Below are 133271 nucleotides of genomic sequence, written 5' to 3' on the forward strand. Positions count from 1 at the left end.
CATTCACACTGGACAGCTATCGTTGTGTTGGCTATTGTCATTTTTTCAACTTGACAATCTAAGGGAAAAGAGGTCAGCGCCCCTGACTAAATAGTGATTGCATGTTTTAAAAATTCTTGCAGCATATCAGCTGAAAATCCCTAGATTAGTCTAAGGAAATTACAGTTGGTTTTATGATAATTACCTTAGAAGTAAGATTTATCTGAAAGAATTCCTAATTTGACCATAACAGCATATCAGTTTTTCTTAAATATAATTAAACCTGTTATGAACTTTTGTTAACTAACTTCTATGCACAGTCGGTACCCTAAATTAATTCACTGAAAACTTGCATAGTTCTTCCAGAATCAAATGTGTGTGTAGATGGGTAGGAAGGTTCTCAGATTTAGAACTTCAATATTTGGTATAAAATCAATCACTCTAAGTACATTCCTCATAATAATTTTAGTCATAGCCTGGCTCATCTTTCCAGATTAGAAACCAAGTGTTTTCAGCCAATCTGCAATGAAATTCTCTATGGCAAGAATATGTGCAAGTCCTAATTCTCAGCCCTGTGAATATTACCTTCCATGGCAAATGATTAAATTAAGGATCTCCAAGAGTTTATTCTGGATTATCTGGGTGGGCCTTAGATGAAATCACACGTACTCTTGGAGAAAGGCAGAGGGAGATTTCAGACACACTCAGTGGAGAAGGCAATGTGAAGAGAGAGTTTGAGGAGATGCCATTATACACCAAAGGATATTGGGCAGCCACCACAAATTGGAAGAGGCAAGAAACAGACCAGATATCAAGCTATATTACCAAGCCACGGTTCTCAAAACTGTTTGGTACTAGCACAAGAACAGACATATAGACCAATGGAACAGAACAGAGAACCCAATTAATATTTGACAAAGGAGGCAAGAGCATACAATGGAGTCAAGGCAGTCTCTTCAATAAATGGTGCTGGGAAATTTGGTCAGATACATGCAAAAAAATGAAACCAGATCACCAATTTACACCATACACAAAAACAAACTCAAAATGGCTAAAGGACTTAAATGTAAGACGGGAAACCATAAAAATCCTACAAGACTCCATAGGCAGCAAAATAGCAGACATATGTTGTAGCAATATCTTTACCGACACAGCTCCTAGGGCAGTGATGGCGAACCTATGACACGTGTGTCAGAGGTGACACGCGAACTCATTTTTTTTGGTTGATTTTTCCTTGTTAAATGGCATTTAAATATATAAAATACATATCAAAAATATAAATCTTTGTTTTACTATGGTTGCAAATATCAAAAAATTTCTATATGTGACATGGCACCAGAGTTAAGTTAGGGTTTTTCAAAATGCTGACATGCCGAGCTCAAAAGGTTCGCCATCACTGTCTTAGGGCAATGGAGACTAAGGAGGAAATAAACAAATGGGACTATAACAAAATAAAAAGCTTCTGCACAGCAAAAGAAACCATCAACAAAACAACAAGAAAACCCCCTGCATGGGAGAACATATTTGCCAATGCTACTTCAGATAAGGGTTTAATCTCCAAAATTTACAGAGAACTCATACAACTTATCAAAAGGAAGATAAATGATCCAATAAAAAAATGAGCAAAGGACCCAAATAGACACTTTTCGAAAGAGGACATACAGAAGGCCCAGAGACATATGAAAACATGCTCAAAGTCACTAATCATCCAAGAAATGCAAATCAAAACAACGAGGTACCACCTCACACCTGTCAGAATAGCTATCATCAACAAATCAACAAATGACAAGTGCTGGAGAGGATGTGGAGAAAAAGGAACCCTCCTTCACTGCTGGTGGGAATGCAGACTGGTGCAGCCATTGTGGAAAACAGTATGGAGTTTCCTCAAAAATTTAAAAATGGAACTTCCATTTGACCCAGTGATCCCACTTCTAGGAATATATCCCAAGAAATCAGAAACACCAATCAGAAAGGATATATGCACCCCTATGTTCATAGCAGCACAATTTACAATAGCTAAGATTTGGAAACAACCTAAGTGCCCATCAGCAGATGAGTGAATTAGAAAACCATGGTACATCTACACAATGGAATACTACGCCATTATAAAAAAGAAGAAACTTTTACCATTTGCAACAGCATGGATGGAACTGGAGAGCATTACGCTAAGCAAAATAAGCCAGTCGGAGAAAGATAAATATCACATGATCTCACTCATATGTGGGATAAAATGATCAACATAATTTGATGAACAAGAATAGATCCAGCTGAAACCGGTTTGGCTCAGTGGATAGAGCGTCAGCCTGCAGACTGAAAGGTCCCAGGTTTGATTCCGGTCAAGGGCATGTACCTTGGTTGCGGGCACATCCCCAGTAGGAAGTGTGCAGGAGGCAGCTGATCGATGTTTCTCTCTCATCGATGTTTCTAACTCTCTATCTCTCTCCCTTCCTCTCTGTAAAAAAATCAATAAAATATATTTAAAAAAAAAATAGATCCAGAGGCAAATGGCAGGGCAGGGGGGGGGGAGTGGTTAGAGAGCAACCAAAGGACTTGTATGCATGCATATTAGCATAACCAATGGGCACAGACACTGGGGCAGTGGGGACTTGCCCGGGGTGGGAATGGCTGGGGGGGGTGGGGGGGTGGGGGTCGGGTGGGGTGGTGGTCAATCGGTGGAAAAAGGAGACATATGTAAAACTTTAGCAATAAAAACAAGAAACAGATTCTCTCCCTAGAGCCTCCAATGAGAGCATGATCTGCTGACACCTTGATTGCAACTCATTAAGTTATTTTGAACTTCAGAACTGTGAGAAAATAAATTTCTGTTGTTTTAAGTCATCATTTGTGGTAATTTATTAGTACAGCCATAGTAAACTAATACAAGTGGACAGAAAGTATTCAGTAAAGACTCATGCTCCACAATACTGATAACCTACAGACCAACCCTTTTGTTTTATAAACTACAAAAGTAGGGCAGATCATTTTCTAAGACTGGATTCTCTTGCAAAATGCATGGTTTTACACTTTGCCTATATGAAACTTTTTTTGAGGCTTTTGTACCTAATTTGTTCATAATATGTCCTTGTGGGAAAATACTGATTTTTTTTTGGTCTGGCTCTTGCAATAACATATTCCACAGTTAATTTCCAAAGCTGGATGTTAGATTTATTGTAAAAGTCTCAAGATGACTCCATTAGGCATTTAATGTTAATTCTAATTTTAATGTTTGTGCTGTGTCTCCAACACTTACAATAGTGCCTGACACAGTTAATAAATATTTTTTTGAATCAGTGTGATTTGTCTATTAATTCCTTTTGCTGTTACTTTCAAACATTAAAATAGCATTTTTTGAAATAATTCATGTAGAACATTATGTAAAATAGACAAAAGCAGATCTGCTCTAGTAAGTATATTAGTGAAGAATGTGAAATCCTGCTTACCCATCTGTAACTTATTACACATTAAAATTGCACCATATTCTACATTCTTATAATACTCGTGAAAACACAGCTCCTAAATTTGGAGTTTAGAAAACACTATCCTTTTGGGAAAACAAAATTTACCTAGGGTAAAGTTTAGTTTGGTTGGTTTTTGGGCTTCTACTTATGAAATGTACAAAAGCATAATAATGGCAGAGTAAGAGACTCAACAGTACCAATTTCTTTAGGAACAAAATAGGAACAAAGGTTACTAAGAAGTCATATTAGAAATCTGTTTCCCGGTTTACCTCCATTACCCACTAAGTAGGGGATACAAATGGCTATAGCTTTGGAATTTGGTTGATGAGTTCAAATCCTGGACTGTCAACAACTGTAGCCAACCTTGAGTGAATCTCACCTACAATACGGTGATAATCCTAGTATCTGCTTAAAAGGGTAATTGTGAGGATTAAACAAGATAATTACTATGCATATGATATTACATTGTAAATACACAGTAAGTGGTAGTTATTAACTAGATGAGATGTCAAAGTTCGCTTGATAACCTTCGTCCCTTTCCCTAATATTTTAAACTGCATGTTTGCATTAAGCCCTTCACTTCAGGCTATTACAACACTGGTAGTAGAATATATAGAAAAATAGCCAAGGATTTAGAGGCCAAAGATGCGGTTTTGAGTATATTTCCTTATTTTAAAATGTGAAAGATGCCATTTGTATTTTCTCTGCATCTCGGAGTTGGTATGGTCAAATAAGAGAGTAAGTGCTACATGGATGTTGATCACTTGCCTATCTGCCACTTTTCTACCCCTACCCATGCAACTCTGCAAATTTCTGACTGGGTATGCTTGATGAGCACTCATTTTCTTGTTCCTCAATCCATAGGCATATAGGCACTTTGTGGGCCCAGGCCTCATTCTATCTGCTAGATTTCATTTAGAAATTTTAATTCTAATTATTTAAATACCTTTAAACCAGCAGTTTAAATTTTTAGTCACACTGATCAGTCACTATATTCTCCTTAAAGAACACAGAACAGAATAAACAAAAGTAGTTACCCAAACTGTAAGTCTGTCCCTTTGAGACAGGGAATTCCCGATCAATGACAGCTATATTTACTACACAAAGATTTAATCCCACTCTTGATCTCACCCAGATTCATGACTTTTAATATCATCTATGAAGATGACTCAAGTTTTGAATTCCAGCTTAGACCTCTCCCTTTAAATACCAGACTTTTATATGCAACTGCCTACATGACATCTCTAGTTGGATGTCTAATGGAGACCTCAGCCCAAAACTGAGTTTCCCCCAAACCCACTCCTCCCACAGTGCTTTCCAACTGTAGCCAGTTGCTCAGGCCAAATACCATGCAATCATCCTTACATCTTCTTTTTCGCATGTTCCTCACACCTATTCAGTTTCTTAGAAAAGTTTACTGGGTCAACCTTTAAAATATAAACAAAATCCAACTACTTTTCACTACCATCCTTGTCACTATTATCTCTCACTTGGATTATTACAATTTGCTTCCTAACTAGTCTTCCCTGCAGTCTATTCTGTACACCAAAGCCAGAATGAGCCTGTTCACATCACTCCTCTGCTCCAAACTCCTTTTTGAAGTGGAGGAAAAGTCAAAGTCCTTAAGATCCCTGACCAAGCCCTCCACAAGCAGGCTCCTGGTTACTCCCTGACCTGTCTACTCTTTACTGCTGCAATAGCCACACTGCTTGCTATTCCTTTAGCAAACCACGCACTCCCATCTCAGAATCTTTGTACTTATTCTTTCTGCCTACAATGCTTTCCTCCCAACTTCAAGTCTCTGATCAAATGGAACCACCTTCCTTGCCCATCAACCACACCATCCTGGCACAGCTTCTCCTACCTTCCTTGCATTACTTCCCCTCTAATACTTACCGTAATACCATTTAAATCTTACTTATTGTTTTTAATCATCTAATGAGATTATAAACTACTCCATGAGGGCAAGAATTTTTCACTGTTGTTGAACTGAAAATAACCCCAGAGTAATCACTCAGTATATAATTGTTGAAAAAATGAACTTAAGTCATCACTCCCATTCCCATGTCCCTCTTTACTGAATGATTTTAATTAAAGTCACACAAAAGTTCTTGGGGTGAAAATAAAAGCAAAAGACCACTTCACATTAGTTTGTCAACATGTAATGCCCTGGGTTTATTTTGTGAGAATTCTATCACAATTTTTCCAGGTGGGATTAAAAACCTTTAAGATATTATATGCCATTGGACTGGGCATTCAGACTTCGGTACTGACAAAGCACTGGTAGTAGTCTGTTAAGTACCATTCTCTTCACAGAAGAGAGGTCAAATATTTCCAAAGGAAGGCACCCAATATTTGTGGTTCTGGCCTTGCAGCCTTCTGGAGGATCTTGAAAGGAAAAAAGCTGGCTGGCTGTTTTTAGAAACTGGAATGATGATACACATATAGTTAATTACTGCATTCTTCTCCCTTATATCCTTTTTGTAAGAACAAGTAAAGAATGAAGTCTTTTAAACAATTTGACAATAAAAAAGTACAATTTCTTTTGTGCTTAAAAAAAAAAAAAAAGGGCAAGACAACATAAACTCCAGTTGTAAGGACTCCATTTGCATACTTGATTTAACACTTTTTGGTGTGGAAGGAAATGGGACTACTGGGCTGTTTGTAGAGCAGCAACATAACGTTAGTGCTTTAAGTACCAGAAACTACCCACAGCTTTGTGGGCAAGAGGGGATGGGAAGATTCAAGAGACTTCATTTTTAGCTTGTTACTTATCCTAATGATAGACCAGGAAGATCCCCATTTAAAATCCACCCCCCCTTTTTTTAAACTGATGCGTTTTTTTATTTTTGTAAAATTCTGTATGTATGTCACCATTTTTTTTTCACATGATACAGAAAAAACTCAGGGACCCAGAGGGGAACCAAGTTATGTTATACCATTTACAAAATACCAAGGAGTCCACAGCTACCTAACACATTTACTACAGCACAGGAACCAATGAAGGTACAGTGTACAAAAAAACTGTAAACACGGCACAATAAATAGATAAAACAGCAGGTTCCGCACCATGCACATGATGTGATGACACTTCATCTCTATACAATCTCACATCTCACACTCTTTGTTGCAATTTATTTCCCTCCCACCCTCCCACCCCCAAGTGCAAAGCATCACAAATGAACATTTCTGTATTCAAGTAACATATATACAAGGGTATTACAAATATGCAGTACTGTACAGATAATTGCTGTATTCTTAATTTACAGATGTTGATTTTTCCTATTAACAGTAAGGAAAGAAAAATTGAAGCATGAGAGATGAGCACTGCTGTAAAGTCCCCACAGCTGCCACAGAAATGCTTGTGTGGCATTCCATCATCCCCTGCATTCAAAATGCTACTGATGCATAGCACCTAATCAAGTCCCCAGGTTGCAGTCCCACTCCTGAGAAAGCTACGTCACCTCCATCGCTACTGTATTGTCTGCTATGCTGTTTAGCGCTGGCTTTTCTGATTCATGATTTTCCCTGTTGAAATAAAGTTCAATAAATTATTTTCTGCAACAAATTTAGCAAATATAAATTGAACAAACCAAAACTATTTCCCAATAAAAAGTTCAAATATTTTTAATAATAGAAAGAAATTTGACTCCTGGGAAAGATAGCCAAGTAGAGGAATAAGAACCTTTATAGCTTATCATCAGAAATACACAACCAGAAGTCAAGCTTATAAATTCCATGATATTACCAACAGAATTGTAGTAGCCAACCTAGATTTAAAAACACAAAGAATTGCCAAGTTTTAGTTTTTTGTTTCAATTTCTACCTTTACTGAACCTTTTGTAATTTTAAAATAAGGAACATATATATGTGGCTGAGGTTCATTCATGTTAGGACTTTACATAAGATTTTACATATGGAGTAGAGCAGGATAGCTACTAAATGAGGCATCGGAAGAGCAGGGCCGTAGTTGTTCTAGCACCTAGACTGCTGAGTGAGCCTAGAGAAGTCTCTGTATCTCAGTTTCCTCATCTTTAAAACAAAGGGACTAAAATAAGTTTTATAAAAAGTTTTCTACCTCTGGCTGGGTGGCTTAGTTGGTTGAAGTGTTGTCCAGTGCAACAAAAGGTTGTGGATTTGATTCCTGGTCAGGGCACACACCCAGGCTTCAGGTTTGATCCCTGGTTGGGGCATGTATGGGAGGCAACTGATTGATATTTCTCTCTTTTCCTCTCTCTCTCAAATCAATAAAAACATATCTCAGGTGAGGATTTAAAAAAATATGGTTTCCATATACTTTGAATATTCCATGGCTATACAATTCTATACTGATGAAAACCATGTATTACATATTTAAGAATTAAATTGATTAACTGTAACTAGACCCAGAATACTAATAATAGATTAGTATCGAGCAGACAAGGACTATTAAATTCAGACGCAGACAGGGATGGATAGATTTGGAAACTCAAGGCTACAGTTTGTTGCTACAAATCCTGATCCTCCTTCTAGGCCACTGCCAGCTGAGAAAGTCTACAATCAGTCTGGACTTTTCCTACCACTCCAACTTCAACTACTAACCTTCCCCAAACCACAAACTAGTTTACTTGTTAACCTATCAACACATTTATATTTCCCCAACTCTCTTGTCTTCCTTTTCTCTGACTAACCAAGATCAAATCTAATCTTATTTTGTTGAACATTCCCAGAACACTCTTGGTGTGAAAAGATGTCTCCTAATATTGAAATTATAGCCATAATCTATACATTTAATTCGATAAGCATATAATGCTTTGTGATACCTCTAGAATGATTTTCATCTTATTTACAATCAACACTATTTAACTTTTCACACTTTTATGCTTGTCTTCCACCTAAACTGAAAACTTCCTGTCTTTTTGTTTTTCCACAGTACGTTGTACAAGGCAGGACTTTACCATTAATATTTAAAGCAGAATAGAGCTTGAGCAAACATTCTAAACTGTCTATTGAAAACCCAAGAAGACAAGTTAGCATAGAAAATGATGGTTTCATTAAAAGTTGACCTGGCATGAATACTGTAAGCTTTATTTACATTATTAACACTCCGGTGTGGGGTGAATTTCCCGCCAAAATATAAGATGGCGCGGGCAATTATTTAGGTTTCCCGCGCAAAATCAGGGATTTTTATGATACCTATTACCCCAATGGGTATGAAACGGTTCGCATACGCAGGTAGGTATCTTTGTGAACGGCAAACAAACAAATATTTGGTAATACGCAGTTACAATCGGCCCGAGTTTACACGTTTCCCGCACTCCACCGCAAATCTATATGAACCGAGTTAAGACGGCTCCCGCGGAGTACGCGCAATTCACGCGAGCCGACTTAACTCGTTTCCCCCACTCCAAGTGTTAAGAGCAGCTTAGCACTCCAGCCATGTGAGTTCTATCAGTTCTGTCTACACAAAATACTGTGGGAGAAATCATAGACAAAGAAGCATTCAAAAGAGGACCCCATCCATCCAGAGGTAGAAGAGTGAGAACATTATAAGCCGTTATCATACTAAGAAAATGATGCCCAAATCCCAAATGCAATATTCACTGTACCATTTGGCACAAATTTTCAACAATACTGAATTACATTTATCTGTTTAGTTCTAGAATAAATAAGGAATTCTCATCTACATATTTTTAAAGTATATAAAGAAAAGAGCAAAAGCCACAAATAAGTAGAGAGCAATGCCTAAGAATTTAAGTTAGATCCTTTAGTCTTAAAATAACTACTCACCTTGGGGCTGAATCTACAGAGGATGAAGATGGGACCTTGGAAACTTGACAGTTTGCTGCGGCAGCCAGCTTTAAGGCAGACGATGGAACAGCACTTAAAGTCCTAGGTATGTGTCGTGCATTTAAGGGGGCAATAGAGTTTACAGTGGCAACTGATGAAGGTACAGTTAATCGAATGTTGTTCCCAATCAGAACCTGAGTTGTTGCAGAATTGGCAGCAGTTACTGGATGACTCAGTGCACTGTGGGAACTTGAAGTCTGTGTAATGTTTGAAGGCTGTAACAAAGTTGAACCTGCTGCTGACGAACTTATATGTACTGGTGCTGTTGGTGTAGTACTACTGAGGTGTAAGCCCTTGTATACTCCTAGAGAAAAAGAAAGAAGCATCTAAACAATGTGCACTTTGGCTGTTTATTATAGGTATGTGTTACAAATCTTATCAAAACCATTTAAATGTCATTATCCTTACCTGAGGCTGGAAGGACGCCATTCACCCCAATCCCAAGCACCACATCATCCTTCATCTTGAATCCCATCAGTTGTTCTGATGTCACCAAAGCAGAAGCAGCAAATTGAGCACTAGCAGAATCCAAAGTCTTGGAAACAAAACCCTAAAAAGAAAATAAAAAACAAATCTAATCAGCATCACTTAGTTACAAATTAATATTAAAGCTACACCGGTATAGCAAAATCAGTATGAATATAAACAAAAGTGGAAAACCACTCGAATATCTTTCTCTCCCTTGACAGTCAAATTTGAGGAATGTTCTAGTAATTTTATAACTCAAGGATTATGAATTTTGATCTTTTTATGTGACAATATATAACATGGACATATCCATTACCAAAATCATCCTCCTATAACGTGGAAATAAACCTCCAACACAAAGTATTGCACAAGAAATAAGCTAGTAAACCATTTCAGTGATCTGCAAGTACATACAATGAATAAATGTAGGTAAACTTCTTTCACCTAACATACCATATATACACACATAGACACACCTTTGGGATAGTAAGATAACTATCCCTTTAGAATGGAAGTAACAAAATATCATATCAGAACTTAGCCTAGAAATTAAGAGGTCCTTAAATTTTTTACATGAATTTTTCTTCCAAGATGCATAGAGACTTAAATCTCAGCCTTTAAGCCTTAAATGTGTTCAAATGGCTTTAGGTTTAAAAGTGATTTCTTCTAAAAGAAGTATAATAATTTTTAATAAATTGTAATAATAATTAAAATAACAAGATAATGAGTTAGGTGTCAATGGGATTATATATTAAAGACGTATATCAGACTACAGGTCAGACTTAAAGACAGGGTCTCCATCTCATATAACTATGCTTTTTAGTTTTACTTTTTAAAATAGGGAGCAGAGACAACAGCTTCTATACTCACCTGTAATGTTCTTTCTAAACCCTGTATAGAATGGCTATGATGTAGATTCAGGTGAAAGCCACTTTTCTGCTGGTTAGATGCAAGGTTCTATGACAACAGTTGGTAATTAGAGATGAACTCTGGTGGGAAACAATGAGGGATAATCATAAGACAGACAAATCCCTCACCTGTGAAGTGTTGGTGGAGGAATTACTATTTGCTTGCTGTTGCTGAATTTGTGCAAGCTGCTGTTTCTGCATTAGTGCCAGTTGCTGTTGATGTTGCTGGTATTGTTCGGCTGTAAATGCTGAACATAAAATGAGGAAACACTTTATAAAAATGCACAATACCATACACTTTTGACAATAGTAAAATTTCAGCATCAAAAAAAGTCTGTGCAAAATTAAAGCATTTGATAAAAGCTCATGGTCCTGCTAAAGATCACTTTCAAATGAAAATTTAAGCTTACAACCACATTTCACAAGAGTGGGTTGAATCTAAAGAAAAACAAAATTAAACTTCCTGAGTTAAACATAGGAAAGAGAACTGCTCACTTCCCAAGTTGCAGAACCATTATTTCTGTAAGCTGCCACACTCGAGTAAAATGGAAATACCAGCTTTTTAAAAAATCCACATATCTGAAATTCAACTTTGCACTGAGCTTGAGAAGAAATCTGATAATTACCATTAGGTTTCTAATTTACTCATATTACTGTCCCAATGCATTCAGATAGCAATCCCTAACATAACTGTTCTACATATTTTCTAATTTTAGTTATTACAAATATTTCCTCTATATAAAACATAAGGTTGTTGTTGGTTTATTACCTTTCTTTTTTATTTTAAAGAACCCATTCTTTAAGTTTAACACTGGAAAAAAAGAGGCTCCATATGTTAATTAATTTTCCCCACTCAAATAACCCACCTGGAAAAAATCCAGTCAATAAGAACGGAGTTGTTTATGTTGATTTACTGTACAGAATGATGTCTGAGGAAAGACACTGTGTTATGCTACTTATGTTTGTCTATGGAGAGCTCAGTTCTAAAAAAAACAAACAAAAAAATGTTCATTTATTACCCCCCAAAAAGTGTGTTCAGTTTTTAAAAAGGAAACCTTTTATCTTTTTTTGATTTCGCCAATTAAAAAAGGAAAAAAAAAAAGCACATACAATCACAACATCTGAACTTAAAGGCTTCTTTAAGAAGCCTGCAATGTTTAGGTAAGAATTATTTCAAAACAAAACAAAAAAAGGGTTATCATGCATCCCTGGGTATCAGGGAATCTATAATAAATCATGCAAATTTCCTCAATCTCAAGTTGAATGTTTTCAAAATACTGCCACCTAATTTGTTGTTGTTTTGATGATTTATCTAGATTATCACTTCATCAAGTTTTGTAGTTTTCACATAACTCATGAAGAATCTTTATCTCCAGTATACAGCGTCCACCTTGTACAACTACAACATGTTTAGGTAGAAATTCTACCATATTTTGAATGGATCAGAAAATCATGAAAGAAGTTAGTATCTACACCAGCTCTTAAACTTGAGTTGAACTAAGTTTTTGGGTAACAAGAACAAAAAAATAATTTCTTTTGATTTTTAAATTCTGTGTTATAAATCTATTTAATTGATATCTGTTCTTTGATGAGTTTTTCTGTGTTTGAAATCCTCAGATCTGATTCCTACAGGGAAGATTTTTATTACTAATAGGATAATCCCTGAATATTGACATAAAAAAGTAACTTTCTGTCAGCACCACCATTTCCATATAACAGAAATGTGTTGAATCAGAACTTGAAGAAAATCTACAAAAATTTATTCTGGTTTATAATTAATATAATATTATTAGTTTTGCTAATATGTTCTTGAGATTTACACTTTAATTTCCTAAATTTGAGGAATTGCATAAGTCTTGAATTTCCTTAGTAGGGAATGCTCAGTAAGTTTTTTAAAAAAGGAACCATTCTGGAAGGTCAGGTCAGTACAGACCTAGAAAATCAATACTTCAGCATTCACTAAAAACCTATATATACAAAACTCCATTTATATAAATGGAAATTTTCTGTTATTGATCTTTGCTAGTATTTGTGTATGTGTTTTTTCCTTAGTTCAATCTCTATTTTTTTCTCATCTTTATTAATGTCAAGTGTTCAGTATAGACAGACATATATGTTTGTGTGTGGTTTAATAAAAAATTTAGCAATAATTGGAAGTTGATTTGAATAAAGGTTCCAAATATTTTTGCCCTATTTAAATCAACATTTTAATGCTTGGTCTCTGAGGGTTTCGTGACTTTCAGTTTTTAACAACTGTTAACTTCCTCCTGAGAACAGATTTAGAAATAACAATGCACCTGACATTTTAGATCACTGTTAGCCCATTTCTTAGATATCTCTATATTCTAGAGTTTAGTTCTAAAATTTTCTCTGGATATTTTTGATAAATGATCTTGATGAACTGTACAGATAATGTATGAGCTGGAAGCAATGGCAGTAAAAACCATGAGTCTGGGGGCCAAGACATCTTGATTGTTATTTTAGTTCTCAGGTCTATCATAACTAGTAGAGTATACCTAGGCAGGTTACTTAACCTTTTGGGACTCAGTATGTTCATCTAAAATATAGAAGAGATTAAATAGGTGATGATTGTAGTCCTTTTTAGGCATGAAATGCTAAGATTTTAAATTTCTTCTGAGACATAAAATTCCAATCCAAAAGGCTGTGTAAATGAAAGGAAAGCTTGGTAAGGTAGTAAACTGGGCCAAGTACAATCTGAACTGGGTTTTACATTATTATTTATACAGAAAACCAAGAACACCTGGATGTCATTATAATTCAAAGTGCAAGCAAATGCTAAGCGGAAATAAATAAAAATGACCATATTTCCCTAAATCTCTATCAAGGTAGAAAGTTTTTAGGTTGTATGTCTAACCTCCAAATATTATGGTGTGGTAAAGTTTGCAATTCACACAAAGATGGACAAGATGGTTTTGTAGACAGCATCAAAATCATTTCACAGAACCAAAAATTTTTAAATTAGGAGGGATCCTTATAGTGATTTACTCCTACAACCTCCTAATAGAGATGAAGAGACTTTCATCCGAGGTCACAAAGATATTTACTAGATGACGGGGAAAAACCCACCCCCAAACCAATGAGATTTTCAATATGGAAAGATATAGGCAAGTTTGTTTTAGATTTAGTATTATTTATATGAGAGAATCAAATTTTATGTACTGATAGTGTGAATCAAGTATTTAAAAAATCTTGTATATTCAGCACCTAATAAACAGGAGTCTAGGGCAGGCAGTGAAGAAGAGTGATGTGAGAGACACAATTAAAAGCTGAAAATTATAAAGGGGCACAAAAGGACTTCAAATATTTGAAGGACACTTTGATGTTGGAGATCAAGAAAACATATTCATGTGCTTCCAAAGGCAAAACAGGAACCAGAATATTTAAATTTAAGGAGGTAGCTTTTGTCCAATATATGGACAAACTTCTAAGCAAGACACCCAAGTGTACAATAACCTGATTAAGTAAGCTGTTGAATTTGCCATCACTAGAGGCAGAGGTCAGAAACTGTCTGGGGGTAGGAATTTAGATGAAATAATCTAAGATTTTACGAGTCCAATTCTTATACAAGGAAATAACTGGTAGCTCAGGGTTCTGCCCTTTAGGTCACATTCCTCTAGCTGGAGCAGATCAACTAAAATGATCTAAGTGCAGGTGGGGAGGGTGACAGGTACTTAGGAAAAAAATAAACAAGGAAAAAAATAAACAATTTAAAAATTCAATTTGAGAAAATGGAGTCTAGATTACCAAAATGTGTATTTTGTTAAAAACCAACAATAACAACAACAACAAAAATCCTTAACAAACCCAAACACCTATTTTAAAAGATACCCCTCAATTACACGTTCTTTGAGCAGCATACAGGCAAGAAGTTTAATATAAGAAAAAAGTTAACTTTGAAGAAATAAATATAAAGTGAAATGACTCCAAACAGTATTAAAGTATGAATATCTAATCAGTAAGCTTGAATTGATAAAGTTTAGATTGAGGTTTATAACATTTATCAGCCACAGAGAAATCCAATTTGAAAACAGAAGTTTGGTAACACATTTAATGGCAAAACATGACTGAACCTGAATTCATTTGGCTGCAAATGACTTGAACATGAAATTATTTATGGTCAGACATTCTGCTTAGTATGACTACTCTTGTGTGTATCTGTAAAACTGTAGATCATCTGTTAATGTATTTTACTAGGGGTTCTAGTTGAGATTGTTGAGGATGCAATTCTGAATTTTGAAACACATTTAGATAAAGATTAAAGTCTTGTAGATTTACAAAATCCAACAAGAAAATATTCAGTGCTCAAATCTAGAGTTCCTTTTCTATAGTAAAATTAAAATTTTATGTTACAAACTCAAGTAAATTGCATTAACTATAGATATTGAGACTTAGAATATAATATTCTAGCTACAAATTTCCTTTTCACTTATGAAAATAAAGTCTTTAGTGCAGAAATGTGAGCTTAGAAAACCGATTTAGCTTGATGATGAAATTTCACTGGGAGCTAGGAATTCAAATGCTGAACATATAATGGTGGTTTAAAAATCACTTTTCTGTTTTTAGTCTTTTTGAATTATATAGAGTCCTTTCTAGTTATGATAAAAGGTGTTAACTGACATGTGGTACCTCCCAAACTCAAATACATACAAATAATACTTACTCACTGAACAAAGACTACATTTTAAAGGTGCTTTTATCAGTTAAAAAAAAAAATTTGCAAACCGTTCAAACCACATATTAAGATTATTAAAAATGCAATTTATCTGTAAGTGCTAAAATCTAGTCTTGAAAATTATAAATACACATATAGTAAGCCTTCCTAAGTCCCTCAACATTATGTCATTCTGCTGTATAGTATCCAAAGGACAAAGCACTGTAGCATCTGACTAACCAGATTACCCATTTGGCCACACAACTATGCAAGAAGGTCAAGATTGGGAAGCAAAAAAGATTCTGAGTAACTAAAAGAGAGACTACAAAAGTTAGTGTGCTAAACCTCATTCCCTTTACTAAAAATAATGGGCTCCTGATATCCTCATTTAGAATTTCCTATTTGAAAACGAGAATAATTAAGCCCTTATAGATGATTATTTAGAAAAGGGAAAATCAGTCCAGAGGGCATCACTACACCACAGCACACATTAGTTAACATTTAAAACAACGACAGAAAAATAAAAATTTCTAAATCAAAATCCACCAATTTGGGTTGAACAGCAGGCTAAGTGTATCTATCAACTGACTCATATCTCATATAATGGTAAGTTTGAAAGCTGGTAAAGTAAAAGTTAACTCATACAAAATCCTCGAGAGTGCATCATGTGATACAGACCCATTTCTTTCAATAAGCCCAACACAGCCAGTTATTCTTCTGACATCAGACTAGATTCGAGTTTCTGTGGTTGAGTATCAGATGAAGTAGCATCTGTGGGCCATGTTATATAAAACCCCTCCCACAAAACTTTAAAACTATAATTACACTGCTTTAAGTGAGATAATTAACCCATGAATGAAGCATCAATGCAGGCACTGATGCTATCAGGAGAAAATAAAGATTCACTTCTCCCATTCCCATAGTGGCCACTTCAGCAAATACATTCTTTTAGTAGAATTATATTCAGAATCCTGTATAACATTTGAACTGCTAATTTTTTTTTTTTTTTCTCCAGGGGCCTATAGTTGAATTCACTTAAAAGTATGTTAGATGGAACTCCACTGTAATGCACTTTACAGAGCATAAAGAGAAAAGCTTTAGGTTTCTGGAATATTCACATATATGAAAGAAAAAAGTGATACTCTACAGCAATCTGTAGGCATCTATTCTCCAAGCATAAGGAAGCTCTAGTAAAATTGAAGGGAAAACTAAAAATAATTATGTGCAACAGAAAAAAACTGATAAACCCATTTTAAAAAAGGCATATCACATATATAAAGGAAAGAAATAATTAAAAAAAAATTAGAATTTACTGAAGATTTTTTTCACCTAAACTTTTGGTAATACTTCTGCTCAACGTTCACCTTTTAATATTCTTTGGCCAACACAAATCAAGTAAGTTTTACAGTACCAATGCTTACTTAAGTTGTATAGCAAAACAATTTACATTAAAAAGATCACTACAAGAACCTAAGGATGGTTACACAATTCAACTTCTCTATTCTAAGAGGTGGAAAAGATGGGGATTGATGGAATATGCCAATTTTCAATGAGAACTGTCAAAGAATTTTACATAGCTTAAAAATCTTTATCAGGGGAAACATATTACAAGTTTATACATTTAGAATCTCTACACCAGGGGTGGGCAAACTTTTTGACTCGAGGGCCACAATGGGTTCTTAAACTGGACCGGAGGGTCAGAACAAAAGCATGGATGGAGTGTTTGTGTGAACTAATATAAATTCAAAGTAAACATCATTACATAAAAGGGTACGGTCTTTTTTTTTTTAGTTTTATTCATTTCAAACGGGCCAGATCCGGCCCGCGGGCTGTAGTTTGCCCATGGCTGCTCTACACCCACAGTATAAACAAGTCCTCCATTCTGTTTAAGACTATAAAAGCAGAAACTGACTCTTCATAATATAGACTGAAATGAATGGGATTATAGATAATCTGTTAAACCTCAGAAAATTTTGATTATCTTCTAGTTAATTTCTGAAAAGATTATTTTTCTTATGAGCTGAAAAGACTTCCACTTCATAGAACTACTTTTTTTCCAACCACAAAGCAAATTATTTATGAAATCTTTTCTGGAGGTCTTTAAGAATAAACACATTTTCATATTTATTAGAAGTTTTTACTGTAGCCTTACCACATAATTAGGGGAACAGAATAAATATCTTTATAGTCCTTTCTAAAACTGTATTTAAGTTATCTTCACAAAAACCCGGAGTAATATAATTACATAATTTTAACCAATTAACTACCACGCATCCAAAATGGAAACCATCCCCACACGCCACGATATTTTGAATTTAATTTAAAAAATCAATTTGCAATGAATATTATAAAAATAAATATATTACTCACAATTCTGGTGTTCTTGAATATTTTCAGCTGAAAATTCTCATGAAAAATGATTTTAAAGTTGGTCAGGGCTGCCATTTAGGGAAAACATTTTTTTTATAGACGCTCCTGGCGTGTGTGGCAGGTCCCCCTGCTTGCGTCTACAGACGCTTATGGCGTACAATAGGTTAACAGTGGATTTCTATAATCTACATGCCTCAAAAAACACATTTATTGCTTTCAAATAGAAAGCTAAACTTCTAGAAATATTTTAAGTAGACAGCATTTATTTTAGACACATTTCACAAAGTAGCCATAATGCTATAGTAAATATCTAAAAATGTTTCTGAAATTAATAAAATAATCTTTTAAATATTGTTCTGTGAAAAATTACTTTTTCTCTTACAAATTACTCTGAATTACTGTGACAGATAAAACTTTGCATGTCTATCAATTTAATTTGCTGGTCTACTTTTAAGCAGTCTAAGTGAAAGACTAAAGAAATGAGCAATAATTTATGGTCCATTTTTTTTCATATTATTTTGAAAATATAATTGCTCAATCTTGTGGTTCCCAGGAAAACAAATTTTATACATTAAATACAGGATGGGGGAAAAATAGTTGTACAGTTGTGGGTATGCAAAACACTTGAGTTTATTTATGTATTATTATTTAATTATTATATTATTTTCCATATGAACAACTGTAAACCTACTTTTGTCCCACCCTGTAGTAATAAACCACCCCTTTGTAAGTGGTTTTGTTTAAATGAAATCATTTGTACAAACAGGATTCAAATAAATACTTAAACCTAGGTCTTTCTTTTTCTTAACTACTTTGAGAAAAGGACTTTTAGTCATTAATAAGCCACATATTCAAAAAATTGATAAGCCTGACATTTCCATAGAAATGACATTATAACAAATAAACATACCAAAGTGTGCTGAACCACTGCTACTTTTACTTTGCGTAGAGGTACTGCATGTCTGGGTCCCAGGTTGTGCTGTTCCTGTTCGAGTTAAACTTCTATATAATTTTCTACAGGAGAGTTCATCATTGTCACTGTCATGTAGGAATGGTGTCCGAGGCCTAAAATGCCGCCATCTACATGACTTGATATTGACTAGTATCTGACTGAGGTCTTTAGAGAAAGATTTGTCCGAGGTATTTGTTTCTGAGGTAATGGCAGACTGATTGACTGGAGAATGTTCTGGTGAGGAAAGCATTTCCAAATCCAGATGGCGAAACATACTATCATAGTCTGAGTGAGCTCTGTCCAGTAAGACCCTATTAAAAATAAGGCAGGAAACATGTATGTAAAATAGCTATTCAAAGTTTGTTTAAAAATTGTTTTTCTTTCTCTCCCCCAACTCCAAAGAGCCATTTCCTATTGAATATTTAAATTTGATTATTGCAATATTTGGCTATAATTTCAGTATCTAATAAAGTTATTTTCTTTTACATTACAATGATCTGATTAAATAAGAGAGTACTCCACCTCAAAGAATAAGGTAAATATTTTATAACAGTAAGAGTTGTAACAGTTCTAAGGGTTGGTAGATCAGTTTAAGTTACTTGTAAAATGTGAAAATACCTTTCTTTTCAAATTACTTTTAAACCAAAGATTTTCACTTCCATTACAAAGCACCAGAACACTTTGTAAAATGTTGCTAACATATTTGTTCTCATATTTAAGTAAAGATTCCTTTTTTGGGGGGGGGGGGGCGGGGGGCGGGAGGGCAAGAGGAGGTAGGAGAAAAGCATTAAAGGATATGTGATCTTTGGGATATGTTATACCATTAAAATTTCTAATGGATAAAATATTTGAGATGTTACTAATATAAACTTTATAAATGACCTTATCATAAAATGTTAACACAAATCAATACTAGTATAGAATAAAATATAGCCAAAATAGAGAATTCTCACAACTACTGATGTCAACATAATGATATGGGAAAAAGTACTAAATACAATGTATTTTGGAGATGGAAGATTTAATTTTGGTTGGTGAAAACACAAAGCATGATGTATGATAGACCTGTACACTTGAAACCAATGTAATTTATTAACATTGTCACCCCAATAGCTTTAATAAAATTAAAAAATATGTATTTTGATGCCCGGATAATTCTAAAGTAATGTTTAAGTGATAAGAACTTCAAACTAAAACTAAAAAAATAAAACAAACATATGTCTAAGGCATTAATTTAACATAAATCATATCCTTAAACTTCTTCTTAAAAGTACCTTATCTATTCTGCCTTTTAATTTTTTTCATATTTTACTTGAAAGCTTTCTTTTTCTTTGCTTTTATGCATTCTGCAATTCCTTCCCTCCCCTCATACAACTTCTCATACAAAGGCATAGAGTATGTTGGAATTCTATCAGGTTTAAACAAAGAAAGGAAAGCAATTAGATCCTGACAATCTGGGATGTCAAGATCAGGTCATACATGAAACCTGGAGCCTTTTCACTGACAAGTTAAACAACTCTGTACACTATATATGACACTTCTTAGTCTATTTAATCCTTTTTTTTCATTATTTTCCAGAATTCCTGAAACGTTTGTAGTTTCTTTAACTTAATACAATTTATGCAATCATAACTTACACTTGCCTTTATCTGGTACCTTTTGTCAGAATTGTATCATGCATTAAAAGCTATATAAGAACCAGGAAGGCAAAGTATTTCAAACAAAAAATCAGTCAAGAATAGCAAATGGGAACAAATGAGCTACCCTAACCTTCACTTGAAATTTTAAATTCAACTACCCTACTTTCTAAAATGTCTCTATGCTTACAATACAAAAATACCTTACCTTCCACCGCGCCCAACCCGTCTTCGTGCAAATCCAATACACCTTTGGGGTACGGTGAGGGTAGTTAAGCAGTATCTGTATCGCACATCTCCTAATCCTCCATCCTTATGACTAGTCCAAGGCCAGTTGCCAGTCTGGTCTAAGTGAGGCTTAAAAAAAAAAAAAAATCTTATTTGGTCAGTTAAAGGTAAACAGTTTGTTATTTAAAAAGAAAGCCTGAAACTTACAGCATAGTACTGACAGCCTGCTTTCCTATGGAAAGCAAATGGACCATCAGGATCATTCTCTTCTTCAGCTTCCGAAGAACCAGACAAAACCTTTAAGTAAAATGCAATGAGTCAAAAACACGTGATTTCCTACATTTCTCCTCTATATTAATAGAAAAATTCTTAAATTTACCTGGGAGAGAGGTTCTTCATCTGAGCTGGGGAAATCATACTGATTTAAATCTTTAGCATTAAAGACTGGCAGTGCAGCAGGACTCGTCTGTTGAGGAGCAGCAACAGCAGATGATGGTAAGACTTTGGGCTTCTTTTCATATTTACGTTTTGGTCGGATAAGATCGGCTTTATCTTGCTGCAATAAAGTTATGAGTTAATCAAACAACAGAAAACCATGTTCAACAAACCCACAGTTTTGGGGAAGTTTTTAAAAGAAGTTTACTACTATAATGAAGGCATTCGTAATCATAGGAAGATACAAAACTCTTATGTTCTGTCATCTTACATTGTAAAGTCTTAGAATTCGGTTGATCTTTGTGAAAACATGAATATGTTCCTACAACCTAAACACAATCTGATAAAGTATTTTGTTCCAATTAAATAAGTAAAAGAATAAAAACGCTCCAGCTTCTAAAACCCTGTAACTGCAATTAGCATTTACTGCTGGCTCCTGTTTCTTTTTCTTAATTTCCTATAAAAATACTAGAAGATAATTAAAAAAGGGGGGATATCTAGTTTTTATTCTAAAAAATTAACAAATCAATATGGGGAAAATATAATGAAAAAAATTTACATATACAGAGCAGACTTCAGATTACTATTAACATAGTGGAAATTAAGCCATAATACTAAGGTGTTAGGAAAATAAAGAGTAGTAAAGAATTACCACCAGCTAAATAATGAAGTCAGTCTGGAGTGGTGAATTTTGAGCAGTTTTAAAGGATAAAGATATGAAATTATTAAACAAGGGAAACACAGGGTAAAATACACAGGTGAGAGTGAGTGAGCTGATGAACAAAGGGTATGTTAGAAATATGTATGGCAGGGATGGCAGACTAGGAGAGGCATGAATTTGATGTGCAGGAAAAAGGAAAGAAAGATTATAGGCAAAAAATGGCATTTGTTGCCAAGAAAAATCATGGCAAGTACCATGGTTATGCAAATATGCTAAATATTTGTCAGGTTTTATGCAGTTTAGAGTATTATGGTTTCTAGGAAAAAGTTAATTACAAAGTTAATTATTATTTACAAGCTCTACTGTTTTATCAACAGGCCAGTCTTGAATGAAAAGTTGGCTTTGCAGCATATTTCATGGTAGGATATAGTTTTCTTTTTCATTCTGATTTTAATGATAAAATACCACTCCATTATCAGCTACTATAATCACAAAACTTTGTATCACCTTATTAACTTTAAACTCCTTCACATCCACTGCTTCCTGGTGTTTAAATTGACTGCTATTAGTAATAGGGATGATGGGGATGGCATAAGTAGGTTTCACTGGCTGTCTCTGTGCCATAACCTCAGACATAATCTCTCCATTGTAGTCACCCAAATTATACCTGAAATTATAAAAAATAAAGTTTAAAAAGTTAGTTCTGTAGTAATTATCTTTCTGACTATTAATAACAACTGAGATATAATTATAAATATTGATTAGACTTGGTAAAATTAGTTAAACTTCGATTTATTTGCCAAATGTTCATTAACATGGGAGATTATATAATTCCTTTTGTTTCTTCCTTTTACTTTTTGGCTTATAACTTTATCTTAGCACCATAAATAGAAGACTGTGGGTAAAAAAAACAAAAACTCAAAAAATTTTTTAAAATTTTTATTTATTGATTTAAGAGAGAAAGGAAGAAAGGGGGCAGAGAGAGAGAGAAAGAGAGAGAGAGAGAAAGAAACATCTATTGGTTGTTCCACTTATTTATGCATTCATTGGTTGATTCTTGAATGTGCCCAGGGATCGAATCTGCAACCCTGTCATATCAGGATGATGCTGCAACTAACTGAGCCACCCGGTCAGGGCACAAAGGTTCAAATTTTAACTTAGTAGTTTTGGTGAAAGATTTGGTAGAAGTGTTTGAGAAACCAAGATGGTGGCATAGGTAAACACCGGAAATTGCTGCCTCCCACAACAAATTTAAAAATACAACTAAAAGACAAAACAGACATCATCCAGAACCACAGGAAGGCTGGCTGAGTGGAAATTCTACAACTAGAAGGAAAGAGAAAAGCACACTGAGACTCAGAGGAGGTGCGGAAGTGCAGAGGTAAGGAGGCGCACGCGGCAAGGGCTGGCAACTGAGGACACGGCTGTCTTTTTGAATGGGGAGGGAGTCACAAGCCCCCGACTGCTCTGAACTCCAGTTCCGGGTGAGTCTCTGGGGACCCAGACTCATACGGGGAGAAACTGGACTGTCTGGCAGCGGGCAGAACTCAGAACTCGAGGGCGGCTTTCTCTCAAAGGTGCTTGCAGCGCTACACTGAGACGAGGGCCACTTAGGGCAGGGCTGAAAATCAGCCATAGCTGCTTGCTCCGCCCTGTTGATTCTCTGAGACCCCGCCCCACCCAAGCCTTTGCATATGAATGCCCTGGCCCTTTGCAATCTGAAAACTACCTAACAAACTGCAGCTGGGCCAGACAGACCCAGAACTTGCAAGAGAAGGCCCAAAGCCCCACAGCAGCTTGCATTGCTTCACAGCTGGGCCTCATTTGGGCACCTCCAAACCCCAAACAAGAAAGGGGAATCGGCAGATCTCCTCATAGCTCCTGCTGGGTAGCCTCAGGCAGAGGCTAAATTAGCACCTCCTTAGATCCAAGAGCCAGTGTACCCAGTGGTCAGAGTGGGACCATTCCAATTACAACTCCTCAGATCCATAAGGGACACACTCAGGGGGCAGACTCAGTGAGCACCAAAGCCCCACTGAAGCAAGTCTAGCCTCATAAGGGTGCCTTCAGCACTGAAGTTCTCTCACTGCAGACACAGCTGACTCACAGCCAATTGGCCTGGAGGTCAATTCTTCCTAGTGATACCTACAACAATCAAGGCTTACCTACAACAAGACTGTGCACAAAGCCCACAAAGGGGTGCACCAAGAGTGTCCACCTCAGGTAATTGGGGAGGCTGAGCCACTGGGCCCTATAGGACACCTAGCACACAAAGCCACTCTATCAACATAGGGAAGCAGCCAAAATGTGGAGACAAAGAAACAGGTCACAAATGACAGAAATGGAGGAAAGCAAACTACCGGATATAGAGTTCAAAACCACACTTTTAAGGTTTTTCAAGAACTTTCTAGAAACCACCGATAAATTTAGTAAGACCCTCAAAAAGACCGGTGAGACCACCGATAAATGTAGTGAGACCCTCAAGAAATCTAGTGAGACTCTCGAGGTTATGAAAAAGGACCAACTAGAAATTAAGCATACACTGACTGAAATAAAGGATATTATGCAGATTTCCAACAGCAGACTAGAGGATCGCAAGAATCAAGTCAAGTCAAAGATTTGAAATACGAAGAAGCAAAAAACACCCAACCAGAAAAGAAAAATGAAAAAAGAATCCAAAAATACAAAGATAGTATAAGGAGCCTCTGGGACAGCTTCAAGCGTACCAACATCCAAATTATAGGGGTGCCAGAAGAAGAGAGAGAGCAAGATATTGAAAACCTATTTGAAGAAATAATGACAGAAAACTTCCCCTACCTGGTGAAAGAAATAGACTTACAAGTCCAGGAAGCGCAGAGAACCCCAAACAAAAGGAATCCAAAGAGGACCACACCAAGACACATCATAATTAAAATGCCAAGAGCAAAAGATAAAGAGAGAATCTTAACAGCAGCAAGAGAAAACCAGTCAGTTACCTACAAGGGAGTACCAATATGACTGTCAGCTGACTTCTCAACAGAAACTTTGCAGGCCAGAAGGGAGTGGCAAGAAATATTCAAAGTAATGAATGCCAAGAACCTACAACCAAGATTACTTTATCCAGCAAAGCTATCATTCAGAATTGAAGGTCAGATAAAGAGCTTCACAGATAAGAAAAAGCTAAAGGAGTTCATCACCACCAAACCAGTATTATATGAAATGCTGAAAGGTATCCTTTAAGAGGAAGAAGAAGAAAAAGGTAAAGATACAAACTATGAACAACAAATACACATCTATCAACAAGTGAATCTAAAAATCAAGTGAATAAATAATCTGATGAACAGAATGAACTGGTGATTATAATAGAATCAGGGGCATAGAAAGGGAGTGGACTGACTATTCTTGGGGGTGAAAGGGGTGTGGGGGATGCGGGAAGAGACTGGACAAAAATCGTGCACCTATGGATTAGGACAGTGGGGGGGTGGGGGGTGAGGACAGAGGGTGGGGTGGGAACCAGGTGGAGGGGAGCTATGGGGGAGAAAAAAGAGGAACAACTGTAATAATCTGAACAATAAAGATTTAATTAAAAAAGAAAAAAAAAGATTTGGTAGAGATGTTGAAGTTAATGCCTAAGATTAAGAACTTTCTGCTAATTTAAATTGCCTGTGTTATATACAAAACTAATTTTTCTGAACTGAATCACAAGAAATTCAACAGCGGTTTTCTCTGGGGATTGACACTAGGAAACAGGTGAGTAAGGCTTAAAGTTTTCACTGTGTATCTTGCTGAATGGTTATTTGAGTGTTAGGATTAAGGCCTTTTCCTTTCTTCTTTATGTTTTTTTAAATCAGTACATTCTAGTAAATAACATAAAAGTTTAAAATGACAAATACTCTCTCTTATAGCCATGCACCCACTCACATAAGGACAAAAAAAAATTTCAAAATGGAAATACCTGGCACATTTTAATTTTACTGAATACAATAACTTTTAAAGAAAATAAAGAAAGGAATATATGTAAAATTATACAAAGGATATTATAGCACACATTTAAATAGTCTCTAGTTATTATTAAAAGAAGATATCTCTGGACTAACAGATAATTGCTTAGGAAGTAAATTAACTCAGTATACAAAATGCTTATAGTACCATACTTCCTACTGCTATTAAAATATACTTTACCTCTTTTCCATAATTTCCAGTGTTAAGTGCAATAGCTCCCTTTTACTCTTTTCTCTTCTTTTTATCATCTCTAGAATAGTAACAGCCCGACTTAGATCTCGACGCAGCTTAAGCATTTTTTCGTAAGAGGCTTCATCGTTTTTGCGATTCTGCAAATATAAAGGTCCTTATTTAATGTCAATAAGCACTTCTAGCTAGTGGCATTCTGAACATAGCTACTGATCCTATATAATAAAGAGGTAATATGCAAATTGACCACCACGCCCTTACACAAGATGGCCGTCCCCATGTGGACACAAGATGGCCGCCACAAGATGGCCAGCAGGGGAGGGCAGTTGGGGGAGACCAGGCCAGCAGGGGAGGGCAGTTGGGGGGGACCAGGCCAGCAGGGGAGGGCAGTTGGGGGCGACCAGGCCTGCAGGGGAGGGCAGTTGGGGGCGACCAGGCCTGCAGGGGAGGGCAGTTGGGGGCAATTGGGCTGGGAGGGGAGCAGTTAGGCATTGATCAGGCTGGCAGGGGAATGGTTAGGGGCAATCAGGCAGGCAGGCAGGCGAGCAGTTGGGAGCCAGCAGTCCCAGATTGGAGAGGGTGCAGGCTGGGCTGAGGGACCACTCCCCTACCCCCAGTGCCAGGTCTCTAGTATATATATTTATTTGAAGGGTAAAGAGAGATTTTTAAAACATTGAAAGGGGGAATGGATCTCCAGGAAATCAAGTTTGTATATGATTTTAAACGGATGAAGATTAAAATATACCAACAGCTCCATAATGAGTCTTAAAGCCAAGTTATTTTAAATTAGTATTTTTCATTATATTGTATATAAAGTCTATTTAAACACAAATTAAAACACAACTTCCAGATACTGAGACATTCATAACTATAAATAGTTTTTCTTACATCAAAAACACGTAAAAAATTTCTCAAATTCACTTACTTTTCGAGTCTGCATTTTTTCAGTTCGTCTTCTAAAAGCCACATAAGGATCATTTGTGCTAGAACCATCTCGCTTTTCTTGTTTTACTGATGGGATAAGAGATGGCCCTCGACAGTTTTTTCTCTTTTTAATCCAGTATTCATAAACTTCTTTAATTAATTCATCATCTTCTTTTAGCAGTAATTTGGCTTCCTGCAGACTGACTGGCTAAATGTAAAATTATTATGTCATTTTCATATAATATACATATATAAGGTTCAAAGGTAATTTCAAATTTAAATGACAACAATAAAAATAACAACAGTATTTACAATAGCAAACACAGAGTACCTTACATGCTAGTCATTGAGGTAGACGTTTTATACACATTATTTTATTTAATTTTCACAACAATCCCATGATATTTATCATATCTACTTTACAGATGAGAAAATTGAGGCACAGAGGCACAGAGAAATATAAACATACTGCTCAAAACTATACAGGTTATAGTAGGCAGAGATAGGATATGACTTCATGCTTACTAACTCCAGAGCCTGCTCACTTAGCTCTCCCCAACATTATACTATTGCCATATCAATGTAGATATTATATAAATACACACACACACACACTTATTATATATTTAAGGAAGTTGTACCTGCTGACCACTCCCTTTTTCTAGACGGTCAATCATCTCCTCAAACTGCAATGGGCAGATGTCCATTATCTTTTTCAGTTTATTCACGAATACTTCATCTTCAGAATCCAAATCATAGTCAGGCTGTTCAGCATCCAAACTAAAAGCTGACAGAAGAAGCCATAAGCAATCATTTACTGTGTGCCTTCACTTGACAAACCCTCTCATAGTCGTCTAGACAAAAACAAGACCTATTCTTTCTAAAGAAATAAGATTTTCTTCAAATTTTGTTTGCAGACACTCAATCTAAACTTATAGATATATTTCCTACACTTAAAGTTTAAGAAATGAAATTATATTTACTGTTAATATACATTATAAAAGACAATAGATGTTACTCCACCCTCAAAAGCAAATAAACTAGGAACCCATTATTAAAAACATAGATTATTAAATGTATTGGTTAGACTATATGAAAAGTTTTGTAGCTCATAAAACTTGACAAAATGTCAGCGATTTCATATGGTTTGACATAACATAAAAGATATCTTTATATAAGTTTGTTTCTAGAATATTTAAGTCTTAATTTATATATTATTTAACTTCTTTACCAAAAGTTTAGGGTGTGGTATTTTAAGCTGAAGTGTGAGAAGACACTGCCAACAAGTAATAGTTATCACACAGTGAGTGAATTCCTGGTTAAGGAGGTTTGTTCCCTCATGAGACTGACTCACTGTCATGGTGATAGAAATGTGAGGTGTTTCTTGTATTTGTCAAGATTTGAAAAAAGAGGCAAGCACCACGGCTCTGTATTATCAAATGTCATTTAACTACTTATCAAAATGAGGCAAGGTTGACCATAATAAAACTAAAATATTAAGTAGCTTGACATTGTAATTTCTCACAGCTTTTCCTTGCCCAATTCCTCTTACTAAATTCCCATCACTTTAGAATCCAAATCCTTACAATTACATATATAAGGCCCTTCTTGATCTACTCTGTCCAGTCTCATCCGTACTTTATGACTTAGCAATATAAAAATTCATATTTCATACAGCAAGTTATTTCATGTCTTCAGGCTTTTACATTAACTATTTGCGTGTTCACCTAGCAAATGACTATTTATTCGTTTTAAAACTCAACCTGACATCAACTCCTGTCAAGTATAGCACAGGGAATATAGTCAATAATACAAACTGGGGCAAGAGTAGGTTTACAGTTCTGAGTACCTGAAACAGTTTACTTTTGTATTATTAATTATTGTATGTTTACCCATAAAACTGTAAACCTACCTTTGCCACCCCCTGTACTTATTATCTACCTATGTATGGTATTGTGTATTGTGGGATTGCTGTGTAATTTGTGTAAATGTCTAACCACTATACTGTACACCTGAAACTAATATAAAATAAATATTGAATGTCAACTATAATAAAATAAAAATCAAATATACTATTTTGTTTCATTTTCTATTTTGACCTATAACACACTTCTATGGCATTCCCAATTTCCTAATTAAAGTAAATAAATATTAAGACTCCTTTATAATCCTTATTGTTGAGATTATTACAGATGTCCCTCTTTTTTCCCCCCTGTAGCTCCTCTCCACCTGGTTCACACCCCACCCCAGACCCTTGCCACCCTATTGTCTGTGTCCATAGGTACTGCATACATACATATAAGATCTTTGCTAATCTCTTCCCACACCCCCGCACACACCCTCTTCCCTCTGAGAATCGTCAGTCTGTTCCATTTCCATGCCCGATTCTATTCCAACCACCAGTCTATTCTGTTTATCAGATTTATTCATTTGATTTTTAGATTCAATTGTTGATAGATAATGTATTTGTTGTCACTTTGTTATTCATATTTTTTATCTTTACCTTTTTCTTCTTCATCCTCTTCTTCCTCTTCTTAAAGAATACCCTTCAGCATTTCATAAGACTGGTTTGGTGGTGATGAACTCCTTTAGATTCTTCTTGTCTGTGAAGCTCTTTATCTGACCTTCAATTCTAAATGATAATTTGCTGGGTAGAGTATTCTTGGTTGTAGGTTCTTGCTATTCATCACTTGGAATATTTCTTGCTACTCCCTTCAGGCCTGCATAGTTTCTGTTGAGAAATCAGCTGACAGTCGTATGGGTACTCCCTTGTAGGTAACTAACTGTTTTTCTCTTGCTGCTTTTAAGATTCTCTCTTTGTCTTTTGCCTTTGGCATTTTAATTATGATGTGTCTTGGTGTGGTCCTCTTTGGATTCCTTTTTTTTGGGGTTCTCTGCACTTCCTGGACTTGTAAGTCTATTTCTTTCACCAGGTAGGGGAAGTTTCCTGTCATTATTTCTTCAAATAGGTTTTCAATATCTTGCTCTCTCTCTTCTTCTGGAACCCCATAATTCAGATATTGGTAGGCTTGAAGTTGTCCCAGAGGCTCCTTATACTATCTTCGTATTTTTGGATCCTTTTTTCTTTTCTGGTTGGGTGTTTTTTGCTTCTTCGTATTCCAAATCTTTGACTTGATTCTTGGGATCCTCTAGTCTGCTGTTGGATCTCTGTATATTATTTTTTATTTCAGTTAGTGTATGTTTAATTTCTGACTGGTCCTTTTCCATTTTTTGGCATTCTTATTAAGATCCTTGAAAGTCTCACTAAGTTCCTTGGAGGTTTCTAGAAGATTGAGTAGTCTTATAACCATGGTTTTGAACTCTATATCCAGTAGTTTGTTTTCCTCCATTTCTTTCATTTGTGACATGTTTCTCTGTCTCCACATTTTGGCTGCTTCCCTGTGTTTGTTTCTATGTACTGGGTAGCTGCTAAGTCTCCTTGAGTTGATAAGAGTGGCCTTGTTTAGTAGGTGTCCTATAGTGGTCAGGGGCTCAGCCTCCCCAATTACCTGAAGTGGACACTCTGGGCTTTGTGTACAGTTTTGTTATAGTTGAGCCTTGATTGCTGTTAGTGTTACTGGGAGGAATTGACCTCCAGGCCAATTGGCAATGGAGACCAGCTGCAACTACAGTAGAGAATTGCTGTGCAGGAGACACCCTTATGGAGCAGGATTTGCTTCAGTGGGGCTTTGGTGCTCACTGTGTCTGGCCCTTGAGTATGTCAATTATGGATGTGAAGAGTTGTAATCTGGTATGGTCTCACACTGACCACTAGGTACACTGGCTCTTGGTTCTCCAGGGAGGTGCAAAGTTGCCACTGCCTGGGGCCGCCCAGCAGGAGCTACAGAGAAATCTGCAGATTCCTCTTCTTTGTATGGGGTTTGGAAGTGCCCAGATGAGGCCCAACTGTGAAACAAGACAGGCTGGTGCTGCTGTGGCCTTGGGCCTTTTATTGATAGATTTGGGGCTCCCTGAACCAGCTGCAGCTAGACAGTTTTAGCCTGAGAAAGGAAAGACCATTCACATGCAAAAGCCGCTGAGCACAGCTTGGGTGGGGTTGTAAACTGGGAGGGGCGGGGTCTCAGGGTATCACCTGGGCATAGCAAACAGCAATGGCTGCCAGTCAGCCCTGCACCAGGGAGGTCCCAGCACAGGAACAATGACTGCTGTGAGCACCTCCGTCTGGAAGAAAGCTGCCCCAAGTTCCTGCACAGATGCCAGACAGTCTAGTTGCACCCCATATGTGTCTGGGTCCCCTAGAGTCTCGCCTGGCACTGGATCTCAGAGGAAGTATGAGTTTGTAAATTCAGTTCATGGTGCTGGCCTTTTAAAAGGAGCAGCTGGGTCTCCAGCAGCCTGTGTGTCACTCCGCTCAATCTGCACTGGTTTTACAGTCCGTAGTTCTTACTACCCATAGGTACTTCTTTCCCCAGCTCTGGAACCCTGGGCTGGGAGTCTGGTGTGGGGCTGGGACCCCTTGCTGCTCCAGGTGGTCTCCACAGAGGCAATATCCCTCCTAATTAAAAAAGCAGCACACTCGGGTGCCAGACCAGCCCGTTCCGCATCTCCGCACCTCCTACCAGTCTCAGTGTGCTTTGTTCTTTACTTCTCTAGTAGTAGTACTTCCATTCAGCCAGCTTTCCAGTGGTTCTGGATGATAGTTGTTCTGTATTTCAGTTGTAATTTTGATGTAGTTGTGGGAGGCAGCAAGTACAGGCGTTTACCTATGCCAACATCTTGGTTCTCTTTGCACTCTTAATTCCTCTAATGATTTTTCTTGATCTTATTCTATCTGTTACTGCTATGGAAACAGAGCTTTTAGAGATCTCAAAGTGGATTAAAACTTTGACTGCTGGATTAAAAACACTTGTTTTTCTTGTCCCTAACCAAGATAATCCATATTTGTGTTGTTCCATGTGTGACTAATTGGATTTCAATGAACTAAATTAAAAACTCAGTACCTCAGTCACATTAGCCACATTTCAAGCCACAATAGCAACATGTGCCTAGTGATGTACCAGATGGCAAAGATTATAGAACATTTCCATCATCATTAAAAGTTCTATTGAAGAGTGGTGATCTAAATAATCCAGAAAACCAAACTGATAGGGACCATCTAGCAATGTTCTGCCTTCGTAAGGGCATATTTTTAGGGTCTCATTTAGACATTACTTCTGCATCCTCCAGTATAAAATTTATTTTTACTTAGATCAAATCACATTTACAAAGCTTAATTTATCATAAAAACTAAACAAGCTCACCTAATACCAACTTACTTTTGCATTATCAAAATATATCTGACATACTTCTGGCATACAATACATCATCAATGACAAGTCATGTCCAACATATCAGGGAACAGAATTAAGACTGGAAAGGAAAATTTCTATCCTAGGGATCTCAGTTTGTTTCCCACTAAAATTAACAGTATTTGAGAGTTAAATTGCTATTGCCTCTGCAAGAAGCTATTCTTTTAGTTGGTACAAATATATCTAAGATCTTAAAATATAAAGAGCCAATTCTTGTTCAGGTATAAAATATTTAAGCCCTAGAGAAAAGCTAACATGAAAAAATTCACTTTAGGATTTTATTTGACTAAAATAAATTCTCAGGCAATGATTAAAGTATAATTTAGCTCCAGCCAAGACTGCAATTCTAACAGCTCAACCAAAGCTAATAAAGATGTAATATATTTATCATGGTCCCAGAAATAGGACTGTCTTCTAATTTTCTGGGCCATGTTATTGACTGTGTTCAAAGTAGGAAATAGGGTATAAAGAGAATAAGGGCAATAGGTTGTCTTTTCTAATTAAGTTCTGCCAATTAAAATAGAGACCTAGATAGCCAGCCAATCATTATTAAATAATGGGAGCCATACTGTAGAAGCTGACTCCTTTAAAAATATTGGATAGGGACAAGCACAGATATGTATATGGTTAAACAAAATAAAGGGTGTCCCAAAATTCACGCAAGAAGTAATTTTTATAGAAAACACAGGTTTATAATTAAAAATTGTCAATTTTTTATTGATTCATAAAGTATACAGTATAGGGTTATGTATGGAATAGCATATCAGGTAAATGGCATCCACTGCTTTGCTGGCACATACGCACTCTTTTGTTGAAATTTTCCATGACTGAAATGCGCTGGCTGCTCAGGCAGTAACAGTTAATGGTGCTCACTACTGCAACATGATAATCCAGTTTTTTGTGCCTAAATTGCAAGATATGGATGTGGATGACATGTGGTTTCAAGACGGTGCCACATGCCATACAGCCTGAGAAACAGTTCAATTACTGCATGAGTCATTTCCTGGTCGTGTAATTTCCCGTTTTGGTGACCAGAATTGGCAGCCCAGATCATGCGATTTAACGCTGTTGGACTTTTTTCTTTGGGGTTTTTTGAAGTCTAAGGTTTATGCCAACAAGCCCACGACCACCCACACCTTGAAGGAGGAAAATGAGCGCTGTATCAATGAAATTCAGTCACATTTATGCAAAACGGTCATGGAAGATTTCAACAAAAGAGTGCGTCTGTGCCAGCAAAGCGGTGGAGGTCATTTACCCAATATGCTATTCTATACATAACCCTATACTGTATACTTTATGAATCAATAAAAAATTTACAATTTTTAATTATAAACCTGTGTTTTCTATCAAAATTACTTCTTGCGTGAATTTTGGGACACCCTTTATAATGTACAGAGAAAAAATGCTATAGAGAATGAAGTTAGCAAAAGGAAATCTCTCCCCCCACCGTATATGCATATGTTTATATATAAATTGATTATTTTAAATAGAGTGGCACAAACCATGGTACCTGCCCTCAGACTTAAGAGTTCAGTGATAGAGATGAAACATATATGAATGTCTATGTAACAAATGCCATATTGTGGATCAGACTAAGTGTGTATGGGTGAGTATGTCTATAACTCCAAATAGTATTTTTAAAACATAAAAAGAAAATAGTGAAATGAAATGGCACAAAATGTGGATTAGGAACAGAATATAATCCCTGAATAAAAGGAAGGCACACTATTCAAGGTTTCAACTCAAATACTAACTCTCAATGATTAGTTAATATCTACTTGCAAAACTCCTTGAAGTAAGTCTGAGCAACAGAAAAGATTTTCATAATAGTGATATTTACTATGGGATGGTAGGTATTTGACATATTTGCCTTATACTGAAGAAAAGAAAATTATCACAGGCTAGCCAGACCAGGAAATTCTTTCAACTTCTTTATAGTGTTTCTAAGAGAGAAAACTTGGAGTCGCTTCCAAATGTATCTGGGGGACAATAAGTGGAGAATCCCACAGTTGAAAGTTCTCAAATCCCAGATATGAAATCCTTTATAGATAAAGCTCTGTGGTTCATGCCATAGAGTTTATCTGCCAGAAAGTAGTACCAGAATAATAATGGGGGAAGAATGTATGTTGTAGTGGGAAGTGGAGGCAGGCAAAGGGAAGGAGAAAATATGTAATTTTTCAGAATGAGGGTATAAAGACAGGACACAATTATTCTGAGAGGCAATCCTATATAATAAAAGCCTAATATGCTAAGTGTCTGGTCGTCTGGTTATCCTTTCAACCAATTAAAGTGTAATATGCAAATGATATGCTAAGGCTGCTCAACCGCTTGCTATGACATGCACTGACCAACAGGGGGGCAGTCACTCAATGTAGGAGCTGCCCCCAGCCTGCAGGCCCCAGGCTAGCCAAAGCAGGTGCCAGCGGGGGCCCCCTGATTGCCCCGCTGGCTACCCCACAGATCGGCCCTGATCACCGGCTGGGCCTAGGGACCGTACCCGTGCATGAATTTCGTGCACCAGGCCTCTAGTAAAAATATAAGCTCCACACCAGCAGTTCTCAACCTGTGGGTCACGACCCCTTTGGGGGTCAAACGACCCTTTCACAGGGGTCGCCTAAGATCATCGGAAAACACATATATAATTACATATTGTTTCTGTGATTAATCAGTATGCTTTAATTATGTTTAATGTATAACAATGAAAATACATCCTGCATATCAGATATTTACATTATGATTCATAACAATAGCAAAATTACAGTTATGAAGTAGCAACGAAAACAATTTTATGGTTGGGGGTCACCACAACATGAGGAACTGTATTAAAGGGTCGCGGCATTAGGAAGGTTGAGAACCACTGCTCTACACGAATCTATTTTTAAAAGTATTTTTATTTATAAGTAAGTTTAGACTTATAAAAGCTGCAAAATAAAAATAGTATAAGAACACCTACAAATCTTTACCCAAATTCAGTTAATGTTGAAATTTTACTCCGTGTTTTATCATTTACATGTGCATGCTCTCTCTCTCTCTCTCTCTACACACATACACACACACACACACACACACACACACACTATTTTTTGAGCCATCAAAGAGTAATATACATGGTTCTTTACTGCCAAATACTTAAGAGTATATTTAACAGTACAGTCATCAACTTCATAAATTTACACTCATACAATTTAAAGTCCTGCCTATATTCCAATTTGTCATCTATCTAATAATTTATAATATTTTCTCCCTGCAGCACAGAACCAGTCTAGGATTAGGTATTAGCTTCATTGTTGTCTCTTTAGCCAATTTAAATCTGAACAATTCCACAGCCTTTCTTTGTCTGTTTAAAATTTTAATTTTCAATTATAGTTGACATTCATGATTATTTTAGTTTTAGGCATATAGCATAGTAATTAGACAATTATATAAATTACAGTGACCACCCACAATAAATCTAGTACCCACCTGGCACCATACATAGTTATCACAATATTACTGACTATACTCCCTCTGTTCTACTTTACACTCCATGCTTTGTCTTTTAAGACATTGATATTTTTTGAAGAAAAAATATCCTCTTCCCAGGATATTATTTTATTATTATTTATTATCATCACATTTCTCACCTTGTCTGATTTTCCCCCTCACTGTGATAAGATTATGTACTATTGGCTGGCATATTGCATACTCAATTTTTAATATTCCTCAGGCTACATCTAAAGGCACACAATGTTCATCTAAAGGCACACAATTAGTTGTTCGTGAGTGATGATAATTTTGATCACATTCAAGAAACTGCCTGATTACTCCACTGTATTTTTTCCATCCTTGTAACTAATAAGCAGTTTGAGAACTTAATACCATGCAAATATCCTGCGCCTCAAAATTTCCTCTTATACTGAGCACATATTGATGATTTTTATGTGATCCAATCTTGATCATGTTAATTGTGAAAATAATTTCCCAACTCCAGCACTCTCTTCGTATGTACCATTCAGCTCTTGGCATTCCACAATAAAAGCATGAGAGGTACTCTTATCCACCACTCATCTATTTGTCATCATGTTGGCCTCATGAATTCGTAGTGTTTCAATTATAATTTACTGCTGTACTTAAAATTTTCCACTTAAATTGTCCCAGAATTAGTGGAAACTCCTGTGTACTTAATTTCTGGCATGAAAAGATGTTCCAGGTTCATCTTGTGCCTACCCTGTCCCAGTCACTGAAATCAGCCACTTCACCATAGATTCTTGGTTCCATTTAGTAGGGAAGAGATTAAAGATTAGATGCTAGGTGTGATCATTGCTACTGAATATTTTTTGCTTCTAGCTCTTCTAGTGGAACTAGAAATGCATATGTCTATATCTACACACACACACACACACACACACACACACACACGACCTTTCATTTGTTTTATAAATCTTTATTGTTCAGATTATTACAGATGTTCCTCTTTTTTCTCCCCATAGCTCCCCTCCACCCAGTTCCCACCCCACTCCAGGCCTCCTCCACACACTGAACTCAACCATAGGTGTAAGCTCTTTGTGCCATCTCTTCCCACAACCCCCACAGCCTCTTTCCCCCGAGAATTGTACGTCTGCTCCCCTTCCATGCCCCTGATTCTATTGCATTCACCAGTCTCTTCTGTTCATCAGGTTTTTTATTCATTTTGGTTTTTAGGTTCACTTGTTGACAGATATGTATTTGTTGTCACTTTGTTAGTCATAACTTTTTATCTTTATCTTTTTCTTCTTCTTCCTGTTCTTAGAGAATACCTGTCAGCATTTCAAATAATACCGGTTTGGTGGTGATGAACTCCTTTAGATTCTTCTTGTCTGTGAAGCTCTTTATCTGACGTTCAATTCTAAATGATAGCTTTGCTGGGTAATCTTGGTTGTAGGTTCTTGCTATTCATCACTTTGTATACTTCTTGCCACTCCCTTCAGGCCTGCAAAGTTTCTGTTGAGAAATCAGCTGACAGTAGTATGGGTACTCCCTTGTAGGTAACTGTTTTTCTCTTGCTGCTTTTAAGATTCTCTGTCTTTAACTGTTGGCATTTTAATTATGATGTGTCTTGGTGTGGTCTCTTTGGATTCCTCTTGTTTGGGGTTTTCTACACTTCCTGGACTTGTAAATCTTTTTTTTTCACCAGGTAGGGGAAGTTTTCAGTCATTATTTCTTCAATTAGGTTTTCAACATCTTGCTCTCTCTCTTCTTCTGGAACCCCATAATTCAGATGTTGGTAGGCTTGAAGTTGTCCCAGAGGCTCCTTACACTATCTTCATATTTTTGGATTCTTTTTTCTTTTTTCTTTTCTGGTTGGGTGTTTTTTGCTTCTTCGTATACCAAATCTTTGACTTGATTCTTGGGATCCTCTAGTCTGCTGTTGGATCTTTGTATATTGTTTATTTCACTCAGTGTATGTTTAATTTCTAAACTGGTCCTTTTCCATTTTTTGGGCATTCTTATTAAGATCCTTGAAAGTCTCACTAAGTTCCTCGGAGGTTTCTAGAAGATTCTTGAGTAGCCTTATAACCGTGGTTTTGAACTCTATATCCAGTAGTTTGTTTTCCTCCATTTCTTTCATTTGTGACATGTTTCTCTGTCTCCACATTTTGGCTGCTTCCCTGTGTTTGTTTCTATGTACTGGGTAGCTGCTAAGTCTCCTTGAGTTGGTAGAGTGGCTTTGTGTGGTAGGTGTCCTATAGGGCCCAGTGGCTCAGCCTCCCTAGTCACCTGAGGTGGATGCTCTTGGTGCACCCCTTTGTGGGCTGTTTGCACAGTCTTGTTGTAGTTAACCCTTGATTGCTGTTGGTATCACTGGGAGGAATTGACCTCCAGGCCAATTGGCTGTGATGACCAGCTGTGTCTACAATGGAAGACCTGTTGTGCAGGACACACCCTTATGGGGCACGACTTGCTTCAGTGGGGCTTTGGTGCTCACTGAGTCTGTCCCTTGAGTGTGTCACTTATGGATGTGAAGAGTTGTAATCCGGAATGGTCTCACTCTGACCACTGGGTACACTGGCTCTTGGATCTCCAAGGAGGTGCAAGGTCAGCCTCTGTCTGGGGTCGCCCAGCAGGAGCTACAGAGAGATTTGCAGACTCCTCCTTTTTGTATGGGGTTTGGAAGTGCCCAGATGAGGCCCAGCAGTGACACAAGGCAGGCTGCTGCTGCCGGGCCTTCTTTTGGAAGCTCTGGGGTTCTCTTACCCAGCTGCAGTTTGACAGGTTTTAAGTGAAGAAAGGACAGGACATTCATATGCAAAGGCCGATGCGCACAGCTTGGGTGGGGTTTTAAATTGGGTGGGGCAGGGTCTCTGGGAATCACCTGGGCGGAGCAAACAGTAATGGCTTGCTAGTCAGCCCTGCACTGGAGAGATCCCCATTTCTCCGCATCCCGTACCCCCCATACAGGAACAATGATCGCTGCAAGCACTTCTGTGATAAAGCTGCCCTTGTGTTCCTGTCCTGATGCCAGACAGTCCAGTTTCTCCCCATATGTGTCTGGGTCCCCCAGAGACTTGTCCGGAACTGGATTTCAGAGCAAGCGGGAGCTTGTATCTTCCTCCCGATTAAAAGAGCAGCACATTCAGGTGCCAGCATTTTCTACACCTCTGCACCTCTTACCAGTCTTAATGTGCTTTCTTCATCTCTCTAGTTGTGGAACTTCCACTTAGCCAGCTTTCCTGTGGTTCTGGGTGGTCGATATTCTGCCGTTTAGTTGTAATTTTGATGTGGTTGTGAGAGGCAGCAAGTATAGGTGTTTACTTATGCCACCATCTTGGTTCTCCTCTATCAAGACCTTTTAGAAAATGTTTCCTTTGAGGATTAACAGCAGAGCTTTGAAACCCAAGTGCATGGGAAAGGGAGAGAGAGAATTGTTTCTGTCTTCAGGTCAGAACTGTTTTGTCCTTTCTTCCAGTATAAATAGGAAAGGAGAAGTCCTAACTGTGTAATCTAGAAGTTTTACAGGTCACCAATCAAAAGAGAAACATTTTAATAATCCTTGGATCAAGGAATATTGAGGAGTAGTCAGTGAATTAGATTAGAAGGTAACTACAGGATGAAACTAAAGAAGGGATAATGATTTTTATATGGTTTTTTTGCTTTAAGCTCTGACAAAATATAAGAGAGTAAATTAAGATCTCTTTCCTAAGCCAATTGAAGACAAGAATAGATTTGAGATTTTCCAAAGTCAGCAAAGTCAATTTCTTTTTAAATATAGCTCCTTTTGACTTTCTAACCAGAATTTAATTCATTCAGTACCAGCAAAATGTTTTGTGGATTTTAGTCATCAATAAGCAGTCTATTTGTAAAACATGCAAATTTTTTTTGATAATGTAAATTGATTAATGTAATTTTATCTTACTCAATCCTGTTTTAACCTAAAAGCATGCATTTGTAAGATAATATAGTCTGTGGCTGTGGAATACAATGTGGCTCTAGTAAATATATATAGAAGATCAGATTTATAACTTACAGATAGAGGTGATTTTCCAGAGAACTAACTTTTAGGTTCTAATATTGAACAAATTTGTTTAAAATGTCCGTGTCTGTGCCTTATGAGTAATTAATTACGTGAGTGGGCAAGAAAATACATGACACTTATTTGGTTCATTTCAAAGTAACCTTTAAATGAAATTATTATTTTTTTCTAAAGGAAATCAATATGGTTAGGTGCAAATTAGAGTTAAAGATGAAAAAATATCACAAGTTAAAAATATCAAATGCCCCTTTGTACCATGTGAGGACATAACAATAAGTCTGTGGTCTGAAAGAGAGACCTCACCTGCCATGCTGGCACCCCGGATCTTGGACTTGCAGCCTCTAGAAATATCTCTGAGGGAATAGCTAGGGCCTGAAATGTTATGGGTCAAGATTTTGTGAAACAAAAGGCACTCTGGACTCAAAAATGGATTTAGGAATTTAAAGTCACTCTGGCTATGATAGTTTCAGGTGTTCAACATAATGAAGTAGACATGAGCCAGCTCTTTTCCTCCCTGGCTGCTCGAAGATGGGCTGCCATCGTGAACGACATAACTACCCAGACCAGGAAGTTCCTGACCAACAAACTATTTCAGCGGAAACACATGGTCATTGATGTCCTTTGCCAAGGGAAGGCAATAGTACTTAACACAAAAGTTTGAAAAAAACTAGCCAAAATCTACAAGACCACAACAGATGCCATCTTTATATTTGGATTCAGAATCCATTTTGGTAGTGAGTGTAAGACAACTGGCTTTGGCATAATTTGATTCCCTGGATTATACAAAGAAAAATGAACCCAAACATAGACTTACAAGACATGGCCTGTTTGAAAAGAAGACCTCAAGAAAACATCAAAAGGAACATAAGAACAGAATGAAGAAAGTCAGGGGGACTGCAAAGGTCAATGCAGGTGCTGTAAAAAGGAGTAAAGATTCTTCAGTGACTTTATCTGTGGTGATTGTACAGATTTTTCATGAGAGGATTAACAAACTTAAAATCAAATCAACTGCCAGTATAGTACTGATAAGAACCAATATGGCCACTATGTTTACTTTTGGTTTTTATATTTAAGAAATAATAAAATAAATGTTTAAAACTCAGGACAAAAACTAGATCATGTGGAGAAAAAGTTAAATGAGTTACAAAAGTAGTTAATGAGATAAAAACTAGTTAAAAATAGTTTCTCTGTGTCCTTAGAAATAATAATAAAAACAAAATAGATTTATATTGTCCTGAATAAAGTTTAGAAAGTCCCCTGGAAAAACCTCTTGATTATAAAGGTCAGCAAGACAACAATGAAAGCTGTTGCAATTTTACCTTAGTACCGATCAACTATGTTTTAAGTTGTCAACTACTTGGGGATTAAGAGAACGAAATATACAGTACATTTTCCTTTAAATCTACAAGCTCTCAGCTATTTAGCATCATCTGTGATAGCTCTTGAAAAATCATTTCTAGCTCAGTCAGTGTGGCTCAGTGGTTGAGTGTTGATCCATGAACCACGAGGTCACAGTTCGATTTCCAGTCAGGGCACATGCCCGGATTACGGTCTCAATTCCCAGTAAGAGGTGTTCAGGAGGCAGCTGATCAATGATTCTCTCTCATCATTGATGTTTCTATCCCTCTCCCTTCCTCTCTCTGAAATCAATAAAATCATTAAAAAAGAAAGATAATTTCTAATGAAGAACCTATCACTACCAAGTAAAACAATTAGAACACTAAATTAAAAAAAATAATAGAAACGCAGATCAAGGACTGGTAAATATGGCCTGCGGGCCAATACTGGGTTGCCATCTTTTTTTTTGGTCAATAAAGTTGTATGGGAACACAACCATGTCCATTTGTTTATGTATTGTCTATTGCTGATTTTGCCTTACGAAATACAGCAGAGTTGAATACATGTAACAAATGACAGAAAAGACTCACAAAGCCTAAAACATTTACTATTTGAACCTTTACAGAAAGTTTGCCAATTCCTGACTGACATTAAGATGTTCTTTAAGACTATTAACATTACAGTTTCTGAACAGTAAGAAAACCATTTCTATATCTGAGGCATATCATTTATACCATTTGTGTAAAGTAGCATAAGATCTCATGTTGAGATGGAACTAAAAATCTAGGATAAAAATGGTTATCATTTTTGTCAGGCAGAAATCTCAAACACAATTTTAAAAGCTGAAAATGGGCTTTAATAATGCTCATTTGATTAATGCTGGTCAATGAAATGGGTACTGAAAATGGCCTTGAACAGATAAAAATCTGTCAAGAGTTACATTGGAAGATAAATATAGAAAATACTAGAGGCCTGGTGCATGAAATTCATGTGCGGATAAGGTCCCAAGGCCTGGCCTGTGATTAGGGCCATCTTTCCCCGGCTGCCTGAGTTGGCCCCACCCCCTGCCGCTGGGTGGTTCCCCATTTGCCATCAGGCAATGGGAGGCTGACAGCCAGGGAATGGGACTGAGAGGTGGTCAGTGAGCCTCATAGTGATTGGTTGAGCAGTCAGTCTGGTCGTTCCGCCATTAGGGTCAACTTGCATATTACCCTTTTATTATATAGGATAATTATTAAGAGAGTAGATACTTACGCTGTATGTGAATGAGCTGCTTTGGCATCTTAAATTCCCCAGGATATATAGACTCATAGTAAGCAATATTACTTTCTGCCTCTGGGACAGGTATAACCATATTATCCCTCTTCTCGCCATACACTTGCTGTGCTGAAATAGCCCGTTGAAGATGGTGTTCCTAAAAAGAGGGGGAAATAGGTAAGTTTATGTATTTTTTTAAAAAGCAAACAGAATGTATAGCATTATAAAGAGACTTTTGTTCATTTGTTTCTAAAATAGAGGGACTTTAGTAGTCTTGAAAGGATGTTGCTAACAATACAGTTAGTAGTACAAGTATTTTAGGTAGAAAGATTTTTTTCGACACATTGTACATTTCTTCAAATTAACACTTGGAGTGCGGGAAACGAGTTAAGTCAGCTCGCATGAATTGCGCGTACTCCGCGGGAGCCGTCTTTAACTCGGTTCATATAGATTTGCGGTGGAGTGCGGGAAACATGTAAACTCGGGCCGATTGTAACTGCGTATTACCAAATATTTGTTTGTAATCCACCCTTTTGGTGGATGGAACAAAACCAAAAGACAGAGCCATCTTATATTTTGGCGGGAAATTCACCCGCACTCCAAGTGTTAAAAAAAAGTATTCCATTGAAATTAACAGTTAAATTATACAAAATTCCAAAAGCTGACTAAAACTGTTATTTCAAGTTTGCATTTTACAGAGGAAATTCAAAACAAAAGGGTTAAAACATTAAACTTGTGTGAACAGAGCAGGCTATGACTAAAAAATATTTTGATTCTAATCGCCTACTCACTTCCATACAAATATGATATTTTCAAAGAAGGATAGTGAATACACTATTTTTACTTGATGAAATGGATACAGATTCAAACCTGGTCTTTTGTCTGGGATAATAACCTTCAAAAAACAAAAAACTAATTTTCAGACCCCTTTTGAACAATACTAAAGTGTAGGGATTGAAAGCACAGGCTCTGGAGTTTTATGTCTCTTGACAAGATACTTCAGTCTTCTAAATCTATTACCTCCAGTAAGTGAGAAATAGAATCTACGTGATAGGCTTGGTTAGAGATTTAAATAAGGCAAGTGTATATAAAATGGTTAATATGATGTGTGTCATAACAGTTGCTCAAAATAAGCTTTGATTTAGTCACCATAAAGGATGATTTTGCCAGTTTGTGATTCTACCAACTGCCATCAAAATACCAAGTTCTCATATAGCCTTATAATCACTGAATTTTGGTAAACATTTTATTAAATTTTAACTGTTTTCTTAAATATATAAAATAAAAGTTCAAGGATGAAAAACATTCCAACAGTATGAAAACAAAAAATCCAGACCTCATAAGTAGCCTCTGTTAAAGATAGAGAGATAGATAGATCCTATCTAATAATAGACAAAGATGGTAATTGACTGTACCTTTGCTATGCCCCCATGGGCTAATCAGCGTGATATGCAAATTAGCTGCCAACAAAGATGACGGCTAATTTGCATACTGCAGGCAGGGTGGGACAGCAAGAGCCGACATCCAGGCCCCGTGTGCCGCCTAAGCCCCGCCCCCAAGCTGGGTCCCCCATGTGCCGCCTAAGCCCTGCCCCAAGCCAGGACCCCCATGTGCTGCCTAAGCCCTGTGCCGCCTAAGCCCTACCCCCAGCTGGAACTCCCGTGTGCGGCCTAAGCCCCGCCCCCAGCCGGGACCCCATGGCAATCTGAGAGCAGGAAAGTGCTGCCCCCGGGTCGCCGTTGCGATCCAGCAATTGGTGAGCTGGAAAGTGAGGCCTGTAGGCAGCACCCAGCAAGGCCTGCTCCTGAGTCACCATGGGGATCCCAGAGCAGGAAAGTGCGGCCTGCAGACAGCCCCCAGGTGGGCCTGCACCTGGGTCGCCATGGCGATCCCAGAGCAGGAAAGTGCGGCTTTAGGCAGCACCCAGGAGGGCCTGCCCCCGGGTCTCCGCGGCAATCCGGATCGAGAGCAGGAAAGCGCGGCCTGCAGGCAGCACCCCACCCTGGCCACAGCTCAAGGGAAAGTACAACACACAGTGGAGGCCAGGAGCCTGAGAGATCAACACAGAGGGGCGCCTGCTCCAAGCCTCCACGGTGTGGCTGGGGGCAGGCCCCCAGCGCGCGCGCACACGCGCGCACACGCACACACACACACACACACAGCGCCTGCTCTGAGCCTCCTACGCAGCTGGGGGCAGGCCCCCAGTGGGGACACACACACAACTGCTTCGAGCCTACCTGGTGTGGCTGGGGGCAGGCTCCAGCAGACACATACACACACACACACACACACACACACACACACACACACACACACACATTGGGACGCCTGCTCCGAGCCTCTGCTGCCAGACTGTGGCCGTCAGTAGGACATCCACTGAGGGCTCCCAGACTGTGAAAGGGGCAGACTGGGCTGAGGGAACCCCACCCCCCAGTGCACGAATTTCGTGCCCCGGGCCTCTAGTATACTAATAAAAGGGTAATATGCTAATTAGACCAGATAGACCAGATGTCTCCTGAACGTCCTTCCGGACAAAGTTGTAGCGGCTGCAAGGGCCGAGGGCAGGTGGCCACGGTGGCCGGCAGCATCAGCAGTGGTGGGGTGCTGGGGGAGGCGCCTTTCCCAGGTGGGCGCAGTCGCCTCCCGCAGAGGGAGGCCAGACTGCGGCTTAGGCCTGCTCCCTGCGGGCCTCCCCTAAAGGCTCCCGGACTGTGAAAGGGGGCAGGCTAGGCTGAGGGGACCCCCCACTTGCCAGTACATGAATTTTCATGCACTGGGCCACTAGTGTGTGTGTCTGTGTGTTTACTTACAGATAGTATTCTATGCAAAATACAGAGCTTTATCCCTTGGTTTACTTGATATATTCTGGAGATCTTTCCATACTAACACTTCTACAGATTTCACAACAGCTGCACTGTATTCCACTATATAGAGATACCATAATTTACTTAACTAGACACTGATAAGAAAAAAAACAAAAGAGTTAAACATTAAACTTGTATGAACAACCTAAATGCCAATCCTTCTCCACGAATGCTGCAAAAACCACTCCTGCACTATTATATACAAGACATTGTTGTGAACTTGTTAAAGTGTATATAGGACAACTTACAAATGGAAGTGCTCAAAGGGTATATGAGGTTACAACAACATATATTCCCATCATTCCTTGTAGTAACTTAACATCCCTTTTGAATTTTAAAATCACATATCTTGCCTTGGCCAGTTAGAATCAGTGGTTAGTTTGCATTTTGAATAGAATGCTCAAATTTAGAATGCTAAATCTATGTTTATATTTGAATTTTTTTTGTATGAGGAGAGAAAGGGAGCTTAAGTATCATATATAAAATCACTTGCCTTAATGATTAAAAATGTTCCTTTATCATAGAATAAAGAGTTTGGTAGTAAAAAAAAAAAAAAGTAGAGAATGCTAGATTCTAAATTTAGATTTTTCTACTTTAAAATTGAGAGATTTTAACATGCTAATGTAAATTGTGATTCTTCATATAGCCATTCCAAACCTATGACCACAGAATCATTTCTTTCAGAAAATATCTATTAATAGTTCATGGAGAACTTTTAACATATATTTTGGGAAATGCTGGTATAGAACAAAAACGAGAGATAAAAGAGCAGGACATCTTGTTCATTAAGTAACTTAAAATGTATTTATGGAGTGCCTGGCACTAGGACAATGGTAAATAAAATAGATACTGTTCTTGACATTGCAGAGTTTACACTATAGTAGGGGATAGAGATACCAATAAAAGAGTCCTTAAAAATAAATTGTAAAGTTGATAAGTGCTATAAAGGAAAAGTACAATGTGTTAAAGGAAATATAAATAGGAAAAGGATTTAAAGGACAGTATCACTTTCACTAGTGCAAAGTGACATTTAAGCTAGGATCTGCAGGAATGGGAGCTAGTTAAAAGATTGTTTTAAGTTCAAGAGAGAAAGCTATGTTGAAAAACAGTGTTCAAAAGATTGTTTTAAGTTCAAGAGAGAAAGCTATGTTGAAAAACACTTAATGAAGAACACTAGCTTGACACCTTAGGTAGGTAGTTTCTTTATATTATAGAATGCTTATACCAATTAGGTTCCGTGGCATTTTACAAATTAAACACCCCAGAATGAAGAACAATTCTAATTTTTCATAAAATAACAGAGGCATAAACTCTCGATTAAGTCTGATCTTAAGGAACAAAGTAAATAAATTAAACAATCTAAAGAAGTTTTTAGCCGTAACCAGTTTGGCTCAGTGGATAGAGCGTCGGCCTGCGGACTAAAAGGTCCCAGGTTCGATTCTGGTCAAGGGCATGTACCTTAGTTGCGGGCACATCCCCAAGTGGGGGGTGTGCAGGAGGCAGCTAATCAATGTTTCCCTCTCATTGATGTTTCTAACTCTCTATCTCTCTCCCTTCCTCTCTGTAAAAAATCAATAAAAATATATTTTAAAAAAAGGATTTTTTAATATTCAAGCTTATATAAAATCGAATCAGATGAACCATCTACACTAATAAAAGAGAAACATGGTAATTAGCGTACAACCGCTACCCTTTTCATTGGCTAATCAGTGAGTATATGCAAATTAACTGACAACCAAGATGGCGGCCGGCAGCCATGCACTGAAGCGAACAGGGAGGCTTGCTTGCTCCAGGACTGGCGGACTCCAACGTTCCCCACCTGCCACTGCCGGCCTCTGACCTGGCAGTTTGAAACATTGTAACAAATATAAAAGCTAAACAAAACCTCAGAAACCAGCTTTCAGCCGCCGGGATCTCAGAGCTGGAGTTATACATTGTTTTGATTATAGAACGCAAAAAAACCAGATACCAGCTTTCAGCAGAGGAAGCCTCAGAGCTAGAGCCAGAGCTAAAGCTGGCCCAGAATAAAAAAAAAAAAAAAGAAAAAAAAAGGAGCGGTTGGGAGCTTCAGTCAACTGCCTGACTGAAAGCAGTCCTCAGCTCCTCACCCAGACTGGCCAGGCACCCCAGTGGGGACCCCCACCCTGAAGGGGGTGTGACCAGCCGCAAACAGCCATCATCCCCTCATCCAGGCTGGCCAGGCACCCCAGTGGGGACCCCCACCCTGATCCAGGGCACCCTTCAGGGCAAACCAGCTGGCCCCCAGGCCTCTATCCTATATAGTAAAAGGGTAATATGCCTCCCAGCACCGGGATCAGTGGAGCCGCGAGGCCTCCTGGCACCGGATCAGCGTTACAGGGGGCAGCGCCCAAACCCCCTGATCGCCCTGCAACTCTGTGTGTGACAGGGTGCGGCGTCCCCCCCCCCCCTCCCCCCAGGCCCTGCTCTGTGTGTGACAGGGTAGAGTCATAACCTCCCCATCGGCCTTGCCCTGAGTGTGACAGTGGTGGCGCCCCAACCCCCTGATCGTCCCTGCTCTGTGGGTGATAGAGGGCAGCGCCCCAACCCCCCCCCCCCCCCCGCACGGGCCCTGCTCTGTGTGTGATGGGATAGAGCCATAACCTCCCCATTGGCCCTGCCCTAAGTGTGACAGTGGCGGCGCTCCAACCCCCTGATCGGCCCTGCTCTGTGGGTGATAGAGGGCGGCGCCCCAACCCCCTGATCCGCCCTGCTCTGTGTGTGACAGGGGGCGGTGCCCTAACTCCCCTATCGGCCCTACTCTGTGAGTGACAGGGGGGAGCTCCTCAACCCCCTGATCGGCCCTGCTCTGTGTGTGACGGGGGGGAGCTCCCCAAACCCCTGATGGGCCCTGCTCTGTGCGTGACAGGGGGCAGCGCCCCAACCCCCTGATTGGCCCTGCTCTGTGTGTGACAGGGTACGGAGCCCCAACTCCCCTGATGGGCCCTGCTCTGTGCATGACAGGGGGCAGCGCCCCAACCCCCTGATTGGCCCTGCTCTGTGTGTGACGGGGTGGCGCTGCAACCTCCCCATCGACCCTGCCTTGAGTGTGACGGGGCGGTGCCCCAACCCCCCAATCGGCCCTACCCTGAGCGTGACTGAGGGTGGCATCGCAACCTCCTGATCCGCCCTGCTCTGTGCATGACAGGGGGCGGCGTCGCAACTCCCCAATCAGCTCCGCTCTGAGCCCGACCAGGGGCTGCACCTAGGGATTGGGCCTACCCTCTGCCACTCAGGAGCAGGCCTAAGCCAGCAGGTCATTATCTCCCGAGGGGTCCCAGACTGTGAGAGGGCACAGGCTGGGCTGAGGGAAACCCCCTTCCCCCCCCGAGTGCACAAATTTTTGTGCACCGGGCCTCTAGTAACTTATAATTAAATACCTTTAATTAATTATAGATGTTTTCTACACATAGCAATATAAACAATAATAGAGAGAATATAAACAAGACTCAACAATGATCTTTAGAAAGTTCAGTGACACACTTTCACGTCTCCATGAAGCTTGCTATTGTGAAACTGGGCACCAAGATCATTCACTTTTGTTACTTCAGCCTTCCTAAGAGCATTGGAAGAGCATGAGTTTTAGAGACAGAGACCCAAGAAAGAACCATAGCTTCCTCATAAGACCCCCAAGCCCAGAAACTCACTTTGCTACCCATATTTAAAATTTTATACACACACACACACACACACACACACACACACACACACACGGGGTCCAGTGCACGAATTTGTGTACCTTGAAAGGCACTGTGGGTCGCGAGGCTGCAGTGGGCACGGGGACGAGTATTGGTCCCTCCTGCTGAGGCCTCGGTCTCCCATCTGCCAGCAGTCTTGCTCCCACTGCCGCTGTTCCCGTCGCAGCCACTCCCATGCACTGATGGCACCAGCCCCGTTTGCACCCACTGATGGTGCAGAACGATTGAGGCCAGCACCAAAAGCTGGTGCAAGCAGGGCCAGCACCGTCAGTGGGTGCGAGCAGGGGCTGCTGCCCCCATTGCCCCTTAGGAGCAGGGGGAGGTGGAGAAGCCCTGAGTGGCGATTGGGGCCGGCAGTCACTGCTTGCACCTGCTAATGTCGAAGAGTGATTGGGCACCGTTGCCGGCAGTGGGTGCGAGCGGGGCTGGCGATGGCAGCATGTGAGGGCCGGGCTATTCAGTAACCATCAGAAGCTCACCTCGATTACAGCGACTGGTGCCCTGCTTTGGTCTGGCGCCCCTGCTCACCTGTTCCACCATCCCACAGCAGCTGACACCCACCAAGTTCCGTGCACATCTCCTGGTGGTCAGTGCACATCATAGCAACCAGTTGTTCTGCTGTTTGGTTTATTTGCATATTATATATATATATACACACACACACACACACTAGAGGCCCAGTGCATGAAATTTGTGTGTGTGTGTGTGGGGGGGGGGGGGGGGGGGGGGGGCGTTCTCCTCAGCCCGGCCTGCACCTCCCCAATCAAGGACCCCTCAGGGGATGTCCGACTGCCAGTTTGGGCCTAAACTGGCAGTTGGACATCCCTCTTGCAATCTGGGACCGCTGGCTCCTAACTGCTCGCCTGCCTGCAGGCCTGATCGCCCCTAACTGCCCACCCCTGCCAGCCTGATCACCCCTAACTGCCTTCCCGTTGGCCTGATCACCCCCTAACTGCTCCCCCTGTTGGCCTGATAGCCCCTAACTGCCTCTGCCTTGGCCCCTGCCACTGTGGCTTTGTCTGGAAGGATGTCCGGAAGATGTCCAGTCTAATTAGCATATTACCCTTTTATTACTATAGATATTTCTTACCCATCTTTCCCTCTCTTCTCTCTAGCAGTTAATGTTTACTCTTTTACTATACTGTTACTTTTGCTTGCCCTTGAAAAACTTTGCATTTTCAGGCTGTAAACAGGGCATATCATTTAAATTTGAGAAGCCAGAAAATATTTTATTGATTAAATAATAGTGGCATTAGGTATCTGCTGATAAAATCTGAAGGGACAGCGTTGAAAATGTGCCTTAAACATCTGCTGTGTGCCTTTGCTCATCTCTGCTGATACTACATTCAATGCCTCTACCCCACCATCAAATTCTGGTTTAAAATGATCTTTCCTCTGCTTTACCTAATTTGTGCATCTATACTACTACTAGAGGCCTGATGCATGAAATTTATGCAAGAGCAGGCCTTCCATCCCCTGGCTGCCGGCACTGGCTTCCCTCCGGCACCCGGGCATTCCTTCTCTGGCCGCCAGCAGGCACCCGGGTCCTGGGCTGGTTTCCCTCTGGTCCTGGCTTTGTCAGGAAGGATGTCCGGTCTAATTAGCACATTACTCGTTTATCATTATAGATATTCTCTACTTAGAAATTGTGCTGTAATATTTGGGTACATGCTCATGTCCAAAATTTGAGCTCCTTAAGATTAGATATTATGTCTAGTTAATCTTTGTATCCTTTCCTTTTAAAAATGTATTCTCCTATAGTAGTTGGAAACTAAATTCTTTTAAGGATGAAGACTAAATAAGATTACCATGGTAACCTACTCAGTATCTAGTACTGTGTTTTGCCTTATTGCAGATTCTATTAAAATGTCATAGAAAAATGAGAGGGTCAGTCTAAACAGAATGCATGTAAAAATACAAAAGATATGCCTGGCTGGTGTAGCACAGTGGTTGAGCATCACCCTATGAACCAGGTGGTCAGGGCTCGATTCCTGGTTTCTGCACAACCCCCAGTAGGGGGGGCGGTGTGTGTGCAGGAAGCAGCCAATCAGTGATTCTCTCTCATCACTGATGCTTCTCTCTCTCCCTCTTTCTTCCTCTCTGAAATCAACAAAAACATATTTTTAAAAATATACAAGAGATTCTACTTACTCTGTAATAAGTTCTAATAAATATTTACCAAACTACAAATGAGCGATTCAAGGTTATATTGTTGAGAATTCATAAACAAAGATTAAATTATGGTCATGTATTTAATAAATTTTTATTTAAGCAAATTATGACCTTATCACGTAGCCATAACAACAATTAAGATCACATTTAGACCTTTGGGTTACTGAATTAAAAACAGCTTATTAAAAGCAACAATAATGTATAAAAATTCCTTACAAGAAATAAGTAATGACTAAATAAAAAGACACTTAAGTTTAAACTCCAGATTGTTTATGCATGTAGAGCTAGACTCCATTGCTACTTGAACAATATAGCTAGGCTGAATTATTTTTTCTCTATTTTCTAATGCCATTTCTAAGAACCAAACCATCAATTCCTAATGCAGAACACTGCTCCAGTTTTTCTACATCTTAGTTTTCCTACATACAAACACCCAACTCTTGCCTGGCTCATTATAATAGCCTTCTAACTGGTTTTCATGCTTTCATTTTTCTTTTCTTCTAGTGCTATGTTAATATACAAGTCAAATCATACCATTCTTCCATTCAAACTATTCCAATTATTTTCCTCTTCACTCAGAAAAGTCAAAGTTCTTAAAATTATTTACAAGGTCCTACATGATTTGCATTCCCTTTCCTTATTACTCCTCTGACATCATTTACTATTCTCCTCTTCACTCACTCTGCTTGTCATACTAGATTCTTTGCTCTTTGTCAAGGAATCTAGTGTAAGAAACTAGAGGCCAGGTGCATGGGTTTGTGCCCCGGGGGGATCCCTTGGCCTGGCTTGCGGGGATCAGGCCGTAACTGACTCTCCGACATCCCCCGAGGGATCCTGGATTGCGAGAGGGTGCAGGCCAGGCCGAGGGATCCGACTGGTGCATGATTGGAACCGTGGGAGGGCTCCAGAGCGTGTCCGGTCCATCTCACACAGTCCAGATTGGGCTGATAGAGACTGGCCAGGTGGGGAGGGACTGTAGGAGGTTGGCCAGCCTGGAGGGACTACAGGAGGGCTCTAGGGCATGTCTGGACCGTCTAGCCCAGTCCCGATTGGCAGGACCCCACACCAGCAAGCTAACCTACTGGTCGAAGCATCTGCCCCCTGGTGTTCAGTGCACGTCATTGCGACTGGTCAAACGAACGATCGGACATTTAGCATATTAGGCTTTTATTATATAGGATTACATAGAATAGCTTGTAAAAAAGTAGCTTGCTCTCTCACCTTCAAGTCTTGGTTCAGAAGTCAGCTTTACAGACTATTCCTTACAGCTCTCCCACTATCTACCCACTAGAGTAGCTAAAATGGAAAGGGCTGACAACATCGAATGATGATGAGGATGTGGGATAACTAGAACTCTCACACACTGCTAATGAGAAAAAGATGTGGTGGATATTATAAAACCAAAGACACATCCCACATGGCCTGCCCCTGGGTATTTCCCCAACAGAAATGAAAACACAAGCCCACAAAAAACTTGAATAAGAATGCTCATACAGTTTTATTCATAACTAGAGGCACAGTGCACAAAAATTTGTGCACTTGAGGGGGAGGGGGTCCCTCAGCCCAGCCTGTGCCCTCTCGCAATCTGGGACCCCTCGGAGGATGTCCACCTGCTGACTTAGTCCCATTCCCCAGGGGATCGGGCCTAGCTGGCAGTCAGACATCCCTCTGGCAGCCAGGGAGCCCTCGGGGATGTCCACTTGCCTGCGGGTAGCAGGCCTAAGCTGCATTCGGACATCCTTAGTGCTGCTGAGGAGGCGGGAGAGGCTCCCACCACAATTGCTGTGCTGGCAGCCGTCAGCCTGGCTTGTGGCTGAGAAGAGCTCTGCCTGTGGGAGCGAACTGGCCACCAGGGGGCAGCTCCTGCATTGAGCGTCTGCCCCCTGGTGGTCAGTGTGTATCATAGTGACCAGTCATTCCCAGTTGCTCTGCTGTTAGTGTCAATTTGTTTTCTGTTTGTTTGTTTGTTTTTTTAAAATATATTTTATTGATTTTTTACAGAGAAGAAGGAAGAGGGACAGAGAGTTAGAAACATCAATGAGAGAGATCGATCAGCTGCCTCCTGCACGCCCCCTACTGGGGATGTGCCCGCAACCAAGGTACATGCCCTTGACCAGAATCGAACCTGGGACCCTTGAGTCCGCAGGCCGACGCTCTATCCACTGAGCCAAACCAGTTCGGTGATGTTAGTGTCAATTTGAATATTACTCTTTTATTATATAGGATTATTATATAGGATAGAGGCCTGGTGCATGGGTGAGGGCCAACTGGTTTGCCCTGAAGGATGTCCTGGATCAGGGTGGGGGTCCCGCTGGGGTGCCTGGCCAGCCTGGGTGAGGGGCTGAGGACCATTTTCAGGCTGGCCAAGCCACCCAGCGGTGACCCTCACCCATGGGGGTGTGGCCATCCTGGGTGAAGGGCTGAGGGCTGTTTTCAGGCTGGCCACACCCCCTTCAGGGTGGAGGTCCCTGCTGGCCAGCCTGGGTGAGGGGCTGATAGCTGTTTTCAGGCTGGCCACAGTCCCTTCAGGATGGGGGGTGGGGTCCCGCTGGGGTGCCTGGCCAGCCTGGGTGAGGGGCTGATGGCCGTTTTCAGGCTGGCCATGCCCCCCGGTGACCCAAGCTCCCAGTCTCTCCTATTTTTTTTTTCAGCGCCTCCTTGAGCAGAGGCCAGGGCGGGCTGGAAGCAGGTATCTGGGATTTATTTATCTTCTATAATTGAAACTTTGTAGCCTTGAGCGGAGCCCAGGGCCGGCCAGGGCAGGCAGGAAGCTTGGCTTCCTCCATCGCCGGAGGCAACCCAATCCTCCTGCTCGCTCTAGCTCCATGGCCACCATCTTAGTTGGTTTGCATACTCGCTCCTGATTGGCTGGTGGGCATGGTTTGTGGGTGTAGCGGAGTGTTGGAGTGATGGTTAATTTGCATGTTTCTCTTTTATTAGTGGATACCTCCAATATGGAAACAACCCAAATGTCCATAAACAGGAGGACAGATGATAAATTGTGGTATAATACTAGAATTAAACACTACTGAGCAAAAAAAAGGAATAAACCATTTACAAACATTGGGTTGAGTAAAAATAGTTTTACACAAGAGAGTTGATAGTCTTTGAGTCTATTTGAGTTTTTATAATAAGCAAAATTAATCTATGGTAAAAGAAAATCAAAACAGTAGCTGTTTCTAGGTAGTGGTGGCAAGAATTGCTTGGGAAGTGGAATTTTCTGGGATAATAATGTTCCATATCTTGATGAGGGTTGGGTTTTGCTAGTATATAATTTTGTTAAAGTTCAGCAAATATATAATAAACATTTATGAGTTTCTTTGAAAGAAATTCAATCTCAAAAGAAAAGAGTGAACAAACACTGAACTCGAGTTAATATACAGGCTAAAATATTTAGGGAAACATGCATTGATGCCTGCAATTTATTTTTAAATGCATCAAAAAAAAATAAGGTGGATGTAGAGATGGAGAGATATATAATAAATCAAGTAGAATTTAATTTGGGGGTATTTGGGTGGTCATGGCAAAAATTATTTTTTTAATACTTTAAAAACATTTTTATTGATTTTTAGAGAGAAGAAGGGGGAGGGAGAGAAACATCAATGTAAGTGAAACATTGATCAGCCCACAACTGGGCATGGGCCCTAACTGGAATTGAACAGGAAACTTTTTTAAAAAACATTTTTTAAATATATATTTTCAATTGATTTCAGAGAAGGGAGAGAAAAATAGAAACATCAATGATGACAGACAATCACTGATTGGCTGCCTCCTGCACCCCCCGCTACTGGGGATCAAGCCCATATAACCAGGGCATGTGCGCCCTGACTGAGAATTGAACTGTGACCTTCTGGTTCATTGCTTGATGCTCAAGCAGTGAGCCCACCAGCCAGAACCATGGTAAAAATTCTTGAAATGTTACTCCGCTACACTCACCAACCAATCAGAGTGACTATGCAAATTAACCCAACAAACATGGCAGTTAATTTGCAGACGCAGGTGCGGAGCGAATACTGAACACGACTGAAGATGGGGGCGGCCACGGAGCTGGAGTGAGCAGGAGGCTTGGGGTGCTCAGGGCTTCCAGCCAGCCCTGGCCTCAGCTCGAGGAGCTGGAAAGAAAAAGGAGAGGCTGGGAGCAGCCGGAGAGGAGAAGCCAAGCCTCACTGCTGCAGCCGGACCAAAGGCCTGGGTCCTGGGTACCAGAGGAAAACTGGTGTTGGTAGCCAGGGGAAGGAAGGCCTATTTCGCAAATTTTCGTGAAATGGGCCACTAGTCTACACTAATAAAAGACAAAGATGCTCAGAGCATTTGAGATCTCACTCTCTGGCATATGTCATCAGTTTGGCTCAAATAAACTCTTGTAAAAATTCTCAAAAAAAAAAAAAAAAGACAAAGATGCTAATTGGCCGTACCTTCGCTATGCCCTAAGCCACGCCCACCAGCCAATCAGAGCGACTGTATGCAAATTATCCCAACCAAGATGGCGGCCAGCAGCCATGGAGCTGGAGCAAGCAGGAGACTTGGTTGCCCAGGCGATGGAGGAAGCCAAGCTTCCCGCCTGCCCTGAGCTGGCTGTGGCCTCCGCTCATGGCAACAAAGTTTCAATTATAGAAGATAAATAAATCCCAGACACCTGCTTCCAGCCAGTCTCCACTGGGAGCTTGGGTGGCTGGGGATTGCGGCCAGCTTGCAAACAGCCATCAACCCCTCACCCAGGCTGGCCATACCCTCATGGGGTGAGGGTCCCCGCTTTGGGGCTTAGCCAGCCTGAAAACGGCCCTCAGCCCCTCACCCAGGCTGACCAGGCACCCCAGGGGGAACCCCCACCCTGAAGGGGCTGTGGCCAGCCTGCAAACAACCATCAGCCCCTCACCCAGGCTGGCCAGGGACTCCTATAGAATAAAAGGGTAATATGCAAATTGACCCTAACAGCAGAACGACTGGGAAAAACTGGTCACTATGACACACACACTGACACCAGTGAGCAGATGCTCAATGCAGGAGCTGCCCCCTGGTGGTCAGTGTGCTCCCACAGGCGGAGCTCTGCTCAGCCACAAGCTAGGCTGGCGGCTGCCAGTACAGCGGTGATGGTGGGAGCCTCTCCTGCCTCCTCAGCAGCGCTAAGGATGTTCGACTGCAGCTTAGGTCTGCTACCCGCTGGCAAGTGGACATCCCCTGAGGACTCCCGGGCTGCCAGAGGGATGTCTGACTGCCAGCTTAGGCCCAATCCCCCCCAGGGAGTGGGCCTAAGCCAGCAGGTGGTCATCCTCCGAGGGATCCCAGACTGCGAGAGGGCACAGGCCAGGCCGAGGGACCCCCCCCCCCCCGAGTGCACAAATTTTTGTGCACCGGGCCTCTAATCTACACTAATAAAAGAGAAACATGGTAATTGGCGTACGACCGCTACCCTTTTCATTGGATAATCAGTGAGTATATGCAAATTAACTGTCAGCCAAGATGGCGGCCGAGAACAGGATGCTTGGTTGCCCCAGTGATAGAGAAAACCAAGGTTCCCGCCTGCAGCTGCGGGGCTCTGAGCTCCTGAAGCAACAGCTCCAAAAGATACAATGTTTCAAGTAGAAGCTAAAAGATGATGGTTAATCTGCAAACTCAGGCTCCAAGCGGTAGAGCGAAGCCAAACAGCCCTGAAGCCGCAGAGCAGAGAGGCCTCACTGCCCGGGGATCAGCGGAGCCGCGAGGCCTCCCGCCCCCGATATCAGCGGAGCCAAGAGGCCTCCCGGCCCCTGGATCAGCGGAGCCGAGAGGCCTCCCGGCCGCCTGGATCAGCGGAGCCGAGAGGCCTCCCGGCCGCCTGGATCAGCGGAGCCGAGAGGCCTCCCGGCCCCTGGATCAGCAGAGCTGAGAGGCCTCCCAGCCCCTGGATCAGCAGAGCTGAGAGGCCTCCCAGCCCTGGGATCAGCGGAGCCTGATGGAAGCCCTGTGTGTTTATGCACCCTGGGGGTGCAGAGGTCCTGTCCTAGGCAGAGGCCTATGGCGAAATTTTCGACTCTGAGAAGCAGCCTATGGGCTGGAAGGCAGCTCCTCTGACCTCAGTGCTGGAGAAGACGATTAAGCAGAAAACTAAAGAAACCAATTTTACATCATTTCCCAGGTGGAGAACAGTTGGCATGTAAGCCCCTGACCAGTGCCCAGCCTCTCCTCTGTCAGTCTATCTCACTCTTAGGTACCATGTTCTTTGTTCTGTCTTAACTGCAACTCATTTTTAAACTAGATTGCTTTTAAAAGACTAAATAAAGTTTCCCTTAAGTTATTTAGGTGGTGCTGGGGCTGCTGGGGGCCTGATAGAAGACACAAACACGCAACAGGTGGCCTGTACCCAGCAGCTCCAAGGCCGGCCACCTTGGTGCTGGGGTTGCTGGGGGTATCAGAGACACAAACCGGCAGGCCTGGCACCCAGCAGACCCGAGGCCTTTGTGGCAGCACTAAGGAGCATCAAGCCAAGTGGTAGGAAGCAGCAAGCAGCTGGGCAGTAACAAGGGAGGGGTCCCGGACTGCAAGAGGGCACATGCTGGGCTCAGGGACCCCCCACCCATTCCCAGTGCACGAATTTCGTGCACCGGGCCTCTAGTATATAATAAAGAGGGAATATGCAAATTGACCGTCTAACAGTCGAGATGGCTGTGCCTACAGCAGAAGCAGGGATTCTATAACACAAGATGGCTGCAATCATCAGGGACCTGAGCCTGCATGCCGCTGGGCTGGGGCAAGAGACCTGAGGCTGTGCCCCCCACCTGGTGGGGCTTGATGGGGGACCTCAGGCCACATGCCCCGCCTGACAGAGCATGACAGGTGACCTCAGGCTGTGCCCCCCACCTGGCAGGGCTTGACGGGGAACCTTAGGCTGTGCCCCCTGCCCCGCGCCAGGCTGGGGGATCTCAGGCCATGCCCCACCCCGGCACCCAGACAGGGGACCTGAGGCCACGACCCCCCACCCGGCGGGGCTTGACAGGGGACCTCAGGGCTCACCCCCCACCTGATGGGGCTTGATAGGGACCTCAAGGCGTCCCCCCTGCACCGGCCTGGGGGATCTCAGACCGCGCACCCAGCCCTGGGGCACGTGAGGCTGAGCCCCCCACCTGGCAGGGCTTGACGGGGGACCTCAGGCCACTTCCCCTGCCCTGGCGCCAGGCCAGGCAATCTGAGGCTGTGCCCCCTGCCCGCGATGTGCCAGGGGGACCTGAAGCTGCACCCTCCCCCTGCCCAGCGGGGCTTGACAGGGGTGGGGCCGGCCGGGTCTGGATCTTGCCCAATGGGGGTGGGGCTGGCCGGGTGGGCTGGGACTTGACTCTGGGTCAAGTGGCGCACCCCAGACTCTGACAGGAGGAAGATTTTCATATACATTTTACTAATTTTCTTTCATCTCTGACACTTCTATTATAGAGAAAGGGCAAATAGCAATATTAAAATATTTCCTCTAATTATTTTGCCTTTAATGTGCACAAATTTCGTGCACCGGGTCACTAGTCTATAATAATAAAAGCATAGTATGCTAATTAGATCGGACGTCCTTCTGGACGAAGCCAGGGCTGTGAGGGAACCCCAAGTCCTGGGTGCTTGCTGGCTGCTGGAGCAAAGCCCCGGTCCCAGGTGCCTTTCTTCATTGTAAATAAAGGAAGAACCGGACAAAGTCTATGAAACATCTGTTTGCAAACACTGGACAATTGGCAATGCAGAATTTTGATCACTGAGAGAAGGGAGAAAGCCCTAATATCTATGTCCCTGATTTTCTGCCTGGAGAAACTTTCTGGATCATATATAGTAAACGGAAGGGGATTCTAAACCGAGCATGGTGGTCTCACTGAGTTGGGGAAACAGATCGGGGATTAGGGAGGCTGCAATGGCTGGACTTTGTGGACCTGTGTATCAAAGAGAAGGGCATCGCCCAGATAAAGAGCCCCAAACATGTGCATGGGGTCTCACTTTAGCTGCATACTGTGCCCTACATACTTAGAATGAGATTTCAAGTGGTTGGTCCAAGGACAATTACTGAGTACAGAACAAACTACTAGGAAGCTATAGGCTAAATAAGTCCCAGCACTAACAAAGAATTGAGAGATGGTAGAGTTCTGATCCCACACAGCAATGAGACCTTTTTGAACATCTGGTACAGTTAATAGAGATCCCAGAAGGGCCATGCCTTGATATTAAGGCTAAATAGTCCTAGATTAAAGGCCACCGTAAGTCCATACCAACAGAGCTTACATTCAAGTCTTGAAAGCTGATCTGCAGGCAATTTAATCGTCTTCCAAGTAAAGGTACTCTTTAAAAGAAGAAACAATTTAGACACTTAGCAATTACTAGGAAGAAGCAGGAAAGTGGGAATCAAAATCGGGAAATATAAATAGACTAAAAAAAAAACCAATAATGATCGAAAGCAGACAAGAATTTTAGACAGCTATTATAAATATGTTAAGGAACTTAAAGGAAAGCATGAAATAATAAGGAGATAAATAGAAGATATAGAAAAGAGCAAAGTGTGCCCTAGCTGGTTTGGCTCAGTGGATAAAGTGTCGGCCCGTGGACTGAAGGGCCCTGGGTTTGATTCCAGTCAAAGGCATATGCCTGGGTTGCTGGCTTGATCCCCACTGGGGGCATTCAGGTGGCAGCCAATTAATGATCCTCTCTCATCATCATCATTGATGCTTCTATCTCTCTTTCCCTTTCACTCTGAAATAAATAAAAATATATATAAAAGAAAAAAGAGCAAAGTGAAACTTGTAGAAATAAAAGATCCTATATAATAAAAGGCTAATATGCAAATCAACCGAATGGCAGAACAACAGGTCGATATGATGCGCAGTGACCACCAGGGGACAGATGCTCATCGCAGGAGCTGCTCATGGTCAGTGCGCTCCCACAGGGGGAGCACCACTCAGCCAGAAGCCCTGAGCCAGGCTCACAGCTGGTGAGCACAGCGGTGGTGGTGGGAACCTCTCCCACCTCCGCGGCAGCCCTAAGGATGTCCAACTGACGGCTTAGGGGGAGCGGATGTAAGCTGCCAGTCAGACAACCCCCGAGGGCTTCCAGACTGCGAGAGGGCTCAGGCTGGGCTGAGGGACCTCCCTCCCCCGAGTGCACAAATTTCGTGCACTGGGCCTCTAGTGTTTAGGTGATCTAATACTAATGAAAGCTGTAAAAAGACTTAAGTCCTTAGCCCTTGTACATATTCACTCTTACAATTTCATCCACTATCATGGCTTTAATTACCACCTGTATGCTGATGACCAGATAAAGAAATCTTAATTTCTAGCCCAGATTTCTGCTGAACTCTAGGCACATGTATAAAATATCTCTTATTATATGTTCCAAAGATATCTCTCTCACAACAGCAACATTCCCATCCGGTGATTCTGCAAGTCTGTTCCTCCTCCTGTTAACCTATTACAATTAATTGAACCATCATATATCCAGTCATCCAAGCTAGAAGCCTTAATTTTTCCACCTCCTTCTTCCTACTTCCCCATTTCTAAATTAGGCATCAGATCCTCTAGATTTCATTCATTTTTTTCATGCTATTGTCATAGTTCAGGCAGCAACTAGTCTTCTTACCCAAGCATACTATTCTCAAATTCCCTTCTACAGTACTGCTAGTGGTCTAAAAGAATTTGATCATGCCACTGTCATGCTTAATCCTTGGCTCTCTGTTGCTTTTGTGATAAAATTCAAACTTCTTGGCATGGCAAACAAGGTCTTTCATGATTAGCTTTACCTAATCCTTCCAGTCCAACCCCTTACCACTTTCCACCCTGAATTTTACACTCTGGCCATATAACTTTCTATAACACCTAATGGTGATGTTTTCTGTCTTTAATTATACAAATCTGTGTTCTTTATAATTCTACAAGGATGTCACCCCTCTTTTAGAAAGTCTTTCACAACTATTATGTAATACATAGAAAACAAGTAGGGGTAATTTTTAAAATGTCTATTTCATAAAGACCCAATTAAAATCCTTATAAAATTGAAAACCGAGCAAGCCAGAATCAAAAAAAAAAAAAAAAAATTCCTGACAGGGTTTTCACTCCTAAACTACCCTTCTCATACATACCAGAAGGGGCAGGACACTACAGGTAGGGAAGAACATCAAACGTAAGAAAAACCTCAATAATTGTTTTAAAAAGGCATTTATTTTGGATAAAATTTTAATATACTTCGAAGAAATGACTTTGGAAGTCGTTTTTAGCTTTGGGTTATAAAGCTTTAATAACTTCACTTAGGCTTTATTAATGCCTATTAATTCATCTTTCTAGAATTAAAATAATAAAAGCTAACATGTACTGAGCATTTATCACATGCCAGGCTTGAGTTTCACAAATCTTGCTTCATTTAAAGCTTAAAACAATACTATTACACACACATCTAGAAAAAGAGGTGGCAATACTCTATTTCATAGATCAGTAAACTTGCCTAGGTTCATTCAGAGCTGAATTCAAACCCAGCTGTATGAATTCTAAACAACTTCACTAGATTTATATTGACTCTCAAAAATATGTATATTCCCCACAGATTGTTCATTAGTTGCAAGGGAAAACGAGTAACTATATAGTGGAGAAAACTGGACCACACCTTGACTGGGTGATCAAAATTAACATTATTATTGAGGGACAGATAGATATATGTGCCTTCAGATGTGATGCCATGAGAGTACGGCATCTTTTCTGTAATATTCTAGCTAAGAATGCAAAACCTAAATCCAACTGAGAAAACATCAGACAAACCCCAAATGATATGCATTTAAAAAAAAAAAATCAAAGGGACTGTGATCTTAAGAAATGTCATCATCATAAAAAGATTACCCCTCCCCCACCACTGAAATATTTAAGTTCATGATATAGGCAACTTACTCTCAAATGGCTTGAAAAAAAAAATACATGTGTGCAGGAATGGCAGAAAGTGTGTGAAAAAAAAATCATAAAGGCAGTGGGGCAAAATGTTAATAATAGGTAAATACGGGTGTAATACTCCTTTTCTTTTCTGTAAGTTTGAAGTTATTTTCAAACAATAGCTTTTTTGTTGTTGTTGTTAATCTTCACCTGAGGATATTTTTCCATTGAAGGGAGGAGGAGAGACAGAGAGAAGCATTGATTGATATGAGACTGACGCATTGATTAGTTGCCTCCCGCACACCAAGGTCAGTGCCCTTGATGGGAATCCAACCAGGGTCCCTTCAGTTCACAGGCCGAATCTCTACCCACTAAGCAAAACCAGCTTGAGCTCAAATAATAGCTTTTTTTTTTTTTTTTTTTTAAAATATATTTTATTGATTTTTTACAGAGAGGAAGGGAGAGAGATAGAGAGTTAGAAACATCGATGAGAGAGAAACATCGATCAGCTGCCTCTTGCACATCTCCTACTGGGGATGTGCCCGCAACCCAGGTACATGCCCTTGACCGGAATCGAACCTGGGACCTTTCAGTCCACAGGCCGACGCTCTATCCACTGAGCCAAACCGGTTTCGGCCAAATAATAGCTTTTTTAAAAGCTAAGAGCAAAAGGAAACTTAAGAAAAAGTAGACTCTCTATAAGCATGAGGAAAAGATTCAAGTACCTTTTCCAGAATTGCTGCCAAGAAACTGCATGATCTTTCATAAGTCAGTTAAAGTTTCCAGCTCTTAATTTCCCAATCTTAACTAGATAGTCTAAGACTACTGTCCTCTGAATAGTAGTTATAGGGATATCATTAGGTGTTATGAAAGGAATTCTGTGATTAAATAATTTTGGGAAATACACATACAGGAATAAATAATATTGGTAGTTTCTTTACAGAGCAATCCTCATAAATTTTACATAGCCAAAACACACCATGGTTTTCCAAACGAGAATACAAAAGTCAATCTTTTGTTATTATTCATTGACCATTGTTAGTATAACTTATCTAAATTTTTGGTGAGACCAAGTCTTTACTGTTTAGTATTAAAAAGTATGGTAAGCATGCCCTAACCCAGTGGTCGGCAAACTCATTAGTCAACAGAGCCAAATATCAACAGTACAACGATTGAAATTTCTTTTGAGAGCCAAATTTTTAAACTTAAACTATATAAGTAGGTACCTTGTTATTAACTAAATTAGGGTACTCCTAAGCTGGCCTTTGCTAAAAATGTCCTCAATCTGATTGAGGTACGTTCGCTGAGGTCAACCCCTTCCAACTCTCCCCATCCACACTCGTCTTGTATACTTGTTTCGTCTATCTTTTGTCACCTGCGCGCGATTTGTGGACGCAACTAGCACTAACCACTGCACAATGAGACTGCTGACTGACTGGCTCACTCATCCCATGCATGAATCGTGCGCGCCTCCCCGCACTGTGTATCCCGAGGCCCGCCTGTCACCCTACCGACACCCCCCACTTCTTCTAACGCAACTTCTTCAAAACAGACCCGCCCAGGTTGAAAACTGACTTCTGCACATGGGCCACGAAATTTCAATCGCACTGTATGTGCGCACCTGCACGTGGTATTTTGTGGAAGAGCCACACTCAAGGGGCCAAAGAGCCGCAGGTGGCTCTCGAGCCGCGGTTTGCTGACCACTGCCCTAACTGGTTAGGCTCAGTGGACAGAGCGTAGGCCTGCGGACTGAAGGGTCCCAGGTTCGATTCTGGTCAAGGGCATATACCTTGGTTGCGGGCACATCCCCAGTAAGGGGGTGTGCAGGAGGCAGCTAATTGATGTTTCTCTCTCATCAATGTTTCTAACTCTCTATCCCTCTCCCTTCCTCTCTGTAAAAATCAATAAATATATATATTTTTTAAAAGTATGGTAAGCATTAAAGCAAAGTTGTAATGTTAAACTGTGGTATACAAAATCCATTATCTTCTACAATAATAGTATATTAATTTTGGAAAACAACCTTGTGACTCTACTGTTCAACTCATACTGAGGTATCTTTCACTAAGTTCATTTAAAAAAAGGGAAATTGCATTTAAACTATGAAATCTCTGTGCAAAGATAATACCGATTAGGGCTTGAAAAACCAGTCTTGGGGGCAAATTCCACCTACTACCTGCTTTTGTAAATAATTTTATTAGCATAGTTACACTAACTCACTTACATATTGTCCATAGCTGCTTATGCCCTATAACAGCAGAGTTGAGTAGTTGTGACAGAGGCTGTAAAGCCTGCAAAGCCCGAAATATTTACTGTCTCTTTATAAAACGTTTACACTCTTGATATATAGTAATTTATGCTATTTAATTTTTGGGACTCAGCAGTCTGGTTGTGGTAAGGTGGACCTTTGATAGACACGAAAGCATGCTCTACTATTTACATGGCGGAAATGACAGAGAGAAGAGGGAAGTTAAGTTATTTAGTACAAGTTTTAATCACTCTGCTCACACTCTACCAGACACAATCTACATTCTAAAGATATATTATAATGTCTATTTTATAGGGAAAGTGAAGCTTAGTAAGTTTAAGTCACTTGCCCTAAGTAGGATTTGGATTGAGGTCTGACTCCTCATGGTCTTTCTACTGTTGCTTAATTTCTCTTCCTTATCTTCTTTTGCTTTCCTTATGTATGGCTGAGTTCTGGTTGGTACTCAGAGGAGGACTCAGAATACTAAGAGAAAAGCATAAGGGAATTTTAAACAGCTAAGAGATGAGCAATAGCATCATGGTTACAGTGATCTCTGGGAAGATACAACCAGATAAATCTAGAAAGTAACAGCAGATTTCCTTTTTTTTTTTTTTTTTTTTTTTAAACAGAATTCTCATTAGAGTGCTTTACTAGATTAGAGCTCATAAACCTGCTGGTGATACCCAGGCATCCTGGATATGAAGGATGAAGCTGAGGAATATTAAGTAGCACACGAAAGCCAAGTTACACAAGTACATATGCTTCCCTGTATAACTAAATACTCTTAATTGCCTATTATCCCCACATGTACAGAGGTTCTCAGTAAAGGGTAAAGTATGCTTTTCTTTAATAAATATTATTTCATCTTGCTGAGTGGACAATAGAAAAATATTAAAATTTGTTACTTCTTTCCCTGGACTTCCAACACTTGTATTTTTAACACCACATTTATCAAATGTGGGAACAAAATGATCTTTTTACAGAAATAATTAGTAACAACCTCTAAGAAGGAAATATGCTTTTAATTAATATATATTCTACTATAAAAGAAGTCAGAAGATACTGATTTACCACCTCAGAGAAATAAGGGCCTATGTGATGAACTAAGAAGGTTGAAACAAAGTCTCAAGTCAGACTAAATTTGACCATCCCCATGTTCTACAAAAATAACAGATTTTTCTATTATGTTCTCCTATTATGTTTGCCAGTCATTGCAGCAATCAAGACTTAGCTGTTGTTACACTGCTTTTATTAATAATATTTTGTTTTACCCACCAAAAATATAAACCTTTAGGATTTGTCTGAATGCTAAGATTTATACATTTAAGGTACCTTTGGAAAATACTATACATGGCTGGTGCAGGAAAAAGTGCTAGTTTATACAATATTCTTATTATTCATTTCAGACAAAACCTAAAAATAACCTTACAAAATTTTCTTTTTTTTTTTTTAAATATATTTTATTGATTTTTTACAGAGAGGAAGGGAGAGAGATAGGGAGTTAGGAACATCGATGAGAGAGAAACATCAATCAGCTGCCTCCTGCACATCTCCCATTGGGGATGTGTCCGCAACCCAGGTACATGCCCTTGACCGGAATCGAACCCGGGACCCCTCAGTCCGCAGGCCGATGCTCTATCCACTGAGCCAAACCGGTTTCGGCTTCTTTCTTTTCTTAACTAATACCAAGTCCCTTGGTTTTATCAAAACCATAAAACTTCCCATGCAATTTCTGAAGGTATGTTATTGTATAGTGGCTAAAAAATAAAAAGCTTTCTCATAGTCTCAATATGTTCTTGTTTAATTATATATTTGTTTCCCTCACTTACTCAAATTCAGTCTCCTTTTATTTAAAGTAACTAACACAGTAGAGAATGAAAATAAATCATATTTCATAATTTCAAATTATTTTAATTAATTTAATGTTATTTGGTACTACAAATTTTCTTGTATATAAAACATACTGTACAGAAATAAAATCTGACTTTATTAGAATACTCTGTATTCAACAGGAAGACATATACAAGGTATACTATTTAACAACACACATTCTGATGCCAGAAACCCAGATTGAATCCCAATTCTGCTGTTTACTAATTGCAATTTAGATTCTCTAAACATCAATATCCTTATTAGTAAAATGAGGTAACTGCCATTATAGGGATAAAATGAGATAAGAAATGCAGGTACACCTCTTAGCACAGTATCTAGTACATAGTTATTAGTTCTTCATATGAAAATAATGAAACCAATTAAGCCATTTTTTCTTATTAGTAATGGGTAGAAAATGCTTTCCTAAGTTATAAGGCTGCACTGAGGAAAAGTGAAGTTATACCAAGGTGCATTAATATAAACTACTTTACTATAGCTATATATGAACCAATAAATCAATAATAAAACTAATTCCAAATTTATCCTGTGTTTTCTTAAAATAAATCATTTCTCCTATTAATCTTACAAAAGAACACATTTTAAACCTCCAATTCATTTTTACTGTTAGACTGACACTGTTAACAAAATAATCCTAACCTCTGAAGATGATCAAATCTCACTATAGAACTCAAGAAGTCTATATGACAAATTCATACTATGGTCAGTCACTTTTTCAGCTTTTACAAGAGAATGAGATCTTTCTACACACTTTAAAAGTACAAGCAAAAATGCAATACAGTCATAAAGAAGCCTTGTTCTCCCAGCTTTCCTGATCAAGTTAAATCAGTGGCAATAATTCATTTAAAAGATTATTTGATACCACACACTTCATCCCAATGGGTAGAGATAACTCACCAGAAAAATTTAAAACTTTTAAAGCTACCTAAAGTAGGTCTGACAAAAGAAAGAAAAATGCCTAACTTTTATTTGGGAAGAAAGGGCAAATGGTTGCAAAACTTGAAAAATATACCTCTAGCACACTTAAAAATATACCTAATCCTAACACACTTTAGCTGGTATTTATAAACTTAGAAAGTAAATTATATTCCTTCTTGCAAAGGTCTTTAGGCTCATACAAACACTCTTATATGATAGCCTATTTATTGTCTGGAGTCTGCCAGATAATATTTAAGTTTCTTATAAAAATGTTAAGTAAACTATGCTAAAAGTTTGTATCATCTCAAGAGTTGCATTAAATTGGGTCAGAATGAAAGGATGATTCTTCTATACCTAAACAAGAATAAGTAATGTACTTAATAAAAATCTCATTTCAAAGCAGCAAACTCTGAAAGACACTGACAGTAAATTCTTTTTTTTAACTCTATAAAGGCAAATTAACTTTCCAGTAATAAATGGCTGTCAATCTGATCATGACAACCAAAATATGCCTGCTACTAAGTAATTGAGATTATTTACATTTTTATTATAATCTGAACAAACCATGGTCAGAATGAAAAACTTACTTCTTAATAGTGAAGGACAGATTAAAGACCTTAAGCTTATAGATCAAGTAGTTCAAGTTACTTCTACAAATGATAAAACTAAGATCTAGCAGTTAAGTGATGTGTCTAATCACATAGAAATAACATGGTAAAAGAATTTAATGGAATAATCATTGTCCCACTAAATTACAGTGGGAATTATGCTCCTAATTTTTAAGCACAGCTCTGGAACAGATTAAGCTGTTAATTCTATCATAAGCATTATTTATGAATAGATTAACAGGTAAGCCCAGTCTATCATTAAGAATGTTAATTCTGCTCTAGCTGGTTTGACTCAGTGGATAGAGTGTCGGCCTGCGAACTGAAAGGTCCCACGGTTGATTCTGGTCAAGGGCATGTACCGTGGTTGCGAGCACATCCCCAGTGGGGGGTGTGCAGGAGGCAGCTGATCGATGTTTCTCTCTCATCGATGTTTCTGACTCTCTGTCCCTCTCCCTTCCTCTCTGTAAAAAACCAATAAAATATATTTTTTAAAAAAGAATGTTAATTCTATCATAAGCATTTATTTTGCCCATCTTTAGAAAAAAAAATTCCATATGAATAAATTAACAGGCAAATCTATCCATTCATTCAACAAATAATGTAAACATTAAGTTCTGAAGCTAAAGGTACTTGGAGTTTAGAGTCAGATGGTAAAGACTAAGCAAATAACCACATAAATAAAAAGGAAGTTTAAACAGTAATTGCTAAGATATGATTATTATTGGAGCATGTAACAGACTTATCCTAATGGGTAGATATCTTGAACTGAGATCTAAGGGATCAGTAAGAGGTTACTAAACCAACTTGTAGAGGAATATTTTAGTACATAGGAATAAACAAGAAATAATCCTGTGGTTGGAGAAAACTTGGAAGGAATTGGAGCAATCAAAAGGAGGTATGGGCAGCGGCAGAGTAGGAGGATGCTACATGGACATGCTCCCAGGAACAAGCTGGAATTCGGACTGAAATACGGAAAGGCTTCCTGAATAGTCAATGGAAAACTCACAGGAGAGAACCCTGATACCCAAGGACCAAAGGTGGAGACCACATAGAGACTGGTAGGAGGGGCGGAGGCACTAAAGGGCTGGCTGGGCACCCACAGACAACAACTGTAGTCCCTGAGAGATATCTTAGCTGTGGGGGGAAAACGGGTGCCACTGAGAACTCTGGTATCTAATCCCAAAGCTAGGCTCCCCAGCAGAGAGCACCAAACTGAGGAGGGTACTCACATAACAACTAACTGTGAAAAGCAGTGGGGTGCTGCCTGCCAGGGAGTGGCAGCTGAAAGTTCAGGCACCCTCTTAAAGGGCCAGCGCACAAAAATGCCCTGTGGAGCCACCCACCTTGTGCTCTGGCAGAGGGAGGGTAAAGTGGACTGGAGCTGTGAGAGCAGAACCCAGTACTGGGGACTCAGGAGATAGAGCTCAGAAGGCAGGCACTCCATGTTTCCTGGCCTGAGTCATTCCCTCACACAGCAGAGGACATCTTTCCCACATAGACATCTGCCTTGCCTGGAGAAAAGACAGTTGACACACCCTATTGGAAAACACCTTGGCCTAAGGCCACTTAAGAGATTAAAAGTAACAATTAGTCTCCAGGCAGAAGCAACTGCCCCACCCTGTTGGAAAAAACTCTTGCCTCACCTGAGGACGATTGCCTGGGGGCAACTCAAGTCAGAATACTATTAGTCTGTAGAGAGAGGCGGTCTCTGGAGGCTTTGAGACTTTACCTGATCCAATTAGTCAGAAACAGCCTTTAACACTGCCCTGCACTAGTGATAGAGAGGTATAGAGGATCTACTGAAAACATAGTCACAAATCCAAACTGACAACCAAAATGGGGAGACAAAGAAACAACCCCCAAATGAAAGAACTAGAGAATTCTCCAGAAGAAGGAGTAAATGAAGCAGGTATAAGAAATTTATCTGAAACAGAGTTCAGAGTAATGATGGTAAAAATGCTCAACAGTATGAAAAAAGATATAGTAACTATGAAAACAGCTTAACATAACAAAAGGAAGATAAACAATCCAATCAAAAAATGGGCAAAGGACCTAAATAGACACTTTTCAAAAGAGGACATTCAGAAAGCCAAGAGACATATGAAAACATGCTCAAAGTCACTAATCATCCGAGAAATGAAAATCAAAACAACAATGAGGTACCATCTCACACCTGTCAGACTGGCTATCATCAACAAATCCACAAACGACAAGTGCTGGAGAGGATGTGGAGAAAAAGGAACACTCGTGCACTGCTGGTGGGAATGCAGACTGGTGCAGCCACTATGGAAGACAGTATGGAGTTTCCTCAAAAAACTAAAAATGGAACTCCCATTTGACTCTGTGATCCCACTTCTAGGAATATATCCCAAGAAAACAGAAACACTAATCAGAAAGGATATATGCACCCCTATGTTCATAGGAGCACAATTCACCATAGCTAAGATCTGGAAACAGCCTAGGTGCCCATCAGCAGATGAATGGGTTAGAAAACTGTGGTACATCTACACGATGGAATACTATGCTGCTGTAAAAAAGAAGGAATTCTTACCATTTGCAACAGCATGGATGGAAGTGGAGAGCATTATGCTAAGTGAAATAAGCCAGTCAATGTAGGAAAAATACCACATGATCTCACTCATTTATGGAATAAAGACCATTATAAACTTATGAACAAAAATAGATACAGAGGTAGAGCAGCCTCGAACAGACTATCAAACTACAGTGGGAAGGCCAGGAAGGGTTGGGGGGCGGGGGGATGGGGGGGTAAGAGATCAATCGAAGGACTTGTATGCATGCATATAAGCATAACCAATGGACATAAGACCCTGGGGGGTAGGGGAGGCCAGGGGATTGTCAAGGGCGGGAAAAAAAAGGAGACATATGTAATACTCTTTGTAATACTTTAAGCAATAAAACAATTAAAAAAAAACCCAAAAAACAATTATCCTAAGCCTAACCTAATATTATATATACTGAGTATGTGAGGGGAGATGAGCAGATACCTCTCTTTGGGTTCTTAGGTTGAGAGGAATTTATATTTAAGAAGCTGTACTTACTCAACTACATTTGAGAAGCCTCATTGTACCTGAATCCAATTTGGATATTCTGGACTGTGACCTGATACTGTAATGGGATGAGACTTTGGTGGATTTGGGGAGGAAATATTTTCATATTTCCACATGAAAATATTCTGCATGTGGAGATTGTGGTAGCCAGCCTCCAATGATCCCTATCTCAAGGCATTCACTGCCTGTGTAGTTCCCTCCTACATTTTTGCCAGGGTTGGTTTATATGACCAATAGCATATGACAGAAGTGAAGGTATGTAGCTTACAAAATCCTATATAAAAGGTTAATATGCAAACAACCAAATGGTGGAACGACAGGTAGCTTTGACACACACTGACCACCAGGGGGCAGACGCTCAAAGCAGGAGCTGCCCCCTGATGGTCAGTGTGCTCCCTTAGAGGGAGCGCTGCTCAGCCAGAAGCCAGGCTCACAGCTGGCGAGTGCAGTGGCAGAGGCGGTGGCTGAAGCCTCTCCTGCTTCCACAGCAGCGCTAAGGATGTCCGACGGACGGCTTAGGCCCACTCCCCGGACTGCAAGAGGGTGCTGGTCAGGCTGAGGGACCCCCTCGAGTGCACGAATTTCATACACCAGGCCTCTAGTTAGGTCATAAAAGACGGTAGTTTCTGTCCTAAGTGCCCTCTCTTGTCTTCTGTATTACTCCCTTAGGGTGAAGCCTGCTGCTATGCTGTGATAACACTGATACAATAATGGAGAAGCTCATGAAGAAAGGCTTCCAGTCAAAAAGGAACTCAAGTTGCTATCAATTATGTGATTGAGCTCAAGCCTTTAGAAGACTGCAGCCCTTAATACTTTGTGAAGGAACCTGGGCCACTCTAATCCAGATAAGCTGCTCTGAGACTCCTAGACCTCAGAAACTGTGTGACACAAGAAAGTGTTTTTTGTCTTAAACTGCTAAATTTGAGAATAAGTTGTTATGCAGCAATAAATAAGTAATACAGGGCTTAAGGAAAGTCAAGGGAAAGTTGGGATACAAAGGCCAAGGACATTGAAGCCCATTAAGAAGTTTTTGCATTTAATTCTCCCACAAAAATAAACAATTTAAGAATCTTTAGATATCAAAGTAATAACCAGACTCACATATTTAAAATAACACCCTGATAACTTTGAAGGGTTTAGAAATCTGAAAACTATGGAGTGGGGAGACCAATTAAGAAGAAACTATAAACATTTCAGATTAAAGAGGGCATCCTAATCTTTTAACAGGAATTCATAGATCCAAATGCCCTGATTTACATCAAATTTTACGTACTGGGATATTCTATGGGATAGTCAAAAGTTATGTGGGTGATTCTTTGTTTTTGCAGGACAATCCTTTTCATGGTGGGACTTATACCGCTCCTGGCCCCAACAGAGTCTTCCCTAAATTGTGACAATTATAAGCATCCTCAAAGTTTCCAGAACGTCCTGAGAGTGACATTGGATTCAAGTACATTGAGCCTTCTCAGATGTAGTTCGGTAAGTACAGCTTCTCGAATACAAATTACTCTTAACTTAAGAACCTAAAGAGAGATATCTGCCCATCTCCCCTCACATACCCAGTATACAATGGTATAGTCTCTATTGCTGTTGAGAACTACAGTAGAGGAGGGAGAGTTCGCAGAGATTCAATAGCAACCCCAAAGGTTCTGAAACAAGTATGCTGTATAAAGATCCTTCATTGTAAAGGCATTTATACAACTGTGCAGCAGGAGTGATACTCCTTAGAGTTCACTGAGCCACCAGTTTCTATCTAGTGGGGTTGAACTTCCTACAGGTACTATATCTCTAGCTGCAGGAATGGTCCAGTACAGTTCAAAATATCTGGTAGAAAGGTATCTTGAACTTTCTGTGCATCTGAGTTTGGCTGGATAAACCCCATCATTCTTAATATCCATTACCAATAAAGTTCAAGACTTAACTGCATCACCCTGGCTCTTATCACCATTCTCATCTCAATATTCCCAGTCTGATCCATTTTTCTCTTTCCTCACCTTCCCAAACTCTTCCATTCTGTTCTCTAGAATAAAGATATGATCAGTAAACTCCTCTTTATAGTCTCAACTTTTCTCTTTTTTCTAGATATGTTATTGCATTCTTTTTTATTCTATTTTATTTAAAAGTCTTTATTGTTGAGAGTATTACAGATGTTCCTCTTTTTCTCCTCCAGTTCCTACCCTCTACCCAGTTCCTGCCCTGCCCCAGGTCTTCACCACCCTATTTATTGTCTGTGCTCACAGATAGTACTGTATAGGTATGCATATAAGATCTTTGCTTAATCTCTTCCCACCCCGCCCCCTTCCCTCTGAGAATTGTAAGTATGTTCCATTTCCATACCTCTGACTCTATTTTATTCACCAGTTTATTCTGTTTATTAGATTTCTTAATAGTTTATTTTGGTTTTTAGATTCAATTGTTGATAGATATGTACTTATTGCAATTTTATTGTTCCTATTTTTGTTCCTCTTCCTTCTCTTCTTAAAGAATACCCTTCAACTTTTCATGTAATACTGGTTTGTTGGTGATGAACTCCTTTAGCTTTTTCTTGTCTGTGAAGTTCTTTATCTGATCTTTAATTCTAAATGATAGCTTTGCTGGGTAATCTTGTTTGTTAAATCCTTGCTATTCATCACTTAGAATATTTCTTGCCACTCCCTGCTGGCCTGCATAGTTTCTGTTGAGAAATCAGCTGACAGTTTTATGGGTACTCCTTTGTAGGTAGTTAACTGCATTTAAGATTCTGTCTTTGTCTTTAGCCGTTGGCATTTTGATTGTGATGTGTCTTGGTGTGGGCCACTTTGGGTTCCTCTTGTTTGGGACTCTCTGCGTTTCTTTCACCAAGTAGGGTAAGTTTTCTGACATTTCTTCAAATAGGTTTCCAATATCTTGCTCTATTTCTTCTCCTTCTGTTACCCCCATAATGTGAATGTTGGTATACTTGAAGTTCTCCCAGAGGCTCATTATACTATCTTCATATTTTTGGATTCTTTTTGCTCTTCTGCTTGGGTGTCTTTTGCTTCCTCATATTCCAAATCATTGATTTGATTCTTGGAATCTTCTACTGTTGAATCCCTGTAAATTATTCATTTCAGTTAGTGTATGCTTAATTTCTGACTGGTCCTTTTTCATGTCTTTGACATTCTCACTAATATCCTTTAAAGTCTCACTAAGTCTCTTGAAGGTCTCATGAAGACCCTTAAGTAAATGTATAGCTGTGGTTTTGAACTGTGTCAATTAATTTGCTTTCTTCCATTTGTGATATGTTTGTCTCCACATTTTGGCTGCTTCCCTGTGTTTGTTTCTATGTATTGGGTAGAGCTGCTATGTCTCCTGGAGTTGGCAGAGTGGCCTCGTGTAGCAGGCGTCCTGTAGGGCCCAGTGGCTCAGTCTCCCCAGTCACCTGAGCTGGGCACTCTAGGTATGCACCTTTGTGGGCTGTGTGCACAGTCTTGTAGTTAAGGCTTGATTGCTGTTGGTGTCACTGGGAGGAATTGACATCCAGGCCAATTGGCTGTGAGGACCATCTGTGACTACAGTGGGAGAGCTGCTACGCAGGAGACACCCCTATGGAGCAGGACTTGCTTCAGTAGGGCTATGGTGCTCTCTGAGTCTGCCCCTTGAGTGTGCTGCTTGTGGATGTGTAGAGTTGTAATCTGCTATGGTCTGAAGCTGTCCACCAGGAGCACGGCTCTTGGTTTTCCAGGGAGGTGCAAAGTCAGCCACTGCTTGATGCCACTCGGCAGGAGCTACAGAGAGATCTGCAGCTTCCTCCTATTTGTATCGGGTTTGAAAGTGCCCAGGCAAGGCCCAGCTGTGAAGCAAGGCAGGCTGGTGCTAGTGCTGAGTCTTGGGCCTTTGATAGGTTTGGGACACACTGTCACCAGCTGCAGCTTCTTTGAGAGAATTTTAGCTAAGTCTGAAGCCTGAGTAAGGACAGGCCATTCATATGGAAAAGCTGCTACTTGGGTAGTGCTGCAAACTGGATGGATCGGAGTCTCAGGGAATCACCAGGGTGGAACAGTGTGCTCCAGGTTGATGGGGACTGAGATATGGTTGCCAGTCAGCCCTAGGACAGGGAAGGTCTCAGCCTAGGAACAATGACCCCTGCAAGCACCTCTGTCTGGTAGAAAGGGGCCCCCAAGTTCCTGCCCTAATGCCAGACAATCTAGTTTCTCCCAGATGTGTCTGGGCCCCCAATGCCTTTTGGCTCGCTGGAGCTCAGAGGAAGCAAGTCCGAATAATCTCCCTCTGGATTTAAAAAAATAGCTCATGTGGGTGCCAGCCCAACCCATTCCATGCTTCTGCCCCTCCTACCAGTCTCAATGTGCTTTCTTCTTTACTTCTTAGTTGTAGGACATCCATTTAGCCAGCTTTCAGGTGGTTCTGAATGATGGCTGTTCTGTATTTTAATTGTAATTTTGATGTGGTTGTGGGAGGCAGCAAGTACCAGCATTTACCTACACTGCCATCTTGGTTTCCCTCTCAACTTCTTTTAATATTCCCTCATTTTCTTGCCCGACCTGAAGCCTGTCAGTGTCTTCTAAAAACAGTACTCCCTATACTATAGCCCTTTTGAGCACAAACCATTTATTTTCCCATGTCTCACATACTAACAGATGGGTTAAGTGTTTATCCTCTTGCTTCCCTTTCCATTGCTAGTTCTTTTATTGTTGTCCTTTCAAAAATCATAACCCTTCAGAAGTTCATACACCAGCCTCTCCCCCTAAAGTTGTCATATACACTCTCTTGGTCACAGAGCTCACAGTCTTTTCAACTACTACTACATTTCTGGTATCATTCTTAGTGACAATATCTATATGGATGATACATACATCTAGTACCATGACCTTCTCACCCACACTAATCTTTTTTCTCTACCTCAGTCACCACTCCTGTGGTTATACTCTAGATCTTGTTTTCACTAATAATTGTGCCACCTCTAAAATCTAAATTCAAACATCTCATTCATTAACTACCCTCCCCATTTAGTTTCACCTAGTCCAACAAAGCTATTTCATAGAGTTCTCTGTTCCATTGAGTTCTACCACTACCCCACTTTTCATCAGCTACCTGTTGTCTTTTTTCCCCTGCTTAGCCAGTTTAGATCCCAAGATGTATTATCATGATAATCTACCTCAATCTTCTTTTCCTTCTTCATATTTTCTGAGTAACCCTAGAAAAACATTATTATACTAGAGGCCTGGTGCACAAAAATTTGTGCACTTGGGGGGGTGGGAGGGGGTGTCCCTCAGCCCGGCCTGTGCCCTCTCACAGTCTGGGACCCCTCGGGGGATGACCACCTGCTGGCTTAGGCCTGCTCCCCGGGGGATTGGGCCTAAGATGGCAATCAGACATCCCTCTGGCAGCCCGGCAGCCCTCGGGGGATGTCCACTTGCCAGCGGGGAGCAGGCCTAAGCTGCAGTCAGACATCCTTAGTGCTGCTGAGGCAGGAGAGGCTCCCACCACCACCGCTGTACTGGCAGCCATCAGCCTGGCTTGTGGCTGAGCAGAGCTCCCCGATGTGGGAGCGCACTGACCACCAGAGGGCAGCTTCTGCATTGAGCGTCTGCCCCCTGGTGGTCAGTGTGTGTCATAGTGACCGTCATTCCCAGTCTTTCTGCTGTTAGGGTCAGTTTGCATATTACCCTTTTACTATATAGGATAGAGGCCTGGTGCACGGGTGGGGGCCGGCTGGTTTACCCTGAAGGGTGTCCCGGATCAGGGTGGGGGTCCCGCTGGGGTGCCTGGCCAGTCTGGGTGAGGGATTGAGGGCCGTTTTCAGGCTGGCCGGCGACTGAAGCTCCCAGCCTCTCCTTTTTTTCTTTTTTTAAAATTTTTATTCTGGGATTTATTTACCTTCTACAATTGAAACTTTGTTGCCGTCACTGGAGCTGAGAGCCGGGCTCCTGCTCGCTCCAGCTCTGAGGCCACGGCCTGCTGAAAGCAGGTATCTGGAGTTTGTTTAGCTTCTATAATTGAAACTTTGTTGCTTTTGGAGCTCAGAGCCAGGCCGCGGCAGGCAGGGAACCTTGGCTTCCTCCATCACTGGAGCAAGCAAGCCTCCTGCTCGCTTCAGCTGCGTGGCTGCCAGCCGCCATCTTGGGTGGGTTAATTTGCATATCTCGCTGATTAGCCAATGGGAGGCGTAGCGAAGGTTCGGTCAATTATCATGTTTGTCTATTATTAGATAGGATACCTATTATGTGTTTGAACTCAATCAAGTTCAATACTTACATTCAATTGCCCAAATGAGCCAACTGGTCTCACTTTATTTTTTTTTATGTTTTCATTGATTTTAAAGAGAGAGGAGGGTAAAGGGTAGAGGTTAAAGGGTAGGGAGAGGGAGGGAGGGAGGGAGGAAGAGAGAGAGAGAGAGAAAGAGAGAGAGAGATTGGTTGCCTCCTCTATGGTCCAGGACTGCAACCTGGTCATGTGCCCTGAACCAAGAATCTAATCAGCGACTTTTTGATGCATGCAACGAAGCTCCAACCAACTGAGCCACACTGACCAGGGCTAACTGGTCTCACTTTAAATGACCACAAATACCCCTCAGCTAATTCACCAATACTACCACATTTCTCCAGTAGGTTAGCTTTCCCACACTTACCTTTGTTTCTCTTAAGGTCCCCTCACTCTGAGGTGATGACGTAATCTCATACTTCATAGAGAAAATAGAATCATAGGAAAAACTACCTCATCCTTCCACTGCCAACTTTATCAACTAATTGCTCTAATTAGCTGATCCAGGAGAGAAACAGAAAACAGTTTTTAGGAGCAAAGTCCTGGAGTAGGAGGAGAAGGGATAGGACAATTTTATCCTTTTTAATGATTTAATTCTATTATATAGTTTTAATAACATTTTTTTTATAATAGCTATTTTAACATTTTTATCTACTAATTCTATCACCTGGGTTCTATGTCTTTTTATTAATTTCCCCTTAATTACCCATTATATTCTCCGGTTTCTTTGCATGCCTGCTAATTTTTTAATTGGGTCCCAAACATTAAACTTTGTTGTAAAAACTTTTAGTACTCCTTTAAACATTGTTGGGCTTTATTCTGGGATACAGTTAAATTACTTGAAATTAATGTGATCCTTCTGAGGCTAGAGTTTAATCTTTGTTAGGGGAGTACAGAACAGTCTTTAGTCTAAAGCTAATTTGACTCTACTACTAAGGAAATAATCCTTCTGAAAACTCTTATCTGATGCTCATTATGTTAGGAGGGCTTTCCATTCCAGTTGTGAGTATACAACATACAGTATTTCCAGTCTTTTGTGAACTCTGAGGACTGTTCCTCCTCCTTCCTTCCAGTTGCTTTCCCCCCAGCCTCAGGAGTTTCCTCATAGATCAACTTTCAGCTGAGACTTTAAGGGGATCTCTCTGTGCATCTCTTGTGCCGTACTCTGAAGCCACTTTAACCTCCCTTACTTATACTTGCAGCCTGGAAATTTTCTAGATAGTAACTAGAAAATAAGAAGGCTCAGCTTTGCTTCCCACCCCTTGTTTTAGAACTTTGTAATTTTTAAAAGAAACCATTTGTTGATGCTCCAGCTCCCACCTTATTTTCTTTCTACTCCTTTTCATAGCAGAACTATTCCAGAGAGTCATCTCTATTTGCTGTGACCCCTTTATGCACCATTCATTCTTTTCTATTATTCAAATTGGACTTTTCTTCCCACCACTTAAACAAATTAAACAGTCACTTTCCCTTACTCATCTTTCCAGGGAACACAGTCAATATTCTTCCCCTCCTTCAAACATTTATCCTCATTTTCTTCCTACTTCACTAATAGCTCCTCTTCTACCTGAACTCCAGGGCACAGCTTTAAAAGTCATTTATACACTAAAGACTTTCAGATTATACACCTCTTGTGCAAACTGCTTTAATGCATTACATTCTTGCATATTCTAATTAAACTAGTGGTCCAGTGCATGAAATTCATGCGGCATGGGGGGAGGGGGGGGAAGAAGGTCCCTCAGCCTGGCCTGCACCCTCTCCAATCTGGGACCCCTTGGACATCCCTCTTGCAATCCCAAACCGCTGACTCCTAACCGCTCACCTGCCTGCCTGCCTGATCGCCCCTAACCACTCTGCCTGCCAGCCTGCTTGCCCCCAACTGCCCCCCCACCAGCCTTCTCACTCCCAACTGCCCCCCCACCAACCTGATCACACCCAACTGCCCCCCATCAGCCTGCTTGCCCCAATTGCCCCCCCCCCCCCCCCGCCAACCTGATCACACCCAACTGCCCCCTCGCCAGCCTGCTTGCACCCAACTGCACCTCCCTGGTGGCCTGGTCACCCCTAAGGTCCCCCATGACGGCCTGCTCGCCGCCTACTACCCCCCTGCCCCGGCCTTCTCGCTCCCTACCGCACCCTCTCCACCGGCCCGCTCGGCCCCAACTGCCCCCCCCCACAGGCTTGCTCACCCCCATCTGGCCCCCCCTGGCGGCCTGCTTGCCCCAAACTTCCCTCACTGCCTGATCACCCCCAACTGCCCTCCGCTCCTGACCTGATCACCCCTAACCGGCTCTGTCCCGGCCCTTCCACTATGGCTTTGTCTGGGCAGCAGCCACAGAGCCGGCTGGGGCGACCAAGGAACCCAAGCCCCTGCCTCCCACCCACTCTGGCTGGCTCCGTGGCTCCAGCCGGCACCTCCATCTTTGTCACATCAATTTGCATATTCCCTCATTGGCTGTGGGTGCTGCCATCTTTATCGTGAAGCGACGGTTAATTTGCATATTACTCTTGTATTAGATAGGCTATGGATGACTAAGAGTCCATCCTTTTTATATCCTCCCTCCACTAATTTTCCCTATCTCAGTATGTGGCCCAATCACTTATCCATCCAGCTGTTCAAGGTAAAAATCGTTAATCTTTGATTCTTTTTCCCCATCTAGTACACTCAAATTTCTCAACAAGTTCTTTTGGCTCTACCTTCAAAATACACCTCAAATTTACCCATATCTCTTCATCTCCACACTAAATTAAAACCATCAACTTTCACTCTTGCCCAATATGACTCATTGTCCACATGATAAGGAGAATAATCTTAAAAAACATAATTCAAATCATGTCATTCCCCTTGCCTGAAACTCTCTATGGCTTATTTCAAAATAATCAAAACTCCCTGTATTTGTCTACAGACATGGACCCCCTGACTACCTTTGGGTCCTCACCTCATACTATTCAACCCTTTTTTCACTTTGCTCTATTCACACCAGCTTTCTGTGCCTACCTCAGGCTCTCTGCATGTGGAAGTCTCTCTGCCTGTAATGTTCTTCATCCAGGTCTTCACAGGCTGGCTCATTCACACCCTTCAAAGTTCAGGTGAAATGTTCCTTGACCATATGCAAAGGAAACTATATTCTCCTCCTTCTACCTGAAATTCTGTATTATCTTGTTCCAAAGCCACATACGAGTTGTGTTATATATATTTTTTTACTTTTATTCATTTGCCTTTTGTCTATATTTTCCCATTGGAATTTGGTCACTCAGTAAACAAACACTGAACACTAACCATGTGCCAGGCACTAATTCAAGTGCTGAAAACACATCGTGAATAAAACAGGCAAAATTCTTGCCCTCATAGAGCCTATGTTCTAGAATGTAAGACCTATGAAAAAAGGAACCTTGTTTATTCACTACTGTATCCATAAGGCCTTTATTTAACAGTCTTTGGCTCATAGCAAATACACAACTATTTGCTACAAAAGTGAATGAAAATGATTTGTCTGTATTTTCTCAGCCTTTGTACAACATACCTTACCTCAAACATCCCCACTGAACTTTTAGAATAATGATCAAATTATTCCTTTAGATCTCAAAATAGTCATATTTATATTTTGTTTCCCCTTCAGATTCTATTACCTTATGGGTAAAGCAGAAATTTGCAACCATCACTACAAAATTCTGGCTCTCATTTAAAATTCTCATAACACTAAAAGCATTCTGTGACTACTGCACCCATTTATATTCATTAAATCCTCTAGAAGAGGATTTAGTCACAATGGGTCATATTAGATTTATTAACTACACAACTTTATTTTTGATCTACCTACTATAGTGGGACTGGTGGATGAAATTCACTTTTTATATCTGCCACAATTTATAAAACGGAAACCAGCTATCCATGCACCCAGACTACTTCCTTGTAAATTATGTTCATATAATATGCAGAAGTCATTAACCAATTCAAGATTTAACGATTAATTATAAACACATAATACACATTTGGAAACAAATATACTGGTAACACAATATACCCAAGACAGGAAACGATCATAGTTCTACTTCATTTTGCAGTTAACAAAACCTGGATGAGTGGGAGCATGTATGCACAAAGTTTTGGAAGCAGGATGAGGTTAAGTCAAATAACTCCCAGTTTGATTCTTTTCCCAATTAAAAGTTATCTAAACTTAAAGACAATTTTTTATGACTATATCAATGCAACTCTTTAGGGACAGAGAACACATCTAACATGTTTATATCTGATGATCCCAAATACAAGGGACTGAATAAAATCAAGTAGTTTTTGAGAATCAATAACAAAAGCCATTCTAAACATTCTATTAGTATTTGATAATGAAATTCATCAGTACCGCATATTTACATATACTGCCTTATACTGAAGTTCATTTAGTAAGAGTAACTGACTTGGTTTCTCAGAGGATATGTATATAAAAAATGTTTTTATTGATTTTAGAGAGAGAAGAAGGGAGAGGTAGTGAGAGATAGAAACAAAAATGAGAGGGAAGCATAATCAATGATTAGCTGCCTCCTGCACAGCCCCTACTGGGAATTGAGCCCACAACTCGGGCATGTGTCCTGACCAGGAATCGAATTGGTGACCTCTTGGTGCAACCACTGAGCCATACTGGCCGAGCTGATTATGATTTCAAAATTAAAAAATGAACTCCAAAATAATTCATCCCAATATATGAAAACACTTGAACCTATAATTAAATCATTCATAGGATATTTAAACTTCAGATAATCTTTGCCTTGGATTCACTGCAAGGCCACATCCTATTTCTTCAGCCAGAACTTGCTCTACTGAAGGAAATTAAACCAAACTGATTTGCTTTAATAATCTGTTGCAAGGTTCAGCAAACTATGTCACATGCATATTCAAAATTGAACCAAACTTATTAAAGATAACCTTCATAACAAATAACTAAGGAAGGACTTTATCTTTTAAAGAAGTGATTGTATCCCTATTCATCAAAGCTACAATTCCAGACAATGGGTCATATTAGATTTATTAACTACACAACTTTTGTTTTTCATCTACCTACTACAGTGGGGCTGGTGGATGAAATTCACTTCTTAGATCTGCCACAATTTATAAATGTACTGAAGATAACATAGTTTCAAAAAGTAGTTCTAGCAAGTTGCTTAATACATTTGAATCACTTTACTCATTGATTTCCCCATAAATTTATTCTTACAGAAAAGTTACTATATTGTTAAGTCATACTTTAAGAGTTCAGAAGTTTACTTTAGAAATAAGACATATTCTGTCTAGTTTTGTTTCTGTGTTTTATACCACTTATGCACGTAAGAGACTCATAGTTCATTTGATTCCCAAATCTTTTTTTCTCAAAATTTAAAAGATATTCATTTGATTTTTAGAGAGGTAGATAGGGAGGGAAGGAGGGAGGGAAAGAGGGAGAGAGAGAGAAACACTGATGTCAGAGGGGAACATTCTTCGGCTGCCCACCAGGGATCAAGCCTGAAACCTGGACATGTGCCCTGGCCTGCACAGCACCATGACCAATCGAGCCACACCAGCCGGAGCTGTGAGTTGACTTCTTTTAAGAAGTAAAATCACAAACTATACCATTATTTCATGGCATTATTGCCCTTTGTAAAATCCTACCTTCTGCTTTCCATTACTGTTTTAACCAATTACCAATTGCTGATAACAAGTCCCCTTAACTTTTCAGGAAAACTGAACCATATAATCAGAACCACACATTTATATATACAAACAAAAACTTGTGCCATTATATATGCACATACATACATATATTTCTTTACAATGACTACTACTACATACCATGATGTGGTAGAATGAAAAAGATAAAACTGAAACCAGTCCATAGTAGGAGTGGTTGGTTTAATATTTAATCCTAGCCACAAATTCATGAATTTGTAAGCACAGATTATTATTCCTTGTTTACAAATTTAAGCTACCCTATATTTAGATGGTACTTTTAAGTCCTGTTGATTAACAGAGAAAAGATAGTTCAGCACAAATTCCATTACATACCACAAAGCACCCACAAACACCATTAGCTACATATAAGCCCATTAGTTTTCATTATTATTTTATAAGAAAATGAAAGTACAAATGGTACTAATCCAAATTTTTAAATATCAAATAGAACACTGAAACAGGAGCTAATATTAATACTTTAGGCACCCAAGTACTATAGTTTTCGAGAGGTACTTTTGTCTCTTCTTGAGCCTTTAATTTTTCAATTATCTTCTCCTAATTAAGTCCATGTAATAACTGCCATTCTGATAAAACCAAAGTAACTCCATTTGAAACTTCTAGGGCATAGATCTTTGAGCTTTCTCCATGCCTCCAGCCCCACCCACCAATTTTCCAACACTTTGAGAAATTGCTGACAAATATGAACTTTCTCCCTAGAAAAATATACCATCAAAAATTTTATATACATATTATGGTAATCATTTCATGTAACTCTCAAAACCCCAACTTAGAAACTTCTATTCAAAAATATCTTGGGCAGGGTAAAAGTTGAAATTAGATTTTATCATTGTTTCTCAATTACTTGTGATTTTATCTGGATTAAAAAAGCTTGGTTTACAAAATTTTAAAGGAAATATATTAATTTCTTTCGAAAGTGAGAAATCAAACTTTTAAACTTATAACTTAAAGTAATTTAAACTTATTTTTATAAAAAACAAAAAACTAGATTTTTGTTGTTTTGAAAATGTAGTGCTTAACCATTTTTTCTCGTGTCAGAGATATGTACATATTTTCAATTTCCTCCTAATTAAAACAAAAACAACCTATCTGCTTTGTAAACGGTCCTTAACTTGGGTTTAATAAGATTGTATACTAGGCCAGTAATGAAGAATATAGTTTTAAGAGGAGAGAAAGCATAGCGTATGAGACTATTCCATCTAATTAGAACCAAATTTAAACTAGGTGTTGGTCTTCGACGGCTAGACCCCAATTCTAAGGTGGCTGTGTAGGGTAATATCAATGTGATACCATCAACATCTTAATTACATCACATAGCCTACCCAACCCAGTCTAAGCAAGGACAAGAAACGGTTCTTCTCTGTCCCTTATGATAAATGCAGCCACATAGCCTGCATTCATCCCATTGAAATAAGTTAAACCACTCTAGGAACCAGGTAACTCCAATTTGTTAAATATCACTTTAAAACCAACATTTTCAGAATCATTTTTAAAAAGTTAATACTACTGACATCTTAGAAAAGTTTCCTTTCAATTAAAGGTAAAACTGTGGCACTAAACATTATTTAACACTTCTAATTTTAAAGTTAAGACCTTAAAGTTAAGATTATAATATTTTTAAAAAGTTAAAATATTATAACGGGGAAAAATATTATAATGGTGCAACATTTGCCCCCTCCCCAAATGCTTTAACCTCTGTCCTTTTCACCCCTAAAGGGACTCATTTATCTCATATTGACATCTGAGTCTACTGACTTCCTATGATTTGAAAATTACTCCTGTTAACTCATTAAATCAAAACCTTCAACTGTTACTTTTTGATTTACCAAGTTACAACACATTACATCAATTCAGACATTTAATCCCTATCATCTATGATCTCGATCAAGTCCCTCTATTATAATCTGAAATTACTTTTCAATTCTACAACAACAACAAAAGACTAATAACTAAATTCCAAAGTTGAGAAAAATTCATTTAGGGGGGAAGAGGAGAATTCTACTTAGTTTCTTAAAAATTAAGAAGCATGCCCTAGCTGGTTTGGTTCAATGGATAGAGCGTCAGCCTGCGGACTGAAGGGTCTCAGGTTCAATTCCAGCCAAGGGCACATGCCTGGGTTGCGGGCTTGATCCCCAGTAGGGGGCGTGCAGGAGGCAGTCAATCAATGATTCTCTCTCATCATTGATGTTTCTATCTCTCTCTCCCTCTCCCTCTCTAAAATCAATAAAATATATTTTAAAAAATTAAGAGGCATGCCTCATTATGTCAGTGTATTAAGCTTGTATTATAAAAATTGGTTAAATGGGAATACATTAATAAGTGTTATTTTCCCAGTGTTAAGATGTAGAATTTCTGTCAAGTTTACCATAGAAACAAAATATGGTAGCAATTACCATATTTTAGGGATAGCTCACTTGACAATTTTGCAGATACATTTTGATCATGGAATGCTTTCTTAATGAGGTGGTGTACACAAAACTTTCCTCATCTAAATCTGTCCCACCTTTGATCAACATTGGATTATGGGACATTCGATTCAGGTTCTGGGTCACTCCTACCTAAAAGACACCATAACCAATGTGTCAATCAAAGGCAAAAGTTTGTTTTAATTCTTTGTCTTTGTAAGAAGTATATCATTGTATCAGCAAATTATCAAAAAGTTTTTTTTTTTTCCTAAGGTTGACTCAATTCAATGACCTTTATTCTTAGTATACATTTTCATAATTGTGTAACATGCTACTTTCATTATTGTGATTTATATAGCCATTAACTACCAGCATGAACCACAGGATTGGAAAGCAGCTGTTTAGCTGGTACTGTTCATATTCTTCTATTAAGTTCATTATCTATTCTTGAGGTCTATGCTTCACAGATCAGAGTTTTAGTTGGATGTGAAGTGAAATAAATTCTAAACAGATGACAGAAAAAGGTTGTGTGAAAAAAAACACCCCTCATGTCCCTCAAAAATAGGGTCTCCACATGTTACAAACTAATGATACCTACTGCACTATAACATTCAGAATTATTTCAGTGCACAAGAATTATCTATAAAATTTAAAAAGCATATTGATACTTCAGCTGAAGTCAACTCTGATTTCAGGCTGTTGCTCTTGGGATTGCCCAAGACTTTTAACTAAAGCTCGACTTAACTAAATTTCTAAGTGTACTACAGTGCTATATTGCTTTTATCAAGGCTCTTCCCTTCCCTGGCTGCAAAACAAGAACTACAAATTAATTTCCAGGGCAGTGTAACTGCAACACCCCAAATTTAAAGTATTATCTGTAATAAACTTATAAACAGAAACAAAAATAAAACCCAAAGACAAGATTCTGCAGTCACAAGTACTTTAATTTTTAAAAACAAATCACTTATTTAAAAATAAACAAATGGCACCATTCTACACTAAAGATGATACAAGTAAAATAAAAGGTTCTATCTCATAATGTACTGACAATCTCCACTACTACATACACTTATTTAGCTTACCTGTAAAGTGATATTTAAGACACTACTCTGAAAAGTAACATTCGACTGTCACAACTGTTTTACTTTAAAAGGTTAAACAACCCAAACAGTTTAAACAGCTTTATTTTCAAAATCAACATTACAGAGTATAATTTCTACATTTAAAATTCTTACAGTACCAAATAGAGGTATTACAGTACAATTTTCCACAACAAAATTGTAGGGCACAAATCCAGCAATTCCTCGACTTCCTTGAACTGTCAATACACTGCACCCTGTTTAAACGGCTGTACCTGAAAACCAAGGTATGCAATTCCTTAGGATTAGAAGTCATCAAGTTATACTGTCAAGGATCTGGGGGAAATGAGAGGAAGATTCTATGATCCTTGTGTGTGAACCCAACTTCCACGACAAGGTAAAGCCACAGCTATGACGCAATGTCTATTAGCTGTAAATATTTAAATACTGAAACCCATCCTAATTAGACATCTTAACATTAAGGTTGCTTTGGCAAGGTTACGGATAAGAAAGGGTCCGTTTTGAAATTTAGATCTGTACTATCTACTTGAAAGTGGGTGTTTTCTCCCCCGTGATGAGAAATTAGCACGCGAACTTAGAACTTTACTTAAACACACAAAACGAAACCTGATAATAAAATTACAGGTTTTAGACGAGCCACGTACTAATAAAAATACCTGCAATCATCTGCAACATATTCTCAAGGATCAGAGAAAAACTCAGAGACAGCAGTTTATCATCCTCCCACTACCTAGAACGGGGGGGGAATGGATGCAGAAGTGCCAAGTATACAGAAAATCTGCTTTGAAAGAGTCGTCGGGGCAAACATGCAGTCCCTTCAACACTTGGTTGCAGGGAGGGGCGATAAAGTCTCAAAGACCTGCAAGCAACATTGAAGCCGCCGAAGGCTCCACATGGGGCCCCACATTTCCAGGCCACCAGGAAGTGAAACGCCCCCTCGGTGCACAGAACCTGAGCTCACAGGAGCCAGAGGCGCGCGAAAGCCGAGGCGGCCCTAGAGCGCCACCCAGTGGCCCGCGAAGCGGCCTGCAGGCGGGTCCTCCTCACACCCGGCGCGCCGCACCCCCACCGCGACCGAGCCCGTTCCCGTCTCCAGAAGCACAAGGCCCAACCCGACCACTGAGACCACAAAATGGCTGCCGGCAGCTTCGTCACGTGACCCCTTTGTGCCTTTCGGGCTCCCGAACTCCGTAGGACCCGGGTACAAGTAGCCAGGGTCGGCGGGCGGCCTCAGAGGAGGTCCCGCCTAGCCGCGGCGGCCGGGATTCGAGGCCAGGGGAAGCGGGGTAAAGGGCCGGCAACGACTGAGAGTCGGCGGCGGAGAGAAGATGGCGGCCATTTTGTGTGGGTTTGGTGCTCCGCCGCCGCCGCCGGCAGCGGAGGGAGCGGGGCCTGGCGGTGGGTCGGACAGGGGAGTTAACACGTACCGACTCCTCTTCCTTCTCCATTCCGGTGGGCATCTGCGGCACGGCTCGGTTTATCGAGGCGTATTCGTGCAGGTCGGGCAGATCCTCACAGCGGAAAACCGGCAGCGGCTTCGAGGCGTCTAGCGCCCGCGCCCGAAACGACAGTTTACTCATCTCAGGCGCAGCAGATACCTCTCTGCTCTGGGGAAACGGCCCCGGCCAGCGGGATCATGGAGAACCGGGGGATCGGTCCCCACTCGTCTGCCGCTGCCGGGGACTTGAGGAGCGGAGCGCAGAGCTCGCCGTCCGGGCCTTAACAGCAGCCGGGAGGGTGGGAGGCTGTGCCGCTCCGCGCCTCTCTCGCTCGCTCTCTTCAATACGCCATGGCCAACATGGCGGACATTAAAACTCCACTGTGCGCTCTTCAGCCAACCCCAGCCATTCCCCACACTGCATCGCGCAGCGGCGCGGGCACGCGGGGGGGGGGGGGGGCGGCGCGGGCTCGAACGGGCGCCGGCCCGGAGCGCGCGTCCCGTCAACCCCCGGCGCCCGCCGGCCGCGCCTAGCTGCTCGCGGCCCCCGCCCTCGCGGCGCGGAGGCGGTGGGACCGGCCGGGGTCCGGGCTCCCGGTCGCCGTGCCCACACCCCGGGCCGCCGCTCGCTCTCCGTACACGCTCACGTTCTCACGCTCGCTCCCTCGCGGCGCCGTAGGCTGACGGGCGAAGGCGCAGGGCCAGTCCCCGCGCCCCGGGACTCCCGAAAGGCCGCGGCGGGAGAAGCGCGGGGCGGCGCTGCGGCCCGGTCGCCGCGCTCGGGCACCTGTGCCCCCGCCCGGCCGGCGCGAGGGGCGGGCGACCCTGGACCGCGGCCGGGGGCGGCGGGTCGGGAGCGGCGCTCGCGGGGTGGTGAGTGAGGCATCGTTATCGTTACGCATTAGGTCTTTAAAACAAAAATATGCAAACGAAATTAGGGGCAAAATGCTACTTCAGGTGAACTTTCGTCAGCAGTTGTTTTTATGTTATGAAACTCTGGATTACAACAGTTCACAGGCCTCGCATCCCATCACTGGTTAGTGCCACCCACCGGCCCAGGACTAAGGGCTGTCATCCTACTCTGACCCAAAATAGGGTTTTTGCTGTTTTTTTAATTCTGCATTTTATCAAACCATTCTCACCCTTTTATTATAATTGAAGCAAAGGGAATAATTATCAGCCACTAGAACCTTAAGGGGAAAACTTAAAGCAAGACCTATTTGAAGATTTTAGAGCCAATTCTTTATAGGTAGCTCATTGTTCTGAAAGGAAATGCTGCTTCAACATAATTATTCTTATCATTTGTTCTGTGAAAAACTATACAATTGAATCATAAATACCTGTAGCACTCCTGCCAAAACTAGGAAAAAACAACAGGAAAAGCTGAATTATTAGAAGAGATCTAGATGGATGTGATAGATTGTTAACACTTGATTTATATTACAAATGAAAATGGGTATCCCCAGAGAGCTCTCTCCAGTGGACTATTTTAAAAATCAGAAGGACTGTTGAGGTGGGTTTAATTAGTTTGGCAGCAAAACTTCAAATGTTCACTGAGACACAAAAATGTTTAAATCTGTTCTTCTCCCGGGGATCTACATAGTAAAAATAATCACTATTCTTAAATAGTGAGTTGGATAGGACCCTTTCAGGCTGGTTTATCTACTAGTTACCAGGTGGGGAGAAGATGAGAACATAATGACAGTTCTCCAAAATTATCCGACAACTAATATTGACAACTCACATCTGCCGGATAGAGGGATTTCCATTACATTTCCTATAAGACTGCGTTTATTCATTCAATGAACAGTTATTGAACCCTCAGGGCCTTGGAATTATGCTGCTGATTACTTAGCACCTACAAGGCTCCTAGAGGAGCTTACACAGTGGGAGGAGGACCTGTGGATGGCAACTGCCACACCAGAGGTGAGTATTTTGATGAAAGCCCAGGCTACCATGGAAACAGGCAGGAGTGGCACCCAATCATGGGAAGTGGCTCTAATGAAAGCATTCAGGGAAGGCTTTTTGGAGGGGATGATATCTGAGTAAAAATTATGTAGGATAAGTATGGGTTAACCTTGCAAAAAAAAAGAAGAAGAAGAAGAAAGGTATTTTCGTCAAGGGAAGCAGCATGGGTAAAGACTCAGAGCCACAAGAGTGCATGTCACAATCTAGGATCCTCAAGAATTGCCAATTGCACTGTGGAATATGGCACCTATTTAGGCAGGTTTCATAGTTCTGAAAACATTGGCTGAATATTAGTATAATAGTCCTCTCCAGCCTACAGTAAAATCCTAGTAGAATTTGGTTGAAGAACCCAAGACTTTATAGAGCAAAATAGAGTAGTAAGTCATGAATGAACCACTAATATATTTTTAACCTTCATTAAAAATAACATTTATTGAATAGGTAACACACACTACCATCATCATTGGGATACAAATAAAATGCTGATAAAGGGATACCCAGTTAACCAACTGACCAGATGCAGTGCTGTGGGAGTTCAGAAAGAAAAGCTGTCAGTTCTAGCTGGGATGATCAGAATCATGGAGAAGACAGCAGGTGATTTGGTTCTGAAGGATGACAAGGATTCCAATTGGTAATGGGAATGAAATGGTAGAAGAAAGGGTATTCATGGGCGATGGCAACTATGAACAAAAGGGTGGGAGATGTGCTTGAAGATGAGAAGGTTTATTTGGCCAGAGTTCAGAGGAAACTCCAACAACAATCCAGGGGAAACTGAGAACTTGGATCAAGGGAGTAGGAGTAGAAAGCAAAGAGGCAAATTTTAGTGGTAAAAATAATTACTTATAGTGATTTATTTCAAATACAACAACAACAAACTAAAATGTGTCAAATGCAACTGCTCCGACACTGGTTGCTATATATAATAAACCTGAAATATAGATCTAATATTAGCTAATGTCTAATACATGCCCAATTCCTCTTAGTTCTCCTTTGAAATTGTTTCTGGGATTTGCCTCATTATTTTCATTACTATTGTAACCATAGTCCCACCTAGAAACAACCTCCAATCCAATTCACTAAAAAAATTTTTTTAAAGATGTTTTTATTGATTTTAGAGAGAGGAAGGGAGAAGGATAGAGAAACACTAATTAGGTGCCTCCTGCACACCACACGCTGGGGATTGAGCCCACAACCTGAGCATGTGCTCTGACCAGGAATCAAACCAGTGACCTCTTGGTTCATGGGTTGATGCTCAACCACTGAGCAACACTGTCTGGGCCCAATTCAGTTTTGATTACTTCATTACTTCATAGGACACTGTGCTGGTATTCTAATAGTGGCTAGTAAGAACTCATCATGGCTGGTAGAGGTTATGGGACTCTGGGGATGTGAAGAATCCAGTTCAATCTGCTCTTCAGGGCTTCATAGTGCATGTCACCAAATCAAAGTGCCCAACCCCCCTTTTCCATCTGTATCCTTTCCCAAAATCACTTATTTATAACTGCTTTTTATTTTTCCATCCCATAAAGCCTTTCATTTTCTTTTTATATGTGTGTGTGGCATGGCTGTGAAGGCCTCATAATTTTCCTGTGCTCTGTCCGATATTGATTTTCATTACTGCCTAAAACAAGCTCTTCATTATCTCATTTCAACATCTGTAGAAATCAGAATATCTTTCCTGTCTCCAGGTTTTCATTCATTCCTCCCTCTATTCTCTCTGTCTGGCTTCAGATCATCTATTTCTATTGAAATGCTACCTCACATTTTTGAGGAATGTTTTGAGGATTAAGTAAAGTAATACATGAAAAGCATTTACAGTAGTCTCTGGCTCACAGTAAGTATTCAATAGATGTAAATTATTGTTATCCTTTAAAATCCAACTCAAATGTTACCTCCTTCATGAAACTTTCTTTGACTGCTTAACCTCTCTGAGTCTAATTTCCTAAACTGAAGAATGTTAGGTAAAGTAAAATTTCTTAAGCCCATACCAATGTTTTCATCTCTGAACTCCTAGTATACTTTTAGTCAATAAAAATAACTATTATTTAGTTTCAAAAAGAAGTTAAATTCTCTTTCTATGTGACAATTTATGAACATTTACTATGTGCCAGTCAATATAGAAGTCCATTTTAAATATATTACCTCAATTTTTATGACAGCCTATGAGGTCTGTCCTGTTAGAGGTTGTAAGACCTGCCTGTGGTCACAAAGCTGGCAAAAGGCAATGCTGAGATTGAAATGCCTGGTGTATGATGCCAGAGTGGAGTCCCAGAAACTGAATTATAAAGTGAAATGAGTGAACTAAAAGTGAGGAAAGAGATATGCTTTTTTCAAGAAGCTTGGCTATGAGGGGAGAGGACAGATGGGTAGCTAGTCAGGTCCTAATTTTGTTGTTTTTGAAGGTAGGAAAGACGTGGGCATGTTTGTATGCTGAATCCTGTAAGTGGATTAACTTTAGGACCATCTTCCTCAGAGGCAGGCAGGAAGGAGGGCAAAAATGGATAGTGATCCAAAGAAGTTAAATTCTTTTTGATGTGACAATAAGATAAAAATAAATAAAATCATGATATCAGTTGTGGTAAGGAGTCTAGATTCTTCATTCCTTCAAGCATTCAACAAATGTTTATTGGATATTTACCAATAGCTAGGCAAAGCACAATCCCTATTGCTCACAAAGCTAATAATAAAGTGAGATATTGCATTTGTATTTAATTGGGAAAATGTGGAATTAACTTCTTTAAAATGTGTGAATGCACAACTATCTCAACATTAAAATGTAATACAGTGCTATGATTGAAAGCATTGTACAAAAGTACTAAATACTGAATTAGTATATTTGCACTAGAAGTGACCATTTTTTCTTAACTTTCTGCTTTTGTTCCCCATACTGAGCTATATAAAGAAATAATTATTCTGCCCGGCTGGCATGGCTCAGTGGTTGAGTGTCGACCTATGAACCAGGAGGTCATGGTTCGATTCCAGGTAAGGACATATGCCTGGGTTGTGGGCTCAATCCCCAGTGTGGAGCATGCAGGAGGCAGCCAAACAATGATTCTCTCTCATCATTGATGTTTCTATCTCTCTCTCTCCCTCTTCCTTCCTCTCTGAAATCAATAAAAATATATTTAAACAAAAAATAATTCTTACAACATAACTTAGGAAAGTAAAAACTGGAAGCTTTTTATGATGTGTTGCTTTTTTTCATTTAGGAATTGTTGGGAATAAGATACTGCAAAATTCATTGCAATATATTTCATAGGGTTTTACAGTAACAACACTGAACTGATTTTTTTTACAGAGATGATTTATGCATGGGATTCTATACATAATATTTAAGAATTATGTTTGATATAAAATAAAATAGTTTAGAATATTTCCAGACAGTCTATCACTTCCTTAAAGAACAAAGGACAAATTTTGAATCTTAGCAAACTGTAGCAGAATAGACTTAAAGCAGTTCAGTTTAACTGTATGTCCAATATACACAACTAAAACAAATTGCGCCTGTCTAAGAAGGAATTTGAATTTTTAAAAATTCATGAAATGGTTCTAGCACTATTGCAACTAAAAAAATAATTATGAAATGTAATACATCTTATTGTGTAATGTAAAATCCTAAATTTATAGAAAATCCACTCTGAGCACAGCAAGAATTTTGCCAAACTTTAGACATGCCCACCTTCCAAAAGAAAGGTGATTGGGTAAGTTTAACCATTTTTATGATTTGCCTTCCTTAATTTCCAGTTCTAGAAATCATCTGGTCTTTCCCCCACTATCCTGCAGGCAGTTGATGAGACCTCTCTGGCAACATTTTAATGAGGATACTACTAAAGGGAGCTGGAGAAGTGGAGGGAGGCATAAACAGGAAGTCATTTGACCTATAACAATGTAGTATTTAAAGAATGTTATCCATTCCAGTTAATTTGCCAAAAGAAGAAAGGTCCATCTTAGAAAATAAATATTGAAGTATTCAACCATATATATTTAAAAAATTTTTGGTATTTTTATCTAAACTGGATTTTGTTTAATTACTGGCACTCACTGACAGACTATTGTGTACAGTCCAGTGTTAGTCTGAGGTTGTAAGGGGCAGAAGGATAAAGTGAGAGAGTGGGAAGAGAAGGCTGACCAGGAGGAAAGGGGAGGAAGAGGGAAGAAAGGTAGCAACCTTTAGGTGCCTTACAATCTTGAGCACATGAAACTTGAGCATTAATTTTACTAAGCAAACATAGGCAGATCAGTATGGTATGAATGACATATAAGGGGTGAAGAAAGAAACTTAGAAAAACAAGAAAAAACTGTTAATGAAATCTATGTTGAAAGGTATAAATAAAATATATCACTAAGTGATGGACAAAGAAATATTGACAGGGAACAGGGTATTCAAGAGCAGGACTATTGTGAATTGCTATTACTTCTATGACCCAAGGAAGGACATGATTTCTATTATTATTAACTATCTAACAAGCTAATATTAGTGAAATAAAAGTTTTACTTTTATATGTGTGTTTTTTTAGCCTTACCCGAGGACATTTTTCCATTGATTTTCAGAGAGAGTGGAAGAAAGAGGGAAAGACAGAGAGAAATAGCAGTGTAAGAGATTGTTTTCTTCCTGCTGGTCCCTGACCAGGGCCTGGGCCTGGGAGGAGCCTGCAACTGAGGTAAGTGCCCTTGACAGGAATCAAACCTAGAACCCTTTGGTCCGCAGTCCGACACTCTGTCCACTGAGCCAAACCAGCTATTTATTCCTTTTTATGATACTTGGAGTATCATTGTGTCTGCCAATTGCTCTCTGAATCTGGTTCTTCCTCTCTTTCAGAGGAGGGAAGGCAAAGTGATTTCTGACCTGAGGAATGTGACTTGGGTGTGAAAGATGATTAATGGAATGAAAGGGGCATGGAGAATGGAGCCCCAGAGAACATCAACAATTAGGAGGTAGCAGAAGGAGAATAGCCAGAAAGAGAGCAGAGGAGGAGAGAAGCCAGATGAGGTCAATATTTCAAGGAGGTGATCAATGAGAAGGGTCAAAAAGAATGAGGTCACTGGAGATCATGGCAAGTACAATTTCTATAGGATGCTGTGGGCAGAAAGTATGCTCTGTTGAGTTGAAATGTGAATTGGAGGAGTCTCAGGCTGAGTGGTTCCTGAAGCATGTTAATCATTTAGCAGGTAAGCCAGAGCCATGTAGGATTTGGAAGTGATTTCCCAGGGTCCTCCCATGTACTTTTCTAGTTATTTGCTCACAGGAGTGAGAGCACCTTGAGGTTCAAAATCAGCTTAGTCTAGGGACACAGAATAGCTAACATCATCAGTACCTCCTACATTGAATATCAGAAGAAAATACATTTTATTATTTCACAAATCTTCACAAAATCTTGTCGATAAGAAGAAAGAAAACATCTTCCATCTTTAAAGTTGCAGAAACTGGTAAACAAAAGGCTAACCTGACCTATTTAACTGGCAAGGGTATAAACCATATCTAGAGCTTAAGATATCTTTTGAATTAGGTTTCCCAAATACTAGACTTTAAGCCAAAAAAAAAAAAAAAATGCAAGTACCCTGTGGTAGCACATATATTTGGATATATATTTTGGTTTTAACGGATTTACTCATAATCAAGTTAACATTTGGTGTTTTTATTTCTTCCAGTGTTCTGGTTTTGTTTTTCATTTGCCTGTTATATAATATTAGAATAATACTGTATATTGTTTTGTGGTCCTCACTTCTTAATATAATTTTTTAAAATATATTTTTATTGATTTCAGAGAGAAAGGGAGAGGGAGAGAGAGAGATAAACATTCATGATGAGAGAGAATCATTGATTGGCTGCCTCCTGCACATCCCCCACTGGGGATCAAACCACAACCCAGACATGTGCCTTGACTGGGTATCAAACCATGACCTCATGGTTCATAGATCAATGCTCAACTACTAAGCCATGCCAGCTGGGCCTTTATATAATTTGATAATGTTCCCACCTAATTAATATTCTTATAAGATCATTTTTGACAGAGATACTTATCCTATCTATATAGCATAATCTACTTAATCTTCACTCTCTAAAGGGACATTTAGAACTTACTGACTTTTGTTTATTATAAAGAGCATATATAATTCTCATAGAATACTTGAAATAAAAATGGGTTTAACTTTTCATGGTTTAAGGCACAGAACAAATTTCTGTTGTTCTTTGAATAACAATAAAGCCAAATCTACACAAATGAAGGTTGGCAATTTTATTGTCAATTTGAGCTGATGGCAAAAGTCCAAGTCTTAAATGTCAATATTTCTTCCCAGATATGAACTTAGAATCTTAAAATTATCTACACGAATAAAAGACAAAGATGCTAATTGACTGTACCTTCGCTATGCCCTAAGCCATGCCCACCAGCCAATCAGAGCAACTATATGCAAATTAATCCAACCAAGATGGCGGCCGGCAGCCACAGAGCTGGAGCAAGCAGCAGGCTTGGTTGCCCGGGCAATGGAGGAAGCCAAGTTTCCCGCCTGCCCTGAGCCGGCTGTGGCCTCCGCTCATGGCAACAAAGTTTCAATTATAGAAGACAAATAAATCCCAGATACCTGCTTCCAGCCAGCCTCCACTGGGAGCTTGGGTGGCTGGGGGTTGTGGCCAGCCTGCAAACAGCCATCAGCCCCTCACCCAGGCTGGCCACACCCTCATGGGGTGAGGGTCCCTGCTGGGGGACTTAGCCAGCCTGAAAATGGCCCTCAGCCCCTCACCCAGGCTGGCCAGGCACCCCAACAAGACCCCCCCACCCTGAAGGGGCTGTGGCCAGTCTGCAAACGGCCCTTAACCCCTCACCCAGGCTGGACAGGCACCCCAGGGGGGACCCCTACCCTGAAGAGGCTGTGGCCAGCCTGAAAACTGCCATCAGCCACTCACCCAGACTGGCCAGGTACCCCAGCAGGACCCCCCACCCTGAAGGGGGTGTGGCCAGCCTGAAAACGGCCATCAGCCCCTCACCCAGGCTGGCCAGGCACTCCTATATAATAAAAAGGTAATATGCATATTGACCCTAACAGCAGAATGACTGGGAATGACTGGTCACTATGACACACACTGACTACCAGGGGGCAGATGCTCAATGCAGGAGCTGCCCCCTGGTGGTCAGTGCGCTCCCACAGGGGGAGCTCTGCTCAGTCACAAGCCAGGCTGATGGCTGCCAGTACAGCGGTGGTGATGGGAGCCTCTCCTGCCTCCTCAGCAGCACTAAGGATGTCCTACTGCAGCTTAGGCCTGCTCCCCGCTGGCAAGTGGACATTCTCTGAGGGCTGCCGGGCTGCCAGAGGGATGTCTGACTGCCAGCTTAGGCCCAATCCTCCAGGGAGCAGGTCTAAGCCAGCAGGTGGTCATCCCCCGAGGGGTCCCAGACTGCAAGAGGGCATAGGTCAGGCTGAGAGACCTCCCTGAATGCACACATTTTTGTGCACCAGGCCTCTAATGTTCCATAAAACACTAATTCAGATGTTACATTCTGAAATGAGTTTCATATAAAAACAATATGTTAGAGAAATACTGCCTATTATTGCTTTCTCTTCAAAATATGTATAAGCTCAGACAAGTCCTGCAGCAAAGAAATTTATTTACTAATACTTAGCATGGTATTTTCCAAGTTTATCTGACCATATACTATCAATTATTACCATTAGTTCTATAAAAAGCATACTTTGGGAATTCTAATCTAGGCAGTTCAAGGAAATGAGTTTTTCTGAACAAGTTATCCATTTTTAAAAAAAATATTACTTCATTTCTTTTTTTCTTTTTTTAGAGAAAGAGGAAGGTAGAGGGGGAGAGAGAGAAACATCGATGAGAAACAAAGGTCTATTGGCGCTCAACCGACTGAGCCACATCAGCTAGGGCTATCCATTTAATTATTTAAAAACGTCTGACATGTATAATTTGAAAAGGCATAAGTATCTTACAAATATAAAGTATTATTTTTATTAATTCTTAAGATTTTTATCCTGCTAAAAACAGTACAAGGTAAGACATTTGAGTATAAAACTGGGACAGAATTCTAACAGGCACTAGAATTGACCAAATTGCTAAACTTTGGCAATATATTTGGTGTCTAACACCAAATTCACTAGAATGTTTAACTACATTTCTTTCTCAAAGTGTCACTACTAAAAAGAACAAGTTGAATTTTCATTCAAAGATTTTTACTATAACTTAAGCTCTTGGTAAATAGGAGTCATAACAGAATCTATCAGCTAGGTTGTTATATTGATTCAATGAAGTCAATAAAGCAGAGATTAGCATGGAACTGAAGCAAAAGTCATGCTCAATAAACATGAGCTATTTTTAAAAATATGTTTTTATTGACTTTAGAGATAAAGGCAAAGGGGAAGAGAGAGAAAGAAACATCAATGATGAGAGAGAATCATTGATTGGTTGCCTCCTAAGCCCACAACCTGGGCATGTGCCCTGACTGCAAGTCAAATCATGACCTCCTGATTCATAGGTTGATGCTCAACCACTGACTGATCCATGCTGGCCAGGCAAACATGAGCTATTTTTAATGATATTTTTATTTTACTACTTTGACTAAATCATTTTACTTTTCTAGGCTTTATTTTTTTGTATGTACAGTATCTATAATAATAAAAGCAAAATATGCTAAGTAGACCAGATGTCCTTCCGGATGAAGCCAGAGCTGCGAGGGAAGCCTGGATCCTGGGTGCCAGAGGGAGGCTGGTGCCAGCAGCCGGGGAAGGAAGGCCTACTCTTGCACGAATTTCATGCATTGGACCTCTAGTAAAACATAATATTGGTTGTAAACCCTTTAAACCTCTTTAGCTAAGGAAACAAAACAAAGCTAAGAAATCCTCAAATGAAACCATAAACCAACTAGATATATATAAAACTAATTTGTACACAATATTATACTCATCCTCTGGAATCTTTTTGTTTTGTTTCCGTTTGATAGTTTTGTAACATTCCTATGTTTAAATCTATAAGGAGCTCTGCTACATCTTTCACCTCCATTGCCAAATAATTATCAGGTGATTGTCCAGTGACTGCTCAATCTCCAAATCTGATCAGGTAAATTCCCAGGGAGTTAGGGCCTCTCTGCACAGGTTCCTACTGTTAGGACCTCTCTGCATAGGGTGAGTGCTTTGTGTAAAAACAGTCAAATCATAAGTAACATTTTGCATTTAAAGTAGCAACATCATGCAGTGAGACAAGGGTTATATACTAGTAGGAATAACTGGCTTCCATGTTTGAAGATCTGGATCCTAATCTAATATCTACCGTTTACCAGTAATATGACCCTATAGAAATTATTTCATTTCTGAGTCTTAAGTATCTCATATGCTTGGTCTAAAGAACACTTGTTCTCCTCGCTCTTAGGCCATTGTGAAGAACAAATGAGATAATATAGTGAAAAGTCTTTGACAATTACAAGGTACTATACAAATATAAGGAAGAATACATTATTTTATTTTAATTTCACCATAGTAGTTACGAAGGCATATATATACATGCCCCCCCAAAACACATTGGAACAGAAAATCTATGACCTATTCAAATCATAAAGTTGGTCACAGAATATTTAATTGCTAGACTAGGATCTTTTGGAGATTTCCTTAAATAGGAAATCTTTAAGACAACACAGAAATTCACCTGTTTTATTTTTTACCCCTTTAAATTTATCTTGCTTTTAAAAATTAAGAAAGCTATTATAAGTTTGAATTATTTTAAGATAAAAATTCCTATATTATAACTTTTACAATTATAAATTTTTATGTTTAATATAATTTTCTCAAATCACCCCATTTAGAACAGAAAAATCAGTACAGATGTTTTAACTAATTTCCTTCATTTAAAAAGCAGTATTCAAGGTTTCTAACAGAAGAGCTTTAAGAAAACAAATTGATAAAAGATAAGAGTGTAATGTAGGGATTAAAAGTGCTAACTTTAATCCCAACTGTTAGAGCCCAACACAATTTGAGTTTGAATCTCAACTTTGCTCTATCCTAGCTCTGTAAACTTGAATAAATACTTAATTTCTATGAGCATCACCTTCCTTCCCTTCCCATGGAGTACATAAATAATCCATGTAACCAGATTTACTGAGCTCTCACTTTGGGCTGGGAATGTTAATGCGTTCTCTCATTTAATCTCTTCAAAATAGCTTCAGTACCTGTCAAAATCTGACAGGCTAGCTTATAGTGCCTATAAGATTTCAACAAGAATTCGATATTATTTAAAAAAAAAAAGCTGAGCTTTTTTCTTAAAGAAAGTTTCCAGTGTAGGGTGGAAAGATGGTTGCCCCAGAGTAAGCTGAACCACGTCCTCATTACCTTCATTTTACCATAAATGCTAAACTGGGTTTACACTAGCTGATCAATCCTTTCCTTGGAACAAAAATACTCAAAACCCAAACTTTAAAGAGAAAATATATGTTCCTTCCCGAATAAGTTTTCAAATCCTACTCTTTCCCCTTCTATGCACAGAGATGATAGTACACACACACACACACACACACACATCTTTATATCAGGCATACAGGGAACAAACACTGTAGTGTGTCTCTCCTATACCTAACTGTTCTTCTTTAAACAGAATATTTTTTGCCTTCATTTTCATGAGCTGTTCCAGAACTTGTGCTTTTGTATTTTGTATTTTTAAAGGAAGGTTGTCTTTTACAAATATTTTTAAAAAAATATGTTTTTATTGATTTTATAGAGAGAGGAAAGGAGAGAGATAGAAACATCAATGAGAGAGAAACATCATTGACCGCTGCCTCCTGCATGCCCCCTACAGAGGATTGAGCCCACCACCTTGGCATGGCCCTGACAGGGAATGGAACTGCTATCTCCTGGTTCATGGGTCAATGCTCAATCACTGAACCACACCAGCCAGGCTGTGCTTTTTTAGATAACCAAAAATTCATGGTCTACTTGAGAAGTAATGATTTTTCAGGATTAATTTTGAACTATATTCTGCAAAATGATCTTAAAACTCCCATTTCTTAATTCTCAGTGGGATAAAAAACAAAACAATTTTAAATATGGAGAAAAGAGTCTAACTGTATATGTAATACTATTGCCTCCACTGTGGGAGTTTTTAAGTCTATTTTTTAAAAACAAAGTTTTTAGAACCAAGATAGCATAGATAAATGGCGGTACAGCCTCCCACAACCACATCAAAATTACAATTAAAATACAGAACAACCATTATTCAGAACCACCTGAAAGCTGGCTGAATGGAAGTCCTATAACTAGAGAAGTAAAGAAGAAAGCACATTGAGACTGGTAGGAGGTGTGGAAGTGAGGAACAGGCTGGTCTGACACCCACGTGTGCTGTTTTTTTAATTGGCAGGGAAATCATCTCTGTGGAGGCTGCCCGTGAGGAGCAAGGGATCCCAGCCCCACACTAGCCTCCCAGCCCAGGGTTCCAGAGCTGGAATGAGAAGTCCCCACAACTATGGGCTTTAAAAACCAGCCTGGATTATGGCTGAGTGACACAGGCTGCTGGAGACCCAGGTGTTCTTTAAAGGCTGGTGCACAAACTTACATGGTCCCTCTTCTTCTGAGCTCCAGCGCTGGGGGACCCAAACAGATGGGGAGGAACTAGATTGTTTGGCATTGAGGCAGGAACTCGGGGGTGGCTTTCTTCCAGACTGGAGATACTTTCATGGGTCATTGTACCTGTGCTGGGACCTCCACCTGTTGCAGAGCTGGCTGGCAGTTATCTGCCACATGGTTTGCTCTGCTCTGGGGATTCCCTGAGATCCTACCCCATTCAATTTGCTGCCCCATCCAAGATGTTTGCAGCAGCTTTTCCATATGAATGGCCTGTCCTGATTTAGGCTTCAGACTTAGATGAAATCTCACAAACAAGCTGCAGCTGGTGACAGTATGCCCCAAACCTATAAATAAAAGGCCCAAGACCCAGCACTAGCACCAGCCTGCCTTGTTTCACAGCTGGGCCTTGCCTGGGCACCTCCAAACCCAATACAAATAGCAAATAGCAGCTGTGTGCTGATCCCTCTGTAGCTCCTGCTGGGTGGCCCCAGGCAGTGGCTGACTTTGCACCTCCCTGGAGGCCCTGGAGCCAGTGCACCCAGTGAACAGCTTCAGACCATAGCAGATTACAACTCTACACATCCATAAGTTACACTCAAGGGGCAAACTCAATGAGCACCAAAGCCCCACTGAAGCAAGTCTTGCTCCATAGGAGTGTTTCCTGCACAGTAGCTCTCCCACTGTAGTTGCAGCTGGTCTTCACAGCCAATTGGTCTAGAGCAGTGGTTCTCAACCTGTGGGTAGCGACCCCTTGGCGGTCGAAAGACCCTTTCACAGGGGTCACCTAAGACCACCCTGCATATCAGATACTTACATTACGATTCATAACAGTAGCAACATTACAGTTATGGGGAAGTAGCAACGAAATTAATTTTATGGTTGGGTCACAACACGAGGAACCGTATTTAAAGGGCCAGAAGGTTGAGAACCACTGGTCTAGAGATCAACTCCTCTCAGTGACGCCAACAGCAATCAAGGCTCAACTACAAGACTGTGCACACAGCCCACACTGGAGCATATTTAGAGTGTCCAGCTCAGATGACTGGGCAGACTGAGCCACTGGGTCTACCAATTCCAGGAGACATAGCAGCTCTACCTGATACATAGAAACAGACACATCAGGGAAGCAGCCAAAATGTGGAGACAAAGAAACATGTCACAAATGAAAGAAATGGAAGAAAGCAAACTACTGGAAACAGAGTTCAAAACCATGGCTATAAGGTTATTCAAAGATCTTCATAAGACTTTCAAGGATTTTAGTGAGAACGTCAAAGACATGAAAAAGGACCAGTCAGAAATTAAGCACTCACTAACTGAAATAAAGAATATTTTACAGGGATTCAACAGTTGAGTAGAAGATTCTAAGAATCAAATCAACGATTTGGAATATGAGGAAGGAAAAAACACCCAAGCAGAGGAGCAAAAAGAAAAAAAAAAGAATCCAAAAATATGAAGATAGTGTAAGGAGCCTCTGGGGCAACTTCAAGCATGCCAACATTCACATTATGGGGGTGCCAGAAGGAGAAATAATGACAGAAAACTTGCCCTACCTGGAGAAAGAAATAGACTTACAAGTTCAGGAAGCACAGAGTTCTAAACAAGAGAAACCCAAAAAGGCCCACACCAACACACATTATAATTAAAATGCCAATGGTTAAAGACAAAGAATCTTAAAAGCAGCAAGAGAAAAGTAGTTAGTTGCCTACAAGGGAGCAACCATACAACTGACAGCTGATTTCTCAACAGAAACTATGCAGGCCAGAAGGGAGTGGCAAGAAATATTCAAAGTGATGAATAGCAAGAACCTACAACCAAGATTACTCTATGCAGCAAAGCTATCATGTAGAATTGAGGGTCAGATGAAGAGCTTCACAGATAAGAAAAAGCTAAAGGAATTCATCACCATCAAACCAGTATTACATGAAATGTTGAAGGGAATTCTTTAAGAAGATAAGGAGAAGGAGGAGGAGAAGAGATAAAAATATCAACAATAAAATGGCAACAAATACATATCTATCAACAATTGAATCTAATAATCAAAACAAATGAACAAGAAATCTAATGAACAGTCCTAGCTGGTTTGGCTCAGTGGATAGAATGTCAGCCTGTGGACTAAAGGGTCCCAGGTTAAATTCCAGTCGCCACATGCCTGGGTTTTGGGTTCAATCTTCAGTGGGGGACTTGCAGGAGACAGCTGATCCATGATTCTCTCTCATTATGGATGTTTCTATCTCTTTCTCCCTCTTCCTTCCTCTCTGAAATCTATTAAAAAAAATTCTTGCTTGTCTATCCTCTGAATTAAATAGTTATTTATGAGCATTTTATTTTAAAAATGTAGGTTTTAATTTTGGTTCTGCCACCAACTAGCTGTATGATCTTGATCTTAATCAACCTGGGTCTCAGTCTCCTCAACTTTGAAAAGGACTAAGATTTGATGATCCCTCTCAACTCTTAACTTTTATGATTATTACCCCTTTTCTATAGTTGGCAGAAAAAAATGGGGATACATGAAACTTTAGACCTAAAACGTTAAAAGAATTAACTTGAGGTATATGATTTCTATGGAAACTATGCCTTTAGGTATTTTCTGACAATAATTGTTTTGAGTATGGTCAAATGTGACCTGAGAAATTCACATAGTTGCAAATATCTCATTAATATGAAAAGAATTAATATGAAAAGAAAGATACAAACTTCAAAATAAAAGCTGAAGGGAAATTAATTTATTAATTTAAACAAAGTAATTTTTTTTACCTCTTCTTATGATATTTAAGAACCAATTTTCAGGTAAACTAACATAAACCAAAAGTTTATTCATCATTGTAGATTTTCCTTAATAAAGTTGGAAATCAATGTTCAGCAATTATGGAAAAGTAAGCCATCAATTTATGTTGCAGTTTAAAGTGACAAGTATGGTATAAGGTATTATGATTATGAAATTTTGGGGCTTTTAAATGAAATTTTTTTCTTTGTATCTAGAAGGAACATACACAATATGGTAAAATGAGGAAATGAAAAGCAGCAGCACATGAAGGTTGACCTCCACAGGGATCACAACCTCCTAACCATGTATGATGGATACTGAGAGAATTAGTGGGAAAGTTTCTTCCTAAGTGTAGAGTGTATGAAGCAGGAAAATACCATCTTCTTCATACACTTGAGAGAGAGATTTTTCTGGTGGGTGAGATATAGCATTCACAATGGCGAATTCCAGAGCTAAAAAAGTCTACATGGAAACTTGCAATTTTCCATTCTTAACATCAGTAATCACCAAAACTTCCAAAAGGGTTGGTAAAATATGAATTTCAACAGAAAAGGTTGATGAAATTGAGTGTAGATAGTCTTGAATTCTATATACAAAGAAAAAAATTTCATTTAAAAGCTAAAAAATGTCATAATCATAAAAAACTTCAATTCCATGTTTGGTATGTAAAATAGAATGCATATTAAACATTTATTCATTATTTAACTAAAATTTTATTTTCAAAAGTTTTCCCACTTTTATTTTTACTAATTCTTTAACATAGTGAGGCTGAACAAGAGTACTTTAAAAAAATACAAAATCTTAGTTATTTAAACGTGTGTTTTCCAATTGGAATTTATATATTTTCAAATTTATATAAACTTTGAATTCCTATTCATTTGAAAATAAATAATACCTAGACAACTGTTTATTTCTATGCTCTGAAATAGCAACATCATCCTGTCATTAGCCAATCTTATTTATCTTCTTTCCCTTTTTTAAAATATATGTTCTTGCTCTTTTTAATTTCTCTTCATTTTGGGAAAAAGAATACTAAGTTCTTATTAATATAAGTAGCCTAATAGATATAAACTTATAATTGACAAGAAACATTGCAGAAACAAATCTTCTATGTATTCTTTCAACTTTCAGGTGCCTTCATGCTGCCCCCTGCTACCCAGTGTCTACACTGAAAATTGTCCCCAACTTTCAACGTTTTCTCTTTTTTTTACTCTCCCCATCAAAACTTACCAGGCCAGAGATCCAGACCAACGGAGTTTTCCTCTACCAGGCAAAGGATAAACAGATTAATATAAGAAAGAGGTAGTTCCTTCCTATTTTTTAAGAAAATGTTTTTATTGATTTCAAAGAGAGATAGAAACATGAATGATGAGAGAATCAGCGATCGGCTGCCTCCTGCACAACCCAGGCATGTGCTCTGACTAAGAATCGAACTGTGACCTCCTTGTTTATGGGTCAACACTAAACCATTGAGCTACACTGGCTGGGCATTCCTTCCTATTTTTCCCATCAGCATTTTCTTGCCAACTACAAGCATTTGAACTAGTGTTTTGTGGACAATGACATCTAGATTCTGTCATTATGCTGGTTCCAAGATACCATCATGGGATTATCTTTTCCATGCTCTACACCACAAGTTACATCTTCCTCTCTACCTACACTGAACTTTTAGCTGGTATTCCCAAATGCCATGCATTTATTCTTCTTCTTACCTATGCTCACAATGCCTTCCTGTTTTTCAAGGCTCTGGTCAAAATTACCTTCTCCATGAACTTTACCCCAATTCCCAAATGCTGCTCTTCTGGTCTCTCTTTAATCCTCAAAGGCTCAGCACAATGTTTTGTTTTGTTTTGAGTACAGTTGAAGCCCACTAAAGATTTATTTAACAAGCTATGAGCAGATAACAAACCTTCATTCTTGGGAAAGCTATTTGACTTGGTGGCTTTGTTCAATAGAGTACCTGGAGGGGACAATGGGAGACTCTCTAATACTACAATATCAATACTCCTGCATGGGGTGATCTTTTTAATTCCCATCACACTGTGTAAGGCCTATTTTGATCCCTGAAATCAAAGATGTCTATGCAAAAATGAACTTAAACTTACATTGAGTGCTTCTGACATGTTAGGCACTATACTAGGTGCTTTAAATGCATTAATTTATTGTGGTCTCACAAAAGATAGCTGAGGTTGGTAATACTACCTTGTTTCATTGAAGAAACTGAGGATTCGACAGATTAGTAGTTGGCTCTAGGTTATACATGTAGTAAAGGACAGAGCTAGGAACTCAGATCAGTCAAAGCTGTTCTCATAGCTTTAATATAAATATGCATGGAGAGGCTTCTACTTAGCTATTCTAGAAGTTTAAAAAAACAAACAAACCTTGTCTATGGAATAAGCTTGGAAATTGTGATCACATAGTTAGACAAAGCTGTGAGAGAGATTCAGTGTTGAGTATCTGTTAATATCTGCAAGTGTTGAATGTCTTGCCTCAGCCTGGTGGCTCAGTTGGTTGGAGTGTTGTCCCATACAACAAGAAGGTTGCAGGTTTAATTCCCAATCAGGTTACATGCATACCTATGTTGCCGGTTTGATCTTGGTTAGGGCGCATATGGGAGGCAACTGATCGGTGTTTCTTTCTCACATTGGTGTTTCTTTTCCTCCCTCTCCCTCTCTCTCTAAGTCAGTAAACATATCCTGGGATGAGGATTAAAAAAGAAGTTGATTGTCTTACAAAAAATGTGAAGGAATGTAGGATTCTGCCAAGTTCAATGGTCTCTATATCTTATATTCTAGAACAGTGGTTCTCAACCTTGGCTGCACATGAGAATCACCTGGGAATCTTTTTAAAATCCTGATTTTTGGGCCTCATCCTCCGGAAATTCTGTTTCTTTGTTACTAATGTTGTGGCCCCACCCCATAACAAAGAAACAGAATTTCCAGAGGATGAGGCCCAGAAATCAGGATTTTAAAAAGATTCCCAGGTGATTCTCATGTGCAGCCAAGGTTGAGAACCACTGTTCTAGATGTTTAAGACATAAAAAACCCCCAAATTATTTGTCAAGTGAAGTAGCCACTTGTGTGGGGCCCAAAGTCTCTAACTTGGCTTAAAAAAGGAAAGATATGACAATATTTTAGGCATGTAGGCTTTGGCTCAGCATGTCACATCAGTGTCTCAGACAAGGATCTAGTTGTGTTCCAACCCAAATCTTTGCTCATCAAGAAACCTCAATAAGTTGAGAATGCAGACCAAAATATTCACTTGGAAGGCAATACTCAAAATTGTTTATTAGGACATAACTGTTTTCCTAGTAGGTAAGAATCTTTTAACTTTAGAAAGATTTAGAATAAGTACAGAAATGTTTTTTTAGTATACGTAATTATTGTTTAAGAATATTTGACATAGTCAAATAAGAGGTAAGCCTATTAGAACTTCTACTAAGTTAAATGTAAGTGTGGAAACATTAAAGGTATCTTAAGAGTCATATTTGGAAATTAAATTTATCAGATATATATGACTTTCTTAACTTTTTGACAATGCTTACTAAGTACAAAAGGAGGCAATGATATTCAGTAAATTTATAAATGCAGTATAAAAAGTTTGGAGGTGTTTAACTAAACAGTGCTATAAATGAAACCAAATTTTAAAGAATCAGGATTTCTAAAATTTTTAAATTTCTAAATAAGATAAGACATGTAAACTAAATTTAAAAACATAATAAGTACCTTTGGATATATAACTTTAATAAATTTCATAATATGTTTTAAAAAGCAAATGAACTTTTTCAATATACAAGGACATAAAGTAACTTATAACTTAAGAGTGGCTATTACTGTCTTCTTCCAGTTCAATTTGGTGTTCATTAAGCAGTCAACTTAATGTTTCATCACACAGAATTTGGTCTGACAGTTCCATTATTCTTTATTCTTCATTTTTATAAAAGGGACCCAGAAAGCTCCCTCCACTTTCTACCATGTGAGGACAAAGTGAGAAAATGGCAGTCTAGACCAGCCAGTGTGGCTCAGTGGTTGAGCGTTGACCTATGAACCAGGAGGTCAACAGTTCATTTCCCTGTCAGGGCACATGCCTGGGTTGCAGGGTCGGTTCCCAGTGTTGGGGAGAGGGGAGCCGGCAGGAGGCAGCCGATCTCTGATTCTCTCTCATCATTGCTGTTTCTGTCTCTCTCTCCCTTTCCCTTCCTCTCTGAAATCAATAAAAACATATAAAAAAAGAAAAACTAAAATGGTCATCTATGAATCAGGAAGTGGGTCCTTACCAGACACCCAATCTGCTGGCTCCTTGATTTTGGACTTCTTAGCTTCCATAAATGTGAGAAATTTCTGTTGTTTATAAGCTACTCAGTCTATAGTATTATGTTAAAGCAGCCTGAACAGACTAAGACAAAATCGTTCCATATATTTGTTGTCCAATACAGTAGCCAACTAGCCGGGGCCAGGTGTAGCTACTGAATTTTTAATTTTAATTAATTTAAATTTTCATAGCCACATGTGTCTAGTGGACTACTATACTGGACAGCACAATTCTGGCAGTTTTAAGCCACTTAAAATTATCTGAGTCTATTATTAAATCGGTGCTGAATGACTGCCTTTGATACATCAGCACAAACTTACTCTTTAGACTAGCTTCCCTAATGGTATGAAAGGAGAGGCTTCTGGAAATGTTAAGGACATTAAATTCGCTGATTGCTTTTTGCTTTTCTATGTTGGCAGTTTGTTTCCTGGACTTTATACTTTAATAGAAACTGAGCAAAGGCTGTAAGAATGAAAAATTTCTTGTCTCAGAGCAGTGAAGCAATTAAATTATTGGGAAAGGTCCTCTTCACTCCTTGGCACATTATAGTGTTTGTCAAATGGGGTTTCTGACCTCTTTCTTGGAGGATGGAGACCTTCCAGTGGATTGGAGCATTGGCCTGAGTTTCAGAGCTAAATATAGGTCTTTGGCATGGCAGCATCTCTTTTTTAGTATCATTGAAACCATTTATTATTAATGAATGTGGAGCATTAGTGGTTGGTAGGATAAAATCTTGAGAAAAAACAATATGCCACAGATACAGACATCTTTTTCAGATGCAAGTTGCTATTGAGCACAACTAAATTCTATTTTTCACTGCTTTTAAAAGTAATTTATAAATTATGGATTGCTATTTTTTTTAAAAAAAGGTTAAAATACACACATATATGGATTGTTGGCAAATAAGTCTCAAATATGATATTCATGCTGAGGTCTTCAAGTCATTTCTGAACTCTTCCCTTTGCTTTTTTTTTCAATTGAATGTATTGAGGAGACATTGGTTAATAAAATTATATAGGTTTCAGGTGTACAATTTTATAATACATCATCTGTATATCATATATTTACCACCCAAGTCAAGTCTCTTTCTATCATCATTTATCTCTTCTATCTTCCCCTATATCCTTTCCCTCTGGTAATGATCATACTATTACCTGTGTCTATGAGGTGTGTGTGTGTTTTTTTTAATATATTTTGTTTTTTAAATATATTTTATTGATTTTTAGAGAAGAGGGGAGAGGGATAGAGAGTTAGAAACACCGATGAGAGAGAAACATCGATCAGCTGCTTCCTGCACACCCCCAACTAGGGATGTGCCCGCAACCAAGTTACATGCCCTTGACCGGAATCGAACCTGAGACCCTTCAGTCCGCAGGTCAACGCTCTATCCACTGAGCCAAACCTGTCAGGGCTGAGGTGTTTTGTTGTTGTTGTTGTTTAATCCTATCATCTTTTTTACCAGTCCTCCAATCCTACCCCCACCTAACAGCTGTCAGTCTGTTCTCTGTATCTATGAGTCTGTTTTTATTTGTGTCTTTCTCTGACTGACTCCTTTCACTTAGCCTGTTTTCCAGGTCCATCCATGCAGTTGCAAAGGGTAAGATTTCCTTTTTTTACAGCTGAGTAGTATCCCATTGTGTAAATGTACCAGAGGTTTTCAATGAGGCTACCCTGACCACCCTATTTAATATTGCAATATGTATTTATTCATACATATTGCCAAATGTTAAATAACACCCCTTAAAGTTTGGCATATTGCAAAGCCAACATATTTACCATGGCAGGTACCACCTGGTTCTCCAGAGCAGTGTTTCAAAGAGTGGTCCCTGGACCACATCATCAGCATCATCTGATTAGCTTGCTGGAAATGCAACTTCTTAGGTTCTACTCCAGACCAGTGTAGGTGTGAGGCCCAGCAATCTGTTTTAGGTGATTTCAGTGCATGCTAAAGTTTGAGATCCATTGATCTAGAGTATGTTGAATGCCCCCCAAATATCCCAGAGGTGAAAACATCTCCAGGTTGGTAAAGATCGAAACATTGTGTACATTGTGAAACAGAAGCCAATATTTGGAGCTAGTATTATGAATCATGAATTTACCCACTTCAACAAAGCCTCACAGAAGTTGTCTTTGATCTTTATTTTTCCTGTTAAAATTCAACTTCTGAAAGAATTTTATGAGATATTCCTGAAAAGATGAGATGCAGTACGAGTGTGCCTTTAGCAAATTCAATGTAAAATATTCAAATATATACAACTGATAAATTAGGTGGGCAATTACTCATTTTATGAGAAGGTTATTAGATTTACAAATAGTTACTAGGGGATTCATGAAACAGTGATACCATACATTACATTTAAAATGTCAATTTACACAAAATAAATTTACAAATATCTAATGTGTCAGTATAGAAAGACAGGTAAGTAGACAGCCTTTTATTTCAGTCTTCCCAGTTTTTGTTTTTATAAATATTTTTTATTAGAGGCCTGGTGCACGACTGCCTTCTTGCAGTCCAGGAGCCCTCACGCCTTACCGCCTGTCTGCTTGCTGCCCCTTAGTGCTGCCATGGAGGCAGGAGAGGCCCCCGCCACCGCCGCTGTGCTCGCCAGCCAGCCATGAGCCTGGCTTCTGGCAGAGCGGCGCTGCCCCTGTGGGAGCACACTGACCACCAGGGGGCAGCTCCTGTGTTGAGCATCTGCCCCCTGGTGGTCAGTGCACATCATAGCAACCAGTCATTCCACCATTCAGTTGATTTGCATATTAGGATTTTATTATATAGGATTGATTTCAGAGAGGAAGGGAGAGAGAGATAGAAACATCAATGATGAGAGAGAATCAATGATTGGCTGCCTCCTGCATGCCCCCCACTGGGGATCGAACCCACAACCTGGGTGTGTGCCCTGACCAGGAATCAGGAACCATGACCACCTGGTTCATAGGTCGATGCTCATCCACTGACCCAGGCCCACCTGGGTTTCCCAGTTTTAAACTCTAGCTTTTTTATTTACTGTGTAAGCTGGACCAAGACTCAGCTTTTCATTTACTAGGTAACTGAGCCCAAACTTTAAGCCTCAGTTTCCTCACCTACACAATGGGTATAATACTTTTTCTATCTTCAAAGTTTGTGTGAGGATTTAAAGGAATAGCAAAGGTATCATTTAGCCTAGAGGCAGGAACCTAGTAAGCTCTAATTAAAGTTTGGATTTAGTTTTGTTTGTTTTTTTAAATAGATGCATCCGTGACCAGTATGGTATCTATAAAAACAGATATTCATGTTTTATCACCCAAGAATGTTTATACAAAGCAGTTAAAGTTTATACAAAGCAAATGGGAGCTAACTATATTGAGCATTGAATACCCAGCCTGGTGTTCACCCTTTGGCTAGACTAGGAACCAATAACAGTAATTTCAACTTCCCTGTCAGTGATTGGTTTAGGTACGACCATGTCCTACAAACTGGCCAATGAGCTGTTAAAAGCAGTGTGCTGTGAGCCTCTGGAAAGAATTCCTTCACTTATAAAATGACTAGAGGCTCAGTGCATGCAATTCGTGCACAGTGTGTGTGTGTGTGTTGGGGGGTCCCTCAGCCCGGCCTGCACCCTTCTCACAGTCTGGAACCCCTTGGGGGATGTCCAACTGCCTCTCAAAATCTAGGACTGCTAGTTCCTAACTGCTCACCTGCCTGCCTGCCTAATTGCCCCTAACCACTGCCTGCCTGCCTGATCGCCCCTAACTGCTCGCCTGCCTGCCTGATCACCCCCAACTGCCTCTGCCTCAGCCCCCACCACCGCGACTTCATCTGGAAGGACGTTCAGAAGGTCATTTGGCTGTCTGGTCAAATTAGCATATTACACTTTTTTTTTTTTAAATATATTTTATTGATTTTTTACAGAGAGGAAGGGAGAGAGATAGAGAGTTAGAAACATCGATGAGAGAGAAACATCGACCAGCTGCCTCCTGCACATCTCCCACTGGGGATGTGCCCGCAACCCAGGTACATGCCCTTGACCGGAATCGAACCTGGGACCTTTCAGTCCGCAGGCCGACGCTCTATCCACTGAGCCAAACCGGTTTCGGCATATTACACTTTTATTATTATAGATGCATAACAGAAACTCTCCTCTCTGGAAATTGTAATATCAAGATATGATGTTTGGAGCTGCAGCAGCCATTTTGTCACTATGAGGAGACATTGCTGACATTATGGCAATGTAAAAGAGTGAAATCTACCAAGGAACTTGATAACTCTGTTGAGCTACTGAACTAAAACTAGAACTGCCTTGTTTCTTGATTATGAATTTAGTTTAAATAATCAATATCCTTATTTTTTATGCCACTATCAGTAGACTTCTATGTTAGCATGAAAGCAAACTAAATGATATACTGCATCTAGCTTAGTAGAATTAATTGGCTCTATGACAAAATGATTGTGACTTTATTCTTGAGGTATCTTAAGCCACATAAAGAGAATCCTAATGAATAGTGTCTTCTCCTCCAATTGATCTGTATACACTTTCCTGCTCCATAACTGATATGCTTAATTAATCATTAGCTAAACATGTAATTGTATTATCTTCATAAATTAAAGTATTTATTTTTATTTATAAATTACTGTTATATATTATTAAAAGTATTACAGATTTCAAAATAAAAAATATTTTAAATCTGATATAATACTTAAATACTGTAATTATATTCCCCTGCTTCATTTTACAATTTATGTTTACATTGACATTTATTTCATGACATGGGTGCAAAATGTACAAACTGAGGCTCTACCACATTTAAAAAAAAGGACATGCCCAAAATTCTTACTACCAGAGTCACCCCCTTTGTCTCTCTTCTCAAGCAAATAAGTTAATGTTTTATTTCTCACTTTGCAATAGGAATTTGCACTGGATGACCATCTATTTATGTAGCATTTATTTGGGTCATATCTAGAATCTGAGAACTATTTTCCCCTCAATATGTGAATATCTGATAACCAAATAATGGTCCTTCAATAGAAGGACATTTGTTAAATACTGTTTAAACAGATTTAAGTTTAAAATTTTTACTTTAGAGATCTTATTTGGCCTTTATTACGAACCAGAGGCCCAGTGCATGACATTCGTGCACTTGGGGGGGGGAGGGGCGTCCTTCAGCCTTGCCTACACCCTCTCGCAGTCCAGGACCTCCTCAGGGGGTGTCCGCCAAGGGGTCCTTAGCACTGCCGCAGAGGTGGGAGAGGCTCCTGCCACCGCTGCTGTGCTTCTGGCTGAGCGGCGCTTCCCCTGTGGGAGCACACTGACCACCAGGGGGCAGCTCCTGCATTGAGCGTCTGCCCCCTGGTGGTCAGTGCGTGTCATAGCGACCGGTCGTTCCGCCATTCGGTCGATTTGCATAGTAGTCTGTTATTATATAGGATAGGAACCTCTCACATCTAAGACCTTATATTTAATGTATCCTTAGAACTTTGAACCATATTGGACTATAAACTCCATAAGAGATCTTTTCCTCTTTTTCTTAATATTGTATCATAGCATCTTTGCATAATAGCACATACCAGTCAGGAGGAAAATCTAGAACAAACCAACCCCCAAATAAAAATAAATGTTAAACAAAGCTATCAAGTACATTTTTTTTTAAAAAAATCTTTTCCATAAAGAAACCATATTTTTGCTTTACTTTCTCTTTCGATTCTCCATTTGAGAATATTTTTGGAAAGAAAAAACAAAGTCATAATACAAACATCCATTTTTGTCTATAATTTCCTTCTCTTCCTTGGCAAAACCATGCTGGGGATAGTAGTGAATGAATCTGTACAGAAAATATGCACAAGAAGTGGGTAAAATTAAGAACATACAATTTCAAACCTGTATTAAAGTTGGTTTTCAGAGGGCAACATTTTTAGCTTTTTTTTGTTCTTATAAAAGAGTTCATTCCAAAATATATTAGATTGGTCTTGGCTAATATTTTCAGCATTTTATGTTAGGTCATCTTATTATCTCTATAAATGTTTCTTCTCCTTGTTAACTCATCTTTCCTAATAGGTTTGGTTAACCTGAAAGTTTTCTCAACCTTTAGCAATACTAATGAATACAAATTAATAAATTAGAAAATTATGTGGGTTTACTGCATTGAGTCTAAATAAAATTCTCAGTTTATTTGCTATTGACCAACCTTCATAATTTCAAGTTCATTTTTCTGAGGTTTGTTGTTTAGAATTTGATTTACAGATTCTCCATGTCTTTGGCATCATTTATTTCTTCTTCCTGCAACCTGTTTTTTGGCCATTTCACTACTCATGGACCCTTCCCTCCATCAGAATTATGGGCAGGATGAAAAATATGATATTTTAATATAGTCAATTTTACTATTTGTTAAATTCTCTGGTGTGCAAGAAAGAAATGTGTGTAACTGTTGACTAAAATGGGAATTTTAAAAAATAATTACTTGTTCATAATCTAGTAACTATTACTATGAAAACCTGAGTTTTCTGTATGCTACATTTAACAAATATTTTTCATGATTAAAGCATCATTTGTTATAATAATTCTAATCATTTTCACACCAAACTCATGAACTAAATGCCTACAAAAATGTTGTCAATTAAAAAAGACAACATCCAAAGAATAACTAAAATGAAGCACAAGATAGATTTAAAAATGAAAAATATAAAATAATGAACTGTTTTTGCCTCGTAGATTTAAACCTCCTTATTTACATAGTGATTTAAGAATCACAGATAGGAAAATACCTTTAACATAAATATCTATGAATGATTTTTTTAAAGTGAAGATTTAACTATAATGGTTACTTCATAATCAATGATGTAACAGTCAATGGTGTGAGAGAACAAAGAGCATTGCATAGTTACATATGGACTTCAGTTTGTTTTTTATAAGGAGGCTACCTTACATAAACATTTTTAGTTTTCACAAATTAAAATTTAAAATATCACCAGCTGAATAACAGAATATTTTAGCATTTAAAATACTGGCAAGTATATTGTTTTCAGTATATCAACTTTAGGGAACTAAACTCTCCATCATAACCAGAGGGTTAGATAATAAGTTTATACCTGCAGTATATCATTCAATAAATAATCTATAATGTAATAACTAGTCTTGATGGGGACGTTTCAATTTCACAGAGATAAAATGTTACAGTGAACATTTTTAAGTTTTTATAGTATAGTATAAATGAAATATAGGCATAATACATAATTATTTTTAAAGTTCAAGGAAAGGATCTTAAACAGGTAAATTATAGAGACACAAATATCAGAAATACCATTTTTAGTCATTTTCACACATTCTTTTACTTTAGAATTTTAGATGATTAGTGGAATGAACACTTACATATGTCAAAGTGAATAAGAACACAATAACTCACAGAAATTTTTACTCTCAAGAAATAATCTATTGTATGAAAAGGTGGTCTAGGATACTGTTTGTTGTTTTACTTTCTGTATGCTATATTTAATTAGTAAAGATTATTTATTTTTCATGATTATTCAATATATTTTTCATTTATTATTTGGCAAAATAATATAATTTTAGTACAACAACCGATTCCTCCCATGTTCTTTTTGAATGAAAGACATACTTACTGTCTTCAAAAACAACTAATATGTTCACAGAGGCTAGTAAAACCTGTCATATCATAATAGACATTTTTATTCTTGTGAGGCTTTGGGCCTAAATATTCTTTAAGCAGATAACGCTCAATAAGGACAAAGATGGAAAAGACTTATCCTGCATTTAGATATGTTAAAAGCAGTTGTATATATGTTCTTTAAAAATTAGACTTTAATTCTTTCAACAATAAAACTTCATTTTAAAAAATTAGCCTTTAAAAAACAAAGATATACATAAGTTCAATTGAAGTGTCATTTCAAAATAAACCAGACAATAATGAAGGCATTATTATATGTCAAACTACTAGATAATTCCCAGGAAAAACTTAAAAAATAGTTATTTAAGAAATCCCTAGGTTCAAAATGAAATACAACTTTTACAATGTTCAGCGAACTAAAACTCAAACATTTTCTTAAATTGAAAAGACGTTAGTATGTATGATATTGTATTATAAGGAAAAAGCAAACTGTTACTGAGGCAAGAGAGGGTAAACTGGCAGCTTTATTATTGAAGGACTTCTGACCTAGAGATAATCATATCAGATAATACACAACTGCACATTGCATGCCTGTCTCTGATGCTCCTTGCTCTCATCCATAGTTCACAGTTCGCACAAAACATTTAAATCATACAACTGAATAATTTCTTCTGACCAAATTGAACTTTCTTTAAGGAAATAAAGGGATAAGATAATAGATCAAATCTTGCCCCACCTCTTTTCCTCCTTTTTTCTTTAGTGAAACTGACAAATTGGTGAGGAGCACTACAGCGCCACCAAACAGATCAATGCAAAACAAAAAAGATCTCCCACCGTGTGCAAAAAGAAAAAAAAAAAATTAGAAAAATGCCCCCAAATTACAAAATGTCTCCCAAGTGTACCTTTTTGGAGAAAAACAAAATAGATCTACAAAGATTATCTAATGAAGAGCTTCAAACAATATCATGGAACACAAGTTTAGATCTGATCAACAAATAAAAGATCCACTATTTAGTAACAGCCATAACTTAATATAAACCCGGTTATGTCCATCTCCACCTTCGTTATACCAAGGGCAGCTTTTCTGTAGTTTCTTTCCAAGTAATCCATGAAGAAAACCACAATAGGCCTTAAAGAACACAACAAACAAACTACATCCATCAGTTTGCCTGCTAATAATTTAATCCTGGACAAATTAGGTAATACGTAATTTTTATAAAGAGGATATGCAAATACTTGGCACTACCAACATTGCTAGCACAAAACAAATCCATCTTGAAATAGCTTAGTTCCTCGTAGTTCACAGTAATTAACGGATAATTTACATTATGAATATTTCACTTTAATAATGAAAAAAATTATTTTTTCTTTAGGTAAGAAAAAGACAAGATTAAATAAAATGTGCAGATCAAAGCTAAAAAAAATACAAAGATTGGTTTTGTTAGAAGAAATACAATGAAAATCCTTTTTAACTGGTGTCTCCTTTAAAGATTTAATGACATAAATATTTTAAATTACAAACTTACCTTTATTGCAGGCAAAGGAGAAGCCAGTTCTTGAAAAACAATTGTAACAATATAGGCTGGATACTTGTGTCCCTAGAAACAACAGCCTCCAGGCAGCATATGGAGCTTGAAACATCTTTAAGATTTTGGGTAAATAAAAAGTAATACTTTCTTCCATGATCAGCGGCTGAATGGGGTAGCTTCCTCCAGGATCTGTGAGCGTTTGGGGGAAAATCGGAGAAATATCCACGGAAGATTAAAAGCAGAGGAGGCAGCGCAGCCAGAAGACTGGGGTTAACAACTTTGTGATGGCAAGCAGGCGTGCTCTGATTGGCTGCGAGGGCAGTGTCCCTACAGTCTGCACTATCCCCCGTGCCCCCGCCTCCTGCAGCTCGGAAAGGAAATGCAGTATGTGTGCCATTTTACACTGGGCTTTTAAAAGCACAGCCATGCAAATTACAAAAGTCTAAGCTTGCTGTTAAGTGACACTGCAAAACAATAGCATTCACGACTGCCTGTTAGCTCAGGAAAATGCCTTTTTAACGTCCTAAGGAACACTCTTGTTTCTTGTATGTGGTTTTGTGTGTGTGTGGGGGGGGGGGGGGGGGGGGGAGGACGGGGGCGGGGGAAGGTTTGCGGAATATAATGTTTTTCATAAGCAAATTGCTTTTCTTTTCACAAAAGTCGGTATATAATGATACAAATATAACCATTTGAAAGCTATTTCCATCAAAATGTTTTTGATTTGAGGTACCTTGTAAATTTATGTCTCCTTTTGCTCGTCAAGCTTTAATTCCTTGAAAATATACAATTTATTAGCCATAATAACTACTATTTCTGCAAAGAATAAAAATAAAGTAATGATTTAAATAGTTAAAATCAGTGGACATACTTTTTTTTCTCCTTAAAAATTCTGTTTCAAAAACCTTTGCTGGCTGACAGAATTCTATCACTCTGCCTTACAAACAAAATGGCTGTGGTACTGAGGTTTTTTTTTTCTTTTTTTTTTTTCTTTTCTCCCACCGTGCCTCCTCCTGGCTTCCAAGAAGTGGTAAAAATCCAAAATAAATACAATAATCAAAGTACATTGTTCAGTCTGAATTCTGGTGAAACGTTTGGTAAGGGGCTCTTATAATGTGCTGTTTTTTTACATATTTTTTTTAAAAAATTGTTTTGAAAAGAACATCAATCACTAGAGATTTACTTGACTGTAATTTGAACTTCCTGCTTTACATATTTATAAGGCCTTTCACCTATCTTGGCAGGCTTTCAAATTAAGTGGGCTGGGAAATTTGATGTTCTGTTTCTAGTTGTGAGCTGAGTCAAGTACTTGGTAGTTGCAACTGGGCTTTAAAATAAAAATAAAATTAAAAACTTTAAAAAATAATGTTAAATGAATGCTACACTATTAGTGAAAATGTAAAGTCACAAAAGTCAGCAAATATAAAAATGATAAAAATACTGCATAGTATATGTTTTAACTGAACATAATCAGTATAAAATTCTTTGCCAGCTAAATTTCTAATGAGCCTAGGATAGAACAGGGTTTAAAGGAAATGGATGAAGAAAGGGGTGGAGATTGCCTACATTCTTTAGGAGCCCTTCCCCCAGATACACACACATACACACACATACACACACACACACGCACACACAGTTTGTATTTCTATCCTTGCCTGTCATTTAATAGCTAACACACTTAGAGAACTACAGCTGGGGTGACTATATAATTTATTGTCTAAACCAGGACATTCTTTTAGAGTGAAAGGGGCATATTGCTAACTATAGTTCCACTGGAATAAATAGGGACTGCCCATGGTAAACCAGGAGGCAGAGCTCACTATGTATTCAGAGAGACTTTGAACTTTTGCTAGGCAGGTCACCTACAGACATGGGTCCTTGGCCAATGTAACTAGAACCTGAGCTAGATCCCTTCTCTGCACGATACCTATTGCCCTAGCTCTACCATCAACTGAAGTAGACAACGAAAGACTCAGATTCAGATGTACTTATGAACAACCATACTGAGGAAAATATCTATGTTTTCATCTTCTTATGTTGTGGTCTCACTAATAGTGGCTTTAAGAGTAAATTTCAATGATATTTGATTGAAACTAGGAAAACATTTTTAAGAAGTCATCTAATGAAGAGAGTAGACTAAAATTCTTCAGAAATTTTCAAATGGTGTTACTTCCAATAGAATAAATTTGCTAGGTGCCATTTTTATTATATACTTTTGTTTTTCCATCTTGCTCTTTTCTCTCCCATCCCTTCCCCCACCCCTGTATATCCATGTACATCTATATATATATCTATACATACATATTATACAAATATAATTTATGTATGTATATACATATATAGTTTTTTATCTATCTTATCTATAGATTAGAATCTTTTGTACACTTTCTACTATATGAATATTTCTAACTACCTTCTTTATGTGGGATAATTTTCTTCAGAGATTTTGAGGCAATATTCATCACACATGATTTGAATATCTTCTGTTTTGGTAAAGGTAAATGTAGTGTGAGATGTTGTTTAGTCTAGTGGGAAGACAGAGAAACAAGCAAGCAAAATAATATATAATTGACAGTTAAGATAAATGCTATTTAAAGAAATAAACAGAATGCAGTCTTAAAGAATAACAGGGAGGGAAACACATAGATAAGGGAGTAAGGAAAGTTGTTTTTAAGCAAATGACATTGAACTAGTTTTGAAGGAATTTAACTTGAAAAATACTTGAGAGATAACAGATCAGGAAAAAGTTACAATATGTGCTAAGGCCCTAAGGCAGAATGAAGTGTGGGGCACTCCAGGGAGTAAATTGAGGTCAATGTCTGGACAGCATTTTGAGAGAAAGGGACATTCGATAAAGTCAGAATTGTAGTCTCATCCTGCAGAGTGATAAGTTACAGAAGAGTTCCATACCTAAGCAAGTAAATTGTATTCAGAGAGTAACATGTTGGAATTTAAGATCTGGGAGCTTTTAGTGATGAGAAGATCCAGAGAAGCTAATTTTGAATTGACATAGCTCAATCAATCACAGTGTTTTGATATTATATTTTTTAAAATCAACATTTCATCTGCATATTACAGCCATTGGTTATGACTCAGTTCATAAATAAATATGAATAAGAAACAAATATCTAACATTATATATATTACTAGTAAAATGAAAGGGAAGAACTCATACAACTATTGCTTCAGTTTTCTGCTTCTCTGTAGAAGTGTTGCTTTTGATATTTACATCCTCTCCCCCCCTCCCCACCCTCGAGAATATGCTTTTATTGGTTTTAGAGAGAGAGGAAGGGAAAGAGAGAGAGAGAGAGAAAAAAAGATAAATGTGAGAGAGAAACATCGGTTTCCTCCTACATGTACCTCGACTGGGGTTCAAACCCACAGCCTGGATATGTGCCCTACCAGGAATCACACCTGCAATCTCTTGATATACAGGAGGATACTCCAACCAACTGAATCACAGACCAGGGTGATTTTGGTATTTTTAAATTAAAAAAACCTTATATTTTGTATCAGTAGAACAAAGCTCAATAAACGCTTTTTATTAAACAAGTGTGGTAAAGCATTATTAAAGCTAAAATTTAACTAATGGGAATAAAATTAGTTATTCTTTTTTAATTTACTAACTGGTTGTTAGCAAACCCAAATTCTATGTACACATGGGCAGAAGTAATGTGTTCAATTTATTAGCTTTCAAGACCAAGTCAATGGTGTGTAATCCCTTTGAGTGAGCTTTGATTGTAATAGGAATCTCTTAAAAAATCAAATTGTGAACCAGATAAGTAGTGCAGTTTTTATTTAAAAAAATTTTTTAAAGGTAGTACAGATTTTAAAAATCTTTACCTTTCAGAACTGTGAGGTGAGGGAAGATATTTTGAATTCAGAAGCTAGTTTCTGTGGAGACTCCATTCCATCCAGACTTTTTTATTTTTACATGAGAGATAAGCACCATTTATGGGGTCCCTTCCTCATAGTCAAATTCAATTCTTAGTACAATCAGTGTGAGTAACCTTCAAAGTATTTTTCCTTTTAAAATCAGTGACTATTTTATTGCTGTCTTGTGGAAGGCTGAGAAGGGGAACTTATGAAATGCAAGAAATCTGATAATCTTAAATCTAATAATTTTATGCTAGTAATATGATGCAGCACCCCATAATTAAATACGATAATATTTTGCAGTAAAATATAATCACACTAAATGAGGTTAAAACAGGCTACAAGTAGCCTCAGCTTTTGTCACCAAATGCTACAACTCGTTTAAAAGCATTCAGATGTCAAAGAATAAACTCAAAATGGATAAAAGACTTAAATTAAGTCGGGAAACCATAAAAATCTCACAAGAAACCACAGGAAGCACAATCTCAGACATCTCTTGTGGCAATATGTTTATGGATACATCTCCTAGGGCCGTGGTCGGCAAACTGTGGCTCTTTGGCCCCGTGAGTGTGGCTCTTCCTAAGCCTTAGGAGTACCCTAATTCAGTTAATAACAGTGTACCTACCTATATAGTTTAAGTTTAAAAAATTTGGCTCTCAAAAGAAATTTCAGTTGTTGTACTGTTGATATTTGGCTCTGTTGGCGAATGAGTTTGCTGACCGCTGTAGGGCAAAGGAAACTAAGAGAAAATAGACAAATGGTACTACATCAAAATAAAAAGCTTCTGCACAGCAAAAGAAACCATCAACAAAATGAAAAGGGAGCCCACTGTGTAGGAGAACATATTTGGTAATAGTACATCTGATAAAGGGTTAATATCCAAAATTTATACAGAACTTAACCAAAGGAAGACCAACAATCCAATTTGAAAATGGACAAAGGACCTAAATAGACACTTCTCCAAAGTGGACATACAGATGACCAAGAGACCTATGAAAAAAGCTCAAAGTCACTGATCATGAGAGAGACACAAATTAAAACAACAATGAGGTATCACCTCACACCTGTCAGAATGGTTGTCATCAACAAATCAACAAATCAACAAATGACAAGTGTGGGGAGGGTGTGGAGGAAAGGGAATCCTAGTACATTGCTGGTGGGAATGCAGACTGGTGCAGCTGTTATGGAAAACAATATGGAGTTTCCTCAAAAAATTAGATATGGAACTGCCATTTGACCCAGTGATCCCACTTCTAGGAATATATCCTAAGAGACCTGACGCACCAATCAGAAAGAATGTATGCACCTCTATGTTCATGGCAGCACAATTTATAATAGCTAAGGTCTGGAAACAACCCAAGTGCCCATCAGTAGATGAGTGGATAAAAAAGCTATGGTACATTTATTGAAAGGGTTAAAGAGAATAAAATGGGGCAAAGAAAAACTTATTGTACTTAGCAGATATCTTGCAGCTTTGAGCACAACATAGCTCAGATAACCAGAAGACTCCTGGCATGGGAGGAACCAAGGATGGACCAGACCCTTACGTCAGCAGAGCGGCTTGCAGCCAGCATAAATTAATAAAAACCTATCTCTCCCTGCTCTCTCCACTGATGCCTTTTTCGGTTTCAGCCCACCTGCACCCAGGTGTCGGGAATAAAATCTCTTTTAATACATTATGGCCTCATGTCATTGTGGGTGGCTCTAGCCCACTCTGGACCTTTCATTTACACCATGGAATACTATGCAATAGTAAAAAAGAAGAATCTGTTACCCTTTGGGACGGCATGGAGGGACCTGGAGAGTATCATGCTAAATGAAATAAGTCAGAGAAAGACACAAGTATCTCATTCATGTGTGGAATCTAATGAACAAAATAAACTGATGAACGAGTGGATCCAGACACAGGGAAGCATGGAACAGAGTGTGGAATATTGGAGGGAAGGAGGGGGAGGATGGGCAGGTGGGAGGTAATCAACCAAAGACCTTATATACATATATACATAACCCATGGACACAAACAATAGGGTAGTGAAGGCCTGTGCAGGGGTAGGGTTGGAATAGAGGGGGTCAATGGAGGAAAAAAGGGGACATATGTAATACTTTCAACAATAAAGATTTATTTAAAAAATTTTTAAAAATGAAAACTTTTAGTTTTCAGACTTTAAGAATTCATAATTATGAATAAGGGATTCTGGATCTGTGGTTTTTAGTCTCATTCAGGTAATTAAAATAATTATTCTTAGCTTAAATCGAAGCTCATGATCATGATGCCTATGAGAAATGTTACAATTTGGCGATGGCCAGATTTTCATTTGTGGATACTACTGAATTCCTGTACATTCTATTATTAAATTTCTTTAGTTATTTTTGTGCTCTTAGAGGAATCCTTTTAATTTTACCCTTTATGATTTCCCCCATATTTTTCCTCTTAAGAACAGTGAAAAGTTATGCTTTATTTTTATTGTTTTTGGAAAACTTATGTTAAAGGAGTCCCTCACCAGAATTTTTTTAAAAATATATTTTATTGATTTTTTACAGAGAGGAAGGGAGAGAGATAGAGAGTTAGAAACATCGATGAGAGAGAAACATCGATCAGCTGCCTCCTGCACATCTCCCACTGGGGATGTGCCCGCAACCCAGGTACATGCCCTTGACTGGAATCGAACCTGGGACCTTTCAGTCCGCAGGCCGACGCTCTATCCACTGAGCCAAACCGGTTTCGGCAGAATTTGTATTTTCAAAATATTGTGGGTTGTTTTTTTTTTGCCTTTTAACACCTTTTTAAAAAATCTCTATTGTTGATAGTATTACATACTATCAACATTGACCCCCTCTAGCCCATCACTGTCCCCTACCCAAGGCCCTCATCACCCCATTTTCTGTGTCCATGGGTTATGTATATATGCATACAAGATTTTCGGTTTATTACATCCTACCCACTCACCCTCCCCTGCCTTTCTTCTGAGATTTCGCACTCTGTTCCATGCTTCAGTGTCTCTGGATCCACTCCATTCATCAGTTTATTTTGTTCATTAGATTCCATTCATGAGCGAGATCATGTGATACTTGTCTTACTCTGACTGGCTTATTTTGCTTAGCATAATACCCCATAGCTCCCTCCATGCTGTCCAAAAGGGTAAGAGATCCTTCTTTTTTACTGCTACATAGTATTCCATGGTATAAATGTACCACAGCTTTTTTATCCTTTCATCTACTGATGGGCACTTGGGCTCTTTCCAGATCTTAGCTATTGTAAATAAGAATGCTTTGAACATAGGCATGCATTCATTCTTTCTGATTGGTGCTTTGGGTCTCTTAGGATATATTCCTAGAAGTAGAATCACTGGATCACTGGGTCAAATAGGAGTTCTGTATTTAATTTTTTTGGGGAAATTCCATACTATTTTCCATAATGCCTATACCAGTCTGCATTCCCACCAGCATGATACTAGGGTTTCCTTTTCTCCACATCTTGCCAGCACTTGTAATTTGTTGATTTGTTGATGGTAGCCATTCTGACCAGTGTGAGGTGATACCTCACTGTGATTTTAATTTGCATCTCTCTGATAATTAGTGACTGAGCATTTTTTCATATGTCTCTTGGTCATCTGTATGTCCACTTTGGAGAAGTGTCTATTTAGGTCCTTTGCCCATTTTTTAATTGGATTGTTTGTCTTCCTTTCGTTAAGTTGTATGAGTTCCTTACATATTTTGGAAATTGACCCTTTATCAGATCTATCATTGGCAATTATGTTCTCCAATACAGTGGGTTCCATTTTCATTCTGTTGGTGGTTCTTTTGCTGTGTAGAAGCTTTTTATTTTGATGTAGTCCCATTTGTTTCTTTTCTCCTTTGTTTCCCTTGCCCTAGGAGATGTATCTACAAACATACTACTGTGAGAAATATCTGAGATTTTGCTGCTCATAGTTTCTTCTAGGATTATTATGGTTTCACAACTTACATTTAAGTCTTTTATCCATTTTGAGTTTATTCTTGTGAATGGAGTAAGTTGGTGGTCCAGTTTCATTTTTTTGCATGTAGCTGTCCAATTTTCCCAACATCATTTATTAAAGAGACTCTCTTGACTCCATTGTCTGCTCTTGAATCCTTTGTCAAATATTAATTGAGCACAATGGCTTCAGTCGATTTCTGGGTTCTCTGTTCTGTTCCATTGATCTAAGTGCCCGTTCTTGTGCCAGTACCAGGCTGTTTGATTACAGGGGCTTTGTAGTATAAATTGATATCTGGTATTGTGATCCCTTCCACTTTGTTCTTCTTTCTCAAGATTGCTGTAGCTATTTGGGTTTGTTGTTGTTGTTGTTGTTCCATTTAGATTTTTGGAGTATTTGTTCTAGATCTGTTAAATATGCCATTGGTATTTTGTCAGGGCTTGCATTGAATCTATAGATTGCTTAGTGTAGACATTTTAATGATATTATTTCTACCAATACATGAACACAGTATATTCTTCCACTTGTTTATATCTTCCTCTATAACTTTTTTCAACATCCTGTAGTGTCCTGAGTACAGGTCTTTTACCTCCTTGGTTAAGTTTATTCTAAGTATCTTAATTTTTTTGTTGCTATGGTAAATGGGACTTTTTTTTTTTAAAGTTTCTCTATCTGAGAATTCATTACTGGTGGATAAAAATGCCACCAATTTCTGGGTGTTAATTTTGTATTCCGCTACATTGCCAAATTCATTTATTAAATCTAGTAGCTGTTAGATGGAGTCTTTGGGGTTTTCTATGTACAATATCATGCCATCTGCGAATGAGAGTTTTTCTTCCTCCTTTCCCATTGGGGTGCCTTTTACTTTTTCTCCTCATCTGATCGCTATGACTAGGAGTTCCAGTACTATGTTGAATATGCGTGGTGAAAAAGGACATCCTTCTCTTGTTTCTGTTCTTAGGAGAAATGCTTTTAGTTTTTGCTCATTGAGTATGATGGTGGCTTTAGATTTGCCATAAATGGCCTTTATTATTTTGAGGTATGATTTCTCTATTCCCACTTTGCTGAGAGTTTTTAGCAAAAATGGGTGCTAGATATTGTTGATGCTTTTTTGTATCCATTGACATGATTATGTGATCTTTGTCAATTTGTTTATGTGATGTATCATGTTTATTGATTGGCTAATATAGTGCCATTGTTTATGTGATGTATCATGTTTATTGATTGGCTAATATAGTGCCTTCTATCCCTGGAATAAATTTCAATTGGTCATGGTGTATGATCTTTTTTTAAAAAAATATATTTTATTGATTTTTTACAGAGAGGAAAGGAGAGGGATAGAGAGTTAGAAACATCGATGAGAGAGAAACATCAATCAGCTGCCTCCTGCACACTCCCCACTGGGTATGTGCCTGCAACCAAGGTACATGCCCCTGACCGGAATCGAACCTGGGATCCTTGAGTCTGCAGGCCGACGCTCCATCCACTGAGCCAAAGCAGCCAGGGTGGTGTATGATCTTTTAAATGTATTTCTGGATCTGATTTGCTAATATTTTGTTGAGGATTTTAGTATCTATGTTCATCAGGGGTATTGGCCTGTAATTCTCTTTCTTTGTAGTGTCTTTATCTGGTTTTGGAATTAGGATAATGCTGGCCTTATCAAAGAGCTTGGAAGCATTTCTTCCTCTTAGATTTTTTGGAATAGTTTGAGGAGTATAGGTATTAGCTCTTCTTTAAATGTTTGATAACAGTCCCCTGTGAAGCTGTCCACACAAGGGCCTTTGTTCGCTGGGAGCTTTTTGATTACTGCCTCAATTTCATCAGTTGTTATTGGCGTATTCAGGTTTCTGATTCTTCCTGATTCAGTTATGGAAAACTGTATTTTTCTAGGAATTTTTCCATTTCATCCACATTGGCCAGCTTGATGACATATAGTTGTTCATAGTATTTTCTTATAATCCTTTGTATATCTGTGGTTTCAGTTTTTACTTCACTTCTTTTGTTTCTGATTTTATTTATTTGGATCCTCTCTCTCTGTTTCTTGATGAGTCTGACTAAAGGTTTGTCAATATTATTTATCTTTTCAAAGAACCAGCACTTGGTTTTATTGATTTTTTTTTTTTTTTAGTTTTTATGTCATTTATATCTACTCTGATCTTTATTATTTCCTTCCTTCTACTTACTCTAGGATTTTCTTATTCTCTATCTAATTCTTTAAGTTTTAGGGTTAGTAATTTTTTTGGGTTTTTTTTTTGTTTTGTATTTTGAGGTAGGCTTATAGTGCTAGGAACTTCCCTCTCGGGACTGCTTTTGCTGTGATTTGGGATTGTTGTGTGTTAATTTTCATTTGTTTCCAGGAAGTTTTTGATTTCTTCCTTGATCTCATTGGTCAACCATTCATTGTTTAATAATATGCTATTTAGCCTCCATGTGTTTGAATGTTTTTATTGTAGGTGATTTCTAGTTTCATGCCATTGTGATCCAGGAAGATGCTTGATATGATTTTGATCTTCTTGATCTTGTAGAGACTTGTTTTGTGTCCTGACATGTGGCCTATCTTTGAGAATAACATGTGTGTACTTGAGAACAATGAGTATTCTGCAACATTAGGGTAAAAAGTTCTATAAATGTCAATTAAATCCATCTGATTCAGTGTGCTACTTAGAGTCACTGTTTCCTTTTTAATTTTTTGTCTGGAAGATCTATCCAGTGAAGTCAGAGTCCCCTATTATGACTGTATTGCTGGCAATCTCTCCCTTCAAGTCCTCCAGAAGTTTATTTTTTATTTTTTTATTTAGGTGCTTCTATATTGTGTGCATATATGTTTACCAGGGTTATATCCTCTTGTTGAATTGATCCCTTTAATATTATGTAATGTCCTTTATTGTCTATTGGTATGGCCTTCAGTTTCATCTATTTGGTCAGATATGGGTATTGCCACCTCAGGGTTTTTTTTCGTTTTCATTTGCATGGATATATTTTTCCATCCCTTTAATCACATCCTGTGTATGTCTTTTGTTCTGAGGTGGGTCTCTTGTAGACAGCATGTATTTTGTTCATGTTTTCTTAACAATACATCTACCCTATGTCTCTTTATTGGAGAATTTTATCCATTTACATATAAGATTTTTATTGATAGGTACTTATTATTGCAATTTTAATTCTGTATTTCTATGTTTTGCTCTCTCTATTTCTTCTTATTACAACAATCCCTTTAACATTTCTTGCAATGCTGATTTGGTGGTGATAAACTCCTCTTTTTTTGTATGGGAAGCTCTTTATTTCACCATCTATTTTGAATAGTAGCCTTGCTGGATATGGTAATCTTGGTTTCAGATCCTTGCTTTTCATTACCTTGAATACTTCATGCCATTCTCTTCTGGCTTATAGGTTTTCTGATGAGAAATCAGCTGACAGCCTTATGGGAGCTTCTACGTATGTAATAAATTGCTTTTCTCTTGTTGTCTTTAAGATTTTCTCTTTGTCTGTAATTTTTGCCATCTTAATTGAGATGTGTCTCAGCATGGGCCTCTTTGGGTTGTTCTTGCTTGGGACTCTGCCTCCTGAACTTGTATGACTTTTTACTTTACCAGAGTAGGGAAGTTTTCTGCCATTATTTCTTCAAATAGGTTCTTTATCCCTTGATCACTTTCTTCATCTTCTGGTATATCTATGATGTGGATATTGTTACATTTCATGTTAAACTGTTCTCCTATTATTGAATAGTTTTTTTTCCTATTTGGTTCTCTGATTGAGTGATTTTTTGGTACCATGTCTTCTAATTTACTGATCCAATCCTTGGCTTCCTCTAATCTGATGTTTATTCCTCCCAATGTGTTCAGTATTAATGTTATGTCATTCTTCAATTCTGACTAGTTGTTTTTCATAGTTTCTATATCTTTTCTCATGCTGTTGAGCATCCTCATAATCATTATTATGAAATTTATATCTAATAAATTGCTTATCTTCATTTCATTTAGATCTTCTGGAGAATTTTCTTGTTCTTTCATTTGGGGCTTTCAGAGAGGAAAGGAGATGAGAGAGAGATAGAAACATCAATGATGAGAGTGTCATTGATTGTCTGCCTCCTGCCTGCCTGATACTTGGGATCTAGTTTGCAACCTGAGCATATGCGCTGTCTCAGAAGCAAACTGCGACCTCCTGGTTCATAGGTTGATGCTCAACCCATTGAGCCATGCCGTCTGATCAGGGCTTGTTTTTTTGTCTCCCGATGTTGGCTGCTTGTTAGGGTTTGCTTATATGTATTAGGTAGATCTGCTATGACTCCCAGCCTTTTTGGTGGGTCTCTGATACAGGCCAATGTTAGACACTGTGACGGGCCCTGCATTCCCTGTTTGGGTTATCAACAACCCACAGCTTGTGGCTCCCTCTGCTGGTGGTAGGTGATTTTGGAAAGGACCAAGATTGGCATAGAGGTAAGCTTTTCCTAGCCTTGGGAGGAGAACAGATCAGGCAAAGACTCAATAAACTCAGATATCCTCTTCTGCCTGCAGGCTGATTATTATTCTCAGTCTCTTAATGAGCCTCACACTGTAGACCACAGCAAGATGTAAACTCCACAGGGTGGGACAAGAGGTTTTTCCAGTGGTTGGGGCAATTGTTTCCCCCAGGCTAAAATTGCCTTGTTGGTAAAGGTCTGCCAGAAAAAGATGACCTCTGCATGATGGGGGAATGACTCAGTACAGGAATCCAGGAGGCTGCCCTCTGACCTCTCTTCCCAGAGCCACCAACCCTGGAGTCTCCTCACACAGCTCTAGTCAACTCTGCCCAAGGTGTGTGGCTGCACATGAAATTTTGTGCATTGTCCCTTTAAGAGGGTGCCTGCCTTTCTAGCTGTCGCTCCCTGGCAGACAGCAACCCTGCCGCTTTTCACAGCAGACTTTCTCTTAGTTCTGGTGTTCTTGGATGGGGATCCTGGTTTGGAGTTTAGACCCCCGGACTTCTCAGTGGTAACTCCTTAGAGCTGAGATATTCCTCTAGCCTTTTTCAGCTGGGTTCTGTGGGAGCTTAGCCAGCCCTCTTGTACCTCTATACTTCCTACCAGTCTCTATGTGGTCTTCACTTTTTGTACTTGTTTTTATTTTTTTTTATTTTACTTTATTTTTTAAATTGTATTATTGCTTAAAGTATTACAAAGAGTATTACATATGTCCCCTTTTTCCCCCGCCCTTGACAATCCTCTGGTGTCCCTACCCCCCAGTGTCTTATGTCCATTGGTTATGCTTATATGGATGCATACAAGACCTTTGGTTGATCTCTTACCCTCCCCTCTTACCCCCCAACCCTCCCGGGCCTTCCCGCTGCAGTTTGACAATCTGTTTGAGGCTGCTCTGCCTCTGTATCTATTTTTGTTCATAAGTTTATAATGGTATTTATTATCCATGAGTGAGTGATCATGTGGTGTTTTTCCTTCATTGACAGGCTTATTTCACTCAGCATAATGCTCTCCAGTTCCACCCATGCTGTTGCAAATGGTAAGAATTCCTTCTTTTTTAGAGCAGTATAGTATTCCATCGTGTAGATGTACCACAGTTTTCTAATCCATTCATCTACTGATGGGCAATTAAGCTGTTTCCAGATCTTTGCTATGGTGAATTGTGCTGCTATGAACATAGGGATGCATATATCCTTTCTGACTGGTGTTTCTGTATTCTTGGGATATATTCCTAGAAGTGGGATCACAGGGTCAAATGGGAGTTCCATTTTTAGTTTTTTGAGGAAACTCCATACTGTCTTCCATAGTGGCTGTACCAGTCTGCATTCCCACCAGCAGTGCATGAGTGTTCCTTTTTCTCCACATCCTCTCCAGCACTTGTCATTTGTTGATTTGTTGATGACAGCCATTCTGACAGGTGTGAGATGGTACCTCGTTGTTTTGATTTGCATCTCTCAGATGATTAGTGACTTTGAGCATGTTTTCATATGTCTCTTGGCTTTCTGAATGTCCTCTTTTGAAAAGTGTCTATTTAGGTCCTTTACCCGTTTTTTGATTGGATTGTTTATCTTTCTTTTGTTAAATTGTATGAGTTCCCTATAAATGCTGGAGATTAAACCCTTACCGGTGATAACATTGGCAAATATGTTTTCCCACGCAGTGGGTTTTCTTGTTGTTTTGTTGATGGTTTCTTTTGCTGTGCAGAAGCTTTTTATTTTGATGTAGTCCCATTTGCTTATTTTCTCTTTAGTTTCCAATACCCCTAGGAGCTATATCGGTGAAGATATTGCTTCAGCATATGTCTGAGATTTTGTTGCCTTTGGATTCTTCTAGAATTTTTATGGTTTCCCGTCGTACATTTAAGTCCTTTATCCATTTTGAGTTTATTTTTGTGTATGGTGTAAGTTGGTGGTCTAGTTTCATTTTTTTGCATGTATCTGTCCAATTTTCCCAACACCATTTATTGAAGAGACTATCTTGACTCCATTGTATGTTCTTGCCTCCTTTGTCAAATATTAATTGACCATATTGATTCGGGTCGATTTCTGGGCTCTCTATTCTATTCCACTGATCTATATGTCTGTTCTTGTGCCAGTACCAGGCAGTTTTGAGAACAGTGGCTTTGTAATACATCTTGATATCTGGTATTGAGATCCCTCCTACTTTCTTCTTTCTCAGGATTGCTGCAGCTATTCCGGGTCTTTTTTTTATTCCAGATGAATTTTTGGAGAGTTCCTTCTAGTCCTGTGAAATATGCCATTGGTATTTTAATGGGAAGTGCGTTGAATTTATAGATTGCTTTGGGTAGTATGGACATTTTGATGATGTTGATTCTACCAATCCAAGAACATGGTATGTTCTTCCATCTCTTTATGTCTTCCTCTATCTCTTTGTTCAACATCCTGTAGTTTTCTGAGTAGAGGTCTTTTACCTCTTTAGTTAAGTTTATTCCTAGGTAGCTTAATTTTTTTTGGTGCGATGGTAAATGGGATTTTTTTTTAAGTCTCTCTTTCTGTAAGTTCACTATTGGTGTATAGAAATGCCTCAGATTTCTTGGCATTAATTTTGTATCCTGCTTCATTGCCAAATTCATTTATCAAGTCTAATAGTTTCTTGATGGAGTCTTTAGGGTTTTTTATGTACAATATCATGTCATCTGCGAATAAGGACAGTTTTACTTCTTCTTTTCCAATTTGGATGCCTTTTATTTCTTCTTCTTGTCTAATTGCAATGGCCTGTACTTCCAGCACTAGGTTGAACAGGAATGGTGAGAGTGGGCATCCCCGTCTTGTTCCTGTTCTTAGGGGAAATGGTGTTAGTTTTTGTCCATTGAGTATGATGTTGGCTGTTGATTTGTCATATATGGCTTTAATTATGTTGAGGTATGATCCTTCTATTCCCACCTTGCTGAGAGTTTTTATCAAAAATGGGTGTTGGATTTTGTCAAATGATTTTTCTGCATCAATTGATATGACTATGTGTTTTTTTTTTTCAATTTGTTTATGTGATGTATCACGTTAATTGATTTGCGGATATTGTACCCTCCTTGCATCCCTGGGATAAATCCTACTTGGTCATGGTGTATGATCTTTCTGATGTACTGCTGGATCCGATTTGCTTAGATTTTGTTGAGGATTTTGGCATCTATGTTCATGAGGTATATTGGTCTGTAATTCTCTTTCATTGTGTTGTCTTTACCTGGTTTTGGTATTAGGGTGATGCTGGTCTCATAGAATGAGCTTGGAAGTGTTCCTTCCTCTTGAATTTTTTGTAGTAGTCTGAGGAGGATAGGTTTTAGTTCTTCCTTGAATGTTTGGTAAAACTCCCCTGTGAAGCCGTCCAGTCCTGGGCTTTTGTTTGCGGGAAGCTTTTTGATGACTGCTTCAATTTCTTCTATAGTTATTGGCCTATTGAGATTTTTAGATTCTTCCTGATTGAGTTTTGGAATGTTGTATTTTTCTAGGAATTCGTCCATTTCCTCCAGGTTGTCTAGTTTGTTGGAGTAGAGTTGTCCATAATATTTTTTCACAATCATTTGTATTTCTGTAGGGTCTGTTGTTATTTCGCCTCTATCATTTCTGATTTGGTTTATTTGGGTCCTCTCTCTTTGCTTCTTGGTGAGCCTGGCTAGAGGTTCATCAGTCTTGTTTATCCTTTCAAAGAACCAGCTCTTGGTTTCATTGATTTTCTGTATTGTTTTTTTTTGTCTCTATGTCATTTATTTCTGCTCTAATATTTATTGTATCCTTCCTTCTGCTCATTCTGCGCTTTTCTCTTTGCTCCCTTTCTAGTTCTTGGAGATGTAGAGTTAGATGATTTACTACCATTTTTTCTTATTTTTTTTGAGATAGGCCTGTAGAGCTATAAACTTCCCTCACAGGACTGCTTTCATTGTGTCCCATAGGTTTTGGATTGTTGTGTTTTCATTGTCATTAGTGTCCAGGA

At 39.3% G+C, this 133271-nt stretch overlaps 1 protein-coding gene across 4 annotated transcripts; it reads right to left on the reverse strand.

Annotated features, from left to right (window-relative positions):
* Window positions 1-5583: 5583 nt before the first annotated feature.
* On the reverse strand, window positions 5584-117340 carry EPC1 (enhancer of polycomb homolog 1). 4 transcript variants are annotated; one of them, XM_070429064.1, is made up of 15 exons: window positions 117042-117340; window positions 42082-42241; window positions 27333-27478; window positions 26693-26899; window positions 25759-25907; window positions 22105-22264; window positions 20881-21057; window positions 20709-20798; window positions 20482-20630; window positions 18595-18947; window positions 10772-10890; window positions 10605-10691; window positions 9675-9816; window positions 9207-9570; window positions 5584-6965 (listed from the first exon to the last, which is right to left on the reverse strand). In XM_070429064.1, exons 2-15 carry the CDS (start codon window positions 42179-42181, stop codon window positions 6893-6895), a joined length of 2316 nt encoding a protein of 771 aa, XP_070285165.1. In that variant the 5' UTR covers window positions 42182-42241; window positions 117042-117340; the 3' UTR covers window positions 5584-6892. The 4 variants fall into 4 exon arrangements, with proteins under 4 accessions (XP_070285165.1, XP_070285146.1, XP_070285155.1 ...); XM_070429045.1 differs by lacking the exon at window positions 117042-117340 and adding an exon at window positions 87307-87727; XM_070429054.1 differs by lacking the exons at window positions 10605-10691; window positions 117042-117340 and adding an exon at window positions 87307-87727.
* Window positions 117341-133271: the final 15931 nt, after the last annotated feature.

Source organism: Myotis yumanensis, unplaced genomic scaffold (genome assembly GCF_028538775.1).
Source record: "Myotis yumanensis isolate MYYU_CA2020_CCGP unplaced genomic scaffold, mMyoYum1.0.hap1 SCAF_1, whole genome shotgun sequence".
Classification (NCBI taxonomy): domain Eukaryota; kingdom Metazoa; phylum Chordata; class Mammalia; order Chiroptera; family Vespertilionidae; genus Myotis; species Myotis yumanensis.

Coding starts and splice junctions, on each gene's coding strand:
- EPC1 (XM_070429045.1), bottom strand. CDS start 87,459: ATGAGTAAACTGTCGTTTCGGGCGCGGGCGCTAGACGCCTCGAAGCCG. Junction 42,242..87,306: donor TGGAGAAGGAAGAGGAGTCG/GTACGTGTTAAC, acceptor CCCTCTTTTTAG/GAACACCATCTTCAACGGGC. Junction 9,817..10,604: donor GTTTAGAAAGAACATTACAG/GTGAGTATAGAA, acceptor TTTTCTTTTTAG/GGTTTTGTTTCCAAGACTTT.